This window comes from Somniosus microcephalus, chromosome 25 (genome assembly GCF_052327205.1).
Source record: "Somniosus microcephalus isolate GS21.2 chromosome 25, FLI_Smic_1.0, whole genome shotgun sequence".
Taxonomy (NCBI): Eukaryota; Metazoa; Chordata; class Chondrichthyes; order Squaliformes; family Somniosidae; genus Somniosus; species Somniosus microcephalus.
In genome coordinates, this window is record NC_141011.1 from 43,704,712 (window position 1) to 43,843,864 (window position 139,153).

Consider the following 139,153-nt stretch of genomic DNA (forward strand, 5'->3'; position numbering starts at 1 on the left):
GATGAACAATCAACAGGTGTTTACTGGATGAGGGTATTCTAAAAACTAACAGTACAGATCCCTACTCAGGGTTTATATACAGGTGTGGTCACTGCCGGTACTACAGTATACAGGAGCTGTAAAAGTAGTTCTCCTCTTAAAGGTACATACACTACAGGACTAGCTGAGAGTCGGCACGGGCTCAACAGGCCGAATGGATTTCTTCCATGCTGTAACCATTCTATGATTCTAAAAACTGGTATCCTCCAATGTTTGGTTGAAAGAGCAAAAAAAAGAGAAGGGTGTGGCGTGACCTAATAGAGGTCTTTAAAATTATGAAGGGGTTTGATAGGGTAGACGTAGAGAAGATGTTTCCACTTGTGGGGGAGACCAAAACTAGTGGCCATAAATGTAAGAGTCACCTGTAAATCCAACAGGGAATTCAGGAGAAACTTCTTTACCCACAGAGTGGTGAGAATGTGGAACTCGCTACCACAAGGAGTAGTTGAGGCTAATAACATGGATGTATTTAAGAGGAAGCTAGATAAGCACATGAGGGAGAAAGGGACTTTATGCTGATGGGGTGAGATGAAGCGGGGTAGGAGGAGGCTCGTGTGGAGCATAAACACTGGCATAGACCAGTTGGACGAATGGCTTGTTTCTGTGCTGTAGATTCTATGTCTAATATATGTATGTATATAAGTTTTATACACACATATATGGCTGTGTGTATGCGCGTGTGCATATATTATTTAAGGCAGTGTTGATCACATTTACTGAGTCCCGATCTTTAATTGACCTTCTCAGTGGCTCGAAGGCAGCTGCGGAGCCTCTGTATTGCAATCTAATTACAGTGTGTAGTAAATGGGGCTAATGAGTTTCATAGCCTCACCACAGGCAGAGAAAAGGGCAAATCAGTCACACCACAGACAGCAAGCGTACAGATATTCTGCTACTTCTCTGTTTGCGAGACAGACAGACAGAGACTGATCTTTGTCCAAAATGAATATGCCAAGAGTGCATTTATGCTGTTAGCCTTGCGAAGATGCAAAGCAGTTTCAGGTGCGCCTCAGATCCCGATCTGATTACTCTGGGATGTACCGAAGCTGTGCATTGTGAGACCGCCCTCAGTTATACCATCTTGCACAACTTGGGTGTGGTCCCAGGTAGAGTAAAACTGCACCGTGTTGTCGAGTCCGATTTTTTAAATTGCACGGGCACCTTTTTACTTCCAAGCACAAGTTGGATCTCATGGTCACTTTAATAACTTAATGCAGTGTCTTTTTCATGGTAGGACAAAGCAGTACTTTCCACCAGCCTACTCTCTCCTAACAAAATAAAAGACACTCGGGAGATGGAGTTTTGAGTATATACGTATACATTCCTGTGCAAAGCTCCCTCTTGGCGAGTAAAGGGAAATTTGCAGTCCGCTATATACAGATTCCACCACTTATACCGTCCGCACTTATCACAGGCACTTATTGGGCAAATAGCGCTAACCATTTGCCAGTACCCTAGGAATCAATTAGAAAGGCACCTCTTATGTATTAAACGCGCCGGCTATTTCGAGCAGTTCAATAAATTCTTCGCCTCCCCCCCAACCTCATGGGAGAAACCAAATGATGATGATTCGCCCAACAACAACTACATCCACTTGCATTTATATAGCGCCTTTAATGTAGTAAAATGTCCCAAGGCGCTTCACAGGAGCGTTATCAAACAAAATTTGACACCGAGCCACATAAGGACATATTAGGGCAGTCAAAGAGGTAGGTTTTAAGGAGCGTCTTAAAGGAGAAAAAAAAGAGGTGGCGAGGTTTACGGAGGAAATTCCAGAGCTTACGGCCCAGGCAGCTGAAGGCAGGGCCGCCAATGGTGGAGCAATTTAAAATCAGGGATGTGCAGGATGCCAGAATTGGAGGAGTGCAGATATCTCGAACGGTTATAGGGCTGGAGGAGGCTACAGAGATAGGGAAGGGCGAGGCCATGGAGGGATTTGAAAACAAGGATGAGAATTTTAAAATCAAAGGCTTTTCTCAACCGGGAGCAAATGTAGGTCAGCGAGCACTAGGGTGATGGGTGAACGGGACTTGTTGCGAGTTAGGACACGGGCAGCAGAGTTTTAGATGACCAGAGGGTGGAAGATGAGAGGTTGGCCAGAAGTACGTTACAATAGTCAAGCCTAGAGGTAACAAAGGCATGGTTTCAGCAGTAGATGAGTTGAGGCGGGGCGGCGTTGGGTAATGTTACAGAGATGGAAGTAAACAAACTTAGTAGTGGCACAGATATGTGGTCGGAGCTCATTTCAGGGTCAAATACGGCACCAAGGTTGTGAACAGTTTGGTTCAGCCTCAGACAGTTGCCAGGAAGCGTTGGCTAGGGAACGGAGTTTGTGGCAGGGACCGAAGACAATGGCTTCAGTCTTCCCAGTATTTAGTTGAAGGAAATTTCTGCTCATCCAGTACTGGATGTCGGACAAGCAGTCTGACAATTTAGAGACAGTGGAGGGGTTGAGAGGTGGTGGTGAGGTTGAACTGGATGTCGTCAGCGTACATGTGGAACCTGACATGTTTTCAGATGATGTTGCCGAGGGGCAGCATGTAGATAAGAAATAGGAGGGTGACCAAGGATAGATCCAGAGGTAATGGTGCGGGAGCGGAAAGAGAAGCCATTGCAGATGATTCACTGGATACGACTGGATAGATAAGAATGGAACCAGGCGAGTGCAGTCCCACCCAGCTGGACGACGGAAGAGAGGCATTGGAGGAGGATGGAGTGGTCAACCGTGTCAAAGGCTGCAGATCGGTCGAGAAGGAGGGATAGTTTACCACAGTCACAGTCACATAGGATGTCATCTGTGACTTTGATAAGAGCCATTTTGGTACTGTGGCAGGGGCGGAAACCCGATTGGAGGGATTCAAACAAGGAGTTCCGGGAAAGGTGGGCATGGATTTGGGAGGCAGCAGCATGTTCAAGGACTTTGGGGAGGAAAGGCAGGTTGAAGATGGGGCAGTAGTTTGCAAGGACAGAGAGGTCAAGGTTTGTTTTTTGAGGAGAGGGGTGATGACAGCAGATTTGAAGGGGTCTTCAAGCAGCTTCAGTCAACTGTTTGCAGAGTTAACAATTACAGGTTTTGCCAACTATTCTTCGCGCTCTTCAGCCACTGGCCTCAGAGCGTTGGATAATGTCTATCCATTGTAAGTGTAAAAGGTTTGCACCTAGCATGTGTTACTCATATTTCAAAGTGTCAAAAGCAGTAGAAAAGGTAGAAAGGTCAGTCATTTGTGCTGGTTTCTTCTGGAGCCAGGAATTGATGAGCCCTCTGCAAATTTGCTCTCGCCAACAGCAATTAATGTCAAATTGATGTTGGTACCTATTTAGAGCAATTAGAATTAGTGATCTGAAAGGGACAGGCTAACTTAAATCCAATTGGACCTTAGCAACAGTGTATAGTGTCATTAACGTATCAGCCGACATATCGGGAACAATGCCAAGGGAGATCCAAAATTAAGTTATAAAAAGAGCATTGGGTTTCCTGTGGTGTTTTTTCTTTCCTCCTCTTCGGAGGCTTGCTGGGACTGTAGCTCCGTGAGCACCAGCAACAGTCTGGTACATCACCCACTCTACAAGTGTGAGCCAATTGAGTGTCAATAGGCTATTCGAGCATTGCAGCACACCTCTGCAACTGTTCTCTCACCTGACATCCACACGCGAGGTATTCTCATACTGCCCTGGCTTTGGGCTTTGCACAGTATAACTCTCACCTGTGTGAAAAGAGTGTAAAAAAACTCGGAGTCTTATTTTTTAATTCCATCTTTAACCTTTTCAATGATAGCAGACAGTCGACTGTCCCATTGGCTCTTTGATAACAATAAAATTTAAGCAGTACTTGGATTCTGGTAAGTGTGCACATACTTGGTCTGTTATCCAGAGAGTGAGCGCAGCTGGCAGTATAACTTGGAGTAAACTAGCGCCCGTTTGCTCTAAACAGGTACTGATCTCAAACTGTCATCTGTAGTATAATGAGCCTCTTAAACATTGTAGTACAATATAATCGTGTCAGTAGTCCTCTGATCCATTGAAACGCTTCTTCAATAAATACCCAACAGAATTAAAGGGACACTCTCCCCTTAATCTTGAACGCTTTTCTTTTCTATTGTGTAAACATGTAGCGCAATGACATAACTTGTGTCAAAAGTGGTCAATGCACCAGCTGCTTTGATACTGTGACATAGAAACCAAGAAGGTCTCCCGTTCCACTGTCAAAGTGTCTGTTTAGTTACACGATTTCACTGTGGCCGTGCCCCTGGGCCAAGGAAATGGGCAAGGAATGAACCAGGATTCCCACTGTTGACCACTATCCAGCAACTCATGTTGGAAGGAGCACATGTGTATGGATGTTGGGTAAGGGCCGGATTGGGCATGACAATAACCTTCCCCCCCCCCCCCCCCCCCCATGGTCGAATAGCTGGCTAACACTCACTGTCTGGCATGAAGAATGGTCACATTGGCAAGGATTGCTAGTTCCTATTAAACTAAATCCCAGTTTGAATCATCCCCTTCAGGAGGTAAAATTGGGCAGAGGCTAAAGAAAGCCTCCAAACAATACACAGCATAATATTATTTTCTTGTATATTTTAATATAAAAAGGGGCAAGTGCTTTTGAAAGTTTAATAAGGCTCTAAGTATGAGCAGGCAAGTGTGACAGACACAGAACCACAGTACTGATTATCATATGTACGGATCATTTCAATCCATCAGCTGAGCCCACCGTCATTACACCCAGAGTTCACTTGGCATTCAGATCCACTTGTGTAGAGTGAGTGATTTCCCTCTCCCCTCACAGTGCTACTTGCTCAGGCAAGCTTGTCAGGGGATTTACATTTCCAAGACTTGCGCCTAATTCATCTCTATTTGAGAACAGCATCAAAGAGAACTGAACACTCGGAGAGCATTGTGCTGGAACACAAGCCTCCCTCCCCACCTGCGGACTCCTTCTACAGGCAACACAAAGGCAACCCATGTGAGTACAAAAAAAATAAGTTTTTGCTCCTCTTGTGGTCTCTTCTCTCTGTCTTCCCTCCAACACCCCCCGTCCCCTTTCCCGATCCTTTGCTGTAAATCTATTGAACTGTTCATGCCTTGTTTTGCAGATTGCATTAAACAGCAAGCCTGTTCGATCTTATCAAATTTTTCTCAGAAGGAATATGTACAAAATACCCCTCTGCGTGGGCTGAACTTGAAAGATGAATTATTAAGTCCCAGAAGCTGTGTAAAGGAATTGTTGCCATTATATAGGTGGCACAGAGAGAGAGAGATTTAAATATAGAGAATCCCATCAATAATAAAAATAGCACAAAACATTTTTAAAAGAGGCAGTAGCAGAAATATGGCTTATGATGGCACCCATCATTTTGCAGCACAGCTACTCTGACAGTTGCAGTAATAAAGCTGCAATACTTTATTGTAAGCAGAAGTATATTTAGCATGAATGTTATAACACTTAAGATGGTCCATTAAATTGTGGTAGTTCCTATCTGTCATGGTTGCAATTGTTCTCTGCTGCAAAAAGGCTGTAATTTTAACTCTGCACAGAGAATGAAAGTACTCCATAGATACAGGGTTCAGAGAACAGCGGGGAGGGGACATTTTCCTCAGGCACCGATTTATTTTTGATTTACTGCACTTGGTCCACACAGCTGCAGTTACTGCAGGAGCCACTGATAGCAAATCAGAAGAGGAAACCTTGACTGATTTCACCCTTCCCCAGCCCAGGGACATCGAAGCCAATTGCAGCAGCTTTTAAAGGGCGATTCCATTTGGTCAGCCGTGGCTCAGTGGGTAGCACTCTCATCTCCGAGTCAGAAGGTTGTGGGTTTCAAGTCCCACTCCACAGACTTGAGTACAAAATCCAAGCGGTCACTCCAGTGCTATATGGTCATAAGTGCTGTCGTTCGAATGAGACGTTAAACTGAGGCCCCGTCTGCTCTCTCAGCTGGACGTAAAAGATCCCATGGCACTATTTAAGAAGAGCAGGGGAGTTATCCCCGGTAAATATTTATCCCTCAATCAACATCACTAAAACAGGTTACGTGTTCAAAAGAAAAGACAGACTTGCATTTCTATAGCGCCTTTCACAACCACCGGACGTCCCACAGCGCTTTACAGCCAATGAAGTACTTTTTGAAGTGTAGTCACTGTTGTAATGTAGGAAACGCGGCAGCCAATTTGCGCACAGCAAGCTCCCACAGACAGCAATGTGATAATGACCAGATAGATAATCTACTTTAGTGTTGGTGATGGAGAGATAAATATTGGCCAGGACACTGGGGAAAACTCCTCTGCTCTTCTTCAAAATAGTGCCATGGGATCTTTTAGATCCACCCGAGAGAGAGCCTCAGTTTAATGTCACATCTGAAAGACGGCACCTCCAACAGTGCTGCACTCACTCAGCAATGCACTGGGAGTGTCAGCCTAGAGTTTTTCACTCAAGTCTCTGTGAACCCACAACCTTCTGACTCAGAGGTGAGGGTGCTACCCACTGAGCCACAGCTGACACATCGCTGTTTATGGAATCTTGCTGTGCACAATTGGCTGCCACGTTTCCTACATTACAACAGCGTCTACACTTCAAAAAGTGCTTCATTTCCTGTGAAGCGCCGCGGGACGTCCCGAGGCCGTGCAAGGTGCTATAGAAACACAAGCCTTTATTTCAGCTTAGTTTCTTTATTTCACAATCGGCACTCCTGGCGAAGGCCATAGTGAGCACAGCCTGGGGAAGCTGTGGGTGTTAATATCCAGCCTGTATGCTCCCTGCTGGGATCAAACAATCACCCCTTTACTACCATCCTGCCATGAGATCAGCTGCCTCAACACAGGCCGAGGAGCTGGTCAGCAGGACTGGACAGTGGCTTCACTGAGCCGTCAGGGAGCTCACGTCAAAACATTTCACCGAATAAAGGGCGAGTACACTGATTAATGGGTAAGAAAATTCTTCAATCACAATATTCAAGGCAGTGCAGATACTGGCTCATATCCACCTATGGTTAAACGGGACTTTTCTTCCCCGAGATGTTACCGATCTTGCTCTTGAAAACACTTGTTTTAAACAAACTTTTAGCCTATCTGCTGGAAAAATGTGCTTAAAACTGAAAATGAGCAAATTAAATTTAAAAATATAACTACAGCAACAAGAAGTTGCATTTGTATAGCGCCTTTAACTTAGTAAAATGTCCCAAGGCACTTCACATGAGCGTTATCAAACAAAATTTGACACCAAGCCACATAATGTGATATTAGGACAGGTGACCAAAAGCTTGGCCAAAGAAGGAGGTTTTAAGGAGCATCATAAAGGAGCAGAGAGCGGTCGAGAGCCAGAGGTTTAGGGAACAGATTACCTTGCTCCAATGCTCCTTAAGGACAAATCTACACCCTACTGAATTAATGAAGAACCCCATATGTTTACACAATAAAAGGCAGTGGCAGGAGGTCTGTACAGTCGCTGCCGCTAACTAGAATTCTGCTGAATAGACAGGAATTCAGGAAGCAGAAGTCAGTATAATACTGAGCCCTGAAGACCAAAAGGTGCCAGCTTCAATTCCTAGTTTTCCGTGACAGTAGTTGAAGCACTACAATTGGCCTCAATGCCCCTTGCCTAGGGAGGTGGAAAATATCAAATAGGGGTCTCACACAGTTACTGTTCACTGACCTCTGCTGCAAAATACATGTAGTGGTTATTGGATAAAGACAGGATTGGGGTTTGGTGTGATGGCCTCCAGCTAACCATGTGTCAGCCGTGGCTCAGTGAGTAGCACTCTCTCTGAGTCAGAAGGTTGTGGGTTCAAGTCCCACTCCAGAGACTTGAGCACAGAAATCTAGGCTGACACTCCAGTGCAGTGCTGAGGGAGCGCTGCACTGTCAGGGGTGCCGTCTTTCGGATGAGACGTTAAACCAAGGCTCCGACTGCTCTCTCAGTGCACATAAAAGATCCTATGGCATTATTTCGAAGAAGAGCAGGGGAGTTATCCCCGGTGTGCTGGCCAATATTTATCACTCAACCAACACCACGAAAGATTATCTGGTCATGGTCACATTGCTGTTTGTGGGAGCTTGCTGTGTGCAAATTGGCTGCCGCGTTTCCTACATTACAACAGTGACTACACTTCAAAAAGTATTTACTTGGCTGTAAAGCATTTTGGGATGTCGTGAAAGGCGCTATATAAATGCAATTATTTATTGTTTTTTTAATGCAAAACAGCAAAATTGATTTACAGAAGCATTAAAATGCCCTTAGCTGTAAGCTTTCTAATCAATTAAAGAGCTCATCACAAAAGAGGCTGTGCTCCTAATGAACTCCATTTGTAGTAATGATGGGTTATTAGGCATAAATATAGGATTAACTTGGGTCCCTCTCGAGTAACATTCTTTCTCGGCTCCATTAGAAATATTAAACATGAACAAAAATTCATGATATTCCTCATTGCCAGACTCAGGAAAGGACCCTGAATAAATGCGGTGTGATATTCCTTGCTTAAAAGCCATTAGTAAATAGCATGATATTCCTTGGCTTAACAGGTTCTGAACAAAAAGTCAAGTAATATTCCTTAATTATTGGGCTATGTGGGCTGCCCAATAAATAACACATGCTATTTCCTTATTTTGGGAAGGAGCTTGAATAAATGCTGTGTGATATTCCTTTTTATCAAGCTCAGAGAGGTTCCAACTAGGATATTCCATATTTATAGGTCTCGGAGAACGATCCTGAATAAATGCTGTGATAGTAGATTTAAATAAATGGGGACTTCGAGCTCCTCCCAGAGTTTATGTTCCCTATTCACCGAGCTCGAAGAAGGGCTCTGAATTTTGCACTGCACTTTTTATTTAATGCTTTTTAAAATTGGAAGAAATAGAGGGTAATGCACCCCTAATAAATAATGAATGAAAAGCCCCTTTTCATGAGACTTCCCGCAGTGCACAGATCCAGGCAGAGATGTGACCAACACTCCAGTATCGTGCGGTCAGGGATGACCTCAAGCAGCAGCATTGGAACACATGGGCCAGAAAGTCAAGTGATGTACACGTCCAGACATCACCCTGTGCTTTAATTTTCAGTCAATCTTTGGCACCAAGTCTTGCCTCTTTTCGTGTCACAGCATCTGTCAGGGCTCTTTTTGAAATGTAGTTTGGTTTTTTTTGGTCAAGCACTTAAAAAAAAGTATTTACTGGAAGCACTGCAGGGACCACAGGAGCTGGCAGACTGCTACACTTTTAAGGCTTTGAGAGGCAGCACTCAACTAGCCAAGGCTGTGGGGGAGTGGTGTTATCTATATCATGGCCCCAAGATATTCTGGGCGGAATCCTACAGTAGCTGCTTAAAAGAAATTGGACACATGCAAAATCACTTATGCACAATTGTTTTAAGACTACAGTTCATGATGATGTAACCAGCGGTTACTGTGCCCAGAGGCTGCTCAAGGTTCACACGGAGTAGCGAGTACAAAACCACTAAGCTGGGCAACTCAGGCCAAAGGAAACATGGCCGCCTCCAGCAACAACTGCAAAGCCACATTCTGTCTGTATTCCCAGCACAGTCACTGGAGGTGACCCTGTAAAGCACTTCTCTTGGTGTTGTGCAGTAATTGGAGTGCGGAGGCAGCTGGAGAATCATAAAAAGGTATGTTTAATGAAGGAAGTCCACCATTCTCATTTTTTCTCCTCCCCCTACAATGTGCCTTATGACCATTCTTGTATATGCAAACTCCAGAAGAGTGTGATGTACGCTCAAAGTGCTTTGAGAATTGATATTGATCATTTACAGTGATTTACAGATGCCTTTACTTTTGCATGTCTCTTTGGGTGTCATTGAGGAGTGGGACCTCCATGTGCTACTTCTGTGCAACAGGAGCTGTTTACCTGTGTTATGCGGAATCATGTGCAACCGACTCGCCATGTCTGCATAACTGAAACTGGTGAGCTTAACCACACAGCACATTCATATATCACTTGTCCCATTCACTTCCAAACATCAGCTCAGCTAAAAAGAAAAGACTTGCATTTATATAGCGCCTTTCATGACATCCCAAAGCGCTTTACAGCCAATGAAGCAATTTTGAAGTGTAGTCGCTGTTGTAATGTAGAAAACACCGCAGCTAATTTGCACACAGCAAGATCCCACAAACAGCAATGCAATACTATACTGACCAGATCATCTGTTTTAGTGATGTTGATTGAGGGCTAAATATTGGCCAGGGCACTGGGAAGAACCGCCCTGCTCTTCTTCAAATAGAGCATTGGGATATTTTACATCCACCCGAGAGGGCAGACAGGGCCTCGGTTTAACACCTCACCCAAAAGACAGCACCTCCGACAGTGCAGCACTCCCTCAGTACTACACTGGAGTGTCAGCCTAGATAATGTGCTCAAATCTCTAGAGTGGGTCTTTGAACCCCCAACCTTCTGACTCAGAGGCAAGAGTGCTACCAACTGAGGTACAGCTGACCATTACACTAAGGGGCATAGCAAACCATGGGGAGGCAGCATACTTGCATGGCTCCACTGCTCTAGTGTGAAAGCACCTTAAGGGAACAAAACTCTGGTCCTAGGTCAGTCTATGCGTCCTTCACCCCTCCTACACCTGAGCAATGAGTCATTCTATCAGTGTTGATATACTAGAACTACTACAGTCTTGGGTATGCATTGGCTTATTGACTAAATGCATTACTTAGTATGGCAAAAAGCCACACAGAGTAGAAGAGAACCAGTTCAATTCCCAGTCGATATGAGTTAGCTGATTGCAGTTGGGGCATTACAATTGCCCTCAATGTTCTTAGGTAGAGAGGGTGAAAATTAGCCTATGCTGATCAGTATGCAGTGACGCTTTGTCAGAAAACTGAGTGAGGATGTGACCAGGATCGGTTGTGATGCCCTTGACAGTCGAATAGCCGGACACACTTATTGTCTAGGCTTACACATTTTGAAGCACCAGAGTGCTGCCAGGCACATTTCAAGAAATGCAACACCTTCAAAAGAGAGATTGGAGGAACAAGGTACTACAGCCTCCTTTCAGATTTGCTATCTGTTCTCTCCTTTTAGACTGAGACTATTTTTTCTATCTTGGTATGCAATCTGAACGGTGAAAAATACAAACCATCGAATCAATTGCAAAGTAGAAGACTGTCAGTTCGGAATATTTATACCTCGGTGAGCACTTTCCTCATTTTATTTGAAACGCTTTTTCAGAGGCTGAATCGCGATTAGCGTGTTTTTTTTTAATTTAAAATTTGAACATTTTACAGTAAATAACATTTACAGAGCTCAAGTCTCAGCTCTTTGTACAAAGTCACAAGCCCTCATGCCTACAAGGCAGGGGTCCCAGTCTCTACAAAGTGGTGATGTGGTCTCCAAGCATCTTGGTCGTCTTCACTTGTTCACGCGATTAGTGTGTTGCTCACTTGTCCCATTCACTTCCAACACAATCACTGGAAGCCACAGGAATCACACAGAGGTGAATCAATCTGCCTTGCCTAGCCTCCTACCCTCCCCTTAATCTCTCCCTCCATGTAAACTCCCCAACCCATATTCACGGCCACCCCCTCGACCTTGCCATCTCTCGTGGCCTCGTTACTTCCATTGTGTCAATCACAGATAAGGCCATCTCTGACCACTTCCTCGTATTGCTCTCCACCCACATCCCCCTTCCACCCTCCCCCAACCCTACTTCCTTCTGTGTCCGCCCCTGGAAAAAACTCTCCCCCAACTCTTACAATTGCACTTATGAAATCCCAACTGTCCAGCCTTTGGCCCTCCATTCACCATTACATTTCTGCAGCTACCGATCTGCTCAAGCACATACTCACCACCACCTTGGATGCCCTCATCCCTATTAAAACAATTACTCTCTCCTACCCTGGCTGTTGCCTCTGGTACGGCCCTCATCCAAGGGACACAGACTTGAACGGATATGGCGGACAACTGGTTTAGCCATTCACCGCCAGATCTGGCTGGACCACATAAAGCATTATCAGGTCCTGCTCTTGTCTGCCAAAATTGCTCACTATTCCAGAATCATTCTGGAATGCAAAGATAAACCCCGGCTTCTATTCTCCACAGCTAGCCGTCTTCTTAAACACCTCTCCCCTGTCTCCTCCACCCTCACCTCCGACAACAAGTGTGAGAAGCTCATGGACTTCTTTGACTTTAAGATTGAGACCATTCGTTCAGCTGCCTCTGCCACTTCCCTTCCTTCCCCAAGCCCTCCGGGGCAAACTTCCTCTAAAGGTTCTCCCCTGCCCTAGCCCTGAACTCGCATCTTTCTCCAGTTTCTCTCCAATCTCTCCTCATGACCTCTCCATGCTCACCTTGTCCATGAGACCCACTTCCCGCTCTCTCGACCCTATTCCCACCAAGCTCCTGACCACCCAACTTCCTTTTCTGGCTCCCATGTTAGCTGACATTAACAATTCTCTCTCCTCGGGTACTGTCCCCCTCTCCCTCAAATCTGCCGTCATCACCCCTCTCCTCAAAAAACCAACACTTGACCTATCCATCCTTGCAAACTACCACCCCATCTCCAACCTCCCTTTGCTCTCCAAAGTCCTTGAACGTGTTGTTGCCTCCCAAATCCGTGCCCATCTTTCCTGCAATTCCATGTTTGAATCCCTCCAATCAGGTTTCCGCCCTTGCCACAGTACCGAAACGGCTCTCATCAAAGTCACAAATTACATCCTTTGTGACTGTGACAAAGGTAAACTATCCCTCCGCGCCCTGCTTGACTTGTCTGCAGCCTTTGACATGGTTGACCACTATATCCTTATCCAACGCCTCTCCACCGTTGTCCAGCTGGGTGGGACTGCACTCGCCTGGTTTCAATCTTATCTATCTAATTGTAACCCGAGGATCACCTGCAACGGCTTCTCTTCCCACTCCCGCATCGTTACCTCTGAGGTCCCCCAAGGATCTATCTTTGGACCCCTCTTATTTTTCATCTACATGTTGCCCCTTGGCGACATCATCCGAAAACACAGCGTCAGTTTCCACATGTACGTTGACGACATCCAGCTCTACCTCACCACCACTTCGCTCAACCCTTCCACGTTTCTAAATTGTCAGACTGCTTGTCCGACATACAGTTCTGGATGAGCAGAAATTTTCTCCAATTAAAGTCATTATTTTCGGTTCCCGCCACAAACTCCGTTCCCTAGCCATTGACTCCATCCCTCTCCCTTACATCTGTCTGAGGCTGAACCACACTGTTCGCAACTTTGGTGTCATATGAGCTTCCGACCACATATCTGCAGCATAACAAAGACTGCCTATTTCCACCTCCGTAACATTGCCTGTCTCTCCGCCCTTGCCTCAGCTCATCCGCTGCTGAAACCCTCATCCATGCCTTTGTTACCTCTAGACTTGACTATTCCAACACACTCCTGGCCGGCCTCCCACATTCTACCCTATGTAAACTTGAGGTGATCCAAAACTCAGCTGCCCGTGTCCTAACTCGTACCACGTCCTGTTCACCCATCACCCCTGTGCTCGCTGGCCTACATTGGCTCCTGGTTAAGCAACACCTCGATTTCAAAATTCTCATCCTTGTTTTCAAATCCCTCCATGGCCTCGCCCCTCCCCATCTCTGTAATCTCCTTCAGCCCCACAAACCCCCCCCCCCCCCCCCCCCCCCCGAGATATCTGCGCTCCTCTAATTCTGCCCTCTTGAGCATCCCTGATTATAATTGCTCCACCATTGGTGGCCGTGCCTTCTGTTGTCTCGGCCCTAAGCTCTGGAATTCCCTGCCTAAACCGCTCCGCCTCTCTTTCCTCCTTTAAGACACCCTTTAAAACCTATCTCTTTGACCAAGCTTTTGGTCATCTGCCCCAATATCTCCTTATGGTGTTCAAATTTTTTGTCTTATAATACTCTTGTGAAGCGCTTTTGGACGATTTACTACATTAAAGGTGCTATATAAATACAAGTTGTTGTTGTTGTCAACTCAGCTGGATGCAAACATTTCGACCTCTGTCCCACCACCGCCCTTTACTTATTGAACAATTGTACTAACAGGTACCATTCTGCCTAATGACGTTTTACAAAGGCTGCTAACTGGTTAAAATGGCTCGAAAGCTTTCGAGTTAATTTGCAAAATGTAGCCTGCAAAATGCACTCACTTTCCACCTCACCACAGTCAATTTCCATTAATGCCTTTTTAAATTACAGCATTATGTCCTTCACGGAACAAGATCGCGGTACCTTGAAAAACAATTTAGGTTCTGTACATCCTCTTTAATGAGCTTGGTGAGTAAGCCTTGGAAGAACCCTGGAGCAGTTTAGTGCATCAGGTGATCCTTAAAATCCAGAAGAATGCGAGTTATTTAATCACACTAAAATGCCTTTTAAGAGCAAATTAATTCAATTTGTATCTTTTTATAGCGTCCTTTTAGCAAACTTTCATCTCTCTTCTGCTAAAGGTGACGACTTTTTGCTGCCAGATGGTTGCACAGCTGCCGACAGCGCTCCAGTTGTTTGCCTATATCGGCGTGATATTTGACTGCGAAGGGCATCACCATCGTGCCCGATTCTGTTCTCATCCAAATAGCCGCACACATCCACTTTCCAGTAGGAGCCACTGAATAGCAATCAGCAGTGGGATCCCAGCTGACCCCCTCCCATAGCCCAAAGGCCACTGAGTTCAATTATAGAGCCCCCAATTAAAGTGCTCGGCCCTGGATGAGGCACCCTGGAGTGCATGATCACCCCAAGGAACAGTATTTTAATTTAATTTGTTAAGAAAAAAAATTTAAAGGAAACTTAAGTTACAGTTTTTTATTGGATGTGCCCCTTCATGTTTAACATCCAATAGGCAACTGCCTGAGATAAAGATAGATTCAGCCCAGGATGAAATGCAGACCACAACTCCTGCTCCTCCGACTCAGTTCCATTTGCACTAACATTGCACATTCTCTGATTTGTCTTGTTTTTACATTTTGTGGATCTGGTAAATTGATGGAATAATCCTAATTCAGACCACCATGATCTATGAGTATCCACACCTTAATAGGAACATGGATTTAAACTTTATATGTGGCCCCCAAGGCTCTATAGTAAGCATCTAATTGTACCGTAAAGACAAAAGGTTTGGACACTCCTGCACTAACCCAATTTGTAATATTTCTGGATGCACCCTAAATCAAATCTGAACATAACTTTACACTAAAACAATATACTGTACAAGCCACTGAAAAATTCTTACACAATCGAAATATTTGTCTTTCAACAGAACCAAGGTTTTTACATCCCATGCCAGACTTCATTTCCTGCTTGTATTACAAACCAAAGTCTACTTTCCCCAAAAGTTTCTCTATTTTTATTTAATTTAAGCCAAATATATTATAAGCCAACTATAGACAGATATGCTAGATGAGTGAGTTGATAAATGCACTGCCCAGCGTGCTGAATTAGTTGATCACAGCCAAGGTGGTGACAGGGACACTACAATTGGCTGCAGTGTGCTGGATCGGGGGCAGGGAGAAAATCAGACCAGCTTTCCAATCTGATTGTTATTCAGTTACCCTTGCTACAACTTGTAGATGTGTGGATTTCCATCCAGGGCTGCGTTGGCCTCGGCTATGATTTCCTCCCATGGTAGAACAGCCTGCCAACTCACTATCTAGGCTCACACATGAAGGATAGTCCAGAAGAAGAAGGATAGACTTAGGTGAGACCAGAAAGCAACTGGTGCCCATAAATCTGCACTTGAGGAAGGGTTAAAAAAAAACCTATGGGTGTAAAATTACATTGTGGGGCACGAGCATATGAAAAGTGAATACACATATCTGAGATTCCTTCCTCTGCTATATTAGCATTGACCAGTTTGATATCACGTTGGAAACTACAGGACGTTAGCATGTCATTAACAACTCTCAAATGCACAAACATTTGTACAACAGGACCACTTTCTAAAATGAGTGCAAATGGCTGAACACCTCTAGAAAAGTACTAGAGGAAGAAATTTAAGACAGTATTCGTAGTCTAGTATCTCATCGAATAAATTGAGGACATAGACTTTAATCTTGGGAAATATGACAAGAGAAAGGATTGCATTAAGAGCACTTAACATGTTCATGTGACATTCTTCTGTTGACTATTTCATCGCGTACTTTAATCAATGTATTTTAAATGTATAACCTCCCCATTAAAATAACAAACGGAAGTATGTCATAAGATCCTTACTCTAAATATTGAGCCTCGAGTTGCATAAGTAACCTTACATAAGTAACCTTAGACTCCAGGATGGTGTGTTGCCTCCCTGGTGCAAGGGTCAAGGATGTCTCCGAGCGACTCCAGAACATCTTGGAAGGGGAGGGTGAACAGCCAGTTGTCGTGGTGCATATAGGCACCAACGATATAGGTAAAAAGTGGGATGAGGTCCTAAAAGCGGAGTATAGGGAGTTAGGAGATAAATTAAAAAACAGGACCTCAAAGGTAGTAATCTCAGGATTGCTACCAGTGCCACGTGCTAGTCAGAGTAGAAATAGAAGGATACTTCAGATGAATACGTGGCTAGAGGAATGGTGCCAGGGGGAGGGATTCAAGTTCCTGGGACATTGGAACCGGTTCTGGGGGAGGTGGGACCAGTTCAAACCGGACGGTTTGCACCTGGGCAGGGCTGGAACCAATGTCCTAGGGGGAGTGTGGGGGAGGATTTAAATGGCAGGGGGTTGGGAACCTGAACAGGGAGACAGAGGAAAGAGAAACAAGGATAAAAGCAAAACATAGGAAGGAGAAAAACAAAAGTGGCAGTCAGAGAAATCAACGGTTTAAATCAAACATGGCCACAGTAAATAACAATTCTAACAGGTCTAAGAGCGTTAAAAAAACAAGCCTGAAGGCTTTGTGTCTTAATGCGAGGAGCATTTGTAATAAGGTGGATGAATTGGCTGCGCAAATAGAAGTAAACAAATACGATTTGGTTGGGATTACGGAAACGTGGCTCAAGGAAGGCCAGGACTGGGAACTCAACATCCAGGGGTATTCGATATTCAGGAAAGATAGGCAAAAAGGAAAGGGAGGTGGGGTAGCATTACTGGTTAAAGAAGGGATTAACACAATTGTAATGAAGGATATTAGCTCTGATGATGTGGAATCTGTATGGGTAGAATTGAGAAATACGAAGGGGAAAAAAACATTAGTGGGAGTGGTTTATAGACCTCCAAACAGTAAGGCGGAGGTTGGGGACGGCATTAAAAGAGAAATTAAAGAAGCGTGCAATAAGGGCACAGCAGTCATCATGGGTGACTTTAATCAACATATAGATTGGGCCAACCAAATGAGTAACAATACTGTGGAGGAGGAATTCCTGGAGTGTTTACGGGATGGTTTCCTGGACCAATATGTCGAGGAACCAACCAGAGATCAGGCCATCTTAGACTGGGTATTATGTAACGAGAAAGGATTAATTAGCAATCTTGTTGTAAGAGGCCCCTTGGGTCGGAGCGATCATAATATGATCGAATTCTTCATTAAGATGGAGAATGAAGTAGTTGACTCAGAGACTAGGGTCCTCAATTTAAATAAAGGAAACTATGATGGTCTGAGGAGCGAGTTGGGTAGGATTGATTGGGGAATGGCACTCAAAGGGTTGACGGTGGATAGGCAACGGCAAACATTCAAAGACCGAATGGATGAACTACAGAATTTGTTCATCCCAGTTTGGCATAAAAATAAAACAAAAAAGGTGACCCAACCGTGGCTAACAAGGGAAATTAGGGATAGCATAAGGTCCAAGGAGAGGGCATATAAATTGGCCAGAAAAAGCAATAATCCTGAGGATTGGGAGCAGTTTAGGATTCAACAAAGGAGGACAAAGGGATTAATTAAGAAAGGGAAAATAGAATATGAGAGTAAGCTTGCAGAGAACATAAAAACTGACTGTAAAAGCTTTTATAGATATGTGAAGAGAAAAAGATTGGTGAAGTCAAGCGTAGGTCCCTTGCAGTCAGAATCGGGGGAATTTATCATGGGGAACAAAGAAATGGCAGACCAACTAAATACATGTTTTGGTTCTGTCTTCACAAAGGAGGACACAAATAACCTCCCAGAGATGCCGGGAACATAGGGTCTGATGAAAGGGTGGAACTGAAAGAAATCAGTATTTGTAGGGAAATGGTGTTAGGAAAATTGATGGGACTGAAGGCCGATAAATCCCCAGGGCCTGATAATCTACATCCCAGGGTACTTAAGGAAGTGGCCCAAGAAACAGTAGATGCATTGCTGGTCATCTTCCGGAACTCGATAGACTCTGGAACGGTACCCATGGATTGACGGGTAGCTAATGTTACCCCACTATTCAAAAAAGGTGGTAGAGAAAAGGCGGGGAATTATAGACCGGTAAGCTTGACATCGGTAGTGGGGGAAATGCTAGAGTCCATTATAAAAGATGTAATAGCAGAGCACTTGGAAAGCAGTGACTGGATCGGACAAAGTCAACATGGATTTACGAAAGGTAAATCATGCTTGACTAATCTACTGGAATTTTTTGAGGATGTAACTGGTAAAATAGATAAGGGAGAACCAGTGGATGTGGTGTATTTGGACTTTCAGAAGGCTTTTGATAAGGTCCCGCATAAGAGATTAGCGTGCAAAATTAAGGCACATGGGATTGGGGGCAAGGTATTGACTTGGATAGAGAACTGGTTGGCGGACAGAAAGCAAAGAGTTGGAATAAACGGGTCGTTTTCCGAGTGGCAGGCAGTGACTAGTGGGGTACCGCAAGGATCGGTCCTAGGACCCCAGCTGTTCACAATATATATTAATGATCTGGACGAGGGAATTGGATGTAATATCTCCAAATTTGCAGATGACACAAAGCTGGGTGGGAGGGTATGCTGTGAGGAGGATGTCGTGAAACTCCAGCACGATTTGGACAGGTTGGGTGATTGGGCAGAAACATGGCAAATGCACTATAATGTGGATAAATGTGAGGTTATCCACTTTGGTGGCAAAAACAGGAAGGCAGATTATTATTTGAATGGTAATAGATTGGGAGAAGGGGAAGTGCAAAGAGACCTGGGTGTTCTTGTACACCAGTCGCTGAAGGTAAGCATGCAGGTGCAGCAGGCGGTTAAGAAGGCAAATGGTATGTTGGCCTTCGTAGCAAGAGGGTTCGAGTACAAGAACAAGGATGTCTTGCTGCAGTTGTACAGGGCCTTGGTGAGACCGCACCTTGAGTATTGTGTGCAGTTTTGGTCGCCTTACCTGAGGAAGGACGTTCTTGCCATGGAAGGAGTGCAGCGAAGATTCACCAGGCTGATACCTGGGATGGCAGGAATGACGTATGAGGAGAGATTGTGTCGATTGGGCTTATACTCACTGGAGTTTAGAAGATTGAGAGGGGATCTCATCGAAACCTATAAAATTCTGTCAGGCCTGGACAGACTAGATTGCAGGAAGGATGTTTCTGATGGCCGGGGAGTCCAGAACCAGGGGTCATAGTCTAAGGATAAGGGGTAAGCCATTTAGGACTGAGATGAGGAGGAATTTCTTCACCCAGAGAGTGGTGAACCTGTGGAATTCTCTGCCACAGAGGGCGGTGGAGGCCAGTTCATTAAGTATATTCAAGAAAGAGTTGGATATATTTCTTAAGGCTAAAGGGATCAAGGGATTTGGGGAGAAGGCAGGGACCGGGTACTGAATTTGGATGATCAGCCATGATCTCATTGAATGGCGGAGCAGGCTCGAAGGGCCGAATGGCCTACTCCTGCTCCTATCTTCTATGTTGAAGGTTAGAATAGAGAAACCTCAATAGCTCCAGGACAAATCTTCACCTCTAGAATCCTTCGAAAGTTAATATGTCTATAACAGCAGCCTTCAAATGCATTAACACTTAACATGACCTTTTACTTTCCAAAACATGTCTGAAAAAGTTATAAAACTGCAGTGGGACTTTTGCCACCCCAAATGCAGACTTTTTTTAATGTCTACTGTGGTCACAAATCACCGTGGTCACAAGCCAAGTACAAGTATCTACAAACATTTTCATTAAACTTCCCGAGGTTAAATGTTAGCTTCTGGAACGGTTTAACAATCCTTGTTTTATGGCTCTCTCTCTCTCTATATAACTCCAGCGTGGTGACCGAGGTCACTTGTGCAAAGTCATTTAATGTTTGTGCCCGTCTGTCTCCCACATATTTCCTTCCTGGCCTGCAATCTTCTCTATGGAAATAATAGCCACGGGTGAAGAACTGCTCCATCCATTATATGTGGCAGCATCCTAAAGAACATGTTTACAATGTCACCACACACAGTGACCAGAGCACTTTTTCCCTCATTCCACCCCCCCCCCCCCCCCCCCCCCAACTCCTTTCAAATGGTCTTCAATGATTTATCAACAATCCACAAAAAAAGCAATAAAATTGCCAGGAAGGTCCCAAACTCAATCCCCAAACTCTGTTGGGTTATTTGCTCGCAGTTAAAATGGTGGTGGTGCAATCATTTGTTTCAGGACTGGGGAATGGAAAAGTCAGCTACGGTGTTACTCCTCATCATTATCCAGTGACTCCTATTTGAAATAGATGCATGTGGACTTCAGGTATCAGGTTCAGCTGCAATACACATACCCACAATCAAATAACCCATTGGTACGATAGCAAAATACTGCGGAAGCTGGAAATGAGAGATAACAACAGAAAATGCTGGAAAAACTCAGCAGGCCAGGCAGCATCCGTGGAGAGAGAAATAGAGTCAACGTTTCGGGTCGATGACCCTTCTACAGAACTGAGAGAAAAAGGGCAGGAAATGAAACAAAAGGCAGTTTGCAGGCTGGGAAATGGGGGAGGGGATGAAAGAAGAGACATTAAGAGATATTCAAGGTGAGACGAGATAGTAATAGGACAGGTAAAGAAACAAACAAACAATGGCTCTAGATGAAGTGTGAAATGCGCTGGCAGAGTGAAAGACAGCTGCCATGTGGGAGAGAGAGAGAAAAGGAAAAGTCACAAACCAAAACCCATTGATACTCACTGTCTAGCCTCTAATGTGAAGAATGGCCACATGGACCAGGTACTGGAAAGCAGTTATCACCCATGGAACTCCAACGTGAGTTAGTACCTTCAGGAGAGGAGAAGAGGAGGGGTGGGTGGGGGAGGGGGGGAAAGTAAATTAATCTTGGTTCAGTTGTGAAGGTTGTTGGTTAAAACCCCACTCCAAGACCTGAACACATAATCTGAGCTAATACTTAAGTGTAATATTGAGGGAGTGCTGCATTGTTGGAGGTGCCATCATTCAGATGAGATGTTAAACCGAGGATCTACCTGTCTGCCCAAGTGGATGTTAAAGATGTCATGGCATTATTTGAAGAGCAGCAGGGAGTTCTCTTGGTATGCTGGTCAATGCTCAACCACCACCAAAAACATCATTCATTTGCTGTTTGTGGGACCTTGCTGCTGCACAATTTGGCTGCCATGTTTGCCGATATAATATCAATGATTGCATAGCAAAAATAATTCATTGTTGTAAGGTATTTGGGGACAACCAAGGACATGATAAAGTGCTATAGAAATGCAAGTTATTTCTTTAAAACTGTAAATTCACATTCAAGGAAATCTTCCTTCCCATATTAGCCAGGTTTATAGACCAAATGTTATAAAGCACAGTTATTACGTGAGTTTCATTATTTTGAGAAATCACACCCAGACAAAAATGAACAGTAGTGTAAAATGTCTAGATTTTCATGCCTTTCTATTACATTTTAAATTGTAAGATGTTTCAGTGTGAGGTTTGGACCTTTTTAATTCCAGTTCAGTGTCAGCTGTGGCTCAATGGTAGCACTCCCGCCTCTCAGTCAGAAGGTTTGTGGGTTCACAGTCTCACTCCAGAGACTTGAGCACATAATCTAGGCTGACACTCCAGTGCGGTACTGAGGGGGTGCAGCACTGTCCGAGGTGCCATCTTTAGGATGAAAAGTACTTCATTGGCTGTAAAGCGCTTTGGGACGTCGTGAAAGGCGCTATATACTTGCAAGTCTTTCTTTCTATGGCACTATTCAGGGACAGGCAGGGTGGTTCTCCCGGTGTCCTGGCCAACACTTAGCCATCAACCAACACCTAAATCAGATGACCTGGTCATTTATTTCATTGCTGTGTGTGAGGCCTTGCTGTGTGCAAATTGGCAGTCATGTTTCCTACATTATACCGGGGAGAACTCTCCTGCTCTTCTTCAAAAATAGTGCCATGGAATATTTTACATCCACCTGAGAGGACTGACGGGGCCTCAGTTTAAAACCCAGAAAGGGGGCATCTCCCTCAGTACTGCACTGGAGTGTCAGCCCAGGTTATGTGCTCAAATCTGAGAGAGCTTCAGGGAGAAGGAAGTTATGATGAACCTTTATAAAACACTGGTTCGGCCTCAACTGGAGTATTGTGTCCAATTCTGGGCACCGCACTTTAGGAAGGATGTGAAGCCTTAGAGAGGGTGCAGAAAAGATTTACAAGAATGGTTCCAGGGATGAGGGACTTCAGTTATGTGGATAGACTGGAGAAGGTGGGGTTGTTCTCCTTAGAGCACAGAAGGTTGAGAGATTTGATAGAGGTGTTCAAAATCATGAGGTATCTAGACAGAGAGAAACTGTTCCCATTGCGGAAGGGCCGAGAACCAGAGGACACAGGTTTAAGGTGATTGGCAGAAGAACCAAAGGTGGCATGAGGAAAACTTTTTTACGCAGCGAGTGGTTAGGATCTGGGATGCACTGCCTGAAAGGGTGGTGGAGGCAGACTCAATCGTGGTTTTCAAAAGGGACTTGGATCAGTATCTGAAGGAAAATATTTGCAGGGCTACAGGGAAAGGACGGGGGGGGGGGGGGGGGGGGAGTGGGACTAGCTGAAGTGCTCTTGCAGAGAGCCAGCATGGGCTCGATGGGCTGAATGGCCTCCTTCTGTGCTGTAACCATTCTATGAGACCACTAGGCCTAATAGATCAGATATCCTCCACCTGGCTGATTTTTCTCTTCCCTAACCTAAGACATTGAGACGAATAGTAGAACCTCTACCACAACTTTGACTGAAGTAAGCGGGCAACACAAACCAGGAACTGGGTCCTTCCTGGTCTCTGAGGCTTAGTGACACATTGGACAGAAAATTTATCAGCTGAACTATTGGCGGAGCCTTAAGGGGACTGAGTGAAATGTGTAATTAAAAAATGGGTTTGGACTTACAATTCCAAGTAGCTGAAACATGTGAAATGATGCTGTGATATTCTTGTAGCAACATTTAGCACATTTCCCCATAATATCGCAGTGTCATTTCTCGGTTTAACGGGTCCCTGTCAAATTCCTCTAGCCGCTATTTGAACGGATGGTTTAACCCATTTACTTTCACTTATTTCGGGACTCACGATTGAATTTGACTGCAGGCACAGGCGCTGCTGACAATTAAGCTTCAAAACTCTCAGAGCCTGGACATTTGATCAGCATTCACAGCTGTATAATTTTTTTTGTTTTAACAAGTACACCTCGGTCCTTCTATAAATTGCCGCAGTTCGACCGCCTGCTCGTTCTCTCTATTTAAAACTTAGTGAAACTGCATTGCAGTGATCTCTCCCAGCACACGGCACTGGCTCGAGTGCAGCTTGTGGGGTGGCTCAGGATACTGAATGATTGCAACGGACTCGTGGGTGGCTGCTTGGGTTCAAGGGCTGGGGGGAGTTTACGGTTCCTTCTCTCTCTGCTCCCATCTCTCCGATCGTCCAGTTAAGCCGGTGGTCGAGAAATTGATGAGCTCAGAACCACCAAAGGATCCGTGGAGGAATTCCTGCGTGTTGTATCCACTCCATGCTCCCGCCCCCCTTTTTTGTTGTTGCAGGAACAATCTCAGGAATGAATCCTTAGGGGAGTTTCCGTCACTAGCCTGATAAATACTTGCGGGCTGAAGTATTCTCCTTGACTCCTGTACCCCCAAAGTCCACCTTCGCTCCCTCTTACCTTTGAACCACAAGAGCCCGACTCTCCAAGACTGCTCCAAAGTTGGCCGCCGCGTCCTGCTTGCTCACATTCGGTGTCATTGCTCCCGGTTTATAGAGATCCCAACATTCAATGGCATCTGCAGCCGCGCTTTCCATTGCCCAGCTTCCGCCGATCAATATATTGTTGCTTTAAGGAGATCCCGCCCATCGATAGCAAATTGGGGGGGATTTACCCACCGGACATCCATTGAAGGAAGGAGAGATGGACGATCGGGCGAAAGTACAGATGTAAAGTAGTTTATTTCTGTTCGATCCGATTCCAGTCTGTTCTAGTCGAGTCGGTGCTTGCTGTGTGTTTCAGTAACTGCACTCGCTATCTTTTTTCGTATAGAGTCACCATAATGGGCAAGTCGGAAAGCCAGATGGACATCGTCGAGAAGTCTACAAAATCAGTCAAGAAAAGTTGGACTTTCATTGAAATTGCATTAACTGTGCTGCTCTTTCTCATGACATGCGCAGTGGTGGCGTTGGTTGTGTTGTATACAATCCAAAGAGGTAAGGAAATGACCCATTATCACCTGGTTATTGTACCGCAGGCTCTGCCCCCAAAGGTCTACCCTGGATGGTTCAGATTATCACGGTAGCCTTGTAGCTAAACCATACTTCTTTCCAAAAAAAAACGATTCTAATTCTCCAGGGTGTGGGCGTTGCTGGCATTTATTGTCCATCCCCAATTGCCCGGAGAAGGTGGTGGTAGGCCGCCTTCTTGAACCGCTGCAATTTTCTTTGTAGGGTTTGATACAACTGTGGTTTGCGGGGCCACTTCAGAGGGTAGTTAAGAGTGGAGTGTGTTGGTGTGGGGACACCAGGTCCCCAGTTTGTTTCTTGGACTATGTTTGGTGAGTTAATCCCGATTGGGTCAGCACAAGAGCTACTACAATTAGCTTCAGTGCTCCTGGGCTAGTGAGAGGAATGCCAGTCAATGACCTCGGCTGTAAATGGGGTTTGGACAGCGTTGGTCTGGACCGTGGTCTCCCTCACAGTCACGTGTGGCTCAGTGGGTAGCACTCTTGCCTCTGATTTAAAATGTGTGGGTTCAAGTCCCACTCCAGAGACTTGAGCACAAAAATCTAGACTGACACTCCCAGTGCTGTACTAAGGGAGCGCTACACTGTCGGAGGTGCCGTCTTTCGGATGCGACGTTAAACCGAGGCCCCGTCTGCCCTCTCGGGTGGATGTAAAAGATCCCGTGGCACTATTTTGAAGAAGAGCAGGAGAGTTATCCCCAGTGTCCTGGCCAATATTTATCCATCAATCAACATCACTAAAACAACAGACTATCTGTTTGTGGGAGCTTGTCGTGTGCAAATTTCTGTCAGGTTTCCTACATTACAACAGTGACTACACTTCAAAAGTACTTCATTGGTTGTAAAGTGCTTTGGGATGTCCTGAGGTCATGAGAGGCACTATATAAATGCAAGTCTTTCTTTTCTTTCTCGCATATGAAGAATGGTCACTCCAGCAAGGTAGTGCAGTACTAGAGGGTGGCTGGCACCTGTGGAACCATAACCCGTTTTGACTCATCACTGTCAAGAGAGGAAGGGGGAGAAAATGGGCAAAAACACCAGTCCTGACAATGGGCTGTTAATGTTACCCTAGAGTGGACTCCGTGACCAGTGTCTCAAGAGCTGGTTTTGGATCAAGATAAAGCACGTTTGTCTGTGTGATCAATGCAAAACTCGGGACTCTGCAGTCAGAATGGAGGTCAAACTCAAGCTAGGAGATGTTAGCCACCTGGGTTTCACACCTGCTGCAGTATAGCTGCGGTCTGGTGCAAAGTTACGGGATTCCCAGGTTTCTCCTAGCATTGAAATCTAACTGGCATTTTGAAGCCTTCGCTCCATTGTCGCTGGGCCAGAGCGCTACAGGAGAGCCAGCAGTATAACTCCGCTCTGCCTGTGCCTCAGCGCACCCTATAAAGATATAAAGCTCGGAGCCTGTTTCCTGCAGTGGAACTGGTTTCCTATTTTCAAACGATTCGGTCTCCCAGTGCCAGATGAAGCGTCCCATTCACACCTTTTCACCAGTGCTCATTAAAAATTGTTGGACTTATCATGATATTTTTTCATGAAGCAGATGTAATTAATTTTGACACTTTTACCGAAACTGTTAAATCATCTTAGTTTGAAACGGATTCTAAGTGTCAGTGGTACTGTGAGTTGTCGCGTTAGTGCAGTGTTGGGGACATTGGCCATGTTAGTGAAATCGATAGCGCAAGTCACAACGATAGTAAGGGCGTAAGTGCAAATTACAGTGCCAGTGATCACATTTGGTGACAGTGTCTATTTTAGACATAATGTAAACTATCGCACCAGTGATATTTTTAGAAAAGAGGGAGGAAAAAGCAGAAGAACGTTCCTCCTAAAGCCAGGACTGCCCGAAGTCTGCTTGGGGTTAAAATCTACCTCAGCCACTCCAAGTGATGGTGTTTGTCTCTGTGTTAAAGTATACTAACACTAGGGATGTGTGTGCTAGCGTTGGTAATGGTGTTAACGATAACAGCAATACAAGAAAGAAAGACTTGCATTTCTATAGCGCCTTTCACGACCACCAGACGTCTCAAAGCGCTTTACAGTCAATGAAGTACTTTTGGTGTGTACTCACTATTGTACTGTTACAATCACTACAGTAGCATCTGTGTTATTGGGAGCTGCAGCTGATATTGAGTTCTTCATTGCAGTTTTTTCAGCTTGTATAGCTCAATCGTAATTCAAAGTTAATTACTTCCAATTATCTTATAAATTAATCTTTTTAGCACTAAATTTCCACTTTGCTGTGTTATTGACTTGGCTTAATTCAAATGGCTGAATAGTTCAAACTTTTTAGTGCAAAATCACTTCAAATTTTATGGAGTATTTTGTTACAAGAATTATTGATGAATCTTCTATATTTGGTGTAATTGGGGCTGTAATTTCCCCCCTCTGAATTCCCCAAAGAATTTTTCCTTAATGCAACTCTTGAGGAATCGATTAGAAGGGGCACGAGATTGCTCAAGGTGACTCTCCCTCCTGAATTCCCTGTGTGGGGTGCCAAGGCAGCAGTCATGAACTCGGGGAAACTGTGGTCCAAACCTATGCCCCATGACTCCAAAGTGGTGCATACTGGTACTCGAATACACTCTGGCAGCACAATATCTGTCAGAAATGTAATTTATCCCAATTGGAAAACTATAGTTTAGTTATTATAACGTTTTCATCCCTGTAAGATTAGGCAGTGTTCACAATGAGTGTTTTAGGGACCAGTTTGGACTTTCTCCAGTAAGGAGACGTTGGCCAAGAGTTGAAGTGTTGATAAATTCAAGTTACCCAGACTGCTGACATTTATGTCTGGAAGGGGTTACACTAATCTGATATTTAAAAACCACATAAAAAGCCTTTTCAATAATAGATACCCCCACTAAAAACACAATAAATTGGTCTGATAAAATGTGCAGTAGAGCTCAAGTGACATTGTACAATAGCACATACAATTCAACTCTCACACAGGATTCCTGCAACCGAATTGTATCATTTATTCCTATTGGAGTGCTATCCCGCATGCGATGCTCTCCTGCTGGTGTGTTGTCCCGCATGCGATGCCCTCCTGCTGGTGTGTTGTCCTGCACGTGATGCCCTCCTGCTGGTGTGTTGTCCTGCATGCGATGCCCTCCTGCTGGTGTGTTGTCCCGCATGCGATGCCCTCCTGCTGGTGTGTTGTCCCGCATGCGATGCCCTCCTGCTGGTGTGTTGTCCCGCATGCGATGCCCTCCTGCTGGCGTGTTGTCCTGCATGCGATGCCCTCCTGCTGGTGTGTTGTCCTGCATGCGATGCCCTCCTGCTGGTGTGTTGTCCTGCATGCGATGCCCTCCTGCTGGTGTGTTGTCCCGCATGCGATGCCCTCCTGCTGGTGTGTTGCCCCGCATGCGATGCCCTCCTGCTGGTGTGTTGTCCCACATGCGATGCCCTCCTGCTGGTGTGTTGTCCAGCATGCGATGCACTCCTGCTGGTGTGTTGTCCTGCATGCGATGCACTCCTGCTGGTGTGTTGTCCCATATGCGATGCCTTCCTGCTGGTGTGTTGTCCCACATGTGATGCCCTCCTGCTGGTGTGTTGTCCCGCATGCGATGCCCTCCTGCTGGTGTGTTGTCCTGCATGCGATGCCCTCCTGCTGGTGTGTTGTCCCACATGCGATGCCCTCCTGCTGGTGTGTTGTCCCGCATGCGATGCACTCCTGCTGGTGTGTTGTCCCGCATGCGATGCCCTCCTGCTGGTGTGTTGTCCCCCATGTGATGCCCTCCTGCTGGTGTGTTGTCCCACATGTGATGCCCTCCTGCTGGTGTGTTGTCTCGCATGCGATGCCCTCCTGCTGGTGTGTTGTCCTGCATGCGATGCCCTCCTGCTGGTGTGTTGTCCCGCATGCGATGCACTCCTGCTGGAGTGTTGTCCCATATGCGATGCCTTCCTGCTGGTGTGTTGGCCCACATGCGATGCCCTCCTGCTGGTGTGTTGTCCCGCATGTGATGCACTCCTGCTGGTGTGTTGTCCCACATGCGATGCACTCCTGGTGTGTTGTCCCGCATGCGATGCCCTCCTGCTGGTGTGCTGTCCCACATGCAATGCCCTCCTGCTGGTGTGTTGTCCCGCATGCGATGCCCTCCTGCTGGTGTGTTGTCCCGCATGCGATGCCCTCCTGGTATGTTGTCCTGCATGCGATGCCCTCCTGCTGGTGTGTTGTCCTGCATGCGTTGCCCTCCTGCTGGTGTGTTGTCCTGCATGCGATGCCCTCCTGCTGGTGTGTTGTCCTGCATGTGATGCACTCCTGCTGGTGTGTTGTCCTGCATGCGATGCCCTCCTGCTGGTGTGTTGTCCCGCATGTGATGCACTCCTGCTGGTGTGTTGTCCCACATGCGATGCACTGCTGCTGGTGTGTTGTCCCGCATGCGAGGCACTCCTGCTGGTGTGTTGTCCTGCATGCGTTCACTGCAACTCTGAGGTGAAACTCTATGAATGGAACTGGACACCCCAGCATTTTGCACAACCTCAAGCTTTTACAATCTATTTTACAATGTAGTATAACTGCTTGTTCCACAAGAATTGAGCTTTATAGCATGTATGACTTTATATAACAACATCATTTGTATTTGGCAGACGAGGCTGGGGTCATCCACGTATTGTATTGTTTCTTTCCATTTATGTTTCAAGTACAAAATATCCCGTACCCAATCATAAAGATGAAGCACTTTTAGGATGTGAGTGGAGCACAAGCACTGTGCTGCCATTAATCATATGTAGTTTTACTGCAGAACTGGCAATCTAACAGAAAGGAGTGCAACAGATAGAGAGCGAACTCTGTTTTCAGTGGGCAGTTCCAGAAACCCAACACACTGTCTCAGGGAAATGTTACCTTTGCAGAAGAGTGACCGACAGCCCTTTTCTTTCTGCTGGTCTGCTGGGGTTTTCCACACACAGCGCCATGATATTTAAAGGATTAAAATGTCTTAGAGTAAACCTCTTTTCACTGTTTCGTTTTATTTCCTACTCTTAAGCAAAGCATTCTTCATGTGGGCCACAGGGAAAATTAATTCGTGTTTATTATACTGCAAATTACAAGGATAAATAACCTGCTTTTAAATAGTAATTCCTGGTCCCTGCATTCTCTGAGGCCAACTGTTGCCAAAATAAATTCAGAAGATAGACAGATGTTTCATAATGTATGAAATTCCTTCCAACAGAGCAACAGCACTCTGGGGAGGGGGTCCCCAAACATCTGGTTGGCATTTCCAGTCAGCAAAATGGATCTCCAATATTTATGGCTTGCAAACACTTTGCAAGTCTTCCTTTCAGAACTAGCAAGGCAGAATGATTATCCCTTTAAATGCATTGTATGTTCCCAAGCTCTGGAGTATGGCATATCATTAATTCCTTTGCAAGCATCTTTCATAAAGGGAAATGATTTTTCTCCAGAACTGTTTCTGATGATATTTTTTTCACTAGGTAAATGTGTCGATGCTCTGTCATACGGACCTGGATGATGCCAAGTTTGATTTCTTATCGGTGTCAATTTGGCAGATTACAGCCAGGTTGAAAGTGGAGTTTCTGCAGTTGGAATAGAGGGTGTCCTGGCTGAGAATGGGACAGAGGTCGATATGTTTTTGTTTGTTAGGTAAGGGTATCAAGGGATATGGATCAAAGGCGGGTAAATGGGGTTGAGGTACAGATCAGCCATGGTCTAATTGAATAGCGGAACAGGCTCGAGGGGCTGAATGTGCCCTATTCATTTTCCTACGTCCCCATGTCAACTGGGATTCCTGCTGAAAAGTGCATGTATGTGGACATTGGGTGAGGATGGAGTTGGCCCCCAATATTCAAATGTGCTGCCATTGTTGGTTGTCCAAATTCATAAGAACATGAGAAATAGGAGCAGGAGTAGGCCATTCAGCCCCTCGAGCCTGCTCTGCCATTCAATAAGATCATGGCTGATCTAATCTTGGCCTCACCTCCACTTTCCCGCCCGCTCCCCATGACCCTTGACTACCCTGTAGCTCAAATATCTGTCTATCTTCGCCTTGAATATATTCAATGACTCCGCCTCCACAGTTCACTGGGGTAGAGAATTCCAAAGATTCACGACCCTCTGAGCAAAGAAATTCCTCCTCATCTCCGTTTTAAATGGGCGACCCCTTATTCTGAAACTGTGCCCCCTAGTTCTAGATTCCCCCACTAGGGAAACATCCTCTCTGCATCTACCCTGTCCAGCCTCCTCAGAATCTTATGTTTCAATAAGATCACCTCTCAGTCTTCTAAACTCCAATGAGTTTAGGTCCAACCTGCTCAACCTTTTGTCATAAGACAACCCCTTCATCTCAGGAATCAACCTAGTGAACCTTCTCTGAACTGCCTCCAATGCAAGATATCCCTCCTTAAATAAGGAGACCAAAATTGTACGCAGTACTCCAGATGTGGTCTCATCAATGCCCTGTACAGTTGTAGCAAGACTTCCCTACTTTTATACTCCATCCCCTTGCAATAAGAGCCAACATTCCATTTGCCTTCCTAATTACTTGCTGTACCTGCATGCTAACTTTTTGTGTTTCATGTACGAGGACCCCCAGATCCTTCTGTACCGCAGCATTCTGTAGTCTCTCTCCATTTCAATAATAATTTGCATTTTTATTCTTCCTACCAAAGTGGATAACCTCATATTTTCCCACATTATACTCCATCTGCCAAATTTTTGCCCACTCACTTAATCTATCTATATCCCTTTGCAGACGCTTTGGGCTGGATTTTGCCAGCCGAGATAAGTTGGGGGCGGGACTGTTGCCTTCCAGGTTCTAGTCCCGCCCCCAGTGACGTCTGATGCATCCACGCTATTTTCTCTTGATTGGCCTTGTTAAGCCCGCCCCCTGTAGGCTTACCGGCCAATTAAGGGAAAGCCGGTGACAGATGACATCAGCGTATGACGCTTCATCTGTCAAATTTTTTGACAGATGAATTGTCAGCATTTGACAACTTTGAGAAGCTGTCAAACACTGACAATCTCTGCTCTAAGGTGAGCCCTTGCACAAAGGCTTACCAAGACCTCTCCTCGGCAGAAAGCAGATGGCTGCTGAATCTGAAAATGCAGCAGCCATTCTGTCATCTCTGCCGTTGAGATGAGGCACCTCTGGATCCTCAATGGTTGAAGCCTGCAGAAAGAAGCAAAGGTAAGGAAACTTTTTCCAAAATTTAACGCTCACCTCTCATACTTACCAGTCCACACTTGCACCCATCACTCACCTCTACAGCTGACATATCGACCCCTCTCATCCCCGCAGACCCACTGCTCACCTCGCTGACCTTGGCGAGGTTCGCAGCTGTCGGGAAGCCCGCAATTGCAGGCATAAAATGGGGAAAAGCCTCAAAACTGCCTGTTAACAGGCAGTTAATTGGCACTAATCCCCTTCCCGCCTCGAGGAGACAGGTCCCTGCGCAACTCGGGGACCCGCCTCCTGGGAAGATGGCACGGAGGCGGGTTGGGATCGGGGTTGGTACCCGCTCCCAGTTTCTGCCATTTTTCCAGCAGTCCCGCCTCCAAACCCGCCTCCAAACCCGCCTCCTCAGGGCTGGGAAAATCCAGACCTTTGTGTCCTCCTCACAACTTGCTTTCCCACCTATCTTTGTATCGTCAGCAAATTTGGCTACAGTACACTCGGTCCCTTCATCCAAGTCATTAATATAGTCACAGATGAAGAATGGCTACTTGAGCAAGTCGGGGGCGGGCAGCGTTTACAAATGTTTCAAATGTGATAATTGTTCCTGATCACTGGTGACAGCCACAGCATCTTTTTTTGAGCAACAGAAGCGTCTTTTGTTTTTTCTCCTGAGTATATATTTGTGAAATTTGGATCACTTCCATTTTCTGTTAAATGCAATGAGAAACCACATCTTACGCAGTCAGCATTTCAGACTCAGTGCCCTCTTGTCCGTGTTTGCGATTTAAAACCAGCATGCGCATCCCCACCTGATGGTTCCAGTTCTCGGAGATTAAAACTCTGCTGCAGGCAGGAACTTCTGACCTCTCAAATCTATTGCAAGTGTGACTTGGGAAGTAGGGGGAAGAATAAGTGCTAGTGTGAACTGGGGGAGGAGGAGCCGGGGGCGGGAGGGTGGTGGGGAAGAGGGCCAGTATGAAGGGGGAGGGGGGGATGGATTGAAGAGTGCCAATATGAACTGGGGGAAGGGGAGAAGAGTGCCTCAGTGAACTGGGGTGAGTGGGGAAATAGATTGTTTCCACATCACCGTGACAACCATATAAACAATTTAATAATCAGGAGTACAAATACATATCCACGCAATTTCCGTGCAAGAAATAAGGGAACATCCCTGCAACTTTTGCTGCGATCTTCCACGATACAAGTGATGGAATGTTGGGTACATCTGTGACATAAGTTGTGACGAGCCCATGCCCCACTGCACTTTCATTGTTAGTGTTTTTGAGTTGTCAGATTTTTTTTAAGTTATTAAGTCAGTTTTATTCATTTTCCAAGTTGTTGTTGATGGGTTAAGTATTTATTTGCATAGATTTAGAAAATCTTTCTTTGTATTTTCTTTTGAGTCAGTTTGATGCATTTCCTTTGGACTGAGATATTGACCCGGAATTTGCAGTTGCAATAACAGTGAGGCTGTCCATGCTCACTGTAATTACTGTGTAAAACTGACAGCAACTTCTGGTGTCCGCACATGCGCAGTTAAAAACAGAAATCCGGAAGTTGTTGTCAGTGATACCCTGCTCCTGCACAGGTTGCGCTGTTGCAGTCTTCGCAGATGGAACCATTTAGAAATCACTGATTTGTTGTGATCTTCAACTATTTACACATTAAGCCTTGTTCAATCAGGAGTAACTGAATTTTTAGTGGCGTACTAAGTCATAATTACTAGTGAACAACCTCTCTGGCCCTGGAAAAATGAATTTTATAAGTGTGGAGTCTCATTCCCTCAGAAGAACATTTAAAAATTGCAGATTTTTAAGATTTTGTTCTGATATTTATGATTCTCCCTTAACCCCATGCCTATGTTCCCATCTTTGTTTCGCTTTTTGTACAATGATTTAAATGTGATTTTATATTCCCTGCTTTTTACATCCTGCTTTGCTGTCTGTGAGAATTCTTCAATCTGATTGGCTGATCAGCCTGCCTGCTGCCAGCCCTGTTGCTGGACATCACAGATTCCCTCTAGAAGGTGACAAATTGAAACTAACGCCAGAAAAGAGGAAATCTACGCTCTGGAGCCCGCTAAATCTTTGTGGGCAACTTTTTTCAAGGTCAACAGTGAGCGCCATTCCTTCGCCGCTGACCACAAAATTCAGGCCAGTGTGTAAAATAGAAGGAAAATTATAATTTGGAGTACTCTTATAACACTTCTTAAATATGGAGAGACCCTCAAGTGAGTTAATAGGTGATATTTTAACTGAACTACAGCCACTTGTGACAGTTGTTTTAATATACTAATGGACTTTCCATGGCATTGCTCAATGTAAATCAGAGGAGCATTTTACCATGAAGCACACCATGTATTATACTGCTGCTAAAATACTGCTGTGTAATGTGGGATGCCCCTTTAAGGCCACAATGTGTAATTACTGTGCATTCCTAGGTCAACTAGAGATTAATTGTTCTTAGTGGGATTGGTGGTGGGTCGGGTGGGAAAGTTTTTTTTTCACAGTGGGTCAGGACCCCACTGTCAACCCGCCGCCACACACCTTTCCCAATGTTGGGTCTGTAAGCACTGAGCAGACCTGACATGCAGCAGTGGGGGACCCAATTAATCTCATTATTGCCTTGTTGACAGATCATTAACGGGCTTTTTTAACTTACCTTTTCACTTTACCTTCATGGCCATGGGAACCACGCTGTTCGGGGAACACGGCCGTCAACCTGATGCGGGAGTTCAGTGGCCATTGCTCCAGCTGATTCCTTGACAGCTTCAAATGTACAGTAAACGCTCCCACCTGACAGATCTTCACTTTCCTCAGCCACAAGCTGTTTCTCAGTCCATTTCCAGCACAGATTCAGCAGGCTTTCCACTTTCGACTCTCCATCCACTTTCCGCTCTCCCTGCCTGCTCTGCCTCCCTCCATAAGCATATGGAGGGAGTCGTGGGAGAACCTGGGTGCAGCCCTGCACCTCTGTGCAGTGAGTGTCAGTGTTTACAGCACCTCAATGCTGTAGAACACTGACAGCACAAATGTCAAAATAAAGTTGGACTTGGTCCCTTTAAGGAAACAGGCTGATGACGTGTCATGAATGACATCATCAGACCCGCTTCCTCTAATTGGCCCAGGAAACGTGCTGGGTGGGCTTAACAAGCCCCGTCAGGGGAAAATCATTTCACAGAGCAGGATGGAGCCAGCAGCAGGGTCGGGACTTGCCCGCCCCGGACCCACCGAGGTGAGCAAAATCGCAGCCTTGGAGTCAATTAGAAGGTATTTTGTGTTGGTGGGTAAGTTTCTGTGTAAATTGGAAATGACTGGTTACCTTTTTTTTTTGAAATTTGAATTTGAAATTTGAATGCATGACAGTGTGACAGCTGAAGTGTGACAGCCGCATCACTAAACATTTCTAATATTATAGTGATCTCCTTTGGAATGTTTTGCTATATTAAAGGCGCTATATAAATGCAAGTTTTTGAGCTGCCTCAGACAACAGTCCAGAATAGGCAGACATGCAAAGCTATCTATGGCTTGTGTGTCCTCGAATCCAATATTAAATAAATACGAATGATTATCCAGGCGTCAAGCATAAGTACTTGCCCAATTAAATAAAAATTGCCATTTTGACAAGATCACTCCCCAAGATGCCCATCTCCCAATCGTTTTTACCTGAGTTTGAGACCAAGGAGAGAATTTGTTTGTTGGAGGGTCAGTGAGTGGTTGAGAGAATTACATGTGCGAGCAAGCGGGTTGAATGAATACCTGCTTGAGCGTGTGAGAATGCGAAAATGTGCGTGAGAGTGAGCACATCAGTGAAAGAGCAAGTTCTTGACTGCTTGACTGAGAGGCTGAGGAAAGTGTGTATAGGAGTAGGTGAGTGAGTGCAAAGCTGAGTAGTCGGGAGTGCAAGCAGAGGGGTGAGCGAGTGAGAAGGTAAGTGGTGGCGAGTGCAAGCAGAGGGGTGAGCGAGTGAGAAGGTAAGTGGTGGCGAGTGCAAGCAGAGGGGTGAGCGAGTGAGAAGGTAAGTGGTGGCGAGTGCAAGCAGAGGGGTGAGCGAGTGAGAAGTGGTGGCGAGTGCAAGCAGAGGGGTGAGCGAGTGAGAAGGTAAGTGGTGGCGAGTGCAAGCAGAGGGGTGAGCGAGTACAGCAGAGAGCTGGGTAAAGTTAATACATCGGTACTCATGGAAAAGGTAAGCTAATGAACCCTGTCCACACTTTGCTACCACATAAGGGCAATCTCCCTTTGTTCTAACAGATAAAACAGTAAAGCTAATTAATGTGCATAGTTTAATTGCCAAACACTGACTACGGATGAGAAGTCAACACTTCTATACTCTGCACCGTGCAGTTTTCAGTGACATTGAGTGCAGAAGGCATTATTCAAAATCTTGCAGCAATAAGTTAAACTAAATGAACTGGCAAGATAGAGGCCACTATTTCTGCTGACGGGAACTCAGTTCGACAGTTGTAAATTGAATGCCACTATTGATGTGGTGTGTGTGATCGCGATGACTAATGAACTTACTCCCCATAGGATCCTGTTACCAATTTTTCAGGGCCAGACACATTTGACACGGTAGTTGGAAGATTTTCGGACCTACTTTATTCAGTTGTGGTCCATTATTTGGCTTCTTGTTGGCTGACACTCCAGTGCAGTGCTGAGGGAGTGCTGCATTGTCTGAGGTGCTCTCTCAGGTGGATGTAAAAGATCCCATGGCACTATTTCGAAGAAGAGCAGGGGAGTTATCCCCGGTGTCCTGGCCAATATTTATCCCTTAACCAACATAACAAAAAAGAACAGATGATCTGGTCATTATCACATTGCTGTTTGTGGGACCTTGCTGTGCACAAATTGGCTGCCGTGTTTCCCACATTACAACAGTGACTCCACTTTAGAAGTACTTCATTGACTGTAAAGCGCTTTGTGATGTCCGGTGGTCGTGAAAGGCGCTATAGAAATGCAAGTCTTTTTTATAGGGCGGACTTGAAAGATGACCATTAAAACTTCAACAGTTGGACTTTATATAAAAGTGTCAAACACTAAGATATAAAGGAGCAGATTTTCAACTTTAACCCAGGATATCAATGGAAATGCAAATCTTGTGGTTTCTATTATGGGCGGCTGATCCACAACACCACTTTTATAACCGATAGCAAGTTGAAAATCTACCCCAACAATGTCTATGGAAATGAGTTGCATCACTGGTTATCCTATTGACTTGCTCTGTGTCCTATGGTCAATGAAGTCTTTCTGCTTTATGATTTTGGTACACATGACTGACTCCTGGCCAAATTCTTCCCACTTTGTGAGCTACTCAGAGGGCTTCCTACATGGCTGTCCAATCTGTGTTCCTAGGGACACGTACCATGCCTGAACTCGGACAATCCAGCCATTTTGCTTCTGAGTCATGAGGTTGTGGGTTCAAGTCCCACTCCAGAGTTTGAGTACAAAATCTTTCTTCATCAAAGCCCATGGAATTCAGTCCTATTTGCTCTTTGCTGGTTTGTCTTATTTGAATTTCTTGGCCCTGGGAGTGTTAGACAGCGCAGTTTACAGTTGTGTTGCTTCATCGATGGAGAAATCCTCAGTTGGAACACCCACAGCAGTAACTTGAGATGTGTACAAATTAATGGGAGCACGGATTTCAACTTTCCACGTGGCCCACGAGACTGCATGCTACATACATGCACGCCCCTGGCTTGCAGACTAATGGCACTCATGGCAACTTCAACCCCTGATTTGGCTAAACATTGATCCAAAGATGTTTTTTTTCAGCCAATCAGGCCTTTCAGGCAAAAATCTCAAGAGTGACATGAACAGGTCAACCTTTGACCCGTCCTCTCACTTACAAATGGTAAAAGGCTGCTGACCAATGAGGATCCTCATTGACAGCTCCCAGGAGAACATGCCCAGATAATTCATCTCATTCGCTATTTAGGCTTCTGAAGGAGGCACTGTAGCTGGATTTGGTGAATGCTTCATTATAAGTAACATATTATATCAGACTGTGGGTTTGTCCACTCACCCCAGCTTGAGGCGAATCCAACCCTCCACACGATATCTCAGTATATTGAGCTACTAAATAACGCATATAATGCCATCTGCGAGGAAGCCACACATTGCTCTGTCTCTCTCTCTCTTGAGCTTCTTATTACTAACAGACAAAATTGCAAAGTAATTAGTATTCATACATACTACATGAAATACTGGGATTAAACAGATGCTCCGGGCCCCTGAACTGTTCGTTTGAAAGTGATTTCATTTGGATATCTATTTCACTTGCTTTGTGGAGATAATCTGATGAAGCAGTGGTAATGTATTCAGACCGTGGGATAGTTGGATGCATCCAAGGGCAAGATTTTAATTAATATTTGTCAACTTATCTTGCTTGTGAAAATACTTTAAATACATAAAACTCCGATACTTGATGGCGCTATTGATAGCAGCTTCCCTCACTGTACGCCTGTACTGATGATTGGGAGGAAGCTGGCAGGGCTTCCAATAAGATTTATCCGTTACAAAAGCAAAATACAGCAGATGCTGGAAATCTGAAATAAAAACAGAAAATGCTGGAAATGCTCAGCAGGTCAGGCAGCATCTGCGGAGAGAGAACAGAGTTAATGTTTCAGGTCAATGACCCTTTGTCAGAACGAAGATTTATCCATTTTTTTTGTGGATAGGGCACACCTGGGCAATCTTCCAGATTCTTGAGTAGATGCCAGTGTCCTAGCTGTACTGGGACAGTTTGGCTAGGGCAATGTCTAGCTCTGGTGTACAGGTCTTCAGCACTACAGCCAGAATGTTGTTAGGGCCCATAGTCTTTGCTTTGTTCAATGCACGGAGCCATATGGAGTGGGCCAAAATTGGCTGAACGCTATGATAGTGGAGGCCGATAGGATTATCCTCTTGTCACTTTTGTCTGCAGGCACTTGCAAACACTTCAGCCTTGTCTCTTGCACCAATGTCCGAGGCTCCACTATGGTTGAGGATGGAGGTTTAACATTTCACTCAATGAGCAGCTCCTCTAATAATGCAGCATTCTCTCACTACTGCACTGAAATGCCAATCTAAATTATGTCTTCAGGTCTCAGGAGGACCTGAGCCCACAATCTTGTAACTCACTTGCTACCAACTAAGCCAAACTGACACTCAAGATGTAAGCGCCTAAACAAAATCAGCTTGGTTCTAAGAAAGCATAACTGATACATTGGAGATCCCAAGACCATGAAGTGTGGGGAAAAAAGTTTCACACTTCATTAATTTTGTTGATGTAGACTATATGAGTAATGACACATTTGGAATTTTTCTCTTTTTTTGTTTGCTTAGCATAACATCATGGCATTTGTAAAAACAATTTCATTAATCATATCTAATACTCTAGTTTTCACTTGTGACAGTTTTATTACCTTTGCATCAAGTTATATAATGGATTAATTTGGCCTCATTTCTCTTGAGCACTTGCAATGCACTTTTACCATGTCTGCGGATAATGCTTTAGATAATTATTGCTTTCTACAAACAATTTAATCTCCAACAATCAAACAATGGAAGATGTACTCTAGATTTTGATTGCAAGACCATTCCAGTTGCACTTAACATCTGGATCAAAACGTATGCTCATAGAGTGGTGACTGTAAATCTCTAGGCTGAAGGCAGACTCTGACCGCTGAAGCGTTGCTTGTTGAAGCCATGTTGAAAAGTTCAGTATCTTGACTCGACGCATTCAACTTGCCCTTTGTGCATAATCTAAGCTGACACATTAGTGCAGTATTAAGAAAGTGCTGCATTGTCAGAGGTGCCGTCCTTCAGATCATACATTAAATCAAGATCCAATCAGTCTGTTCCAGTGGTTCAGGTGGATGTAAAAGATCCCATGGCACTATTCGAAGAAGAGTAGGGGCTTCTCCTGGTGGTCTGGCCAATATTCAACCAACTCAATTGAAAAATGGGCTAACTGGCCATTCACCTCACTTGCTGGATGTGGGATCTTGCTATGTGAAATTGGTTGCTACATTTATCTGCATAACAAGCAGGACTACACTTCAAAAAGTAATTTGGACGTGAAGGCCTTTGGGATGTTTCTCAGAGTTGAGAAGGTGTTGTATCAATTTTTCTTCCTTCCTCTCAAATTCTAGAAACATTTTGAACTAAATATTGATTTATATGCAATTCTGCAGGCTGTTTCTAAACCCAACAAAAAAAAACTTTGCCAATTACCAGTGTGGTTAAGCGAGTCATTTCAGGAGGCCATTTTGTGAACATTTATCATTTGCTTAATCTGTCTTGGTGCACAACTTAAATTCAGTTTAGAAAACAAAGTACGTTCACCCTTTCCCATGAGTCTATAGTATATATAAGCATTAGGTAAACAATTTTTAATGAAATGGATGGTTCTGAGGGATTTTTTTGTTTGTACTGAAAAACCTAGTTGAGGGGTCAGGGCTCATAAATGCAGGACAACACCAAGGTTGAAAAGAATAGGAAAGATTGTGGGATAAATGTGATGCCAAGGGGGGTAAGATTAACCTAAGCTGCCTGGTGGTAAACTGCCGCGATCAGATTGACATCAATAGAAAGTACAATTGGGCGTGGTGTAAAACAGACGGCCAATTGTGTCAGTTTCCCATCAGGCGGATTAGGTTAAAATGACCTCCCAAGGGGAAGCCTGGTGGATTATAGGAAGGAGGAAAAGCTGCGGAAGGTAAGAAGTTCCCCAGCTTTGAATTCCTGGAAAGAATGTGCTGGACCAGGGGTTGATGCAATGATTCTTGATTTAAGCACAGTGATGGATGGATGGAGGGAAAGCACGTAGGATGGTGCATTTGGAGCTTAGGAGGAACAACAGAGGGAAGTTAAGAGAAGCAATGACTAGAGTAGTATTGATAAAATAGAGGGAGTGAAAGTACTTGCACATTTCACATCCTTGGGACATCCCAAAGCGCTTCACAGCCAATGAAGTACTTCTGAAGTGTAGTCACTGTTGCAATGTAGGCAAACATAGCACACAGCAAGGCCCCACAAATAGCAATGAGATAAATGACCAGATGATCTGTTTTAGTGATGCTGGGTGAGAGATAAATGTTGGCTCAGGACACCAGGGAGAGCTCCCATGTACTTTTTCAAAGGGTCTGTTTTCTCAGCGAGGACAGATAAAGGTACTGGTGGGGGGGGGGGGGGGTGAAGAATCATTCACTGTGGCTTGCTTGAAGCCTTTTGCCTCTCATTGGTGAAGTAAAAGTAGATGGATGCCACTGTTTTCTGACTGAAATCTTATTCTCTTCTTTGTCCTCAGACAAACAGTTCTCCAGCAGCTCGGACAAAGTGTGTATGACCACAGGTTGTGTGGCTGCGGGTGAGTGAGGTTCAGAGCCTTCCATTAAATGAAAGAGTATGAGTAATAAGTCTCATCATTTGCACTTGAACTGTAAATCCTATTAAAAATTCTATGTACTGGCAATACCTTATGGAAATAATGTAGTCCATAATTATCCTACAATCATTCATTTTAATGGCAAGGTAGATATAAATGTAAAGCACAAATTGTGCCTCTATACCCACATCTCCTTTTTCATGAAGATTAGTCAATAGAGGAAAATATGCCCTTAAATGATTAGTAATTCCTAAGTACAACCATCACCTCATAGAATCATACAGCACTGAAGGGGCCCATTCAGTCTATCGTGCCTGTGCCAGCTCTTTGAAAGAGCTCTCCATTTAGTGCCACTCCCCTGCTCTTTCCCCATAGCTCTGCAAATGTTTCCTTTTTAAGTATTTATCCAATTCCCTTTTGAAAGTTACTATTGAATCTGCTTCCACCGCCCTTGCAGACAGTGAATTCCAGATCATAACAACTCACTGTGTAATTTCTTTTTCCCTCATCTCTCTTATGGTTCTTTTCCCAATTATCTTAAATCTGTGTCCTCTGGTTACTGACCCTTCTGCCAGGGGAAACTGTTTTTTCTTCTGTACTCTATTAGAACCCTTCATAATTTTGAACACCTCTCTTAAATCTCCCCTTAACCTTCTCTGCTCTAAGGAGAACAATCCCAGCTTCTCTAGTCTCTCCACCTCTGGCTAGAAGTACACTGGCTATTGACGCCTTCTGTGGCAGAGAGACGATCAATGCCATGTGGCACGGCACATTGGAGCCTGACCTGCTGAATTTCTGACCTCGTGGCAGCATGGCATCCACCGCTGCCTATGGCATCAAGCTGATGCGCGAAGTGAACCAGATCGGGTTTGATACTCCTTATGATTGAATAACCCGCTAACATTGTCTAGATTAGTTTATGAGGAGCAGAGGAGAGGCTGCCAATGTGGAACTGTACCTGGTGATGATGTGCTATTTTTCAGGTGAGAAGGGGAGATAATTGGAAGGAAAAGAAATAAAGTAACACTGACTATCATTTTGAAATGGTTAAAATGATCATCGAATATTACATTAGCATAACATCAGGATACGTGGCATGCGTATAAACTTTCTTCTTTATTTGGTTTAACTGACATCTTGGAGTTGCTTACATTTGCAAGAGCACAAAATTAGTTCAGTTGAAGAAGATCCTTCAGCCCATTTGATCTCCTCCTTCCAAGATACTAACCCCCGCAGTTGAACAGCTCACTGACGCTCTCTGTCTAGGCTCAAACGGGAAGAATGGGCACATGGGCCAGATGGCAGAAAGTTACCAGTTTCTATGAAGCTGCACTCCCGCATAAATCTGCCTTTTCAGAGCGAAGGGGAGATAAAAATGAAAAATTGGTGATGGGTGAGGGAGAATTGAAAAGAAACACTCCTCAGGAGCAAAACAATGTGTCCTGTTCACTTGGAAGAAATGTGTCCTTTTTGTTTTCGGCTGATTTTGAATTGTGCTGTAAGCAGGCAGGTTAGTAGGTGAATAACTTAATGTCTGTGTTAGCATTGCAGTGTGATGTTGTGACTGCAGAGGTGTTGGCAGCAGAGGTTACTCTACACGTAGAAACTGCTGAAAAGCAGTTGAGCCATTTGCTTCCGACTGCTGAGTAATGGAGGTAACTGCTGGATGTGGCCCAAATCCATCAGCCAGGAGTGTGATGTGTTTAGTGTGATCAATTTTAGCTTTCCCTTGGCTGGACTACTGGGCAAAGTTCCCTACTTCAGACAAAGCACCCCATCTCAGACTGGGCAAAATATCCTTCAGAAAAATATTGGAGCTGGTGCTGTTGCTCTGAGAAATTGTCCTCCGAGAGAGACTTAGTTGGGCACACTACCTCAGAGACCACCTCTCCTCGGTGGGAGACTGGGTGAGGTACTGCTCCTCAAAGAGAGACTGGTTAATGCGTGCCCATCTGCAGAGGGTGATTAGGCAGAGTGCCCATACTCCAAGACAACCAGAGTGCCTGATTTCAGAGAGAGAGAGAGAGAAAGACCTTCTTAGAAGGAGATTGGTTAGGGTGCCTAATCTCAGAGAAAGATGGATAAATGATTGCTTCAGAGGATAGCACCCTGTCTACATAACAATAGTGATGACACTTCAAAAGTACTTCACTGGCTGGGACTCACTCTGGAACATCCTGAAGATGTGAAAGGCATTGTATGAATGAAAGTCCCTTTTGAGTCCTTCTTCCTGCTCAACTTTCTAATGCCACTCCAATCTTTCCAGCCACAGTATTGCAAGATGTCCAGGACCTAGTAGCCTGGTTCTCTGTCCTGACCGCTGAAGGGTGGGGTGGGGGTGGGGGGAAGACTCACTGTGTGTGCACAAAAAACAAGACAGGGGAAAATGGAATAAACCACACCAAAACAACTAAAATAAGCGCTCAGTACTGAAAATCAACTAATTTTACAACAGAGGAGGTTGTTCGACACTTCATGCAGTGCCAACTCTCTGAAAGAGCTAACATTAAGCCCCATTCCTTTGCTCTTTCCCCATTCCCTTTCATTTTTTTCCCCAAATATTTCCCTTTTAAAATCTTTAGTGGACACTTCTTCCAATACTCTTTCTGGTTGGGAAATCCGTGTCCTAACAACCCTGTGCATAAAAATGTTTCTTCCAATCTCTCACTTTATTCTGTTGGTGATGATTTTAAATTTATCCCCTCTAGTTACTGACACTCCGACTAGTGGAAATGGTCTATCCCTGTTTATCTTATCAAAGCCCTTCATCATTTTGAAATGCACGAAGAAGCATAGATAACACAGTTCCAGGGAATGTGATAAAATGTATACTTCTTTTCTTTTCTATTTTTTTCTTTTAAGCTGCACGGATAATCCAGAATATGGATCCATCTGCCTCACCATGTGAGGATTTTTACAGATATGCCTGTGGGGGTTGGCTGAATAGGCACATCATACCAGAGACCAGCTCTAGATACAGTATATTTGATATTCTGAGAGATGAACTGGAAATCATTCTAAAAGGTAAAAAGTCCAACACTAACCAGGCTGGTCCTCTGATTAAAAATCTGTGTTATTTTCAGAAGACTAAGCAAAAACACAGATGTTGTGACCCCGGTGCGTTCTACTGCTGATCATTCCAAATAAGTGACTTAAACATTTCTGTCGCATTTGAAGGAAATTATCAGACAGTGCATGGCACTTGAAGAGTGATGGACAGGCAGCGTGTGTATACGTCAACCCGTCTGATGGGAAACTGACAGAATCTGATTGGCAGACCGTTTTTACGTCCTGTGATTTAACTTTCACACTTCAATGGAAAGTAAAATCAGGTGAAGTGGGAAAACAGGAGGCCGATCCAACCCCATCTGTTTCCCAGTGGGTAGATTGGGGAAAAATAACCCCTGGAGTTTTTCTATTCTACATAGATGTGTTTTAGTATGCAAAGCATGTTCCCTGTGGATTATGATGTATATTTTCTTGTATATGGATACACCCAGCAATTGTTTCCGCACATTTCTTGAGATGTTCTGGTGCGTGTGTCAGCCAATGTACAAGGAGAGATTATATCACATGTAAAAGTCTACAGAAGCATTTAATCCTGCTATGAAAACGTCATAAATTTACCCAGATATACCAGTAGCACAAATGGGACTAACAGTGCTAACTCTACCTTGTAGCCTCTTGCCCTGTCTCATTAACAGCAGGCAGAGTGTCATTCACTGTCCAGTAATTCCTGTTAAGAGTGTCTTGGTTTTGATTTAAGAACAAAAGAACATAAGAAATAGGAGCAGGAGTAGGCCATTTGGCCCCTCGAGCCTGCTCCGCCATTCAATATCATGGCTGATCTGATCTTGGCCCCAACTCCACTTTCCTGCCTGTTCCCCATAACCCTTGACTTCCCTGTTGCTCAAATATCTGTCTATCTCAGCCTTGAATATTTTCAATGACTCCGCCTCAGTTAGAGAATTCCAAAGATTCACGACCCTCAGAGAGAAGAAATTCCTCCTCGTCTCCGTCTTAAATGGGTGACCCCTTATCCTGAAACTATGCCCCCTAGTTCTAGATTCTCCCATGAGGGGAAACATCCTCTCAGCATTTGCGAGAGGCACATGTGTAGGCCTGGAAGAGAAACCCGGTGCTTTGAAGGCCATTTTGTTGTAGCTGGATTAGATCCTTTGATTAAAGAGTTGTATTTAATCCAGTTCTTGCTCTGCTTCCCTGCCCTTTTAGGTGTCTTAGAGAGACCTGATGATGGAGACCGTGATGCTTTTAAGAAAGCTAAACAGCTGTATAAATCCTGCATAAACGACAGTAAGGTCAACTTCTTAAGATCATTTTGTTTTTTTTAAGAACAATATATGCAGTGGCTCAATGAGTAGATGAACTGTCACCTGTGGGACCGAGGCGCACAGACCTGGAAGTTCTATCTGCATCTCTAGTGAGCTGAACAGGAGACAATGGGACCATTAGGATTGGCCTCCTCATCCTTGAGCTGAGGTGGTACTGGAGGGTGGGATCAGCCAAGGTTCTTGCTGCTATTCACTAACCAGTAGCTCCTGATAAAAAGTGTATATTGGATGGAGAGAGGGGCAAGCTCGGCCGTGCTGCCTTCCACAGTCAAATAGTCTGCAAACACTTATAATCTAGTTTCATAGAATTACATAGAATGTACAGCACAGAAACACATCAATTGGCCCAACTGGTCCATGTCGGTGTTTATGCTCCACATGAGCCTTCTCCCACCCTACTTCATCTAACCCTATCAACATATCATTCTATTCCTTTCTCTCTCATGTGTTTCTCTAGCTTTCCCTTAAGTGCATACTTGAAGAATGGCTACTTGGGTGAGATACCAGAAAGCAGTCAGTGCTGGTGGAGCATTGCATGGCATGAGTACCTTCAGGAGAGGTGGGGAGAAGACTGGAGAAAGAATGAGTAGTCAGTATTTCTCTTCTAGTTACCTTTTCTCACTTTCTGCCGCTTTTACTTCTGCGATTTAATCTAACTATCAGTGAACAGGGAAAGGGCACCAGCCTGCCCCTTACCTGACTTCAAGTAGTTCAGTTTAGTGTTAATGTTACAGAATAAAGCTAATCCTGATCTTCATAGGCTCCCTGTCACTCAACGCATTGATTTCTAAATCCCCACCCTTGTTCACGAACCCCTCCATGTCCTCGCCCCACACTGTCTCTGCAGCCTGTTCCAGCTCTATCCCAGCTTGCAACTTCCACTTTCCAACTGTGTATCTCTCCCCTCCTTTGGGCTCATCGTTGTCAGAACCTTCAGCCAGCACTTCTCCACACTCTGGAACTTCCTTCCTAGAACCCTCCATCTCACTAATTCTCACCCCTCCTCAAAACCAACCTCTTCAGCCTCTCATTTACCTTCTCCCTGAATTATTCTCCCAATTCCTGCTTACTGTCTAATTTCCCCGCTCCACCCCACATAACCCTTTTTGTGAAGTGCCTTGCAGTACTTTGCTTTGTAAAATAAAGGCACAAATTAAGTGCATGTTGTTGTTGTTGATGTTCGAGTTTTTATTATTTTAATAATTTCAATGACACGGTGCCTGAGCTGAAAACAAATAAAATTGATTGGCCCAGGGAAACAAGAGGTTCCTACGAGCTAGCTGCCAGTTAAACGGGGGAATTTTTCAGGGAGTCAGTGGGTGCGTTTGGTGGCGGGTTGGGTGGGGGAAATTTTTTTTTGACAGCGGGTAGGCAACCAGCTGCCACGCTAGTTTCCCAGGTGTCGGGTCTGTCAGTGCTGAACAGACCCAACACTAAGCAGTGGAGGAGGCAATTTAGGTGATTAAGAGCTTGTTAACAGCCTGTTAAAGATAATTTTCAACTCGCCTTAACATTTTATGAGGTTGCCCACGGGGGTCCATGCTGCTCGGGGATCACGTCAGTTAAGGAAGTCTGGAGTTGTGTCACCATGAAATGATCTCTTTACTTGACAGCTGCAAATGTGGTATAAAAGCTCCCATCTCACAGCTGTTCATTTTCCAAGCTCAGAAGCTGTAGCTTACTGCATTTGGAAGGCAGATTGAGCTTTATGCAGGTTGCAAGTGATTGGAGTAAACTCTGTACCCAATGTCACCTCATTGGAACAACCTCTCTCACCATTGACAGATCGCTTCTGTCAGCTCTACTTCACCTGCCGTCTATTACATCAGCATCGGTGCCCTTGAAACTATCTCACCTTGGTCCTCAGAATCCCACCACGATCAGCCCCAACACCAGCAGCACCAACAACACCAACCTTCTCCGCAATCAACTGATGCTGCACAGGACACAGGGCAGCAGCACCCGACCACATTGCTGCCTGGGACGCCAGGGATGGCCTCACCATGGTCAGATTTACTTCACTTGACGCTATACACCCTGGCTGCCACATAATGCACTAGGTTGGCACCACCCCACACCAACACAATAAAGCATCCCTACAATGCCCAAGCTATTCCTTTCACACTCATCAGCATTGCGGGGGGTGCCGTTATGTCTCACCATTCACTGCAACTCACTAAGCCACTTCCAAAGGTGCACACAAATCTGTCCAAGAATGCAAAATGTTGAGAATAAAGATTTCAATGTTTGACAGCACATTGACAGAGACTTCAGATGATCATTGGCTAAAACACCCAAGTGCCTACCCTTGTGTATTCTTAGTTGGTATGCTTGCAGTAGGATGCGAGTGAATGTGAGGGGTGGCTAGTGAGATGGGGATGTGATAATGTAGATAGAGAGGGATGGGTGGAGGTGCAAAGTAAGTTGGTGTGAGTAAGGATGTGCAGGAGTAGAGTAGGGAAGGCAGAGTGATGGGGATGTGATGAGAGGCACAGCAGGATGAGGTTGAGTGTGGCTTTGCAGTAACGTTTCGTGATTTACTGAGATCATTGAAAGGTTTGCGCCACTGCAGCCTGGTCCTCCTGACGACATCCCTGCTTGTGTCCTCCTGTGCAATGGTGCAACCAGGCTGCGTTGATCTCCTGGGAAGGTCTCTTCCGCCCGTTGGAATGGAAGAGAACCTCCCTGCGTGCTGTGACTCCCTCCATAAGCATATGGAGGGAGTCATGGGAGAGCCTGGGTGCAGCCGTGCACCTCTCTGCAGTGCATGTCAGTGTTTGCAGCACCTCAATGCTGTAGAACACTGACAGCACAAATGTCAAAATCAATTTGCACATGGTCCCTTGAAGGAAACCGGCTGATGATGCGTCATCAAGTGACGTCATCAGACCCGCTTCCTTCAATTGGCCGGCAAACGCGCTGGGCGGGCTTCACAAGCCCAATCAACGTAAAATCACTTTGGACAGCGGGCTGGAGACACCAGTGAGGTCGGGACCGGCCACCAACCTCGGCCGTGCCCGAGCCGCCGAGGTAGGGGAAATCGCGGCCAGAGTGTTGAAAAGGTTTTGAGGGTGAAATGTGACTTCAGCGTGGGCGCAAAATAGTGGCAGTGGATCGTTATACACCCCATGGAAAGGAACAATAGGCGGGGTGTATAACAGGCAGCCAATCCAATACCACTCGATCTTTGTGCCCTCGCCATAGTTGAATTCCACCCCATGTGAGTGAGACCTCAACAGGCTTGCTTAGAGGGGAAATGTCACTGGTACAAACCACATCTCATAACGAAGGATGTTAAACTCTTATTTTAATTTCTTCAGAGAGGCTTGGAGTTTCGTAATCCTCTCCACTAAACTGAAGTTAAGTAGTCGCAAGGCAGATGATGAATGTTGTTGTACCGCACAGTCCCCTCTCGAGTTGATGAAGACGTTTGCAGACACAAAGGTTATTGGCTTCAAATGAAGCATCGGCCTCGTTAATGATTTTTTTTATCACAGTTATATTGTAATGAGCTTCTCCTAACAACAATTCATTCAATTCACTGCAAATTACTGGAACCTTTGTGCACAAAGATTCATTTGAGTCTTCAAACCTCTTTCCCCATCCCCTCCCACGCAAAAAAAAGGAGCATAGAAATAATCTAGTGATTATGCCTCTTGAAATATATTGCAAATGTGTTTAGGTCAGTTCATGAATTTTAAGACCAGACCAGACTGATAATTACACTCTCTGGCATAGTGTGATTTAAAAAAAAATGTATTTGTTTTTATGGGATGTGGGCGTTCCTGGCAAGGCCAGCATTTATTGCCCATCCCTAATTGCCCTTGAGAAGGTGGTGGTGAGCCGTTGCCTTGAACCGCTGCAGTCCGTGTGGTGAAGGTACTCCCACAGTGCTGTTAGGGAGGGAGATCCAGGATTTTGACCCAGCAACAATGAAGGATCAGCGATATACTTCTAAGTCAGGATGATGTGTGACTTGGAGGGGAACTTGGGAGGTGGTGGTGTTCCCATGCGCCTGCTGCCTTTGTCCTTCTAGGTGGAAGAGGTCACGGGTTTGGGAGGTGCTGTCGAAGAAGCCTTGGCAAGTTGCTGCAATGCATCTTGTAGATGGTAGACACTGCAGCCACGGTACGCTGGTGGAGGGAGTGAATGTTTAAGGTGGTGGATGGGGTGCCAATCAAGTGGGCTGCTTTGTCCTAGATGGTGTTGAGCTTCTTGAGTGTTGTTGGAGCTGCACTCATCCAGGCAAGTGGAGATTATTCCATCACACTCCTGACTTGTGCCTTGTAGATGATGGTAAGGTTTTGGAGAGTCAGGAGGTGAGACACTCGCCGCATAATACCCAGCCTCTGACCTGCTGTTGTTGCCACTGTATTTATGTGGCTGGTCCAGTTAAGTTTCTGGTCAATGGTGACCCCCAGGATGTTGATGGTGGGGGATTCAGCGATGGTAATACCGTTGAATGTCAAGGGGAGATGGTTAGACTCTCGTTTGTTAGAGATAGTCATTGCCTGGCACTTGTGTGGTGCGAATGTTACCTGCCACATATCAGCCCAAGCCTGAACGCTGTCCAGGTCTTGTTGCATGCGGGCATGGACTGCTTCATTATCTGAGGAGTTGTGAATGGCACTGAACACTGTGCAGTCATCAGCAAACGTCCGCATTTCTGAGCTTATGTTGGAGGGAAGGTCATTGATGAAGCAGCTGAAGATGGTTGCGCCTAGGACACTGCCCTGAGGAACTCCTGCAGTGATGTCCTGGGGCTGTGATGATTGACCTTCAACCACCACAACCATCTTCCTTTGTGCTAGGTATGACTCCAGCCAGTGGAGAGTTTCCCCCCCCGATTCCCATTGACTTCAGTTTTACTAGGGCTCCTTGATGCCAGACTCGGTCAAATGTTGCCTTGATGTCAAGGGCAGTCACTCTCACCTCTGGAATTCATCTCCTTTGTCCATGTTTGGACCAAGGCTGTAATGAGGTCGGGAGCCGAGTGGTCTTGGTGGAACCCAATCTAGGCATCAGTGAGCAGGTTTTTGGTGAGTAAGTGCCGCTTGATAGCACTGTCGATAATACCTTCCATCACTTTGCTGATGATTGAGATGGGGCGGTAATTGGCCGGATTGGATTTGTCCTGCTTTTTGTGGACAGGACATACCTGGGCAGTTTTCCACATTGTCGGATAGATGCCAGTGTTGTAGCTGTAGTGGAACAACTTTGCTACAGGCGCGGCTAGTTCTGGAGCACAAGTCTTCAGCACGACAGTTGGGATGTTGTCAGGGCCCATAGCCTTTGCTGTATCCAGTGCGCTCAGCCATTTCTTGATATCACGTAGAGTGAATTGAATTGGCTGAAGACTGGCTTCTGTGATGGTGGGGACCTCAGGAGGAGGCCAGTATGGATCATCCACTCAGCACTTCTGGCTGAAGGTAGTTGTAAACGCTTCAGCCTTTTCTTTTGCACTCACATGTGAATGGAGGTGCCAAACCCTTAATAAAATATTAATCAGAAGGGGTAACAATGTGATTGAAAGAAACACTCCCCATCTTTTTTCCTTGCTTGTTTGTGTATTCCGGCATTACGACAATGACTGACTACATTTCAAAAGTACTTCATTGGCTGTAAAGCGCTTTGGGACGTCCTGAGGTCGTGAAAGGCGCTATATAAATGCAAGTCTTTTTTTGTATTGCAGGTTTAATAGGGGAACGGGACTCTGAGCCACTGTTAAATCTATTGGACGCAATCGGAGAATGGCCAGTTGCCACATTTAACTGGGATGTCACGAAAGGTATGCGACAGTTTTAGAATAAGTCTCTAACCTTGGTAGTGATAAACTGACTTCTCTTTAACAATTCTGAAGAATTGAGGCTCTTATGAGCCTGGAATTATCTGTTTCTCACATTACTGCATGAGTGATTAATAGGGTGAATCAGAAATCCAGCTCTCCCAGCAGGGAGGGACATTTGCAGGGAACTGCGCGCCCCAAGATGCAAGGTTTTTCTCTCTCTCTCGCTTTTGTAATGTGCTCGGTACAATAGGCTGTACATGTGGGGCCATCTGACCAAAAGGACAACGCCATACCTCACTGGAGCGACCTCCGGGATATTGAACTAACACATTTGATGTTTAGAGAGGGCCTTGCAATCCACCCCAAGGACACGTTGGCTAAGTAAACGCTGTGTATATAGCATAGGTCTACCCCTGGACTTCGAAAAAGTGCAGCAACAATATATGGAAGAGGAGGAGGATACAGAGATATCATCTTCAGCAGAGATGCCAGGGAGTGGGGTGAGGTTAAGTTGCCAGGCACTGATTAATGACTTTTTAATTCATTAAAGGCATGGCCCTTTCAACAGACCATTCAGTTGAGTCGCCATTCCCTCTATCTGTGCTGTTATTGTTTGTTATTCCCCTATGTATCATTACCATTGTCATTATGTATCCTTGTGTGTTAGTCTTGGCTCTGTGGTAGCACGCTTGCCTGAGAGTCAGAAGACTGTGGGTTCAAGCCTCACTCCAGAGATTTGAGCACAGTCTAGGCTTACTCATCACTGCAGTACAGAGGGAACGCTGCACTGTTAAAGGTGCCGTCTTTCAGACGAGCTATTAAACTAAGGCCCTGTCTGCTAGCACAGGTGGATTGTCGGGTCCCTTTTATAGCAATCTTCGTTATTCAGCATGGTCACTGCTACTTCCTCAACCTTACGACAAACCATAAAAACCTACCTCTCTGATGAAGCTTTTGGTCCCCTGTTTTAATATCTCCTGATGTAGCTTGGAGTCGAATTTTGTTTGTTAACACTCCTGTGAGGTGCCTTGGGACGTTTTATGACATTCAAAGTGCAAGTTGTTGTTACTGTTTGCCATCGATGTCACCAGAATGACTTTTCTATTGTCCAGACTTGCCACCCTTGTGCCCTGTGATACCCTTGCTACTAAAACCAATGCTACGTAGGAAGGTGTGCCCGTGACTTTTGCTCTCCTGATTCATGCCCAGTAGGGTGAAGTTGGATTCTGGCGAAGTCCACCATGCATTCTGTACTGTTTAAAATTTTCTGCCAAATTTACAGATGCTGTTTTCGATCTGTTTCTCCAGAGCCTGATTGGAGTTTGGAGACTATCCTACCACAGCTCAATGCCGATTACAGTAAGAGAGTTCTTATGGACATGTTTGTTTGGACTGATGACCGGGACTCAAGTAGACACATCATCTATGTAAGTAAAATGCTATCCATTCATTTACACTTTGTCATTGCTTTGGACACTCTTTAGTTGCCTGGGTGGGGAGGTAGTCTCTGTGACATTGTGGAATGACACTGGCATGTCAGGAATTCTCACTTTGCATACATGGGTACCATTAATTTACCACTTTAGGATTAAGGGCATGTAGTACCAAAAAAAAAAAAATCATTTAAAGCCTTTCTTTGCAATGACATATAAATGTTTAGTGATTACACTGTATCTAATGTGCAGATACTTCCAACAAAGCAACTTAATATTTTTTAAGCCAAAATTGAGTGACTGTCACTCCAAATGATTGACACTTGATGCACCTAGTTTCCTTCATCAGTTGGTCATAGAAACTTCAAATATCTGTCTGTGTTTGAACTTGTGACAATTTCTTGAATATGTGAATTTCAACAAGGCTACCTGATCCATGGCGGGTTATTTTTTGACCTTGTGTTTCTGATGGGGAATGTCGGCCACCAGGAGTCTATATTGGAATTTTTTGCATGCACTGCAAGACTTTTTCAAGCATTTTAGGTAGACAGGAATCATGTATTTTCAATGTTTTGATGAGATAGAGGATTGGGAATTCACCAGTCTAACACCCGAACTACGGGAGACCAGAGTTATACTGCAATCTGGAAGATGGGTTTGAAACCCTCCCAATTGCCTTCAATGCCCAATGCAGTCAGATTGCTGATCGCACTCGAGGGTTATAGTCTGTCATTTTACGAGTCTGTGCTGCCAGCTGGGAGCCTCCCTAACATCATCGATTAGAAAGCCAGGAATGCACTCCCAACAAATGTCCAACCATTAATATGAATGGCTGGAGATTCACTTACAATTTACACTGGAGAAATTGAGAGACAAGTGTTCAGCTCTTGTACCTTTGGCTTAATGCGCCGCCTGTCACTCTTGCAGGTTGATCAGCCCAGCCTGGGGATGCCTTCCAGAGATTATTACTTCAGAGATGGAAACTACAAGAGGGTGAGCACTGAAACTGACTATGCAGAAAATGTCATGGATTCTTCCTGGTACAATCTACTATCTAGTTCCTTTCATTTCATGAACTTCCCATTGCCCCTGTTCCTCACTTTAAGGCCATCTTATTACTGTTTTGTTTGAAGGGAGACCATGCAGTTGCCTTTTAACCTTTTTTAAAAATGGGCTGATGCTGGTGCTCGCAGAAGACCTATCGCAGGAAATCACCAACATTATTTTCTAACCATCAAAATTAACAGTGTCTATTGACACCACTGTGTCAGCCAATGAGTTGGAGGCGGGTCGGGACTTGCGTCAAACAGTCTCGTTTACACCAAACAAAGTTGATTTACTCAGCAAACAGAGTCTATTTAAAAAGAGTCTCTACAAACTACAGCAAACAAGACTCGTGATCGAAACTGCAGCAAAGTCTCGTGATTCAAAAAAAAAAAGCAGGGCTATTTTACCAGCAAAATGCAGTGAGTGGAGGATAGTTACATTGTACAAATGATGTGCGTAAAAACAATCCCAGTCACTTACAGCAGTGCGGTCTCCAGGTGTAATTGATGGGGGAATTACCCAATCATCTCCATTCTGGCCTAAATAGTGATGTCACAATATGCAGCCTAAAATTAATGGACAGGAAATAGTGGGCTGCGTGATTTCCCAAGATGCCCCGTCTGCAAGCACCACTCTCGGTGGGGAGCGCCCGTTAGTGTATCGTAATTGAAAAGCAGTCTGTTCATTTTATAGTTTGTGGGACCTACAGTGAGTTGATGATGGCCTTCTATCTTATTGAAAAAACGCAGGTGTCGAGCCAAGGCCCATCGTGCGGGAGAGCAGAGGAATTGGCAAGAGCAGCAGAGATGATTGGTTAAGGCACGGTCATTAGATGATGAGCTGGGGTTTTATAAGCCTGTAGATCTTGGGAAGGGAAGACTCTTCCTTGGCATTTCACTTACATTGTTCGGTTGATAACAAAACGCTCATTCACCTCTATCCTTTTCAGTTTGATAGCTGATGTAAAAAGGTAAATTTTCATGTTTAATGCTCTTGGCACAGAACTAAACATGCTGGCAGCACATGCTGGAAGTCAGGAACACATCTGATTTGTGGCCGTATGATTAGTTGTTGTGGTTAATGTGGGGTTGAATATTGGACATGTGCCTAATTTCCCAGTATGCTGGTTACAGTAGCCCAGTGCTTCTGGTACTAGATCAGTAACCCAGAGGTTAGGAGTTCAAACCCCTCTGTAGCACGTTGTGCCACTGCCCTGCCAGTATTGCTCACATCCCAAGAACAAATAAAAGATAAATCCATTGCCAGCCCACAAAGCTTTGTGCTGGGTGTGCAAGAGAGCATTTTACCCCGCAGTGTAATGGCTTGGGAAGGGTGTAAAAATGTAAAGACTTCTATGCTTGCATCTCATGTATTTACTGAATTTAATGGTGTTACTCTTATTGAAGGTGCGTGAAGCCTACTTGCAGTTTATGATTGTAATTGCTAAGATGATCAGAGAAGACAGAAACTTGACAAAAAATGACACCTTTGTTGAAGAAGAGATGGCAAAAGTCCTGGAGCTTGAAACAGAAATGGCAAATGTAGGTATTTGAATGATTCTGTATTCTTTCCATGGAGGCAGTGTGGTGAACAGAAGGCACAGCACACTATTGCACTTAAGAATTGAAGTACGTTGCACCAGCCTCATTGGGCGTGTGGTCCTAGCTCACGCTCTCCCGGAACACATGTTCATCCCTGCGTTGTGTTCTGCCCTAAGACCACGTGTCGGCGAGTCGCAGTGAATCTGCCGCTTACCCTGCTGAATTCTCTCCCCACATTAAACGGGGCCTCCAGTCATCTCCACGGCTGTCTGGAGTTGGGCTCAAATCCTCCGCCTTCTCACTCCAGAGGCAGGAATGCAACCACCAAGCCAAAGGCTCAAAATCCTGAACACGCGGTCTCGAGCAGCAAAGCATGGAATGGATCGATCACAAAACATAGTGGATTCATTGAAAAATAAGGAAGGATATGTATAACGGGGTTATGAGGTGCAATTCGTCTTTACAAAACATTGAACTGTCGGAGACCGTTTCTGTGTCATCAATATGCACTCATACTGCTAAATTATTTTCCTATTGTTTATGCAATTAAATCGCTGCAGCAGCATTCACAAATATTTTAGTGACCGATTAATTAGACAGTTAAATTATGTGTTTAAATGTATCATAAATATTTGAATAAGATTCAAATGGTCAGACGGTCAAGTTTCATATTTTGATTGATTAATGAGGTGTGGAGGTTTGGGCAGACCAGCTGCATCATGCTGTGAGGTATCCTCCCACTTTACATAGCCTCAGAAATAAACTGGCTATACTATATTTGTAAATTGATAAATAAAACTACTAGCACGTCTGTAGATTTAGAGGTCAAACTGTTGCTGTATTTTCTCTCATTTTTCTTTTTCCCCCTCCTCTCCTGAAGGTGTCCTCTCTTGGTGGAGGGACAGTCCCACAGGCAGCAGTAACCCAGTAACAATTCCCCATTCCCCATGGCCAAGCCTAGCCAGTGAATGTCAGCAGGCTACTTGAGGACGTCCTAGTTGAGCCCAACTCAGGCCTCACCTGAGGAAGGTCACGGATCGTGATCAGGAGCAAGAAACCTGGCTGATATTTTTTTTCTATTCATATCCTTCTATTCCTTTCTCCCTCAGGCAAAGAGGTAGAAATTGTCTGAGCTGGAAGGGGAGGTGGGGCGGTGGTGTTGGGAGACGTGAGGTACAATCAGAAAAGAAGGCTTTTGGAGGTAGTTAAGAGAAATGGTACAGGAAGAGAGGGCAGGGGCCTAGTGATGAAAGCTCACCTTCCAGTGATGGGATTGAGCAACAATTGAGAGTAAGAGTAATGAATGGTGTGGGTCGGGGTTGGAACAGGTGACTGAGGATTTCCCTCAAGCGTATCAAGATTTGAGAGCAAGTATGCGGATGTAGAAGTCACTCTCCACAGGGACCCAGTGGAGCTAGGCAAGGGTGGGGCAGCACTACTAGAATTACATAGAAATTACAGCACAGAAACAGGCCATTCGGCCCAACTGGTCTGTGCCGGTGTTTATTCTTCACACGAGCTTCATCTTTCCCTAGCAGCATATTCTTCTATTCCTTTCTCCCTCATGTACTTATCTAGTGTCAGCTGTGGCTCAGTGGGTAGCACACTCGCCTCTGAGTCAGAAGGTTCAAGTCCCACTCCAGGGACTTGAGCACATAAAGCTAGGCTGACACTCCAGTGCAGTGCTGAGGGAGTGCTGCACTGTTGGAGGTGCCATCTTTCGGATGAGACGTCTGCTCTGCTTTGGACGTAAAAGATCCCACGGCACTATTTCGAAGAAGAGCAGGGGAGTTATCCCTGGTGTCCTGGCCAATATTTATCCCTCAACCAACATCACTAAAGCAAATTATCTGGTCATTATCACATTGCTGTTTGTGGGAGCTTGCTGTGCACAAATTGGCTGCGGCGTTTCCCACATTACAACAGTGACTACACTTCAAAAGTACTTCATTGACTGTAAAGCGCTTTGAGACGTCTGGTAGTCGTGAAAGGCGCTATAGAAATGCAAGTCTTTCTTTCCCTTAAATGCATCTGTGCTATTCACCTCAATTACTCCATGTGGTAAATCAAACAAGTGGAAATGTCTTCTTTATGTCTACCCTATCAATTCCCTTCATAATTTTAAAGACCTCTACTGAGCTGCCTAAGGGTGTCCCCATAGGGTGAATTGCCAGATTCTTGCACTCCCAGCAGGGAGACACTCTGAGGAAGCTATAATATTGGAGCTCCAATCCTCCGACCCATGCTCCCTTCAAGCACAACTCCCCACTGGGAGCATGAGATTGTGAAACCTGCCACTACGTGTCTATACATTTGGATACAACTGTTGCTACCTCCACAGACTATTAAGTAAGCTGTTCCTCTCTCCATAGGCTACTGCACCACCAGAGGAAAGGCACGACATTACCCAGCTCTACAACAAAATGACACTTTCTCAGCTTCAAGTGAAGTTTGACCTCAATGTGAGTAATTTTCTTTTTGTTGCTCATTGCTTTCTGTAGGTACACACTGTACGTTCGATGTTAGGTGTGATATCTTGGCTAATGCTGAGGAGAATGTAATGATTCCCTCACTGTCCAGTTCCAGAATTGTCAGTAGTGTTCATATTGGTTCCTTTGTAGGCCCTCCTTGTATGTCTATCACCTGTCTGTATACTCGAAGTACCAGATAGCTCTCTATATAGATATGATTCATTGTACGCTTCAATACGCTGGTACCCTCTCCATCATGGGTTGAGTGTTAATCATTACACCTTTGGGTGTTATATACTTCCCTGTTATCTCTGCCTCTTTTGACTGTCAGAGTGAGGATTTTTGGCTTTTACTAAGAATATTGAGTAGCTTAACTCATACTTGCATTGCTTAGTGCTGCGGCCTCTGTACAGCTTCTTCCAAATACACCTATTGGTACCTGAATCCAGTTTGTATCATTTTAATATCCGGTCTCCTCTCTGGGATTACTGAACATACGGATTAGGGTTAATTGCTTAAGTTCATTGATTTCATGTTTGTGCCTCAGGGATTTAACTGGACACAGTTCATTCAAGGGGTCATGTCTAGCGTAGACATTGAAGTCCATCCAGAAGAAGAAGTTGTGGTCTATGGCACTGAATATCTTCAGAAACTTAAGTATATCCTCCCCAAATACTCCAAGAGGTAAAATCATCAGATCCTAAAGAGTTCTATATTGGGTTGTGCTGCATGCTCCGTTTTTTTTTTTAGGAGTTGGGAAAGATCCCATGCTGGTGGACATGCCCAAAACTCCACTGAAATGAACACACATGTCTCTCCCCTTAATGGACATCATCAAAATGGCTTTGGAGAGAAGGCGATTCAAAATGGTGGGTGTCCATTGTGCAGCAGACGAAACCGTGGTTTAACAAAGAGTGTAGTATTTTCAGACCAAGCTGAGGGAGTATGTTGATCAGAAGCTACGGCCCCTGGACCACAAGGGAATCCCACTGGCTCTTCGAAGTTGTCAGGTTTCCGTTCGTCTGGAGTTGGGCACGGTGGCTGTGAAATTTCTTCAGTCGCGATCACGGTGGAATCACACCCGATGATGATAGTGCCGATGATATCCACCAGTGCCGACTCCACCGGAGTTCACAGGGTCAGCAAGAGGGAAGCTCACTTGCCCGCGGTCAGGGCTGGCGGGAGAGCCACTTCCGGCGCATCTTCGGCAGCTGCCCGTTGGAAACACCGACCACCGCCCTCCCGCTGGCATCGGGGTGGGAGACCGGCCCAGCCTTCTCCCACCCCACATGCAATTTCAAGGCCGGTGTCACAAAAATGTTGTCCTCCATCTTTTTTGTGTATTTGTCACGACCACATTATTTCCATTGCTTATACACTAATAAAAAAGGTTTTATGCTGTGGCTGGTGTCACTGCCTAACTAATGTTAATACAGTGGGGTTCATGGGGAGTGTCTCAATATTTTCAGGGGGTCACCCATGCAGAAAGGTTTGAAAATCCCGACCCTTTTATTTTTCTGTCAAGTTTACAACTCATAATGTTCAAATCACACGCTCAGCATCACAACTGCATACGTAGTGTTGGTCAAGCTTTATACAATATCAGATGTATGTGATCAGCAGGATTCAAATTCATAATGGTATTTAAATTTATAGGAATTATATTATGTTTATACTCATCATGTAATACGTTACTTCAGTGATAGACATTCAAGTGGAACTTAGCAAATTTCAGAGATTTTTGACTCAGCAAGCCATCCACTTTTTCAGTGAGCTTAACCCCTACCTTCGTGTCTTCTTACTGTATCCCCCCAACTGATGTTCCCACTAAGCTGCACGGCGGTCTGGAGGTCCCGCCTAGGCTGTTCACCGGCTTTTACACGGAAGAAACCGCACATGCATGGAAATTTGAATGGGCCAGTTAAAGGGACCATGCACGGAAAAATAAATTAGAGGGAACATTGGCCCCAATCTCCTCAGAATTCATGGACAAGGTTTCCTCTGGCTACTATGTGTTAGGGACACTGTAAACACAGCGGAAAGATTGCCATTGTTATTTAAGCTAATTAACAAATGCAGTCAGAGGAGATCTTCACATAATGTTTATAAAGTTATTAACACAAAAGGAAATTTCCCCCTCCCCTTCCCTCACCTAGTTGTTACTTGAACCTATTTAGACCATTTGCTTGGTTTTTGTGATGACAATAGCGTTTTGGGTTGATGCCACACTGCAAATGGATTATGTGTGTATGAAATTCCATTATCCACTATTTTGGCTTGTTTACATACAAACATACAAATTGATGGGCAGGATAAGACCAGCTGGTCCATCAAGCCTGCCCCCACACCACGATGGCCAGAGCATCATGACTGGACACTTCATTCCTCCATCCTGTAGCCATGTAATCTCTTGAGAGAAGGAAAAAATTAAATCGGGCCAATAAGGGGAAAAATACTCTGGAAAATTCCTGTCTGATTCCCTCCGGCGATGGAAACTGGTCCAGGAGATCACATGGACCAAGTGTTATCTGTATGATGCGCTACCTGCCCCAGTCAAGAACCATGGGATATGCTGCATACTCAGTCTGTAGAGAAGGCTTGGAGGTTGGGTGGCTCCAAATCAATCCCAAAAAGTTTCAATCCCCATAAAGGTGAATGGAGCCTCTTTGGACCAGTTTAGTGAATTGGCACCTTTGATAAAATAGTAGACAGAGGAACTTCATGCAAACATGTTATCATGTCTGTCATTAACATCACACAGGGCATTAACAGTCCACTTGTACGAAGTAGTCTTGCCTGAACTCCCTGCTGACCCATAGATTTTCAATGAAGCCTCCCTGGTTATTGAACCATTTATCAGCGTGCACATTTTTTCTGGAGCAGTATTACCGAAACCCCTACAGAGGTTTGGATAACTGTCTCTTTTCCCAAGGCCCAATTTCCTTAACCTCTCCTCATAAAGCTAGACGATGCCTGGAAAAAGGTAAACAGAGTGGCATTTTAACAGCCAGCTTCTGTGCCTTGTCTATATTATTGGACATCTACAACTGAATCTCACGGCTTTAACTCTCTCTCATTTTTAGCACTCTTCAGAACTACCTGGCTTGGCGGCTGGTTATAGATCGTGTTAGCAACTTAAGTAGACGTTTTAAAGACACCCGAGCCAACTACCGAAAGGTACGGAACATTTCAAAACATTCATTAGGTTTTGCTCGACTGAGTTATTCATTGTCAGTACGACACTCGCTGCATTTAAAAAAAAAAAAAAAATTCATTCTTACAAGTCCTGATCATAATTGCAAAAGATGTATGTGATAACCATGTGCATCTTATACACGAATTTCAAGTATACTGTTTAGAACTTGTAAGAAAGTAATGGGTTCAAATTTTGCTAAGATTTCTGCTCTCTCCCAACCTCGGTTCCTAACCTTCCAATCTCTCGAGTACTTTACCCCACTAATCTTTGCTGGATCACAGAGCCTGTCCCCCCACTTCCTCCGAGGCCACAAGTGCTCTTGTGTTAGTTAGACTCTTATAAAGTGAGTTTGAGGAACTGACAGGAGGGCCAATGCTTCTCATCCAGAGAGATATTAGAACACCTCTGTAGCTTTCAGGAGGTCAAGCTTGGATCCTGGTCCTTATGAGAGATGAGGAGAAAAAGAGATGTATACACAGAAAGAGAAAGACATACAGAGATGAAGTGTGTGAGGCATACAGAGTGAGGTAAATACAGAATGAGAGACACTTAATGGTTTCATTCCTCTGGTAATGGGTTAATTGATTTATTTAAAATTCCATAAATACATAGATGTATACGGCACAGAAGGCAGTCATTTGGCCCAACATGACTGTACTGGCTACAATAGCAAAATACAATAGCAAAATTCTGATGAAGGGTCCCAGACCTGAAACGTTAACTCTGTTTCTCTCTCCACGGACGCTGCCTGGCCTGCTGAGTGCTTCCAGCATTTTCTGTTGTTATGACTGTACTGCCTCTTTATAGCAATCCAGAATTTATCCCACTGTCCCAACCTCTGTCCATATTTTCCTCTTCCTCAAATATTTATCCAATTCTCCCTTTAAAAGATGCAATGGTCTCTGCCTCAACCAATCCCTGTGGCAAAGCAGTCCGCATGCAACAACCTGCCGCATAAAAAAATATATATTTTAACACATTTGTTAACCTGTTTAAAGTAGCACACTAGGAAATGTTGTCAAACCAATTGACCAATATGCTGTCAGAGAAAATAAAACCCTAGAGAAAGAAAATGTGTGAGAGAGATGCAGAAAGAGTGTCAGACCTACGGAGGGGAGAATGAGAACGAGGGGAGGAGGAACCTATCGAAAGAGTGAGACAAAAAGAGCAGGGCAACAGAATCAGTCCTGACAATGAGCAAAAGTATGTGACTGCTGTAGAAAGAGTGGAAGTCAAACAGAGACACAGGAACAGGGGAACAGAAAGATGCAGCGAGTGGGAGAAAAGCAGAGAGATGGTACAGAAAGAAGAGGCAGAATTTTCCTTTTGAATTTTTGTGCATGAGCAATGCCACAAGAGAGCAACTAATGTAGAGTAATTTCTAGAGCATTCTGTCACAGTAAAAGCAATTTAAAACAGAGGCGACCACTCCCTTATAAATGTGCCATCTGTTATAGTTCAGCTGTTTTATAATAATTAGGACATTTCCTGTGAGTCAAAATATTGTATTAGTTTTAATCCTGTAGAATGTTCAACTTTTAAATGTAATCTAATAACATGTGTTTTCACTCCACACCAACCGCCCCCTCCCCTCCCCCATACTTAATACATTCTGCAAACTAAGACCTCTTGTAATAGGTGAAGGACTTACTTCCTCGTTCTGGCTTTCCTCCTCTTTCATGACACTTGGTTTATCTGCCTGCTGAGCAGCTTCCCTCTGTCTTGCTATTTGTTGTCCATCTCTGCTCCTTCTCCCTTTCCCACCACCCCCCTCCACCCCCGACCTATGTTTCAATTGACTGTACTTCTGTACCCACCTTTGTGATCTTTGGAGTCATTGGATGCTGTTATGGGGGGTGGGATGGGGAACATTGATTTTTAAATCAATCACTGCTCCCCCCACAGCATAGCCCCCACCTCTACTTTCTCAATACAGAGGGGTGCAAACTCAAGTGTACATAGCACACACCTGGCCTAGTCACCAGTCACCATGCCATAACCGCTACATTACCGTACCTCGATAGGATCACCTCCTCTGCGCCTCCTTTCCAGGCTGAAAAGTCCACTCTTTCCTCACAACCTTTGATATGAAGGCTCAGCCTTGTCGTTCCTCCCTGCCCTGCTTTTAGAGCACGAATGTGCCCAGTGACTAGAATTGGACACGGTATCTCGAGGTATGATCTGACCAGAGGACTGTACAGTTCCATCATTACCATCTCTGACTTGCATTTGAATGTCTTGGCTATGTGGTTTGACATTCTATTTGATGCTCTGCACGGGTTCGACATGTTTAGTGTTGAGTCTGCAAGGTTACCTTGGTCCTTCTTGGCTGTTGCAACGCCATTTGTAAAGCAGTTCTTTTTTTTCTTCCTATGTGCTTGTTTGCATTAAATTTCATCTGCCATTGCTCTGCTCACTTGCGTATTTTATCCAGCTCATTCTGTAGTTTGAGTTGCCTCCTTCCATTCCACTGGCCCCTCCTAGTCATCTACAAATTGACCATTTTGAATTGAGTTTCTGAATCCAAGTCATTTATGTAAATTAGAAACAGTAGTGGTCCCAACTAAGCACTGGGGCACCCCACTCAGTAATATTTCCTATAACGCCTTTAGCATTCATTCTTTTCTACTCCAGCAGATTACCGTGTCCATTCCCAAGGTATACCCTGAATCCTTATAGTGTTGAGTTTAACTGAGAGCCTTTCGGGTAGAATTTTGTCAAATTGCTTCTGAAAGTTGAGGTACACTACAGGGATTTAGGGATTTCCACAGTCAACTTGTGTTGTCTCTTCTTCCCAGACGTGCTCAAAACAGATCAATTTGCTCAATCTCCACAAACTCCACTCTTATTATCCACAGCTACTTCATCACCGAAATTAGCAAAGGCGTGAGTTTCAGTGCCCCCCGGAGATTGGTGCTCAGTATCTGTAATATGAGAGCACTGCTGATTAAAAGCTCCTTTTAAAAAGGTTTCTTGACTTCTCTCCTCCTGCCTTCATCCTTGGGGTATCTTGGACTATGGGCCTTGCCCCTTCACCTAGCTTCCTCAACGAAAGAAGGCATGGGCATAAATCCATATGCAGATTATCGTAAACTAGAAGGAAGAGGCAATTGGTGAGGTGGGCCCCTCATCATCTCTGCATCAGTGCCTTTTAAAAAGCCTCTCTTGCCCACTTAAATTGTTAATTGGATCATAAAATGCTGGGTCACATTCCTGAAGCAAAAGAAAAGTACATCCCAAGAGTATAAAACTGTTCTGTCAGTGCAGCAGCTGCAGCAATATTAGTTGCTCCTGTTTCTACCATCAGTTAACGTCATCACTGCTGACTGACCACCAGAGCCAGCTCCCCACCTTCCTGGACATCAACATGCTTCTGCCTGAGTGATGCTGTGTAGTTGGTTTGTAAAAGATTTCAGCTTTAAGGATTCTTTGGTAGATAACTTCCGCTCGTCACTAAATTTAAAGTAAAAAAAATAATTCTTGTGATAAATGGAGTGGGATCACAGATCAGCCATAATCTCACTGAATGGCGGCGGAACAGGCTCGAGGGGCTAAATGGTGTACTCCTGTCCTATGTTTCTATATGGGCATCACTAGCAAAGCCAGCATTTATTGCCCATCTCTATTTGCCCTTAAGGTGGTGGTGAGCCTCCTTGAACCGCTGCAGTCCATGTGGTGAAGGTACTCCCAACAATTCTGTTAGGCAGGGCGTTCCAGTATTTTGGCCCAGCGATGATGAAGGAACGACGATATATGTCCAAGTTGGAATGGTGTGTGACTTGGTGGGGTACTTGAAAGTGATGGTGTTCTCATGCACCTACTGCCCTTGTTCTTCAAGGTAGTGGAAGTCGCGGGTTTGGGAGGTGCTGTCAAAGAAGCCTTGGCGAGTTGCTGCAGTGCATCCTGTAGATGGTACACACTGCAGCCACGGTGCAACGGTGGTGGAGGGAGTAGATGTGGATGTTTACGGTGGTGGATGGGCTGCTGATTTGTCCTGGATGGTGTTGAGCTTCTTGAGTGTTGTTGCAGCTACACCCATCCGGGCAAGTGGAGAGTATTCCACCACACTCCTGACTTGTGCCTTGTAGGTGATGGAGAGGCTTTGAGAATAGCCAGCCTCTGACCTCTGACCCACGCTAGTAGCCATGGCATTTATGTGGTAGGTCCAGTTGAGTTTCTGGTCAATAGCAACTCCCAGGACGTTGATAGCAATATCAGAAGCATAGCAGGGGGGCGACCTCTGATCCCTATTTCTAGTGTTACAGCCCTATCCCCTGTCCAGGAAGCTGTGTGCTGGGAGTGCAGAATGACTGAATTTGTCATTAAAAGAACACACTTACCATTTCATTCGAAACAGTGACCAGAGGGAATCTTCCTGCTATGTTTACTGTGTCACTAATGCACAGGAAGCAGGTTAAATCTTCTCATTTCCTTTTATAGAATCAATCCAAAGACCAAGAAATAACTTTCAGTGCAGGTCAGTTTCTCAGCCAAACCATGCTGCACCAAAGCACTTTACTGAGGCGCAGTTCTTGATTAATTAGAATCCCTCAGTAACACAGTAAAGATTGTAACAAGCCCAGAAATATGCAACAGATCAGCCAGCATCTGTAAAGATAGAAGACAAGTTAACATTTCAGGTACAATCATTTGTCAGAACACAACAGTAAAAGCTGTTCTTAGAATCAGACACTCGGCCTTATCCAGTTAGTTACCAGGCTTTCTGCCTTTTAACAAGTTGTTATAACTCTGAAGGTTTTTACAAGTGTATTTCTTGTGTCTGTAAAAGGCACCCTGCAGCCTCATCAGATTTTTAGACTTTATGACTTCAATCACAATATCTGTAAGGATACAAAAGGGCATTGTAAAACCTGTAGCCAAATAACTTAAGCTCCATTATGCGTTGCTTATTTACATGACCAGAGACACTAGTATAATATTATTAGAAATCTGGCGCAAGAGGTGTACTTCCTGTCCACAAACATTGGCCCAGAATTAGCTAGGCAAATAACGGCGAGTTTAATGCACACGCTGTTATTAATGTGTAAAAAAAAAACAACCAAGTTGCAAATCGCCACAAATTGCTGGATGATTTGCCGTTAGCCTCGCGAGAACCGTAGCTCCCCCTCAACCTTCCCCCGTGAGTTTCGAGAAATTGTTTTGTTGCGCTGCTAAAATGAATTAGACCCGCCACAAAGCTAGGGCTGGTATTTAGAACCCAAGGACTCTTTTAATGACCAGCTTTATGTTCCTGACATGTCACTTAACCTTGGAGGCCCAGAAAGGGGACAATTCAAACTGTGGAGCCTCGTGGTGTTTAAAAAATTTTTAATGTAATTTTTTAAATTTCTTTTCCTGCCTGTCTCTTTTCCCTCTCTCACTCCAATCTTCCTTTCCCTCTCTTTATTTCTCCATCTGTGTCTAACTTGACTCGAATTCACCCGCTTTCCTTCTTGTCATTGCTCTGTTTCTTTCTCGATCCTTAAATTTCATTGGTTAAGGAGGTAGACTGTTGGCCCCAGATGCCCCGTTGCCCTCGTTACCAGCTCGCACTTCCAGCAATTTGTGGTGCAAAAAGTTTTTCGAGCTGAAAGGTGAGGATAAAAATCCAACTCGTGGGGCACACCACGAGATGCCCCCCAACTCATGGGGCACACCGCAAGATGCCCCCCAACTCGTGGGGCACACCGCGAGATGCCCCCCAACTCGTGGGGCACACCGCGAGATGCCCCCCAACTCGTGGGGCACACCGCGAGATGCCCCCCAACTCGTGGGGCACACCGCGAGATGCCCCCCAACTCGTGGGGCACACCGCGAGATGCCCCACTCCAGCAAATTCTGGCTTATTACTTCTTGTTAAGATTTTTGATTTGGCTTTTGTGTCCACATTTGCCATTGTAAATTGCTATGTCAACATTTCCTATTTAGTTTTGCTACGTCAACCATCACCGTGTAGTTGCAGCCCCTGGCCACTAGGTAGTTCTGTGGAGAAAGATGCAGAAACCTTGGCCTAGAAATTCGGTAGGCTTAGCGCCGCATTTGAGGCGCTAGAGGGCCTAGCGCCGGAGTTATGGCCAGTTGAGAAATTCCCTGAGGCCCTAAATCGGCGTTGCACCGGTAGCGCTGCGCCGGCACCGATGACGTCATCGGTGTGCGCAGCGTCCCGGTTGCCGTGGTAACCCGGCCCCAAGCCGAAATTCAGTTGCGCCCGCCTCGCCCGTGGCAGGCGCAACTAAGACTCTGGCAACAGAGTCTTTCCCCAGTGTGCGCCGGCGCATAAAGGTGGAGCGGCGGCCGGCCGCATTCCCGGCGGCTGCCTGCCCGCACCTCCCTTCCCGGACTTCTGCATTCCCCCCCCGCGGCCCTGATCAGTGTCTCATGCGAGCCCGGCACTTCCCCGAGGTGCCGGGCTCAGATGTCGGGTCAATCCGCCGGACAGTTGTCGGCTGCAGGCAGCTCCTCCTTAACAGGAGGAGGAGGCCTGCAGTTCCCCCGCCTGCCGCACCGCATCGGGTGCCGCAGCGGGGGATTAGCGCTGGGAAACCCAAGTTCACGCCCGTTTTGAGGCGCTAAAGGAGGGTTTTAGCGCCCGCCGCCGTCTGGGCCCGGCGCACCCGAATTTTCATCGCGCGCTGCCGCATTACCGCTGGCGCAAACTTTCTGGCGCTACAGCCCTGGCAAGACCAGAACCCAATTTCTAGGCCCTTATTTCCAACTCTGCCGTTACCTTGTATATTAAAAAAAAGAACCTTATATTCATCATTGGACCACAGGCAACACCACAGGCAATTTACTAGTAATAATAAATGGCCCTGAAATTTTATGGACTGTGATCCTAACAGTGCCCTCCAACTCTAACCTCTGCCAGAATTTGCAAGAGGGCACTTCATCTGCATGGATGAAGTTTACAGGCCCATCTGCATGTGTGGAATATGTGACGGTCGCGGGGGTGGTTAGTCTCCAGCCCTGTCTCTGCCACCACTCCAATTGACCCCAAGCTCCAATTGACCCCAAGCAAGGAGGCCAATCCAGGAATTCTTTAATAATATGGCCTCTTCAGGGGTCTGGGTCGTTTGCCAGGTGTGAACCCCAATGGTCATGCCCACATGAGCTCTTGTGGAGGCCAGTACACCTCATCTTCCTTGGTGTACTGACTGCTAATGATGCACTGGGTCTCCATCCAAGGACAGGAGTGGAAACTCCCAACTTGGGGAGTACCTGGCCTTAGTGCTAACCCTGGTCACAACCCATCATTTGCCCTGTAAGGGAGAACTGAAGATCTACCCCTTACAGGTCAAACAGGTTTGCAGTAAGGGTGGAGACTCATCGTAACCAGGTTGGGGATTACATTGGTCATATCACTAGTTTAATGCAATTGTGTGACATTTCTCTTTCCACTATTTTAGTGGAGGTTTCAATCATTTTAGATAAACAGCACAGTGACTACATTAAAATAATGGAAAGAGGAACATCATCTGAAGGCCTTCGTTGACTGATCTCAACAACAAACATTCCTGGGCTATAATAATTGCACCTTTATCGTACTGAAATATCTCAAAACGCTGTTAAATAAATAAACATACCACCCAGTCTGCACCAGGATCATTTCACAGGGATGCATCATCAGCTCACACTTGTTCAGGGGTATTTGTTAAGGAAGGCCAGGACACTGGGAGAATCTTCTTCAAATAGCAACATGGGATCTTTGACAGCCTCCTCAATAGGGCCCTTGTTTAACACCTCATCTATAAGAAGGCATCTCTGATAATCGAAGGGCCGAATGGCCTACTCCTGCTCCTATTTTTCTATGTGCCTATGTTTCTAATGCAGCACACACTCCCAGTACTTCACTGGAGTGACCCCCTATATAACGCTCTCAAATGCTTGTGCAGGCTCTGTACCCATAGCTTTCTGACCCAAAAGCAAGCACACTACCAAATGATCTCCTTACATACACAAGAATGGCACTTGCATTTCAGAGTTACAATTGTTACGAGTCATAAATCGTAATAACTAAGCTGGATAAGAGCGAGTGTCTAATGCACGCGTTTATGTTTATGCAGCAGTTTATCACATTGAATCATTTCAAACCACTTCACACCTCGAAGTGCAGTGATCAATTTTTGTGACCATAACTGTTATATTCTTATTACTAACCTATAATGAACCTTCATTACCACAGGCACTGTATGGTACCACTGTGGAAGAAGCTCGTTGGCGAGAATGTGCCAGCTACATCAACAGCAACATGGAAAATGCAGTGGGTGCCCTTTACGTAAGGGAGGCATTTGCTGGCGAGAGTAAAAGAATGGTACGTAGCATGTAGATCGGTGTCAGTCATTAGGCTTTTTTGTCGAGGACCACAATCTCAACCAACAGCCTGCTCAAGTGCCTCTCTCAAGAATGCTGCAACCTGTGTCAAACTTCTCAACTGTCCCATTTTAATTGGTATATGTTCTGACAGCACAAAACACCACTGAGAATAGCAGCTGTGGCATGGATGACTCCCAAGTTATCTTTATCTTCAAATTGCTGCACACAGTGATGTGCAATGACTCGTTCTGTAGACCAATGCAGCAACTATTCGATGCCAGCAATGTCTCACATCCATCAGATGAATGATCAGTTCGTCTGTTTTTGGAAAGAAATAGTTACATTTAATATAGTGCCTTTCAGGACATCTCAAAGCGCTTTACAGCCAATGAAGTACTTTTTGAAGTGTAGTCACTGTTGTAATGTAGGAAACGCCACAGCCAATTTGCGCACAGCAAGGTCCCACTAACAGCTATGGAGATGACGACCAGATGATCTGTTTTAGTGATGTTGGTTAAGGGATAAATATTGGCCAGAACACCGGGAGAACTCTCCTGCTCTTCTTTGAATAGTGCCATTGGATATTTTACATCCACCTGAGAGGGCAGATGGGGCCTCGGTTTAACATCTCAGTGAAAGGATGGCACCTCCAACAGTGCAGCACTCCCTCAGTACTGGCACTGGAGTGTCTGCCTGGATTTTGTGTTCAAGCCTCTGGAGTGGGACTTGAACCCACAACCTTCTGACCCAGAGCTGGGAGTGCTACCATCTGAGCCACGGCTGACATTTATACAGCTGTTTGATGAGATAATTAGCATCCCAGGGATTTTGTTATCCTATTGTTGGTGTCTTCCATTGAACACGTTTCCCTTTTCAGGTAAAGGATTTAATTGATAAAATCCGAGAAGTGTTTATTGAAACATTGGATGAGCTGGAGTGGATGGATGCAGCTTCTAAGCAGAAAGCACAGGGAAAGGTCAGCTCTATTATTGACACGTTGTACATGCCTTTAACTTCCTACGATAGCTAAAAGTTATTGAAGGGGAGGGTGTATGGTATAAATCTGTAGGGAGTTTCCGTTCAGTGAAACAACGAATAAATTCAGGCTGGATCCCAGGATGGTGCAGCCTCAATGATTCCAATTTATCATTGACATTTATTCTCATGGAAAACTCCTAATCCTGAGGTCCCTATCATGGCACATTTAGTAGATGTGCCACCCAGGGTGGTACTGGGTCACACAGGCCAGGAGGGTTGTGGTAGCTTATATCAAGTAGGGTAGCAGTTGGGTTGTAACAATTGGCCTGAACACCCCTATCGGGGAGGTGGGGGGGGGGCGGAAATATCAACCAGGGTGATCCTGCTTTCCTTTTATTTCGCCCCTCTGCTCTTGAAGGCATTGACTCTTGGTGAGCTTCAATTCTATAGCCACTCAGGACCTGAAATAGTGAGAGGTGTGGGGCTATTCTCGAATGGAGGGTATCACAGCCGGATCCTGTCTTCGCCCAATCTCCATACCCTTTCCAACAGGAGCCACTGGATAGTGATCAGCATTGGGAAGCCTGGTCCAAGGTGCTGAGGCCAATTGTACTGTCCTAATCTTCTGCCGCAAACCATAGCAAAATCAGCACGTGTGGGTGGGGGGGGGGTCGATGGGGGGGAGAGGGAATGGGCAAATAAATCTAGCCCCAGACCCTTGCTAATTATTCTGAGTATCTCTTTCTACTTGTATATCTCAAAGGCGCTGGCAATAAAAGAGCAAATTGGATACCCAGACTACATACTGGAAGACAGCAATCCCAGGCTGGATCAGGAATACGCACATGTGAGTACAATAGATTATAGGATGGATCTACAATGGACATAATCTTGCTAACAAGATAGTAATCTCAATAAGTGATTTCAGGTAATGTCAATAACTCAGGCAGCTTGTAACCATTATCTGAACAAAGAGGTGAGATCATCGCCTTGTAACCATTCCAATATATCCATTATCTTTCATAATATACATACTACAGTGTCACAAGAAAAGATTTATCCCTATTTTTAACCCTTTCCTTACCTCATTGCTGACAATAGGTGTTCGAGCAACCACCAAGTGCCAGCGTATTTCATGCAGTTTATGCATGAATACATCAACACTTACGGATTAATAATTGTTCCAACTGTATGGAGTGATAATCCAGAGTGGATTACCAAGCACTAGCACTGTCCTCATACTTCACTGATGCCAACTGAATTGTCTCTGTCAAACACATCAGAGTTCACCATAATGGACACCTTAACAGAAGTCACAAACTGTGTTGTACTTTATCCAGCTAAACTTCAGTGAAAACAAATACTTTGAAAACGTCCTTGAAAATCTGAAGGCAGGAGCACAGAAAAGTCTGAGGAAACTACGGGAGCAAGTCGATCAAGATGTGTAAGTATCTAACGCATAGCAGCCCTTGTGTTCAAAACCCTCCATTGAATCGCCCCTCCCTATCTCTAAAACCTCCTCCAGCCCTACAACTCTCTGAGATCTCTGCGCCCCGCCAATTCTGGCCTCTTGCGCATCCCTGGTTTCCTTTGCTCCACCATTGGCGGCCATGCCTTTAGCTGTCTAGGCCCTAAGCTCTGGAATTTCCTCCCTAAACCTCTTGGCCTCTACCTCTCTTTCCTCCTTTAAGACGCTTCTTAAAACCTACCTCTTTGACAAGCTTTTCTCCCTAATTTCTCCTTGTGTGGCTCAGTGTCAAGTTTTGTTTTATGACACCCCTGTGAAGTGCCTTGGGACATTTTACTACGTTAAAGGTGCTATATAAATACAAGTTGTTGTTGCTGTTGTTCTTTGAAAGGCAGATTTCTGGGAAGGTCCTGGAGGACAGCCCCGACCATGGGAGGACTGAGCACCTTCAGGAGAAAATTGAAGTGGGATAAAGGAATCTTGCCATGCATTACAGCTAATAGCACCTCTTTTTGAGTCTTGGTGAAGGTATTGAGCATTATTATGCAACTATACACAAGAATGGAATAGGCCATTCGACACATTAAGCTCAATCTCTCCAATGTGCTTTGCACAACTGCGCTGTCATGGTCTCCAACCAACTCAATCCAACTCTTGAGAAAGGCAATTTTTGCCTCGTAAAACTTCCTCTGCATATTCCTGCCATGTACAGAATAGCATAACAGTGTTCCAGAACTATATAATCATCTGAGCCTAAATTTATTCCTATAACTTTCATTCCACTTCATGCCAAATAATCATTCAACTTTGTTTTGAAGCAGCTCGGTGATGGACTCTGGACGGCCATTCCACACATCACAATCACTGAGAAAAGAAATTCCTAGTGAAACTTCATGTGGGGCTGGAGTTTCCTGGCTTGAATCTATGATCCTCACGTCTTGTGAACTCCATTGAAGTCGAAAAACCTACTTGCCTCTATACCATCAGCTCCTTCTATTATTTAAAAGACTTGAGGGTAAAACCGCCTTGCGGTCAGGGAGTCACGATTGTAGGGAACGTGGGTCAGAGGTAGGGTTACACCGTTGTAACTCCGGTTCACTGACCTGCACTGCTCACTACCACAGCTCCCCACTGGGAGCCCAAGGCCAAGATCTTGCCACTTTGAACCATGTTCACTTGCAATCTTTATGGGGGTGACTTTTTAACAATATAAAGGCAAGTAAAATATGCAGGAATTGTAAAACCCAGCAAACATTTCTGACCTCAGCACCTTTTATCTGCTTTATTTCAGATGGATTATTGGAGCTGCAATTGTAAATGCTTTTTATTCACCTAATCGAAATCAGATAGGTATGTCGTAATTATACACATTGTCATAAAATCAACATTGGTTGTACTGTGAAAATAGATGTTTAAGGTTCCCCTCATTGTTAAGTTGTTTAAAGCAATGAATAGCAGAGCCATGTAGACAAGGAAGGTCTCAAGATCACTACTCACTGTGTGCTTTACTTAACTGATCTCAAACAGGTTGGTAGTGGGAGGCACTACAATTGGCCTCTACTCCCCCAAGTGCTATGAAGGGGTAAATCAGCTAGGGTCTCTGCTCCTGATCAATATCCAGCAACCTCTGTTGGAAGACTGGTCTAGAAATTCGGCCGCACTGTGCCCATTTTTCGGGCACTAAACGGCCTCCTAAGTCTCCAATATGGCGGACAGCAAGCGCACGCTCATTACGGGCGTCCAGGGCCCAGGCCTGAAACAAGCATTAGGCCCTCTTGTACATGCCAATAAGGGGCCCAACACCTGTTTGAAGCCCCCGTTGCAATACCACAACCAATGATTTGTAGAGCCAACCCCACATTCAAAGCACGTGGGGCGCTGGCAGCCCCCACTTCCACCCCCCCCCCCAATCCTGATCATCGGCAACTGCTACCCTCCTGACCCAGTCACTTCCCAATCGACCCCCTCTGACTTTGACTTTGCAGCGGCCCGATCTACCATTCCTCATCGTCGCCGAGCTGCCTGGGGTCGCCTCTTGGGTGTCCGCAGCTTGCCAGCTCAAAGCCCAATATCGGGTGCTCCTTGGGCCAATCCATTCAGGCACAGGAAACAGTTTCTCCCTATTTACTCTATCGAAACCGCTCCAGCATTAGGCACAAACTGAATTGGATTTTCTTTTTAATTTTTACAGTATTTCACCTTTCATTTCTTATCTTACCTTCTTTCTTTCATACCATTTCTAGTATGTCTTGTATAATCACAAAACCACTTCTCGGGAATGTATATTCCAAGTTTTGGATCGTTTATACCTGAGCAGGTTGTTTGTTGTTTTGCAGTATTTCCAGCTGGGATTCTGCAGCCCCCGTTCTTCGGTAAACACCAGCTTCAAGCGCTGAACTTTGGAGGAATTGGCATGGTGATCGGCCATGAGATAACACATGGATTTGATGACAATGGTGGGCATGAATGGAATGGTTATCTGACTGTGATGTGGGTGCAAAGACATCACTGATGTGCCACTCAGCTACTTTTCCATGTTGCTTCATTGCATCTCTTGTCCTGACATTAAAGAGTTTTAAAAAAAAAAACAGTTTGCCAGCCTGACTCCCAAGCTTCCAAAATCAGCTGATTTACAGAGAACCGCACTCCTGCCCTTGGGGCTGACCTCTTTCCCACCGACCTTTCGATAGGTTGCAGGTTGAGAGGTGCGGTCTGCATTGTCCTGATTTAAGTGGGTTGATTTTCTGAATGTGCACCCCCAGTGGGCACCTTGCCTACTGACCGCCCTACGGACCAGGAAATGGCTAATGCATTGCCCTACAATTTCCTGATGCGTGCAGCTGACGGTCAAGGCATGGGGAGAGAGCAGGAATATGGTATTGAGATAGAGGATCAGCCATGATCATATTGAATGGCGGAGCAGGCTCGAAGGGCCGAATGGCCGACTCCTGCTCCTATGTTTCTGCCCACTGGAAAATCACCCCATTTAATGTGAAAGTAGAGAACCAATGGGAACAGAAGAAGAATTCTTCATTTGTAATGCCTCCTACCCTGCTGCACTGACATTATGTAATCATTTGAATCTAGTGCTAAATATCCTTTAGGACCACACTATTATCCACCATCTCGATTATCCAACAGACCTTCCATAGGACAAAACCTCCATCGAGTCATCCATGGCATCTTTTGTCATTTGCATTTTGTTTTTCGATTGGTGAATAAAATTACATAATGTTTCCTTTGTTATTAGATTTGTGTTGGTTTTCATTGTTGTGCCTAGGGCATTGCTGTTCTTCTTCTTAGGCAGTCCCTCGGAACCGAGGATGACTTGCTTCCACATTAAAACTGAGTTCTCAGGTGACTGATGAGTCCAATGCGGGACATACAGTCTCTATCACAGGTGGGGCAGACGGTGGTTGAAGGGACGGGTGGGTGGGGTGCTTGGGTTGACGTGCGCTCCTTCCGCTGTTTGCGCTTGGCTTCCGCTTTCTCCTGGCGTAGAGACTCGAGGTGTTCGGCGCCTTCCCGGATGTTTCTCCTCCACTTTGTACGGTCTTGGGCCAGGGATTCCCAGGTGTCGGTGGGGATGTGGCACTTTTTCAAGGAGGCTTTGAGGGAGCCTCTGCCCACTTGGGGCTCGCTTGCCATGTCGGAGCTCCGAGTAGAGCGCTTGTTTCGGGAGTCTCGTATCGGGCATGCAGACAATGTGACCCATCCATGGGAGCTGATCGAGCGTGGTCAATTCATTGCTGTAACATGCATGGAAGACCAATATTTGCAGACACGAGAATTTCTGCCAATTTGCGCTATCCATTATGGCCAATGGCGGTGGCTTCATTTTAATTTGGCTTTCATTTCTATAAAAAAGAACACCTTTCTTCATCACATTTTGTAATCTCTAGGAAGAAATTTCGATAAGGATGGCAACATGTATGACTGGTGGAGCAATTTCTCAGCCACACATTTCAATGACCAATCCCGTTGCATGGTGCATCAGTACGGAAACTACACGTGGGATTTAGCTGGAGGACAGAATGTAAGTATTCCTGCTCTTTTTATTTTTTCTCCAGTGAGAGCAAAGAGAAATAAATGGGGAGGAATTCCTGCACTGCTGAGAGATGGGGACAGTGCTCCTAGTTAGTCAGTTAGGGGCGAGACATCCCGGAAAACAGGCAAACTGGTCATTTATCGCAGTGCTGTTTGTGGGATCATGCTGTGCGTAAATTGGCTGCTACGCCCCCCCCTACATTGCAGCAGTGACTGCGCTACAAACGGAATTCATTGGCTGTAAAGTGCTTTAGGCCATCCTGAGGATGGGAAAGGCACTATATGTTTGCAAGCTTTTCTTTTCTTTCACCTCCTCCAGTCTAAGGTGGCTTTCTCACTTTTGTGAATAATTTTCCTTTGATCTTTTTCGAGAAAAAAGTCCTTTTGTCTTTTTATTTTTACCTTGTCTGTTTAGAGTTTCATCCGATCGCGTTTTGTCTCCGATCCTGAGGTCATTCTCCATTCAAACCTGAATATGTCCGTGATGTTGCTTCACTGATATGACCTACTGGGCTCCTCCTCTTTTGAAGTGGAGTTCTGGTGGGGATTCCCCCCCAACCCAACCCCTTTTCCCCTCCAGGAGACCTTCATAATGCACAGCCAGCCCCTGGCGGGATTCCCGTGCCCAGAAGGGAGCTTGCCCATGCAATGGGAATGTTTACGGTGCTGTGGCACCAGAGGTGGCGGCAATCGACCTTAAAGAGGCAGAAGTGCCCTGAAGATTGGCCAACGTGTCTTACTGAAGGCCTCTGCCAAGACTGAGGCTTTCAGCAGGTAAATGTTTTGGGGGCAGACTGGAAGGAGAGGAATGGGTTACTACTAGGCACCCTCTCTCTCCAGGGCATTTGTCCCCATTTCATGGGGCTTACTGCCATCTACCACATAGCAGTCTCGGGGTGGGCTGCACCTAATGGGGTCGATGAGGGAATATCTTCCAAGGACTCGGGGCATGGGCCTTGCCCTCCCCTCCCCCTGGACCACCATATGCATGTGATGGATGGGGAAGGGATGGCGAGCGGCGGTCCCAGCAAGGGCGGGTGGAGGGAAATCCCAGTTGGGGAATCTGTGGAATAGACCTCACTGACTGAATTAATTCTCATTCTCTGCCATGATCCTGCCTGATTTAGAGTGGGACATGGAAGAGAAACTGGCTGTGCTTCTATCACCAACTCCCTCTCCCAACTCCCTCTCCCTTCGAATGCCCTGCATCAGACCTCACTTATTTTCTAAGTCTCATTTGTAATGTGATTTGCTCATTTTGTCTTAAAAATGTAACCTTACAAATAAACACAGCTCCAGAGGCTAGGGTCCAAATCCACCAGCTAACATCATCGTAGGAGTGCCAGGAGTGCAGTGGGTCAAGAGGAAGGCCCACCGCCTCCTTCTCAGGGCAGCGGGAGATGGGCAATAAATGCTGGCCTTACCCACAGCCCCAGAACAAGCAAAAACAAACCGGCTAGAAATTACAGTCTGCCCATAGGGATCAGGCGATGCTTGTTGTGTTCAGATTACATTCCCATGTCTGCCATTTTAATGAAGATAACCCATTTATTTTAAACGGGTTAGTACCTCCATTAAAAGTATTAGCCGGAGGAATGTCATGCAAACGTGAAGTGCTTGTCCTCTATTATTGACATCGGTCATTTTTAGATTCACAAGTCTCACTCTCTTTGATCATAAATCTCACTCCTGTCAGTTCCCTGATCTGGAGAGCGATGCTGTGCATGTCCCTGAGACAATATAATTGAAGACAGAATTCGAGATATCTCATCCTTTTCTTTCCCCCCAGCTGCCAGTCACAGTTTGTTCTCCTGTGTCTGTCGTGTAATGTTTCACTTTGTTCTGGAATTTCTTTTGACACAGGTGAGCGGGATCAGTACTTTGGGTGAAAATATCGCAGACAATGGAGGTGTCAGACAGGCGTACAAGGTACGGCACTGAAACGTGCCAGCGTACTTCAGATTCACAAGTCAGTGATGTTCTACAGAGGGAAAAAAAAACCCCATAGGAGTGATCCCTGCCAGTAGAAATAATGGACGGAAAAATCATAGGTTACATGCCCATGATCTCCTGTGAATGCCACTCCCGTTTGGGAATGCCAGATCGCAGAACCACTGCTTGTCTATTTAACACAATTGTTAAATCCAAAAGTTGATTGATTTGCTTTAACGAGTATGATTGAGTTTGCTGCTTTGGACATTTGCAGAATCAGAGAATTATACAACACAGAAGGAGACCATTCGGCCCATCGTGCCTGTGCTGTCTCTTTGAAGGAACTATCCAATTAGTCCCACTCCCCAGCTCTTTCCCCAGAGCCCTAAAAAAAAAATTTCCTTTTCAATTCTCTTTTTGAAAGTTACTATTAAATCTGCTTCCAACTCTCTTTCAAGCAGTGCTTTCAAGATCACCAGGCTGTGTTTAAAAAAAAAAAAAAAAAAAAATTCTCTCATGTCACCTCTGGTTCTTTTTGCCAATTACCTTAAATCTGTGTCCTCTGGTTACCAAACCCTCATAGAATCATAGAATAATACAACACAGAGCCTCAACCGGCTCCTTGAAATAGCTCTCCAATTAGTCCCACTGCCCTGCTCGTTCCCCATAGCCCTGTAAGTTTTTCCCCTTCAACTATTTATCCGATTCCCTTTTGAAAGTTATTATTGAATCTGCTTCCACCACCTTGGTGCCATACCGACTACAAAGAGCTCCAGTTCTTCCCCGAGCTAGCTCATCTCAGCCAGGGTAGATGTGGGCATTCTATAATTGGCCTCACCGTGTGTAGGCTAAGGTTTAAAAAAAAATGTCAGGGTGACCTGAATGCCATCCAGTTGTGTGAACAACGGGTGAGAACAGTATCATTGTCGGTTGTGGTCCCAACTCTCTCCTGGTCAGGGAGCCTGCCACTATTTACTATCTATTCACACTCATTGGACATGGTACCACAGAGCTGCCAGCACTATGGAGCTGCATGCTGGGGCAAGTCAACGGCTTCAGGCGAGGAGAGGCTACAGAAGGAAATTCAGAAAGATTAAAAAACAAATTCAGATGAAAGTAGTTCAGATGCTTGCGGTAGCGACCATGCAATTGTAGATTAGTGTAACTGTGCTTGGGAGGGCAATCTGGCAGGACGTTATACGCAAAAGAGTATTTTTGAATTTTGCAAGGTCTCAGCCATGTCCTTTTCTACCGATTAACCTGTAGTCAGTTTTGATGGTTTGGTTTTATTGCCTTCACCGTGTATTTTCCAGGCCTATTTAAAATGGGTGAAGAAGGAAGGCGAAGAAGTGAAACTGCCCGGCTTGGATCTCACACACAAACAACTTTTCTTCCTTAACTTTGCACAGGTAATATGGAGACAGCCCTTCAGAGCGTTATAGTGCAGAGGGGGGACAAGAGGGCAAAGGGGAAGGGGCTTACCACCTTCTATATTGTACAGTAAGGTGGTCAAAGTGAAGGGACTTTAGAAAGGGGCTCCTACCTTGGCCATCACTGTATATGTAGTACAGTAGTGGGGAATAATGAGGTGATTTCTTACCAAGTCCTTCATTTTGTGTATAATGGAGTGATGTAGGCCCTTTTTAAGGAGGTCTCCAACTATCTCAACCGGATATGGGATTACCTCATCCAAACTGACTGACCCATGGAAACCAAATGCAGATCTGAACTAATTGCATTTCTAAGTTGGTGAAAAATTTCAAAGGAAGATCGATCTGCTATTTAAGAACTGATTTCTCAGTTTGTGCTACTGTCGGGGAAGCCTCGCTCATTGGCAATGAGGCGGGAGCAGTGCCCTCGTCATGTCCATTATGTGCGGCCAAGGGCTGAGGCTCCCCTGACAGCAGTATGAACTTGGAACATTACCCTTAATCCAAATGCAAACCCATCTTCCTCAAACACCCGAGAGTTTCCGGTGAGATAACTTGTCAGTATAGCATTTTCATCCCAATCCCTGGCTGGTATAAAACTATCATTAGGTTTGTAATATGTTTACATTCACTTGTCTAGTCCATTCCATTCCACATCTATGTTTACAAACTGCTGCTTCATTTTCAGTCCCTGGTTAACACTTATTTATGTTCTCCAGGTGTGGTGTGGGTCATATAGGCCCGAGTATGCCAGCCAGTCGATTAAAACCGATGTTCATAGCCCGCTCAAGTTCAGGTATGTAACTTCCGCCCACCCATTGCAATCATTAGATTCATTTTGGACACTGACAGTGCAATGTGGAATTTAACCAATTGCTTATCTTGTTTATGTTTTACTTCAGCCACAAAGAGATCATGCTTTCTGCTCTCTCTGTGTGCATCACTTTATTGGGGCACAGAACATGTTTTAATGCAGTTATTATCTGACTGAGGGAAGGATCGTGTCTGTTTTTCCTTCCACCTTTGAACAGCAACCTCTGACCTTGTAGCATGACCTTTCTCCTCTTCATAGTCTTAATCCTGGGCCTGTTTAAGCTCAAACTGATGAATTGGATGTTAGCATTGGGTAGCTTTACTGTATGGACACTAATCAACCAGGCTGTCAACATAGACTGTAGACATGCACTGCCTTGAGGTTAAACAGACATTCTCGAGAAATTCAATAGGAATCTGGACTGCTGCCCACCAGGAATTCTTTCCCTGTTCTGAAACTGTTCACTTAGGTGAAGGGCAACATTGAGGTTGAAAAAAGTTAGAGAGGCAATGAGATGCCTCTAGAAAAGAGAAGGTTGAGGGGTGACCTAATCGAGGTCTTTAAAATGATGAAGGGGTTTGATAGGGTAGAAGTAGTGAAGATGTTTCTACTTGTGGGGGGAGTCTAAAACTAGGGACCATAAATGTAAGATAGTCACTAATAAATCCAATAAGGAATTCAGGAAAATCTTCTTGAACCAAAGAGTGGTGAGAATATGGAACTCGCTACCACATGGAGTGGTTGAGGTGAATAGCATAGATGCATTTAATAGGAAGCTCGATAAATACATGAGGGAGAAAGGAATAGTAGGGCTAGATGAAGTAGGGTGGGAGGAGGCTCTTGTGGAGCAGAAACACAGGCATCGGCCGAATGGCCTGATTCTGTGCTGTAGATTCATTAAGACATAATTGTCAGGCGACGCCAAGCTTGAGTTTTAACAGCTTGCAGATTGAGGGAGTCACAATCACTGGAGATGGAACAGAGGCTGGTATAACTCTAACCCTAAACAAAAATAAGCCTGTGGGACATACTCACTTCTAATGACCCTGTGAGCTGGCCCAGTGTGTAGGGTTTGACACACTCTCAGTCACAATGAATCTGTGTTGTAGATGTAAGCTTGTAGTGCTGCTTAGTGTAAATCCACTGGCCTTGAGATGCATTTTTTCACTTGCTGGTTATCTGCTGGTCGGTGCCATGTGTGAAGGCCTTGTTGTTTCTCTTCTCTTGAGGAAAAGAACATAATGCAAAACCCATCTCCTCCCACCGGAAGCATCAATAGAGCACCATTCCTGTTATAATCTTTACATTGTTTGTTGATTTCCCAAAGAAAATTCAGAGATGTGCAAAATGTCACCATTACATCAATATCTATTTATCCAGATTTGTGGAATAAGTGACCTCCTTTGCATTATTTTCCCAGTCGTGGCTCAATGGGTAGCACTCTCGCTTCTAAGTCCGAAGGCTGTGGGTTCAAGTTCCACTTGAGACTCGAGCACTAGAATCTAGGCTGACTCTCCAGTGCAGTACTGAGGGAGTGCTGCACTGTCGGACGGGCAGTACTGAGGGAGCGCTGCACTGTCGGAGGGGCAGTACTGAGGGAGTGCTGCACTGTCAGAGGGGCAGTACTGAGGGAGTGCTGCACTGTCAGAGGGGCAGTACTGAGGGAGCGCTGCACTGTCGGAGGGGCAGTACTGAGGGAGTGCTGCACTGTCAGAGGGGCAGTACTGAGGGAGTGCCGCACTGTCGGAGGGGCAGTACTGAGGGAGTGCTGCACTGTCGGAGGGGCAGTACTGAGGGAGTGTTGCACTGTTGAAGGGGCAGTACTGAGGGAGTGCTGCACTGTCGGAGGGGCAGTACTGAGGGAGTGCCGCACTGTCAGAGGGGCAGTACTGAGGGAGCGCTGCACTGTCGGAGGGGCAGTACTGAGGGAGTGCTGCACTGTCGGAGGGGCAGTACTGAGGGAGTGCTGCACTGTCGGAGGGGCAGTACTGAGGGAGCGCAGCACTGTCGGAGGTGCCGTCTTTCTGATGAGATGTTAAACCGAGGACCTGTCTGCCCTCTCAGATGGCTGTAAAAGATCCCATGGAATTATTTTGAAGAAGAGCAGGGGAGTTCTCTCCTGATGTCCTGGCCAATACTTATCCCTCAACCAGCATCACTAAAACAGATTAACTGGTCAATTATCACATTGCTGTTTGTGGGACCTTGCTGTGCTCAAATTAGTTTCCTACAATACAAATAAGGGGCAATACTTAAAGTACTTAATTGGCTGTTAAGTGTTTTGGGGACATCCTGAGGTGCTATATAAATGCAAGTTTTCTTTTTCTCCCTCGATGCAGAGTCATCGGTTCCCTCCAGAACTTTGAAGCTTTTGCTGAGGCTTTCCGGTGTAACAGAGGCAATGTGATGCACCCAGCCAGAAAGTGCCGAGTGTGGTAACCAAAGACAGACAGCACCGTTAGTTCACACCATCGAAACCGTCAACATCGTTGATTACATGAACGCTAAAAGTGGTTGTCAAAAGCCAATAGATGTGCCTAATAATCCTTCTCCAATCAATCACAGCCAAGGTTATTGCTCTCGTTCTCTGTTGCTCCGCGTGTGTGCAAACAGAGGGGATAATTAGTGGGGAGTTGGTTGTTAGGCTGGTTAAGCAAGTACTTTAAACACTGACTGTTTTATACCTTAACATGACTGTTAACTATTACTTGCATTCAGTAATAACATCAGGGCGCTTTAGCCTGCAAAGTGTTCCTTGTTCGAGAAGATACAGCAATGTGTGGAAGAGTTGTAGCTCCAGGAGTTTGCACAAACTACAAACTCTTATGATTTGGTTTAAGAACGGGGGGCACAGTTTTTCAGAAGGTACAGTGAGATTAACTGGGGCTATTGTTACACACTGACTGGCGTCTGTCTGAAGAGCAAGACTTAATGAATGTCCAATTTCTGCATGCCAAGGCTATGACTTGTTAAAATTATGTGTCCCAGTTGCTTATAACTGTTTTGACTTTATTTCCCAAAGTACTCATAGCTCAAGGCGTACTGTGTGAAATGCTGTGTCATTTTGGTGTTAACATTTCATAAGAAGAAAAGTTCTCCAGTGCTGCTCTACAATATAAACATCAATAAGTGGTATTTGAAAATCTTTTATAATAGCATTCAGTTCAATGTGCTTTGGTCTAAGTATGAAGTCTTTTACCAGCTGCACCTTATTTGTAATATATTTCATTATATATTATATCTATGATTTATACTGTATTGTTTATATCCAGAAAAATTATTTGACAAATTATCTTTTATTGCTCTATTTAATCTTGGTGCATTGTGTCGATTTTAATATATTCCTGTTCTGTCAGTATTTTCAAATAAATACTTTATGACCATTATGCATTGTCGCTGCTTTTTGTGGGAGAAATTGAACCAGGTTAAAATGGGTTCCTGATGGACTTCCCCGGCTAGCACAGAGGTAAAGACATGAGGCAGGATTATCCTCTGCCATGGCTCCAGTTTTGATGTGGAGATGCCGGTGTTGGACTGGGGTGGACAAATGTGAGAAGTCACACAACACCAGGTTATATAGTCCAACAGCTTTATTTGAAATCACAAGCTTTCGGAGCGCTGCTCCTTTGTCACCTGACGAAGGAGCAGCGCTCCGAAAGCTTGTGATTTCAAATAAAGCTGTTGGACTATAACCTGGTGTTGTTTGACTTCTCATGGCTCCAGTTTAGCAGCGGTACCTAGATGGGCAGGGGTGAAGGATTTAGCAGCTACCCCCTCCCCCCCCCCCTTGCCATCCATTTTCATGCCTGTTCCATAAGTGGTTGACTCTTAACTGCCCTCAAGTGGCCTAGCAAGCCACTCCATTGTAACAAGGGATGGACTATAAATGCCAGCATTGCCCACATCCCGAGAATGAATTTAAAACAACGAAAGTGGCTCTCGGTGCCGGAAGTGCTCACGATAATTTTGATTAAATAATCCTCTTGATTATATTTTGCCCATATGTGATTTGAGAAAATTCTACACTAGATGGGATACTTTAGGGGGTGAAATTGACTGTGGGCAATAGCACAAAACGGACGATAGCGAATCGGCCGCTCATTTTACTTCAAGGGTATTAAGGGTCACGGAACAAAGGCGGGTAGCTGGAGTTCGGATATAGATCAGCCATGATCTAATTGAATGGTGAAATACTCCTGCTCCTTTGTTCAATGGAAAAAGAAATCGGGCGAGGTATAAAGCGAGCGACGATTCGCAATGGCCTGTTTTGCACTACTGCCCAGGTGAATTTACTCTTATCTTCAATGTTCAACAATGCTGACTTAAGGGTGTAGTTTAGACTATTGACGAACGCAGTAATGCAATAGCGACAGGGCAAGTAAGATGGAATACTGTTAGTGAGTGATCCATCATACACGACCACCTGCAATTTCTAAACGTAGCCACTTAGGGGGAGAAAAAGGGAGAAGAAATGAGGACCACACGTGACACGGACTGTATCTCCTGTTTCCCACCCAACCCATTATACATAACCGCATTTAATGCACAATTATGTTCCTTTAGGAACATAGGAATTGCTTGACAAAACAAGACCAGTCCGTCTAATTCACCTTCTACCATGCTGGAAGTCGCATGATCCAACGATAATGAAGTGGTTGACTAATCATAGCGATCAATCTCAATCAATGAGTCTCCAACAGACCCAGACATGAGGCAAGGAAAATCCCCAGTGGTGGAGAGCTTTGGGAACTGTAGTGTATGTAACCGTTCCACCTTTAAGAGAACTATTTTAAGGGTTGCACTACTTTATCTTGGCTGCTGTATACTGTAATACCGGCGGTGACCACACCGGTATATAAGTGCTGTGTAATGATTTATTGGGCAGTTCCGCCCTGACCTTCAACCAGTAAAGACCTGTTAAATTTTACTCTTGTGGTCTGTGTAGTAATTCTCAATATAACACACAGACTTAACAATGGCGACGAGTTCGATCTTACCCTGCGGCAGAGATACATCCAAGGCAGCTTAACGGGCGTCGAGAGGAGGCATCCGCCCTCATCATTCTGCTGAGAAAAGACTCAGGTCTGCAGAGCAAAGGAAGAAGGAAGAATTCTGACACGAAGCCTTCCATCAGCAACAGGCAGTGATCGTCCCTTCTATCACGGTGGTGGGTGAGCCGATCAGCGACGAGAAGCAAGTCGGCCACGTTGACTGTGAGTAGGGGAGAAAATTTTTTAAAAAACGGAGGATATAAGGGCGGAGAACTCGACCACAGCCGGGGAAAGGAGCCGGACAGAAGTCGGGGCCAGAGGCGCTGAGACTGGGGCAGCGTAAGGCACGGAAGCCGCGGTGAATGCAAACGCAGCCGGTGCGAAAGACCGGGCTGCAAGCGGGCTGGGAGACGCAACAGCATCGAGAGAGAGAGCTCGACCGCGACCGGTGAAAAAGGCCAGGCAGCTACCGAGGCCGCGAGGCGCAGTGACCGGGTCAGCGTAAGGCGCGGGAGAAATTTTTTTTTAAAAACGCGGAGAACTCAGCCGCAGCCGGGGGGGAAAGGACCGGACTGCAAGAGGGGCTGGGAGGCACGATTTAAAAACCGCTGGGGGGAGGGCGAACGCAGCAAATCGGCAATCGCCATTACAGCCAGTGGGGGAGAAAGGCAAACGCAGGAAGCCGCCATTTTCGGAGGCGGGGGAAGAAGACAAGCGCGGGAAACCGCCATTTTGTAAAAAAAAAATAATAATTCTTTTGTTTCTCAAGAAGATCGCGAGGATGCCTAAGCGTGGTAACATCAACAATTTCGACCCCGATGTTGAAGATTGGGCCACGTATGTAGAACGCATAGAGATATATTGTAAGGCAAATAAAATATCAGATGAAGATAAAGCACTAACCTTACTAAACTCAATGGGTGCGAAGACATACGGGCTATTGAAGCATCTTCTATCACCAGCTAAACCGGCGGATCAGACTTTCGCTAATATTGTTGCTGTCCTGAAGAATCATTTGAACCCCACACTGCTGATGTTAGCGGAACGATTTAAATTTTATGCGAGAACGCAACTGAAAGAGGAAAGCAACGCGGAGTATTTAATTGAACTGCGCAAGCTAGCGAATTACTGTCAGTTTGGGGAAAGCCTGACAGAGGCACTGAGAGACAAATTCGTGTGTGGATTGTCGAAAGAAGGAACACAAAAGCGGTTGCTTGAAGAGAATGATCTTACACTTGATAAGGCTGTCACTATTGCAGCATCGCACGAAGCCGCAGCGAGAGGCACCGCGGAAATGCAGCTGAAGGCAGCGGTACTCAGCGTAGATCAAATGGCTTCGGGTACAACGAAATGTTATCATTGTGGGAAGACAGCACACGATAAGAACCAATGCTGGTTTAAAAACCAGGAATGTAGAAAATGTGGCAAGCTTGGTCACATAGCTAAAGTATGCCGGTCAGGGAAGAAGACCAGCAACAAAAAGTCACCACAGGAAAAGTGCAGAAAGGTACATAAGGTGGCTGAGAAGAGTTCGGATAAACAGAATTCGGATTCAGACTCCAACAGCAAGGAACTGGGTAGTCTAAGAATTCACAACGTGAGTAAGGAAGCTGACCGACAAACTATCTGGGTCACACTGCAGATAGCAGGAGTCCAAGTGAAGATGGAATTGGACACCGGATCGGCGTTGACGGTCATGAATAAGCAAGATTACAAAAAGTTATTCAAACATATTCCCCTACGGGATACGGAGATAGTATTGCAGACATACACGGGGCAAAAAGTATACCCCATCGGAAAGATAAAAGTCAAGGTGATACACAAGGGCAAAGAACACCAAGGAATGGACTTATATGTACTACCTGAGGGAGGTCCACCACTTCTGGGACGGGAGTGGATCAGGAAAATAAATATGGACTGGCACTCCCTAAACGCAATAACGGTAGATTCCGGAAAGAAAGATGTCAAACCTGAACGATTGTCCAGAATATTGGATGAGGCTAAAGAGGTGTTCCAACAGGGACTGGGAACACTGAGAGGAATTAAGGCAAAAATCAAGATTGCAGAACATGCAAACCCAAAATTTTTCAAAGCCAGACCGGTACTGTATGCGATACGACCTGCTGTGGAAGCTGAGTTGGAAGGGCTGGAACGTTCAGGAGTACTGTCTAAGGTGGACTGGAGTGAGTGGGCCACGCCCATTGTGCCCATCATGAAGCGTTCATCGAGTAACAAGCCAGGGGAACCAGGGAAGGTCCGCATCTGTGGAGACTTCAAAATCACAGTTAATCCGGTGCTTCACACGGTGCAATATCCGCTTCCGCGGATTGAGGATATCTTTGCTTCATTGTCTGGCGGGAAACGCTTCACCAAGATAGACCTGGCGCAAGCGTACTTACAGATGGAAGTTGAGGAAGAGTCGCGCCAGTATCTCACGATCAGCACGCACAGAGGCTTGTATCGATATAATAGGCTGGTTTTTGGAGTGGCTTCGGCTCCGGCAATTTGGCAGAGGGCCATGGAACAGGTATTACAGGGAATTCCAAGCACTCAATGTTACGTGGACGATATCCTGATTACAGGAGATGACGATGAGGAACACCTTACAAATTTGAAACTGGTGCTCACCAGGTTGAAGGAATATGGCCTTCGAGTTAATCGCCAGAAATGTGAGTTCTTTCAGGAACGGATCTCGTACTGTGGTCATATCATTGACCAGGAGGGGCTGCACAAGTCACCCAACAAGATCGAAGCGGTTGTGAAGGCTCCCGCTCTGGAAAATGTATCCCAGTTGAGATCGTTCCTAGGGTTGATTAACTATTACCATAAGTTTCTGCCAAATCTATCCACGGTGCTGCACCCGCTGAATGCTCTTTTGCAGAAAGAAGTACCATGGAAGTGGAGCGAGGACTGTAAGAAGGCCTTTCGCAAAAGCAAGACATTGATCACCTCAGAGGAAGTGTTGGCTCACTTCAACCCAACGCTACCTATTCGTTTAGCTTGTGATACTTCTCCTTATGGTATTGGAGCAGTACTCTCACACAAGTTGCCAAATGGCTCGGAAAGGCCAGTCGCATTTGCATCCAGATCATTGACCTCCGCTGAGCGCAACTATGCTCAGATAGATAGGGAGGCTCTCAGCCTGGTGTGGGGAGTAAAGAAGTTTCATCATTACCTGCAGGGCCAGAAGTTTACACTGCTGACAGACCACCAGCCGTTGGTATCCATATTCAACCCTAAAAAGGGCGTTTCCACTATGACAGCGCAAAGGCTACAGAGGTGGTCCCTTTTCCTAGGGGCACACCAGTATGACATAGAATACAAAGGATCAAAACAGCATGGGAATGCTGACGGTTTATCACGCCTACCATTGCCAACGGTAGAAGAGGCGCCTACAGTGGACCCGGTGGAGATGTTCCACTCAACCATAGTGGAATGTCTACCAGTAACAAATTCTACGATCGAAAAGGAAACAAGAAATGACCCGACTCACGAGTCTACGATTTAACGGTGAAGGGATGGCCAGCACATGGCGAACCACTGTTGCCAGCATTTTCGCAAAGAAGAGAACAGCTGTCAGTGTGCCGAGGAACTTTGATGTGTGGATCCAGAGTGGTGATTCCACCCAAACTCCAGCAAAAAGTGCTAAAGGAGCTTCACGAGGGGCATCTGGGTGGAGTGAAAATGAAGAACCTAGCCAGAGCGTTCGTCTGGTGGCCAGGTATCGATGGAGACATCGAAGAAATGATCAAGAGCTGTTTAGGATGCCAGAAGGTCCAAAACGCCCCACCACAAGCTCCTCTGCATCCATGGGAGTGGCCCTCATCTCCATGGCAAAGGGTACATATCGACTTTGCTGGTCCATTTATGGACTCAATGTTCTTAATCGCAGTGGATGCACACTCCAAGTGGCCGGAGGTAATAAAGATGTCCTCCACCACCACGGAAAAAACCATCACAGTATTAAGGACCATATTTGCCAGGAATGGGCTGCCGGAACAGATCTGTTCTGATAATGGACCGCAATTTGTGTCCGAAGAATTCAGGAAGTTCTTAAAAAAACAATGGGGTTAAGCACTACACGTCCGCCCCATACCATCCCACCACCAATGGATTAGCTGAAAGGTTTGTCCAGACCTTCAAGAAAGCCATAAAGGCCATGGGTAATGAAGACATAAATCTACAACATAAGGTAGATAACTTCTTGTTGGCGTACAGGAATGCAACGCATGCGGTCACAAACCAAACTCCCGCCATGATGTTTTTCAATAGAAGACTAAGATGCCGGCTGGATTTGATCAAGCCAAACATCAGAAGGGACGTAGAGAACCGGCAATTTCAAGGCATGAATGAAAGGCCGACTAGAACCTTCCAGATAGGTCAACAAGTTTTGGCCCGGGACTACCGTACCGAGAAATGGCAGCCTGGAACTATTTGCACACGACTAGGACCGCTGATGTATACCGTGGACATTGGTGAAAGCATAATAAAGCACCATGCTGACCAGATCATAGCGTCAGCCGAAAAGGGACAACCTACACCACAACTCTATACGCCTAATGATGAAGCAGAGATACCCATAGTATCTACCCCCGATCCGGTGATACTGGAACCAGATGAACCCGACACTGACATTCAAGCCGAATCGACCTTGCCAAAAGAACCTACTACACCACCGAAAACTACCACACAACCGAGGCGTTATCCGGACCGAGTCAGGAAGCCTCCAGAGAGACTGAATCTGTGAACTGTTTTACATTAAGTTGTGTATATATGTTATGATGTTATGTTTAATGGGAAGATATACTGTTAACCTAAAAAGGGAGGATTGTAGTGTATGTAACCGTTCCACCTTTAAGAGAACTATTTTAAGGGTTGCACTACTTTATCTTGGCTGCTGTATACTGTAATACCGGTGGTGACCACACCAGTATATAAGTGCTGTGTAATGATTTATTGGGCAGTTCCGCCCTGACCTTCAACCAGTAAAGACCTGTTAAGTTTTACTCTTGTGGTCTGTGTAGTAATTCTCAATATAACACACAGACTTAACAGGAACCACAGGTCCAAAGTCGCCTGTTTATCCCAAGCACGCTCCACTCGTCACACGTCATGTCTCAAATTACTTGTACTGTATCCCAAAATGTTATCGTGCCTAGGCCCTAAGCTCTGGAATTCCCTCCCTAAACCTCTCCGTCTTCCTACCTCTGCTCCTTTTAAGATGCTCCTTAAAACCTACCTCGACTAGACTTTTGGTCACCTGTCCGATATCTCCTGATGTGGCTCGGTGTCAAATTTTGTTTGAAAACTCTGCTGTGAAGCGCCGTGGGACGTTCTACTATGTTGAAGGCGCTATATAAGTGCAAGTTGTTGTTGTCTGCAGAAGACCTGCAAAACGATTGGTTTCTGAATCATACCATTATAGATTTCCTGAAATGGAATCTATAAAACGATCCGAGCCTTAACCAGGCCCGTGTCTAAAGTCCCCAAACTGTAATGGCCATTTTGGCAGTGACATTCTCGAGTGAGCCAACATGCTGAGCGCAGTACAGGGAGAATCCCCCCGAGCCTGGTGACTGCCCTTCACTGATGTACTAGCCTTGTGTCTCAGACGCTGCGAAAGCTTTCTAAAACAAGCGAGCTGAGCTCATGGGACGTCTGAAGCGATCAGGTGCGCAATCAGCCTCCAGACATGTAATTACCGGTAGTAGGTGCTCGGCTGGAACACAGCGCCACCTCTGACCCACTGCAATTATCAAGCTGACAGTATTAATTGTACATCTGAGTGTTAAATAAAGAGAGTTAGCCAAGGACAAGTGTCGAGGCAGCAAGCAGCAAAGGCAAAAAACCCGAGCAGGCTTTCTCTTCCACTGGCTGTGGCCCGGCAAAGAAACCAATCGCCCTCCAATCACCTGTGTAGCCATGTTTCAGACCCCACCCCCCCTCGCCCCATTCCCAAACCACAAGATCATAAGAACATAAGAAGTAGGAGCAGGAGTAGGCCATACGGCCCCTCGGGCCTGCTCCGCCATTCAATAGGATCATGGCTGATCCGAACTTAGACTCACATCCACTTCCCTGCCCTCGCCCCGTAACCCCTTATTCCCTTATCAGCTAGGAAACTGTCTATCTCCGTTTTAAATGTATTTAATGTCGCAGCTTCCGCAGCTCTCTGAGGTAGCAAATTCCATAGATTTACTACCCTCTGAGTGAAGAAGTTTCTCCTCATCTCAGTTTTGAAAGGGCAGCCCCTTATTCTAAGATTATGCCCCCTAGTTCTAGTCTCACCCATCAGTGGAAACATCCTCACCGCATCCACCCGATCAAGCCCCCTCACAATCTTATATGTTTCGATAAGATCACCTCTCATTCTTCTGAATTCCAATGAGTAGAGGCCCAACCTACTCAACTTTTCCTCATACGTCAACCCCCTCATCTCCGGAATCAACCGAGTGAACCTTCTCTGAACTGCCTCGAGAGCAAGTATATCTTTTCTTAAATATGGAAACCAAAACTGTACGCAGTATTCCAGGTGTGGCCTCACCAGTACCCTGTATAACTGCAGCAAGACTTCCCTGCTTTTATACTCCATCCCCCTTGCAATAAAAGCCAAGATTCCATTGGCCTTCCTGATCACCTGCTGTACCTGCATACTAACCTTCTGTGTTTCATGCACCAGGACCCCCAGATCCCTTTGTACTGTAGCACTTTGCAGTTTCTCTCCATTTAGATAATAACTTGCTCTTTGATTTTTTCTGCCAAAGTGCATAACCTCACACTTTTCAACATTATATTCCATCTGCCAAATTTCTGCCCACTCACTTAGCCTGTCTATGTCCTTTTGCAGGTTTTTTATGTCCTCCTCACTCATTGCTTTCCCTCCCATCTTTGTATTGTCGGCAAACTTGGATACGTTGCACTCGGTCCCTTCCTTCAAATCGTTAATATAGATTGTAAAGAGTTGGGGTCCCAGCAATGACCCCTGCGGAACACCACTAGTTACTGATTGCCAACCCGAGAATGAACCATTTATCCCAACTCTCTGTTTTCTGTTAGATAGCCAATCTTCCACCCATGCTAGTATATTGCCCCCAATCCCATGATTTTTATCTTGTGCAGTAATCTTTTGTGTGGCACCTTGACAAATGCCTTTTGGAAGTCCAAATACACCACATCCACTGGTTCCCCTTTATCCACCCTGTTTGTTACATCCTCAAAGAATTCAAGCAAATTTGTCAAACATGAGTTCCCCTTCATAAAACCATGCGGACTCTGTCCGATTAAATTATGCTTATCCAAATGTCCTGTTACTGCTTCCTTAATAATGGACTCCAACATTTTACCAACCACAAATGTTAGGCTAACTGGTCTATAGTTTCCAGCCTGTTGTCTGCCTCCCTTTTTAAATAAGGGCGTTACATCAGCAGTTTTCCAATCTGCTGGGACCTTTCCTGAATCCAGGGAGTTTTGGAAAATTACCACCAATGCATCCACAATCCCTACCGCTACTTCTCTCAAGACCCTAGGATGTAAGCCATCAGGTCCAGGGGATTTATCCGCCTTTAGTCCCATTATCTTACCGAGTACCACCTCCTTAGTGATTTTAATCGTGTTTAGCTCCTCCCCCCCCCCCCATAGCCCCCTGTTTGTCCAGTGTTGGGATATTTTAGTGTCCTCTACTATAAAGACTGATACAGAATATTTGTTCAGCATTTTTGCCATCTCCATGTTCCCCACCACTAATTTCCCGGTCTCATCCTCTAAGGGACCAACATTCACTTTAGCCACCCTTTTTCTTTTTATATAACTGTAGAAACTCTTGCTATCTGTTTTTATATTTTTTGCTAGCTTACTTTCATAATCTATCTTCCCTTTCTTAATTAATCTTTTAGTTATTCTTTGCTGGCTTTTAAATGCTTCCCAATCTTCTATCCTCCCACTAGATTTGGCTACTTTATATGCCCTTGTTTTCAGTCGGATACTATCCTTTATTACTTTACTTAGCCACGGATGGCTGTCTTTTCTTTCACTTGGGGACAATTTAAACTCACCCACCCGTCGGGAAACTGACGCGATCGGGTGCAACATTGGTTTCACACCCCGTCCGCTTTTTACTCACTGAAATCAATGTAGAGCAATATTGGGCGGTGTGTAAAACTGGCGTTCCACCCGATGCCATGGGTTTCCAGCCTGGCAAGTAAGGTTAAAATTACCCCAAGTCTGGATGAGGAAGACATCTTAAATCATCCATCCAGAGAGCTCCTAACGTCCCCTCAATGTAGCGTCGAATTTTGTTTAAAATTCTCCCAGGTTTTTGCCTTCACTACTCTATCTGAAAGTTCACTCTGTGCAAAGATGATTTTCCAGGAAACCATCCTAACATAACCTATTACCAGTTTGAACCTGTCTGCTAGTTCTACTCCCATAATTTGATTTAATGCAATATTCCAAGTTAACTTTCTCTGTACCGTTAACATCGAAACATAGAAGAGAGGAGCAGGAGTAGGCCATTCGAGCCTGTTCTGCCATTTAATATGATCATGGTTGATCATCCAAATTTAGTACCCTGTCCCTGCTTTCTCCCCATATCCCTCGATCCCTTTAGCCTTAAGAAATATATCTAACTCCTTCTTGAATATATTTAATGAATTGGCCTCCACTGCCTTTTGTGGTAGAGAATTTCACAGGTTCACCACTCTCTGGGTGAAGAAATTCCTCCTCATCTCAGTCCTAAATGGCTTACCCCTTATCCTTAGACTGTGACCCCCTGGTTCTGGACTCCCCCGCCATCGGGAACATCCTTCCTGCATCTCGTCTGTTTAGTCCTGTTAGAATTTTATAAGTTTCAATGAGATCCCCTCTCATTCTTCTAAACTCTAGCAAATACAAGCTCAATCGACCCAATCTCTCTTCATACGTCATTCCTGCCATCCCAGGTATCAGTCTGGTGAATCTTCGCTGCACTCCCTCCATGGCAAGAACATCCTTCCTCAGATAAAGTGACCAAAACTGCACACAATACCAAGGCCCTGTACAACTGCAGCAAGACATCCTTGCTCCTGTACTCGAATCCTCTCGCTATGAAGGCCAACATACCATTTGCCTTCTTATCCGCCTGCTGCACCTGCATGCTTACCTTCAGCGACTGACAATCTTATCTACCTCTATCAGGTCACCTTTCAGTTGACTCTTTTCTGGGTTGAAAAGCCCAAGTCTAGCCTCATAATTCAGCCTCATGGCTCTTCCCTGTGCTGCCTCCAGTGTTTGAATATCTCTCTTATTTCTTGGCGACCAGAACAGGACACAGAATTCAAGGTGTAGTCGGAGCAGAGCACTGTACAGTTTGAGCCTGACTTCCAATCGACTATTTCGGCCACGTAGTTCAACATCCTATTGTTGACTGCTACCTGTGCATTGTGTTTAGTGTCGAGTCAACTATGACTCCTGATTTTATGATCGTTTACATGGAATGGAAATAAGACGAATGGGTCTGTCGTTGCCGGTGTCAGTTCTATCTCTCCTTTTGAACGTGGGCGCCACAGTAGCCTGTAGTCTAAAGATACCAGTGTCCAATGACTTCCCTCATAATGACTGTCCACCCCATCCTCCTCCTGGACTAACATCTGTCTCATCCAGAACCTTGCTTCCTCCCTACTCTCTGCTGCCCCCACCCCCGCTCTCTGCCCCCCTACTCCCTGCTCTCTGCCCCCCACTCTGCCCACCCCCCTGCTCTCTGCCCCCGCTCTGCCCACCCCCCTGCCCCCCCCCCGCCGCTCTCTCTGCCATCCACTGCTCCCTGCACCACCCCACCGTGTCTAGTTTAAATGATTTTTTGTTGCCTGAATGTTCCTCGCTAATCTGATTTAAGTGCAGTCTGACTCTCCTGTCATGGTCCTTCTTATTGTGGAGAGAGTCCAAGTTATTGATGAAGGTAGCGTCGCTGTTCTTACACCGTACTATCAGCCACTCGTTACCTCCTCAATTCTTTGTGGACTCCCCTCCTTCCCCAGACACTGGCCGTATACCAGAGAACATTGCTTTGCAGCCTCTATTGAGTTTTGAGCCAATCCATATGTATTTTAAGGTCTCTATTATTTCCCTTCCCCCTACATAAGCTTACCATCACTGAGTCCCTACATCCCATTCAGTATCCATTCTAACATTTCCTCAATAGGTATTCAGCACTATCTCTGTACTATCCCCATTTCTGTAACCTCCTCCAGCCCAATACCCTCAAAGATCTCTGCGTTCCTCCAATTTCTGGCCTCTTGCTCAGCCCTGATTTTAATCACTCCAACATTGGGGGTCGTGCTTTCAGCTGCCTAGGCCCTAAACGCTGGAATTCCCTCCCTAAACCTCTCCACCTCTCCTCCTTTCAGATGCTCCTTAAAACCTCTTTGACCAAGCTTTTGGTCACCTGTCCTAATATCTCCTTATGTGGCTGTGTCAAATTTTGTTTGATAACGCTCCTGTGAAGTGTCTACGTTAAAGGGGCTATGTAAATACAAGTTGTTATTGCATTAGCTCCAGGTAGACAGCTCACCACCCTGTCGGGATTGTCTTTGTGACACACAAGGCTGTCCACTTACATCAGCAAAGAATTGCCTACGACAAGATAGCAATTGCTCGATGAAAAGGAAGCAAGGTCCATCTAATTCACCTTCTCCCATCCTGGTAGTCCATGATACAATGATAATGGAGTTGTTCACTAATCATAGCAATCAATCTCGATCAATTAGTCTCCAACTACAATCTCTCTGTAACCTGCAAAATGCATCTCTGTCCAGGTTAGAACATAAGAAGCAAGAGCAGGAGTCGGCCACACGGCCCCTCGAGCCCGCTCCGCCACACGGCCCCTCGAGCCCGCTCCGCCACACGGCCCCTCGAGCCTGCTCTGCCATTCAATAAGATCATGGTTGATCATTGACCTCAACTCCGCTTTCCCGCCCGATCTCCATATCCCTTGATTCCCCTAGACTCCAAAAATCTATCGATCTCAGCCTTGAATATACACAACGACTCGGCCTCCACAGCCCTCTGGGGCAGAGAATTCCAAAGATTCACAACCTTCTGTGTGAAGAAATTCCTCCTCATCTCAGTCTTAAATGGCCGATCCCTTATCCTGAGACTATGCCCCCTAGTTCTAGACACTCCAGCCAGGGGAAACAACCTCTCAGCATCTACCCTGTCAATCCCCTTCAGAATCTTGTATGTTTCAATGACATCACCTCTCATTCTTCTAAACTCCAGAGAGTATAGGCCCATTCTATACAATCTCTCATCTTAGGACAGCCCTCTCATCCCAGGAATCAATCTAGTGAACCTTCGTTGTCTGCTCTAGATTTCTAACTACCTTTTCCTCTCCGAGTCCTTATTACCTTCTGTATCGTTGGACGGTGCTTGGCATCTGTTTGCGATGGTGCGGCACAATCTCATGTCAAATGCTAGAGATAGGCTTTTGGTGTTATTTTAAATCATTGGTTTATTCAGGACACGTGGCATTTAAATTTTTTTTTTTTTTTTTAAACAAGACAATGCAATGTTTACATGTACACAGGCAGCCTGTTCTGTCACAAGCTTGCCTCCAGCCAATGGTGAGCCAGAGTTAACAAGCACTCAATTCCAGTTCTAGAAGGAAGAACAAGCATCTTTCGCACCCCAAGGCACGTCACAGCCACTGAAATCACTCTCGAAGTGCAGTCACTGTTGTTCTGTCAATCTGAATGAACACAATCATCATAACCCAGAACACAAATGATGCGATGATTAATTGCAATGGAATTTAAGGATTATGCATTTCTAGACGAGTGATCTTTTAAATCCACATTCATCATGGGGCACTCCAAGATACAACAATTCTCTCCCACATTGGAAGTCATCATTCTGCCAGTCCCTCAGCCTGTTGCATTTCAACAGTTTATCTGCTGCAATCATCATTACACTAAAAGAGGCAAACAGAAAAAATGTTCAGTGACAAAACCCACAAAACTGGATTACAAATGGTTAAAGAGCTATCAAAGATGAAGAGCAAAATAAGAAATGAACAAAATTAAGATTGTGCTCTTTTCCAATCGGTTATTTTTGGTGTAGAATTACCCTTGCAGTCATAAAACTAAGCTTTAGCTCCAGTGGTCAGGCTGGAAGCTCAGATCAGACTGCAAAGCCCATAGATACAAGCTCAATTGAAAAATGCTGTCATGCAATTGTGACATGTATCGGGAGCCTTTCCAACCCAATTAAATCAATGCTTACTTCAACAAGGGTTCAATTTCCTCCAAGTCCACCTCAACGTTCTATTTCTCTCTGGAGCAAACCCAACTTGATCTGCATCTGCCTCCCAAATGCCAAGTGCCAAACCCAGGCACAGAGTGGCACCAGCGGCAGCTTGGGATCAAATGCTCTGCCCATCTTTTTCGAGCAGGAATTGCATGTGGTGCAGAGACGAAACCCTCCCTCGGCATTGCTCTGGCAAGTTAAAGTGTTATAGATATCACCCACCCAATAAGACCAACTAGAGTCAACACCCTCATCCATTAACACAGGAAAGAAAGTGGGTTAAATACAGTCACCAGGGCGATAGTGTGCATGTGCACGTGGTTCAGTGCACGCATGTGTATGTTCTCGTGTGCTCATGCATGTGCGCGCAGATGTGTGTGCGTGTGCTCATGCATGTGTCTCTCAGGAATCCAATGAAAAACAGCTTGGACTCCACACACGTCACGTGGTTGGATTATGATGAGATATACGGAGAAAATGTGAATGTTTATTTCTTTCCACTAAAAATAAATTTGGTTTCTCACCTGTGGCATTTTCGCCTCTTCGACCTCAACCTTAGCCGAAATGTCCAGGATCTGGAGGATGTTATCTAATGGAACGTGGTCACCTGGGGAATCCTGGACAAAATGAAGCAGCACCTTCTCTCCGCCTGAAACGCAAGGACTGGTTGAACTTAGTCATGACTTGGCTCAGTTGGTTGCGCTCTCTTGTCCCTGAACCGAAAAGTTTATGGGATCCATCCCTGCTCCAGGATTTGAGCGTGCAATCTAGGCTGACAGTCCAGCACAGTATTGAGGAAGTGCTGCATTGTCACAGGTGCCATCTTTCAATGAGACATTAAACTGTCTCTTAAAAGAGAGACAAATAACTTGATTTTATATATCACATTGGGACATCCCAGAGCATTTCCGATCCAAATGAATTATTTTTTTGAAGTGTAGTGTAAGCAAACACAGAAGCTAATTTGTGCACAGCAAGGTCCCACAAAGAGCAAATTTGGTAAATGACCAACGGCCTGGCATTTTTTGGTGTTGGTTGAGGGAGGAATATTGGCCAGTCCACTGGGCGATCACCCTGCTCATCTTCAAATACACCTTCACCACATGGACTGCAGCGGTTCAAGAAGGCAGCTCACCACCACCACCTTCTCGAGGGCACTTAGGGACGGGCAATAAATGCTGGCCACGGAGCCCACATCCCGTGAATGAATTAAAAAATAGTGCCTTTGAACCTTTTACCTGAATAGGCAGGCGAGATATCATTTTAATGTCTGATCCAAAAAAATAGCCCCTCTGATAATTCAAGAGGGCATTTAACAGTGAGCCTGGATCATACGCTCAAGTCCTGAAGTGGGGCTTGATCCCACGATCTATCTGACTTTAAAGCAAGAGTGCCATCACTGAGCTAAACTGACGCTCACAGGTGAAAGTCTACCAAATTTCCCTATTAGACCTCAAAAGAAGCAGCAACTCAATCTCACTGGGCGCTGCACCTATCCAGTGTCCTGTGGCTCCTGCTGCGTATGTCCTGGGATCACTGATCAATCCCATCGTTGGGGCTGCGGCTGCTTGTAGTTGGGTAACTGCGCCACCTTGTGGCCAGAAACTTTCACTGTTGCAACGTAACTAAAATCAGCCCAATTTTGAACCGATTCAGACAATTCACCAATTACTGGGATGGCTTCAAGCTCTATTTAAGTCACTTGCTGATGAAGCTCCTTTGTAAAACCGATCCCTGTAGTTAAGGCAGTGACCTCCATAAAAAGACATTTAATGTATATGTGTAAAAAAAAATCCAATTTTTTTATGTAGCAGATACCATGGGAAGGGCAAGGAGGAACACGGTCATCAAAATAAAGCATTAGCTTGCATTTATACAGCATCGTTCAACCTCAGGACGTCCCAAAGCGCTTCACAGCCAATTAGTACTTTTGGAGTGTAGTCACTGTCGTAATGTAGGGAAACGCGGCAGCCAATTTGTGCACAGCAAGATCCCCAAATCAGCGAGGAAATAAATGACCAGATCATCATGGTAGTCCCAGTCCAGGCCTCATTAGCATGATGCCAGTGGGGTGACAGCAGAAATCAAGCACCCCAGGGCAGCCCGTCAGGCTCTGGGCCAGAAGGCAGGTCGAGGGGGGCGGCGTGGTTCTCTTTGGAGTGTCAGCTGTGGCTCAGTGGGTAGCACCCTCGCCTCAGAGTCAGAAAGTTGTAGATTCAAGTCCCACTCCAGAGACTTGAGCACGAAAATCTAGGCTGACACTTCCCAGTGCAGTACTGAGGGAGTGCTGCACTGTCAGAGGCGCCGTCTTTTGGATGAGACATTAAACCGAGGCCCCGTCTGCCCTCTCAGGTGGACATAAAGATCCCGTGGCACTATTTCGAAGAGGATTAGGGGAGTTACCCCAGTGTCCTGGCTAATATTTATCCCTCAACATCACTAAAACAGGTCATTATCACATTGCTGTTTGTGGGAGCTTGCTGTGCGCAAATTGGCTGCCGTGTTTCCCACATTACAACAGTGACTCCACTTGAAAAGTTCTTTATTGGCTGTAAAGCGCTTTGAGACATCCCGTGGTCAGGAAAAGCGCTATATAAATGCAAATCTTTCTTTTCCTGTCTCCGGGGTGGGGTGGGGGGTGGGGGGTGGGAGACCGAGAGCGGTGGCGGCCCATGCTGGTTGCTTGGAGCCTGGAGAAGCACTCCTGCTCCTCTCAGTCCAACAAAAATAAACACAGACTTAGCTGTGGGATCCTCTTCAGCTGGACCACCAGCTGATACTGGGGGAGTGTGTGCAGCGCATGTTCTGCCCAGTAAAAAGGAAGAAGCCTTGCATTTCTATAGTGCCTTTCACGACCTCAGGACGTCCCAAAGGGCTTTACATTGCAATGTGTTAATTAAAAGTGTAGTCACTGTTGTAATGTAGGAAATGGGGCATCAACAGCAAGCTCCCACAAACAGTAACGTGATAATGAGCAGATAATCTGTTTTTAGCGATGTTGGTTGAGGGATAAAATATTGGCCAGGACACCGGGGAGAACTCCCCTGCTCCTCTTCGGATCGTGCCACGGGATCTTTTATGGTTCCCTCGGTTTAATGTCTCATTCGAAAGATGTCTGGAGTGGGACTTGAACCTGCACCCTTCTGACTGTGAATATTAAATCACATGTCTAAAGGAGTTACTTCACTCGGTACACAGATGGCAGGTAATGTTTTCCTTCCCCTCGCTTATCGAATCTCGTGGAAAGGTTCCAAGGGGCACATTTACCTTTACTGACGATAAGCATTCCTCCACTCTGCATCACATCGCCAGAGAAATTTCCTGAAACCCCATCTTTATTTGCCTAGGGGGGAAAGGAAAAAAAAAAGGATTTTTTTTGTTTGTCAGGCAAGGATTTCCACAGGGTGAACACTCAGTCAGGGGAAGTCAGTAATACTGATGTTCCAGTCAAACACAGACAAAAACTCCAGTCCATTTACTGGACATTTTACTCCAAAATCATGGAGATGATGTAATCGAGGTGTTTTAAAATGATAAAGGGATTCGATAGGGTAGAAACAGAGAATCTATTTCCTCCAGTGGGGAAATCAAGAACAAGGGGGGCATAACCTTAAAATTACAGCTCGGCCATTTTGGAGTGAAATCCGGAAACACTTCTTTCACACAAAGGATAGTGGAAATCTGGAACACCCCCCCACCCCACCCCCCAAAAAAGGCTTGGATAATGGGGGGGGGGGGGGGGGGTCAATTGAAATTTTCAAGAGTGAGACTGATCGATTTTGGTTGGGTGAGGGTATCACAGGATCTGGATCGAAGGCGGGGGAAAATGGAGTCGAGGTCCAGGTCAGCCATGATCTAATTGAATGGTGAGGCTTGAGGGGCTGAATGGCCTAATTCTGTTCCTATGCTCCCATGAAGCCAAAGGGTGCATGTACTTTAGAGCTAGTTATCAAACGTGTCACAGAATCATTTAAATTGAATTAGAAATAAGATTGTAAACATTTGCAATGTATTTGCTACAATAGTTCCCTCTGCAGGCCGCACAGTTGAACGCACTTATATGCAGCATCACTGCATTGGCTTCCTGTGAGCAGCGGTCCCGCTGCAAATGTTAACACCCTGCCTGTGAGCCCAACTTAAATTCAGGGTCAGCTGCCTACAAGAAACTGTGCTGCCATTACAGAGAACATGTCCGAGGAGTGCACAGCAACAGAAATAATGTTGGGGTAGATTTTAACTCCAGGCACGGAATGGGCAGCAGGCAGAAGGCCCGTTCCTGCCCGCGGCGGGAAGCCCAGTCCTTTCGAGGGACCGGGCCTCATTGCCACGGCGACGGGCATCTTGCTTCAGCTCACCGGCCAGGTTCCTAATGGCTGCGTCAACTGGCAGGGAGGTCGGTTGGGACGGGGGGGGAAGTGGGTGCGATCGCAGAGAGAGGTGGGGGAAAATCCAGGGGGGAGTCAGTGGCTCACTTTATTCTTATGGAGCCGGGGGGGGATTAACTCCTGCTCCTCCTGGCCTCACAGTAATTGTTACTTACTTAGGTTTTTGCGGCCTCTTCCTCGTCACCGGCCAGTTGAATTGGGCGGAGCATGCACTGTGCATATCCAGCCCAGTTGTCCCTCGAAATTTCATCAGGATTCCATGTGCAGCCTCGGACCCTGATTTCCATGTAGTATTGAGGCTTCCACCTGATTCAGGCCAGCGTTTGGGCTGCCCAGTGGAAGGCCCAGTGAATATAGCGCCGGAACGGGACAGTAAGAGGTGCACAGTAATTTTAACTCCACCATCGTCCCATTTCCACCAGGCAGACTGAGTTTTTTTTAAATTCTTTCACGGGATGTGGGCGTCACTGGCAAGGCCAGCATTTATTGCCCATCCCTAATTGCCCTTGAGAAGGTGGTGGTGAGCCGCCTTCTTGAACTGCTGCAGTCCGTGTGGTGAAGGTGCTCCCACAGCACTGTTAGGGAGGGAGTTCCAGGGTTTTGACCCAGCGACGACGAAGGATCGGCAAGATACTTTCAAGTCAAGATGGTGTGTGACTTGGAGGGGAACTTGGAGGTGATGGTGTTCCCATGCGCCTGCTGCCCTTGTCCTTCTAGGTGGAAGAGGTTGCGGGTTTGGGAGGTGCTGCCGATAGAGCCTTGGTGAGTTGCTGCAGTGCATCGTTAAGATTGGCCCTAATGTATTAATATGTCAATAATTACAGAAATCTGAAAGCAGACAGAAATCTGATGGCTCGGAGTTCCCAATTTGGAAACCTATGCATTCTGGTACTATGGTAGTCTGGTGGTTATGTTACTGGATTTCTAAACCAGAGAACGAGAGTACAAATTCCACAATAGCAGCTTGATGAATCTTCCCCAAAGAATCTGGAAATAAAAAGCTGGTGTCGTCTTAACCCAACTTGTTCATTAATGTCCTTAAGGAAGGAAAACTGTCGTCCTGACCCAGTCTGGCCTATATGTGACTCCAGTCTCACACCAATGTGGTTGACTCTTAACTGCCCTCTGAAGTGACCTAGCAAACCATGACAAACTACAGCAGTTCATGAAGAAGGTCCCTCACCACCATCTTAGGGCAACTAGGGATGGGCAATAAATGCTGGCCTTGCCAGTGATGCCCACATCCTGAGAATTAATTAAAAAACACAACCAAACTATAAGCATATACAGTACAATTTATTACAATACATCCTCATAGGAACTTGCTGCCCCTGTTGATTTTTCCTATATTCCTGGTTAGTTTGGATTCTCAGATTTATAGTTATTAAACCTCCCCAGTCTGGATCATTTGGGAACTACTTGAGGAGGTGATTCTTGTTAAACGCTCAGAATTCAGAGATACTCCTGTGCAACACCCTTGAAGTACAAAGCAAAGATCCGGAGCGAGCGATCATGTAATCAGGCTGAACGTGACTACACCCTGCATTCCTCTCCCAGCTTTAGTCCAGAACAGAACATGACCTTTTCTTTCAAGACCAAGATGCCCATTCAGCATTAACATAGATGACTTTGGGGGTAATTCTAAGCTAACTCGCCGGGTGGGAAAACCACGGGATTGGGTGGAACTCCCGTTTTAGACTCCACCCAATATTGCCCTCCGTTGACTTCAATGAAGAGTAAAATCGGGCTGGTGTAAAACCAGCGTTGCACCAGATCCTGTCGGTTTCCCGACGGGCGGGTGAGGTTAAAATTGCCCCTAATTTTGTCTTGAATTGAAAATATATTAAGGGGAGTTGGGGGGGGGGGGGGGGGGGGGGGGGGGTGAACAATCTTTAAGGAGCATTCAATAAACAAGAACAATCCACATTGCGTCCTGCAACATGCAGTGCCCGAGTCACACAATGTGGGTCTGCATCGGATACCCCAATTAGCTACAAAGCAATATGCTTTTGTATTGGGTTAGTTGTCATGTTAGGTGAGATGTGCAACAGCAATATCTCTGCTCCACTCTCAGAAGGCACCCAACAATACAATGGCCTTTGGAGGTTTGGAAGGATAAGATGCCAATGACTAGGGACATGTGCCAGGCCAGTCTTGCGACCTAGACATTCATCCCTTGGAGCAGGTTTCACTAACCAGAAACAGATACAGGCAAAACTGACAAGAAATTGTTGATACAGGATTGCAACAGTGAAAGATCGTCTCCCGCCACCAGCTGCTGCTCACCTGGGTAACAACTTGCCGCACCTTCTGGCCCAATGCTGCTGGAAAAATACTGAACGCATTGTACCTGGGAGGAGAAACATCAGTTAGTACAGGTTCGGGCATAAGCCAGTTTTTCTATTCCTCCTCCTTACCCTTCCCTCTTGTTGAAAGCCAGCAACACCTTTTGCTACCAGAGGAGCACAACACAACACAAACGGAGTTAAAAACAGGCCCAATCACTCCGCTCCACGATTCCAGCATGCTGGGAAGGCAGATGGAATTTCTCCTTCCCCTCCCTGTGTTCCCAATAAATCTTTCCATGGCCAGTCTGCTGTGTCTTCTGGTGCCTCAGAATGACACTAGCAGAGCCATTCCATGGCCAATACAATAATATTTTGGGACACAGTAGACGAGTAATTTGAGACATGACATGTGGTGAGTGCAGCGTGCTTGGGACACGCACTCGCACTTCACACCTCCCCTCAGCAGCGAAAGTGATTGTGAACTTTTCCTGTGGGGTTTGAGGAGAGGAGGACTGGAGTGCCAACACTGACATCAACCTATCCACCATTGAAGAGAACCAGCTTTTCACTCATAGATCCATTCCACAATCAGACTTGATTGGGCTGACTTCAGATCCCTTCACCTCTTCAGAGATTTAGTTTCCTACTTACCTTTTAAAGCCCAAGTCTTTGTAACACTGTTTCTTCTCATCAATGTACAGATCTACAGAAAGACAGAACCAAAGATCTTCAGACACTTAAACCCACAGTGTAGAGAACCAGACTGGTAACCCAGAAATCAATCAGAAAAGTCAGAAATGTCTCTGTTGAACCACCGCAAACATTAGTGTGCCAGCTGTGGCGCAGTTGGTAGCACGCTCGCCTTCGAGTCCGAAGGTTGTTGGTTCAAGTCCCACTCCAGAGACTTGAGCACAAAGGTCTAGGCTGACACTCCAGTGCAGTACTGAAGGAGCGCTGCACTGTTGGAGGTGCCATATTTCGGATGAGACGTTAAACCGAGGCCCCGTCTGCTCTCTCTCAGGTAGACATAAAAGATCCCATGGCGCGATTTCGAAGAGTAGCAGGGAAGATATCCCCGGTGTCCTGGCCAATATTTATCCCTCAACCAACATCACTTAAAAAAGATTATCTGATCATTATCACATTGCTGTTCATAGGACCTTGCAGTGTGTAAATTGGCTGCTGCGTTTCCTACATTACAACTACCCTACACTTCAAAAAAGTACTTCATGGGCTGTAAAGCACTTTGGGACATCCGGTGTTCGTGAAAGGCGCTGTAGAAATGCAAGTCTTTCTTTTTATTAATCCAATTTGATTTCTGGGCCAGGTCTACAGTACTCCATGATTGACCAGCCTGGCTCATTGATGGGACTTGGAAGGATAAACATCACCAGGCCGAGATTCTTACCACTCTACTTCAGATAATCCTGAGAGCCAATGCACTAATGGGTGAAGGGTCATAGATAGACAAGCAATAGGGAGCTTTGCACTGCTCCTGCAGATACCCGAGTGCCCATGGCTTTTGTCCGATTGTGCCCATATTCATCGGGTTTAGGCAAATGAGGTGTGTCCCTAGTTCTCACTCAGGCCAACATTCCCAGCATCGAAGCTTTGACCTCGCTCGATCAGCTCCGATGGACGGGTCACATCATCCGCATGCCCGATACAAGACTCCCAAAACAAGCGCTCTACTCGGAGCTCCGACACAGCAAGAGAGCCCCAGGTGGGCTGAGGAAACGCTTCAAGGACACCCTCAAAGCCTCCTTGAAAAAGTACAACATCCCCACTGACACCTGGGAATCCCTGGCCCAAGACTGCACAAAGTGGAGGAGAAGCATCCGGGAAGGCGCTGAACACCTCGAGTCTCTGCGCCGGGAGCAAGCAGAAGCCAAGCGCAGGCAGCACAAGGAGCGCACGTCAACCCAAGCACCCCGCCCACCCGCCCCTTCAACCACCGTCTGCCCCCACCTGTGACAGAGACTGTAGGTCCCGCATTGGACACATCAGTCACCTGAGAACTCATTTTTAATGTGGAAGCAAGTCATCCTCGGTTCCGAGGGACTGTCTAAGGAGAAGAGTGTCCCTAGAGGAGGAGGAGTGTGGATTCCACATCAGGAAAATACAAGAATTTATGTGGATTTCTAAGTCGCTTTTTGGTGATGCATGCAGGATTTCCTGCAATGCCAGACAGCACAATAACAATCCCTATTTCATGCACAAAACCTGCAACCTTTCCTGTTTTTCCAATTACATTATACAGGATATAGAACTGAATAATCAAGAAGTTTTATGGAAACATGAAAGAATACAACTTAATGGTAGTCACAGCTTGAGATTTTTACTAATTTGGCCTATGAAACTCCCAGGAGCACAGTTATTCTGAATGTTAATTCAGATCTTTAGCTGGGATTCAAAACAAAGTAGTTAACAGAACTGTGTACAGTCACAATACCATACAAGTTTGAGACAATGGAATGTCATTAGTACATTCTAGTCAAGGTTGCATCGATAATGTTGGATTTATTTAATTCACTGAGCACAACAGGAGCCCTAACTGGTCAGACACAGTGGTTGCTATGCCACCCACATCAAGTGGGAAGGGCAGGTTTCTATTTCAGTGCAGTAATTTTGATTGGCAGCTCAACAAACTAATCCTTTAGCAGAGCGGAGGGACAGGCGAAGGTTAAACTGTTGACTTCTCGCTCTCCCTGGGGAGGTTTGAGTTTGGGACGTCAGACAGAGAGGCAGAAACCTCCGTCTTGCTAAAAAAGTTCTAGTCAGTAATGTAGAAATTACATCTTCCTGCCAGTGGTAGCACTGCAGCACCTCCACTGGTGGGAGGATGTAATTACAATGTGACAAGTTTACACAGAAAGTTTACATTATAAATGTGGACATGGGAATACTATAGGTTACAACTCTCTCATTCACACCTACCTACGGCTCTCTGCAACTTTCTTTTGGTAAGAGAGCAAGAGGGAGTAACACTGAATCCCAGCACATGCACAGCTATTGAATAGGCCAGGAAGTGGATACGGCGATATGTAGTAGGCTAGAGAAGACAGTGGAGAGAGGTCAGCTGGGGAGAACAAGAAATATATTGTCTTACTAGGCAAGTGAGCCAAGTCTCTGTAAAAAGATTCTCAGTTCAGTGCATAACATGAAAGTGGTGTCACTGATTTCACAGAATCATACAGCACAGAAGGAGGCCATTCGGCCCATCATTCCTGTGTTTGCTCTTAAGAAGAAATCTTCAATTAATCCCACTCCCCTGCTCTTACCCCATAGCCCTGCAAATTTTGCCTTTTCAACTATATATCCAATTCCTTCTTGAAAGTTACTATTGAATCTGCTTCCACCACCCTTTCAGACAATACATTCTGGATCATCATAACTCGCTGAATAAAAAAAATTCTCATCTCACCTCTGGCTCTTTTGCCAATGACCTTAAATCGTTGTCCTCTGGTTACCGACCCTCCTGCCAGTGGAAACAGTTTCTCCTCGTTTACTCTATCAAAATCTTTCATAATTTTGAACACCTCTATTAAATCTCTCCTTAACCTTTCTGCTCCAAGGACAAGAATCCCAGCTTCTCTAATCTCTCCACATAACTGATTTATAGAACACTCCATTTTATAGTCCACACTCCAGTTCAGTGCTGCACTGTCAAAGGTGCCGTCTTTCAGATGAGACGTTAAACAGAGGTGGACGTAAAAGCACTATTCTGAAGAGCAGGAGGAGTTATCCCCGGTGTCCTGGGGCCAATATTTATCCCTCAATCAACACAACAACAGATTATCTGGTCATTATCACATTGCTCTTTGTGGGAGCTTGCTGTGCGCAAATTGGCTGCTGCATTTCCCACATTACAACAGTGGCTACACTTCAAAAGTACTTCATTGACTGTAAAGCGCTTTGAGACATCTGGTGGTCTTGAAAGGCGCTATATAAATGCAAGTCCTTCTTTTTTCTTTTTCCACAGTAACCAACTTCTCTTTGGAACTTACCGCCTTTGAAATATTGCCCTTCGATGAAGTCCTTCATTCCCAGCTCTTCTGGCCCAACACCAGCCAGGTAAATGTCATTCTGCTCAAAGACCTCTTTCAGTTTGCTGACCTCCTTTGCAGTCCAGCGGCACACCTGACATCCGAATCTCCTCAGGAAAAAGATCACAGAGACGTGCTCCTGCCACAGGGACTTCAGCTCCACCATCTACACCAAGATACAAGTGCAAACATTTCTTAGAACATGGCTCAGCAGCCCCTCTTGCTTTTCCTTTGGGCAGGGGAGATTTAAGAGGTGCCGCCACATGAACTGCAGCGGTTCAAAAAGGCAGCTCGCCACCACCTTCTCGCGGGCAGCTAGGGCGGGGCAATAAATGACAGCCTTGCCAGTAACACCCAAATCCCGAGAATGAATAAAACAAAAAGTGGATAAGACCAGTTCCTTAGCCAACTAGATTGAATTTAGTCATTAAGATGCAAAAAAAGAGTTTTACCTCATTAACATGAAGCTGTTTTTGTCGCCTTTCTGTTTCAGAGTGGGGCTCAGTACATGAAGCGCTGGCAGCCACTGCCTACCTTGGCTGGTCCAACTGACCATTCTTCACATCTGAACCATGGACAGCAGTTTTTTTTTGGAAGGCTATTTAACCATGAGCAGCATTATAGCCAACCCCAATCTTATCTTCCTATCTGGACTTTTACTTTCCTTAAGCCAAAAAAATGACCAATTTTAGCCCTGCTGTTGTGGCCCTGTCTGTGATCGGCAAATCAGAACGGGCCTTGTGGAGCATCGGAATTGCCTTTGGACTTGAATCCGCTCTTGCCCCGAAAAATGAGTCCAGGGAGAGGCGAACTATCGTAGAATCATAGAAAGTTACGGCACAGAAGGAGGCCATTCGGCCCATTGTGTCTGTGCCGGCCGAAAAAGGGCTATCCAGCCTAATCCCACTTTCCAGCTCTTGGTCTGTAGCCTTGTAGATTACAGCACTTCAAGTGCATATCCAAGTACTTTTTAAATGTGAGGAGGGTTTCTGCCTCTATCACCCTTTCAGGCAGTGAGTTCCAGATCCTCTGGGTGAAAAATGTTTGCCTCAACTCCCCTCTAATCCCTCTACCCACTACTTTAAATCTGTGCCCCCTGGTTATTGACCTCTCTGCTAGGGGAAATAGGTCGGTCCTAGCCACACTATCTAGGCCCCTCATACTTCAAACTGAGGACACCCTCCATCATGTTGTGTGGCACTACCACCGTGCTAAGTGGGATAGATTCAGAACAGATCTAGCAGCACAAAACTGGGCATCCATGAGGTGCTGTGGGCCATCAGCAGCAGCAGAATTGTATTCCACCACAATCTGTAACCTCATGGCCCGGCATATCCCTCACTCTACCATTACCATCAACCCAGGGGACCAACCCTGGTTCAATGAGAAGTGTAGAAGAGCATGCCAGGAGCAGCACCAGGCGTACCTAAAAATGAGGTGCCAACCTGGGGAAGCTGCAACACAGGACTACATGCATGTTAAAAAGCAGAAGCAGCATGCTATAGACAGGGCTAAGCGATCCCACAACAATCAACGGATCAGATCAAAGCTCTGCAGTCCTGCCTCATCCAGTTGTGAATGGTGGTGGATCATTAAACAACTAATGGGAGGAGGATGCTCCATGAATATCCCCATCCTCAATGATGGTGGAGCCCAGCACGTGAGCGCAAAAGACAAGGCTGAAGCGTTTGCAACCATCTTCAGCCAGAAGTGCCGCGTGGATGATCCATATCGGCCTCCTCCTGAGGTCCCCACCATCACAGAAGCCAGTCTTCAGCCAATTCGATTCACTCCACGTGATATCAAGAAACGGCTGAGCGCACTGGATACAGCAAAGGCTATGGGCCCCGACAACATCCCGGCTGTCGTGCTGAAGACTTGTGCTCCAGAACTAGCCACGCCTCTAGCCAAGCTGTTCCAGTACAGCTACAACACTGGCATCTATCCGACAATGTGGAAAACTGACCATTTATGTCCTGTCCACAAAAAGGAGGACATAGAAACATAGAAGACAGGAGCAGGCCTTTCGGCCCCTCGAGCCTGCTCCGCCATTTAATGAGATCATGGCTGAGCATCCAAATTCAGTACCCTGTCCCTGCTTTCTCCCCATATCCCTTGATCCCTTTAGCCTTAAGAAATATATCTAACTCCTTCTTGAATATATTTAATGAATTGGCCTCAACTGCCTTTTGTGGTAGAGAATTCCACAGGTTCACCACTCTCTGGGTGAAGAAATTCCTCCTCATCTCTGTCCTAAATGGCTTACCTCTTATCTTTAGACTGTGACCCCTGGTTCTGGACTCCCCCGCCATCGGGAACATCCTTCCTGCATCTAGTCTGTCTAGTCCTGTAAGAATTTTATAAGTTTCAATGAGATCCCCTCGCATTCTTCTAAGTTCCAGCGAATATAAGCCCAATCGACCCAATCTCTCCTCATACGTCATTCCTGCCATCCCAGGTATCAGTCTGGTGAATCTTCGCTGCACTCCCTCCATGGCAAGAACATCCTTCCTCAGATAAGGCGACCAAAACTGCACACAATACTCAAGATGTGGTCTCACCAAGGCCCTGTACAACTGCAGCAAGACATCCTTGCTCCTGTACTCGAATCCTCTCACTATGAAGGCCAACATACCATTTGCCTTCTTAACCGCCTGCTGCACCTGCATGCTTACCTTCAGCGACTGGTGCACAAGGACACCCAAGTCTCGTTGTACTTCCCCTTCTTCCAACCTATTGCCGTTCAGTTAATAATCTGCCTTCCTGTTTTTGCCACCAAAGTGGATAACCTCGCATTTATCCACATTATACTGCATCTGCCAAATCACCCAACCTGTCCAAATCATACTGGAGTTTCTCAGCATCCTCCTCACAGCAAACACGCCCACCCAGCTTTGTGTCATCTGCAAACTTGGAGATAGATCATTAATATATATTGTGAATAGCTGGGGTCCTAGCACCGATCCCTGCGGTACCTCACTAGTCACTGCCTGCCACTCAGAAAAAGACCTGTTTATTCCAACTCTTTGCTTCCTGTCTGCCAACCAGTTCTCTATCCAAGTCAGTACCTTACCCCCAATCCCATGTGCTTTAACTTTATACGCTAATCTCTTATGCGGGACCTTATCGAAAGCTTTCTGAAAGTCCAAATACACCACATCCACTAGTTCTCCCTTATCTATTCTACCCGTTACATCCTCAAAAAATTCCAGTAGATTAGTCAATCACGATTTACCTTTATTAATCCATGTTGACTTTGTCCGATCCTGTCACTGTTTTCCAAGTGCTCTGCTATTACACCTTTTATAATGGACTCTAGCATTTTCCCCACTACTGATGTCAGGCTTACCGGTCTATAATTCCCCGTTTTCTCTCTACCACCTTTTTTTAAATAGTGGGGTTACATTAGCTACCCTCCAATCCATTGGAACTGTGCCAGAGTCTATAGAATTTTGGAAGATGACCAGCAATGCAGCTACTATTTCTAGGGCCACTTCCATAAGTACCCTAGGATGTAGATTATCAGGCCCTGGGGATTTATCAGCCTTCAGTCCCGTCAATTTCCCCAACACCATTTCCCTACAAATACTGATTTCATTCAGTTCCTCCCTCTAATTAGACCTTATGTTCCCCAACATCTCTGGGAGGTTATTTGTGTCCTCCTTTGTGAAGGCAGAACCAAAGTATGTATTTAATTGGTCAGCCATTTCGTTGTTCCCCATTATAAATTCCCCTGATTCTGACTGCAAGGGACCTACGCTTGACTTCACCAATCTTTTTCTCTTCACATATCTATAGAAGCTTTTACAGTCAGTTTTTATGTTCCTTGCAAGCTTCCTCTCATACTCTATTTCCCCCCTCTTAATGAATCCTTTTGTCCTCCTTTGCTGAATCCTAAACTGCTCCCAATCCTCAGGTTTGCTGCTTTTTCTGGCCAATTTATATGTCCTCTCCTTGGATCTTATGCTATCCCTAATTTCCCTTGTTAGCCACAGTTGCGCCACCTTTTTTGTTTTATTTTTATGCCAGACAGGGATGAACAAATTCTGTAGCTCATCCATGCGATCTTTAAATGTTTGCCATTGCCTATCCACCGTCAACCCTTTAAGTAACGTTCCCCAATCCATCCTAGCCAACTCATGCCTCATACCATCATAGTTTCCTTTATTTAAATTCAGGACCCTAGTCTCTGAGTCAACTACTTCACTCTCCATCTTAATGAAGAATTCTATCATATTATGATCGCTCCTCCCCAAGGGGCCTCGCACAACAAGATTGCTAATCAATCCTTTCTCATTACATAATACCCAGTCTAAGATGGCCTGATCTCTAGTTGGTTCCTCAACATATTGGTCCAGGAAACCATCCCATATACACTCTAGGAATTCCTCCTCCACAGTATTGTTAGTAATTTGGTTAGCCCAATCTATATGTAGATTAAAGTCACCCACAATAACTGCTGTGTCCTTATTGCACGCGTCTCTAATTTCCTGTTTAAAACCATCCCCAACCTCAGCATTACTGTTTGGGGGTCTGTAAACAACTCCCACTAATGTTTTCTGCCCCATGGTATTTCTCAGCTCTACCCATACACAGTCCACATCTTCAGAGCTAATATCCTTCCTTACTATTGTGTTAATCTCCTCTTTAACCAGCAATGGTACCCCACCTCCTTTTCCTTTTTGCCTGTCCTTCCTGAATATTGACAAATCCAATCCAGCCAATTACCACCCCATCAATCTACTCTCAATCAACAACAAAGTGATAGAAGGTGTCATCGACAGTGCTACCAGCAGCACTTACTCACCAATAACCTGCTCACTGATGCCCAGTTTGGGTTCCGCCAAGACCACTCTGCTCCCGACCTCATTACAGCCTTGGTCCAAACATGGACAAAGGAGCTGAATTCCAGAGGTGAGGTGAGAGTGACTGCCCTCGACATCAAGGCAGCATTTGACTGAGTGTGGCATGAAGGAGCCCTAGTAAAACTGAAGTCAATGGGAATCGGCCGGCGGGCGGGGGGGGGGGGGGGGTGGTGGTAAGCTCTCCACTGGCTGGAATCATACCTAGCACAAAGGAAGATGGTTGTGGTGACTGAAGGTCAATCATCACAGCCCCAGGACATCGCTGCAGAAGTTCCTCAGGGCAGTGTCCTACGCCCAACCATCTTCAGCTGCTTCATCAATGACCTTCCCTCCAGCATAAGGTCAGAAATGGGGATGTTGGCTGATGACTGCACAGTGCTCAGTGCCATTCACAACTCCACAGATAATGAAGCAGTCCATGCCTGCATGCAACAAGACCTGGACGATGTTCAGGCTTGGACTGATAAGTGGCAGGTAACATTCGCACCACAGAAGTGCCAGGCAATGACTATCTCCAACAAGTGAGAGTCTAACCACCGCCCCTTGACCATCGCCGAATCCCCCACCATCAACATCCTGGGGGTCACTATTGACCAGAAACTTAACTGGACCAGCCACATAAATACTGTGGCAACAAGAGCAGGTCAGAGGCTAGGTATTCTGCAGCAGGTGTCTCACCTCCGGACTCCCCAAAGCCTTTCCACCATCTACAAGGCACAAGTAAGGAGTGTGATGGAGTACTCTCCACTTGCCTGAATGAGTGCAGCTCCAACAACACAAGAAGCTCAACACCATACAGGACAAAGCAGCCCGCTTGATTGGCACCCCATCTACCACCTTGAACATTCACTCCCTCCACCGTGGCTGCCGTGTGTACCATCTACAAGATGCACTGCAGCAACTTGCCAAGGCTTCTTCGGCAGCACCTCCCAAACCCCCAACCTCTTCCACCTAGAAGGACGAGGGCAGCAAACGCATGGGAACACCACCACCTCCAAGTTCCCCTCCAAGTCACACACCATCCTGACTTAGAAGTATATCGCCGATCCTTCATCGTCACTGGGTCAAAATCCTGGAACTCCCTACCTAACAGCACTGTGGGAGCACCTCATGGTACTGCAGCAGTTCAAGGCGGCGGATCACCACCACCTTCTCAAGGGCAATTAGGGATGGGCAATAAATGCTGGCCTTGCCAGCGACACCCACATCCCATAAACAAATTAAAAAGTAACTATCAACCACACGGCCAATTTTTATATCATCTGCAAACTTCTTAATCATGCCCCCTACACTGAAGTCTAAATCATTGATGTATACCACAAAAATCAAAGGACCTAGTACGGAGCCCTGCAGAACCCCACTGGAAACAGTTTTCCAGTCACAAAAACATCTGTTGACCATTACCTTTTGCTTCCTGCCACTGGGCCAATTTTGGATCCAACTTGCCACTTTCCCTTGGATCCCATGGGCTATTACTTTTCTGACCAGTCTGCCATGTGGGACCTTGTCAAAAGCCTGCTAATATTCCATGTAGACTACATCAAACGTGCTGCCCTCATCGACCCTCCTTTGTTACTTCCTCAAACAATCCAATCAAGTTAGCCAGACACGACCTTCCCTTAACAAATCCATGCTGACTGTCATTTTAGAAAGGCACAGATTAATCAAGGACAATTTATCCTCTCAGAATTTTTTCCAATAATTTTCTCTCCACCGAGGTTAGGCTGACTGGCCTCTTATTACTCGGTCTATCCCTTTCTCCCTTTTTGAGCAGCGGTACCACGTTAGCAGTCCTCCGGCACCACACCTGTAGCCAAAGAGGATTGGAAAATGATGGTCAGAGCCTCCACTATTTCCTCCCTTGCTTCTAACAGCCTGGGATACATTTCATCCGGGCCCAGCAATTTATCTACTTTCAAAGATGCTAAACCCTTTAATACTTCCTCTCTCACTATGTTTATCTCAGCTAATATGTCACACTCCTCCTCAACGACAATGTCTGCATCGTCCATTTCTTTTGTGAAGACAAACACAAAGTATTCATTAAGAACCATACTCACGTCTTCCGCTTCTACACACAAGCTTCCTTTTTTGTCTCCAATCGGCCCTACTCTTTCTTTAGTTATCCTCTTGCTCTTTATGTATTTATAAAACATCTTTTGTGTTTTCCTTGATTTTACTTGCCAATATTTTTTCATGCCCTCTCTTTGCTTTCCTAATTTCCTTTTTAATCGCACTTTCTATACTCCTCTAGGCTTTCTGCAGGATTTAGCGCTCGGTATCTGACATAAGATTCCCTTTTTGCCTTATCCCACCCTGTATGCCCCTTGACATCCAGGGGGCTCTAGACTTGGGAGCCCCACCCTTTGTCTAGCTTCTGTTTTACTCCCCGTTTTAAAATAAAAAATGCAACTCCAATCATTTCAGTAGGTTTACAATCTCATTTACTCCCTTCGCAAAATAAGTTAGTTAATCTATTCAGTTGGCTTTCATAGCCCCCGTTTCATTTCCCCCGTTTCATTTAAGGTCTCATTTGACAAACACAGAAACCATTACCTCTCCCGTCTGGATACTTTTTATAAGGTTCACCCCAATTTTAGTCAGGTCCACCGCACTCATGTTCACAGGCGAATAACAGCACAGGTTACACTGAATGTCAATATTGGCCAGCGACAGTGTTGCAGTTTCTCACTCTGGTCAATTCCTGCTTATTCTGTGACTGTTCTATAACCTGCCCTTGCAGCTCCTCCGCCCGAACGTTGCGTCCCAGCGCAGATGAGACGCCGCACGCAGCGTTGGCAACCGACCAATCACAGTTCAATGTGCCGTCAGCGTAAACAATCTCGAACCAATGAAAAATAGCTGCTAAATGATTGACAGCAGTGCTGTTGCATAAGGAGCGGAGAAATTGCAACAAAAAAAATTTGTTGCGCTTTGTATAATCCCGGAAGTGCATAAAATATATTTGATATAAGAAATGTTACATCATTGCAACAATTCCTTTAGTTGATACTGATTCATTAAACATGGTTGACAATCCCTTCTTTGTGTTTAAAGTGAGGAAAGGCAGAAGAACAGGAACGATTGCATTTGTATTGCATCGTTCAGGGGAGTGGGACTAATTGGATAGCTCTTTCAAAGAGCCAGCACAGGCACGATGGGCCGAATGGCCTCCTTCTGTGCTGTAAGCTTCTATGATTCATCCACGGAGATTCTGCCAGAGTAACAGCTGAGTAACCAAAGTTGTGATTTATTTTATGGGACTTTTTTATGGTGCAACCATTTCCTTGTCATAAACAAACAGATAAAGAAAGACTTGCATTTATATAGCGCCATTTATATAGCGCCTTTCACGACCTTGGGACGTCCCAAAGCACTTTACAGCCAATACTTTTGAAGGGTTGTCACTGTTGTAATCTGGGAAACGCGGGAGCCAATTCGCGCACAGCAAGCTCCCACAAACAGCAATGTGATAATGACCGGATCATCTGTTTTAGCGATGTTGATTGAGGGATAAATATTCTTCAAAATAGTGCCATAGGATCTTTTTCATCCACCTGAGAGATCAGTTTAATGTCACATCCACAAGACGGCACCTCTGCCAGTGCAGCATTCCCTCAGCACTGCACTGGAGTCTCAGCCTAGATTTTTGTGCTCAAGTCCCTGGAGTGGGACTTGGACCCACAACCTTTTGACCTCAGAGGCGAGAATGCGAACCTCTGAGCCACGGCTAGAATTCGACTGATATCATACCTGGTGAGGAGAGGTTTTGGGGCTGATTTTGCAGGTGCATGTTGCCAGCAGAGAGTCACCCTAACTGGCTGTGCATATTGAGAAATTGTGGGCACACAGCCAGTGGTTATCCACTGATTTCAATGGGTGAAAAATTGTAGGCTGCATGGTGGCAATGTCCCAATATATGCAACCAGTGGGTGAGGCACCCTGGGGGCAATATGTACCCAGGAAAATTGGCCTCTTCACATCTCGATGCCCACTGCTTCCTCCATACTGTTCCCCCTAATGCTTTGGCATTACATAAGAAATAGGAGCAGGAGTCGACCATTCAGCCCTTCGAGCCTGCTCCGCCATTCAACGAGATCATGGCTGATCTTCTGCCTCAACTCTATTTACCAGCCCTATCGCCATATCCCTTGATGCCCTTACTAGTCAGAAATCTATCGACTTCTGTTTTGAATATCCCCAATGACTGAGCCTCCACAGCCCTCTGGGGTAGATAATTCCAAAGATTCACCACCCTCTGTGTGAAGAAATTTCTTCTCATCTCAGTCCTGAATGGCCTACCCTTTATCCTGAGGCTGTGGCCCCTGGTTATTAAAGAGATTTTAAAATAGCCTACCGCACAGATTGTCAATCCAACATCTGTTAACATTTCCAATAGGCTGTCCTAGCCATCAACTAATTTTTTGACTTAATTGGTTCCTGACCAAATGCAATGAAGCAAACAAATACAGCTGCATGTGGGACAGATGTTCCCCATTGAAGACACTGGCAATTCTGCTTGTGCAGCCAGTTATGTGCATTGGTCAGAAGAATGGGGTCCTTGCAGAAACTTAATTAATGTTTATAATCAGATTTACTCTAATTATTTGATATCACATAGATAAAATACAGAAATTTTCCTATTATTGTAACATCACCTATCGCCCCCCCTCCCCTCCCCCAACCAGTCCCAGGGGGAAAAGTCACTCACTGATGTCTCTCACATGGCCCATGCAAGAATCTATCCACCTGTAACATTTTACATTTCCCCTATACCTTTCTTGCATGAGGTCAATAGTAGTGATAATTGGTAGTTTTACTAATATACATTATATCTTGGATCGACTCTAGATAACACAGTCAGCACCTTACAACAACAACTTGTATTTATATAGCGCCTTTAACGTAGTAAAACGTCCCAAGGCACTTCACAGGAGTATTATAAAACAAAAAGATATTAGGGCAGGTGACCAAAAGCTTGGTCAAAGAGGTAGGTTTTAAGGAGCGTCTTAAAGGAGGAAAGAGAGGTGGAGAGGCGGAGAGGTTTAGGCAGGGAATTCCAGAGCTTAGGGACCAGGCAACAGAATGCACTGCCACCAAAGGTTGAGTGATTATAATCAGGGATGCTCAAGAAGGCATAATTAGAGGAGCGCAGATATCTCAGAGGTGTTGTGGGGCTGAAGGAGATTACAGAGATAGGAAGGGGCGAGGCCATGGAGGGATTTGAAAACAAGGATGAGAATTTTGAAATCGAGGTGTTGCTTAACCGGGAGCCAATGTAGTTCAACAAGCACAGAGGTGTTGGGTGAACGGGACTTGGTGCAAGTTAGAACATGGGCAGCCGAGTTTTGGGTGACCTCAAGTTTACATAGGGTAGAATGTGGGAGGTCAGCCAGGAGTGCGTTGGAATAGTCAAGTCTAGAGGTAACAAAGGCATGGATGAGGGTTTCAGCAGCAGATGAGCTGAGGTAAGGGCGGAGATGGGCGATGTTACGGAGGTGGAAATAGGCGGTCTTAGTTATGCCGCAGTGATTGGAGCTAATTTCAGGGTCAAATATGACACCAAGGTTGCGAACAGTGTGGTTCAGCCTCAGACAGATGTTAGGGAGAGGGATGGAGTCAGTGGCTAGGGAATGGAGTCCGTGGCGGGGACCAAAAACAATGGCTTTGGTCTTCCCAATACTTAATTGGAGAAAATTTCTGCTCATCCAAAACTGGATGTCGGACAAGCAGTCTGAGAATTTAGAAACCGTGGAGGGGTCGAGAGAAGTGGTGGTGAGGTAGAGCTGGGTGTCGTCAGCGTACATGTGGAAACTGATGCTGTGTTAAAATAACATAAGAAATAGGAGCAGGAGTCGGCCATTCAGCCCTTCGAGCCTGCTCTGTCATTCAATAAGATCATGGCTGATCTTCGACCTCAACTCCACTTTCCTGCACTATCCCTATATCTCTTGATTCCCTTAATATTCAAAAATCTATCAATCTCTGCCTTGAATATACTCAACGACTGAGCATCCACAGCCCTCTGGGGAAGATAATTCCAAAGATTCACCACGCTCTGAGTGAAGAAATTTCTCCTCACCTCAGTCCTAAATGGCCGATCCTTTTTTCTGAGACTGCGACCCCTGGTTCTAGACTCCCCAGCCAGGGGAAATATCCTCCCTGCATCTACCCTGTCAAGCCCTGTAAGAATTTTGTATGTTTCAATGAGATCACCTCTCATTCTTCTAAACTACAGAGAATATAGGCCTAGTCTGCTCAATCTCTCCTCATCGGACAATCCCCCCATCCCAGGAATCAGTCTGGTGAACCTTTGTTGCACTCCCTCTATGGCAATTATATCCTTCCTTAGGTAAAGAGACCAAAACTGGACACAATACTCCAGGTGTGGTCTCTCAATGCCCTGTGTAATTGCAGTGTTTTCAGATGATATCGCCAAGGGGCAGCATGTAGGTGAGAAATAGGAGGGGCCAAGGATAGATCCTTGGGGGACACCTGAGGTACCGATGTGGGAGCGGGAAGAGAAGCCGTTGCAATTGATTCTCTGGCTATGATTAGATAGATAAGAATGGAACCAGGTGAGTGCAGTCCCACCCAGCTGGATGACGGTGGAGAGGCATTGGAGAAGGATGGAGTGGTGAACCATGTCAATGGCTGCAGACAGGTCAAGAAGGACGAGGAGGGATAGTTTACCTTTGTCACAGTCACAAAGGATGTCATTACCACTCCTGGATGTGACTTACCACTAAATAATGGTACAGGTTTCCTGTCCATACTTCCCTTCCCCACCCATCATGGTTTGCTAACTATTCAAATGGCCTTAAAAATAGTTTCTTTGTCATCTCCAAACTAAAGTTTGGAAAAGGCTTTGATTTAATAAAGTTATGTTGTACAGAGTTGTGGCCTTAGTCAGCTGGCTCCTCACTCACTGGCCTTATATTTTTTAAACCCCCTTCTGCTCGTTTGAGTGCATGTCCAATGCTACTTCCCTATTTCCTCCACATCTTGTCTACGCTACCCTATCTCATACCAGTGCTGACTCTCTTAGAGTCCACGTCAGGTCTTGCTGTGCTAATGTTGTCTTTTTTTCTGACCTTGTGTCTGCACCACTCCTCCTGCTACCTGTGTCCCTCTTTTTCCTTCCGTAATGTGAGTTTGCACATTTCAGCTTCATGTTAGTGCTGGATTTCCACCACTGCCAGACGAGTCAGTTCTAACCCTTTATGTCGTCCTGAGGTCTGGTGGTCACAATAACCGCTGTTTGCTTCTGATAATTTACTTTAATACTCAAACATCCTGTTTTCTCTGCAAGTGATATTTATCCCACTTTAGATAGTTGCTGACAATAGTAATAATTTGAGTATTTTCCAAATATTATCTTGGTTTGAAGTGGGTTGGGTTTCCATAAGCAGACTAAGGGGTAGAAATTGGTATGTGTTGTGCCCGTTTTTCGGGTGTAAGGCAGGCGCAAAACATACCGAGGGCCAGAAATTTGGGTTGGAGGCTGTGGTAAACCACTGTTTGTATTCCTGTTTGTCCTGTTTGTATTCCACTGTGTACATGCCTGGACATGCCTCGGCTGACTCCTCCCACAGGTCCTAGTATAAAGGTGACTGCTCCCCAGCCCTTGGTATCCTGGACCGGTCGACCACTCGAGGCAGACCTCCATTCTGTTGTTAATAAAAGCCTTTGGTTACTCTTCTAACTCTCAGTCTTTTATGAGTAATTGATAGCGCATCAATTTTATTAACAACATTTTTATAATGGAGAAGATCCTCACACCAGCATGCCTGGACTTAGATCATCGGGAGGCGGACTCATCCACCAAGTTTACTCACTGGCTTAAGTGTTTCGAAAAATTCCTGACTGCCTCCGAAGCAATCAAATCGGACGAGGACAAACTGGATGTCCTGACCTCCAAAGTGAACCACCGAGTGTACTCGGTCATCCAAGACGCGACCTCGTACGCGGATGCTATCAAGCTCCTCAAGGACCAGTACACGCGCCCAGTGAACGAAGTGTACGCCAGGCACCTCCTGGGGAGTCGTAAACAACAACCTGGGGAATCGACCGTGGAATACCTTCAGGCACTGTCTGTGCTTGGCCGGGCCTGTGGTTGTAAGGATGTAAAGGCCGCCGTGTACACAGAGGAACTTATCCGGGACGCTTTTGTAGCGGGCCACAGATCCAATTACACACGACAGCGACTGTTGGAGCAGAGTGACCTCGACCTCAACAAGGCCTCTGAACTCGCACTATCGTTGGATGCAGCCTACCAGGGCATGGATGCCTACTCCTCTGCACCGTGGACGCCGCGGGGAATGACAGCCTGGGACACGGTAGGACCGCCTCATAGCGCCGTGCCACCCCAGCCACACCCCAACAACGGCCCAACTACCGCAGCAGTGTCCCAAGGCCAGACAGCAGTGCCCCAAGGCCAGAAATGCTACTTCTGTGGCCAGGCAAAACACCCCAGAGCGCGCTGCCCGGCGAAAAACGCGATCTGCTCGGGCTGCGGGAAGAAGGGACACTACGCTAGCGTCTGCAGGGCCAAAGCCACCCCGAACCCCAGCAGCGCCGCGTGTGGGCCATGCGGGCCGCCATTTTGGACCTCCCCGGCCGTGTGCGAATCACCGGTACAGCAGCCATTTTGGACGCCTCCAGCCACATGGGGATCATGGACGCCGCCATCTTGGACGACAGCCGGGATGCAGCAGGCCCCCGACACCGCCTCATCTGATACCCGCAGCGACACACCGACCCCTACGCTGGCATCCGTTACACTGGACCAAGCGAGACCGCACCAACTGGCCAGTTCCACAATGGACATTAAGGTAAATGGTCACGATACAATCTGCCTTTTTGACTCTGGGAGCACGGAGAGCTTCATCCACCCCGACACGGTGCGGCGTTGCTCTCTCCCAGTCCTGCCTGCGCAACAGCGGATTTCTATGGCCTCCGAGTCCCAGTCGGCGGACATCGGCGGCTACTGCGTGGTGACACTCGTAGTAGACGGGACCGTGTACGATCATTTTAAACTTCTGGTCCTGCCTGACCTCTGCGCTGCCGTCCTGCTGGGGTTAGATTTTCAGTGCCACCTTAAAAGTGTTACGATGGCGTACGGTGGACCCCTACCCCCACTCACAGTCCGCAGCCAGCAGCTTCCAAATTGCCCGCCGCGCACCAGGTGCAACCTCTCCACACTCAGAGTCACCCCCCCACCACTGTTTGCTAACCTCACCCCCGACTGTAAGCCCATCGCCACAAAGAGCAGGCGATACAGTGCCGGGGACAGGGTTTTCATTAAAACCGAAGTGGAGCGGCTCCTGAAAGAAGGGATTATTGAGGGCAGCACCAGCCCCTGGCGAGCCCAGGTTGTGGTCGTTAAGACCAGCGAGAAGCAGCGCCTGGTCATCAACTACAGCCAGACAATAAATCGCTACACCCTGCTGGACGCCTACCCACTCCCCCGTATAGCTGATATGGTCAACCAGATCGCGCAGTACCGCGTCTTCTCGACCATTGACCTGAAATCAGCGTACCACCAGCTCCCCATCCGCCCTGAGGACCGCCAGTACACTGCCTTTGAGGCAAACGGCCGCCTCTATCACTTCCTTAGGGTTCCCTTTGGCGTCACCAACGGGGTCTCCATCTTCCAAAGGGAGATGGACCGGATGGTAGATCAAAATGCGTTGCAGGCCACTTTCCCATATCTGGACAATGTGACCATCTGCGGCCGTGACTTGCAGGACCATGACGCAAACCTCGAAAAATTCCTCCGCACCGCCCAACTCCTAAACCTGACATATAACAAGGAGAAGTGCATATTCCGCACAAACCGCCTCGCCATCCTTGGCTGTGTTGTGGAACACGGAGTCATCGGCCCCGACCCCGACCGGATGCGTCCCCTTATGGAACTTCCACTGCCCCACTGCCTCAAGGCCCTGAAGAGGTGCCTAGGGTTTTTCTCCTATTACGCCCAGTGGGTCCCCTACTATGCGGACAAGGCCCGTCCGCTGATCAAGTCCACCTCTTTTCCCTTGACGGCAGAGGCCCGCTTAGCCTTCCACCGTATCAAGGAGGACATTGCCAAAGCCACCATGCACGCAGTGGACGAATCCATCCCCTTCCAGGTGGAAAGCGACGCGTCCGACTTTGCCCTGGCCGCTACCCTCAATCAGGCGGGGAGACCCGTGGCCTTCTTTTCACGAACCCTCCAAGGCCCGGAGACCAGACACTCCGCTGTTGAGAAGGAGGCCCAGGCGATTGTGGAGGCTGTGCGTCATTGGAGGCACTACCTGGCCGGAAAACGATTTATCCTGCTCACTGACCAGCGTTCAGTTGCTTTTATGTTTAACAACAAGCAGAGGGGCAAAATCAAAAATGACAAGATCTTGAGGTGGAGAATCGAACTTTCCACCTACAACTACGAGATCTTGTACCGGCCCGGGAAGCTCAATGAACCCCCGGATGCGCTATCGCGTGGCACCTGCGCCAGCGCGCAGATCGATAGACTACGGGTCCTCCACAATGACCTCTGCCACCCGGGGGTCACCAGGTTCTTCCACCTCATCAAGGCCCGCAACCTGCCTTACTCTATTGAGGAGGTCAGGACCATGACCAGGAACTGCCAAGTCTGCGCTGAGTGCAAACCACACTTTTATAGACCAGACAGGGCCCACCTGATAAAGGCCACTCGCCCCTTCGAGCGCCTGAGCGTTGATTTTAAAGGGCCTCTCCCCTCCTCCGACCGCAATGTGTACTTCCTCAATATTATTGATGAGTACTCCCGTTTCCCGTTCGCCTTCCCCTGCCCGGACATGACCAGTGCCACGGTCATTAAATGTCTGAACAACCTCTTCACCCTGTTCGGCTTCCCCAGCTATATCCATAGCGACCGGGGCTCATCGTTTATGAGCGACGAACTCCGTCAGTACCTGCTAACTAGGGGTATTGCCACAAGCAGGACCACCAGTTACAACCCCCGGGGGAACGGACAGGTGGAAAGAGAAAATGCGACAGTTTGGAAGGCCGTCCTGCTAGCCTTAAAGTCTAGGGGCCTTCCAACCTCCCGCTGGCAGGATGTGCTCCCCGATGCGCTCCACTCTATTCGGTCACTGCTCTGCACTGCCACTAACGCCACCCCTCATGAGAAAATGTTCGTCTTCCCAAGGAAGTCCACATCAGGGACATCGCTACCGCCATGGCTGACGTCCCCAGGGCCGGTCCTACTGAGAAGACACGTGAGGACCCATAAAATGGACCCCCTGGTCGAGAGGGTCGACCTCCTCCACGCCAACCCCCAGTATGCTTACATCGCATACCCGGACGGGCGGGAGGACACAGTCTCCATAAGAGACCTTGCACCCTCGGGGACCACAGTAACCCACTACCCACTACCACCCCCCCCCACGATCCGATATCCAGCCCCAGCAGATGGCAGGCCTGGGCCCCGCGACCCGCTCGACATCTACGAGGACGACACGCCTGTGCCACAGCCTACGCTGGACTCGACGCCGGAAGCTTCACTACCCCTGCCGTCGCCACGCCGATCACAGCGGCAGACAAGACCTCCGGAGAGACTCCAATACACTAACTTTTAGTACACTTCGCCCCGCCGGACTCAATTTTGAACAAGGGGTGAATGTGGTAAACCACTGTTTGTATTCCTGTTTGTCCTGTTTGTATTCCACTGTGTACATGCCTGGACATGCCTCGGCTGACTCCTCCCACAGGTCCTAGTATAAAGGTGACTGCTCCCCAGCCCTTGGTATCCTGGACCGGTCGACCACTCGAGGCAGACCTCCATTCTGTTGTTAATAAAAGCCTTTGGTTACTCTTCTAACTCTCAGTCTTTTATGAGTAATTGATAGCGCATCAGAGGCTTCCCACGGGTGCAAGCCCTCGACCTGCACTTACCTAGCGCGCCTGTCGTTGTGTTGTGGGCCCGCGTGGGATTCCAATCCTGGGCCTCCTCCAGCTGCCGGCGCGCAGTGCTTGCGTATCCCAGGGGCACAGTTAGTTCGAAGCATCCCCTGGGATCACGTGGGCCACAGAGAGCCAATCGTAGCAGGGAATCTCCATTCATAAATTTGACAGGAAGACCTGCTTGTTGCTCTGTTTTGCTTCCCTCTCTCAGGCTAATCCAACACTGCGGACGCGGAGCAGCGAGACAATTCAACCGGACAGGTCCCCAGACAGCTTCCACGAGGGAGGTTGGTGATCAACTGGTTGGTAGGTTCTCTTCCTTCTCTTCTATACCTTTAAGTTGGTAAGTCCTATTAAATAGTGGTGTAATATTATCATCTATATCGGGGCAGAGGGTCTTCATAGCTAATAATAAGAAATTTAATTAATTACACAGATATGGGTGAACAGGTGATGTGTCACTATTGCAAAATGTGGGAGCTGGTGGACCCCATTGAGGCTCACGGTGATTACATTTGCGCTAAGTGTTTGCTGCTAGAGGAACTCAAGCTCCATGTTAAAGAGCTTGAGACCGAGCTTCAGACACTGCGACACATCAGGGAGGGGGAGAAGTTCCTGGACTCTATGTTTCAGGAGGTGGTCACACCTATGAAATTAATTACTGCAGATGTAGTCCGTGGTCAGGGACAGGACGGTGTGACTACGAGTGAGGAAGGTACAGGGATCCAGGATGTAGTGTTGAAGGAGCCGCAGCCCTTGCTCTTGTCAAGCAGGATCGAGGTTCTTACTCCCTGTGAGGGCGGGAGCGGGGACTGCAGGGAGGATGAGCAACCTGGCCACAGCACCATGGTACAGGGGGCCATTCAAACGGAGGGAGTAAAAAGAAATGTTGTAGTGGTAGGGGATAGTATCATTAGGGGGATAGATAGGGTTCTCTGCAGTCAAGAGCGGGAGTCCCGAAGGCTGTGTTGCCAGGGTTAAGGACATCTCTTCTGGGCTGGAAAGAAACTTGGAGTGGGAGGGGGAGGATCCAGTTGTCGTGGTCCATGTTGGTACAAACGACGTAGATAGGACAAGGAAGAAGGTTCTGTTAAAGGAGTATGAGCAGCTAGGGGTCAAATTAAAAAACAGAACCTCAAGGGTAATAATCTCTGGATTATTACCTGAGCCACGAGCGAATTTGGCTAGGATAAATAAAATTAAAGAGTTAAATGCGTGGCTCAAAGACTGGTGTGGGAGAAATGGGTTTTGCTTCTTGGGACACTGGCACCAGTACTGGGACAGGAGGGAGTTGTTCCGTTGGGACGGACTCCACCTGGCCAGTGCTGGGACTAGAGTCCTGGCGAATCATATAACTACGGCTGTAGAGAGGGCTTTAAACTAATTATTGGGGGGGAGGTTTCTAGAGAGCAAATAACAGAAATGACGACGCAGAAGGTCAAAGACTTAGGTAGCAGTGGGGAAATTAAAAAACAGAACGTGTCAGGAAGGGACAGAAGGTATGGAGTAAAAGGTAAAGTAGTAAAAGGGGAAAAAACAGGAACTAAGTGTCACAAAACATATTTGAAAGTTCTTTATCTGAATGCACGTAGCATTCGTAACAAAATGAATGAGTTAACGGCACAAATAACTACATATGGGTATGATCTTGTGGCCATTACAGAAACATGGCTGCAGGGTGACAATGCCTGGGAATTAAACATACCAGGTTATTTAACAATCAGGAAGGACAGGCAGGAAGGGAGGGGAGGTGGGGTGGCTATGTTAATAAAGGAAGGAATCACTATAATACAGAGAAATGATATTGGGTCAAAGGAGCAGGATAGTGAAACAGTTTGGGTAGAGATAAGGAATAATAAGGGGAAAAAAACACTAGTCGGCGTAGTCTATAGGCCTCCGAACAGTTGCAACTCTGTTGGACGGAGTATTAATCAGGAAATAGTTGAGGCTTGTAATAAGGGAACAGCTATAATTATGGGGGATTTTAACTATCATATTAACTGGACAAATCAAATTGGGCAGAGCAGCCTTGAGGATGAGTTCATTGAGTGTATTAGGGATGGGTTTCTTGAGCAGTATGTAACTGAACCGACCAGGGGGCAAGCAACCTTAGATTTGGTCCTGTGTAATGAGACAGGATTAATTAAAAATGTCCTAGTAAAGGATCCCCTTGGAATGAGTGACCATAGCATGGTTGAATTCCATATTCAAGTAGAGGGTGAGAAGGTTGGATCTCAAACAAGCATGCTGAACTTGAATAAAGGAGACTATGAAGGTATGAGAGCGGAATTGATTAGAGTGGACTGGGAAAATAGATTAAAGGGTAAGACGGTACATGATCAGTGGTGTACATTTAAGGAGTTATTTTACAACTTCCAAAAAATATATATTCCACTGAGGAAAAAAGGGTGTAAAAGAAAAGATAGCCATCCGTGGCTAAGTAAAGTAATTAAGGATAGTATCTGACTAAAAACAAGGGCATATAAGGTAGCCAAATCTAGTGGGAGGATAGAAGATTGGGAAGTCTTTAAAAGACAGCAAAAAATAACAAAAAGATTGATTAAGAAAGGGAAGATAGATTATGAAAGTAAATTAACAAAAAATATAAAAACAGATAGCAAAAGTTTCTATAGTTATATAAAAAGAAAAAGGATGGCTAAAGTAAATGTTGGTCCCTTAGAGGATGAGACCGGGAAATTAATGGTGGGAAACATGGAGATGGCAAAAACGCTGAACAAATATTTTGTATCAGTCTTTACGGTAGAGGACACTAAGAATATCCCAATACTGGACAAACAGGGGGCTCTAGGGGGAGAGGAGCTAAATACGATTAAAATCACTAAGAAAGTGGTACTTGGCAAAATAATGGGACTCAAGCCGGATAAATCCCCTGGACCTGATGGCTTACATCCTAGGGTCTTGAGGGAAGTGGCGGTAGGGATTGTGGATGCATTGCTAATAATTTTCCAAAACTCCCTGGACTCAGCAAAGGTCCCAGCAGATTGGAAAACTGCTAATGTAACACCCTTATTTAAAAAGGGTAGTAGGCAGAAGGCTGGAAACTATAGGCCTGTTAGCCTAACATCTGTGGTTGGTAAAATGTTAGAGTCCATTATTAAGGAGACAGTAACGGGACATTTGGATAAACATAATTTAATAGGACAAACTCAGCATGGTTTCATGAAGGGGAAGTCATGTTGGACAAATTTGCTTGAGTTCTTTGAGGAAGTAACATACAGGGTGGATAAAGGAGAACCAGTGGACGTAGTGTATTTAGACTTCCAAAAGGCATTTGACAAGCTGCCACACAAAAGATTATTGCTCAAGATAAAAAAATCACGGGATTGGGGGTAATATTCTGGCGTGGGTGGAGGATTGGCTCTCTAACAGAAAGCAGAGAGTTGGGATAAATGGTTCATTCTCAGACTGGCAATCAGTAACTAGTGGTGTTCCGCAGGGGTCAGTGCTGGGTCCCCAACTCTTTACAATCTATATTAACGATTTGGAGGAGGGGACCGAGTGTAACATATCAAAGTTTGCAGATGATACAAAGATGGGAGGGAAAGTAGTGAGTGAGGAGGACATGAAAAACCTGCAAAGTGACATAGACAGGCTAAGTAAGTGGGCAGAGATTTAGCAGATGGAATACAATACTGGAAAGTGTGAGGTTATGCACTTTGGCAGGAAAAATCATAGAGCAAGTTATTATCTTACTGGCAAGAAACTGGAAAGTACTGTAGTACAAAAGGATCTGGGGGTCCTGGTGCACGAAACTCAAAAAGTTAGTATGCAGGTGCACCAAGTGATCAAGAAGGCCAATGGAATGTTGGCTTTTATTGCTAGGGGGATAGAATATAAAAACAGGGAGGTATTGCTGCAGTTATACAAGGTATTGGTGAGACCGCACCTGGAATACTGCATACAGTTTTGGTGTCCATACTTAAGAAAAGACATACTTGCTCTCGAGTCAGTACAAAGAAGGTTCACTCGGTTAATCCCGGGGATGAGGGGGTGGACATATGAGGAGAGGTTGAGTAGATTGGGACTCTACTCATTGGAGTTCAGAAGAATGAGAGGCGATCTTATTGAAACATATAAGATTGTGAAGGGGCTTGATCGGGTGGATGCGGTGAGGATGTTCCCAATGATGGGTGAAACTAGAACTAGGGGGCATTATCTTAAAATAAGGGGCTGCTCTTTCAAAACTGAGATGAGGAGAAACTTCTTCACTCAGAGGGTGGTAGGTTTGTGGAATTTGCTGCCCCAGAAAGCTGTGGAAGCTACATCATTAAATAAATTTTAAACAGAAATAGATAGTTTCCTAGAAATAAAGGGAATTAAGGGTTACGGGGAGCGGGCAGGAAATTGGACATGAATCTAGGTTCGGAATGGTCATGGCCCTGTGGGTAGTGGAGCGGGCCCAGGGGCCGTGTAACCTGGTTCTGCTCCTACTTCTTGTGTTCTAATTCTGTGTTAGATTTCAGGAGATGGTTTTATTCCTGTTCCTGGCTGGGGTGGAGATCGCCTTTACAGAAGGTAAGTACTGTAGAAAATATAGGAACAGAGTGATCTCCTGGAAGAGTTTCGATTGCCTAGATGGGTCGGAGAGGAATTTCCCAGATTTTTTCTCCCAAATTGGCCATTGGGTTTTTTATCTGTTTTTTCGCCTCTCCCGGGAGATCACATGGGTTTGGGTAGATGCAGAGTGATATAAGATTTGAGGTTAGGATCAGATCAGCCATGATCTTATTGAATGGTGGAGCAGGCTCGAGGGGCCGATTGGCCTACTCCTGCTCCTATTTCTTATGTTCTTATGTTCTTATGTCAAATCTATGAATAGAGATCGGCCCCAAAACCTAACTAAAACTTCAAATAAATTTTTTTTTAAATCACATTTCTAAAATAAGTATAAATTACATAAAATAACTATTTTAAACAATAATTTAAATTTTTGAAAAGATTAATTACAGTTTTTAACAGGGCTAAAAATAAACATCTTTCTTTAAAGTTTTTAAAAATAATAAACCTGTGGAAAAAATGTTTTAATTTTACTTAATTCACCACTTACCTTGTTAAAAGCAGGACTTGCGACTGCTTTTTTCATGCACAGCTGCTAGAGACTTACCCTCCCGGAGAAACCTGTAAAAAAATCGGAAGTTCCAGGCGTACGCGCTGCCTCTCTGGCGCACGCGTTTGACCTCCGAACTCCTTCCTTCAAGGGAACGGAAGTTCCGGTTTCCAGTGCATGCGCAGTGCATGCACGAAACCGGCATTTTCATTGGCCCTACGCGTGAGTACCCAGCGCGTACTCACCCGTGGGGACCCGAATTTCTGGCCCTGCGCAATTTAGCAGTGGGGGGGTTGACGCCCAATATGCATAGGCATTGCTCCCGCTGCTAAATTTGTGGGGCCCATTTTTTAGGCGTCTTAGTTGGACACCTGAAACAGGCATTTGGCCTCCTTGAATATGTTAATTAGGGCCTAAGCCAGTCCAGGCTCACACGCCACACGAATGATTATTCAGCAAGGGTTCCAGAGAGCTAACGTCACCATGGAACCGTGTCTCCGCCTTAGGCAACGTTTTCAGGGTAGCGGAAAATTTGGTGGAAAAGAAACACGAAGCCTTTGATGATTTTCTAGTCTTGGGCCCTTATTGTATTGCGTAGCCTGAATTCTTATAGCCCTAAGAGTCAGTATGTATTGGAAGATTTGTATTTTTGACGGTTTTTTTTTAATCCTGTATTTGCAGCACTGCAGTTTGTATTAAATAGAATTGCAACACCACAAATGGTTCTTTGTGTTTTGACAGTTTTTCAGACATCCTGCAGGTGGTAGTCGTTGCCTAAATGAATCACTGTGTGTTGTGAAGTGTGGTCAGGATGCTGTAGGTAGATTTTGCACCCACTCACAGTCAGTGGGCAGGAAATCTATCCTATATGTCATTTTGTAACCAGCCCCGATCTCACCTATCAACTAGTTGTTAACCATGGCTTGCTCTTGCTTCTGAGTCAGGAGGTCGTGGGTTCTAAATCCCACTCCAGAGACATAAGCTAAATAATCCAGGCTGACACTCCAGTGCAGTACCAAGGGAGTGCTACACTGTCGGAGATGCCATCTTTTGGATGAGACATTAAATCGAGGCCCCATCTGCCCACTCAGGTGGACGTAGAAGATCCCTCGGCACTATTTTGAATAAACACAGCTTATAACACAATAAATGAAGCATGTTAAACTGGATGTCAAGCAATCCTTGCAGATTTGGTATCACGTAAGGTATCAGATGCATTATTTCGTTTTCAAAGGTAAGAATTGTTCTATTTTCCCCCCAATCCCTCAGGCCATGAACATCCCGTGGTGAATCACAGAATCATAGAATGGTTACAGCGCAGAAGGAGGCTATTCGGCCCGTCGAGCCCATGCCGGCTCTCTGCAAGAACACTTCAGCTAGTCCCACTCCCCCGCCCTTTGCCCGTAGCCCTGCAAATATTTTTCTTTCAGGTACTTATCCAATTTCCTTTTGAAAGCCATGATTGAGTCTGTCTCCACCACCCTTTCAGGCAGTGCATTCCAGATCCTAACCACTCGTTGCATAAAAAGTATTTCCTCATGTCACCTTTGGTTCTTTTGCCAATCACCTTAAATCTGTGTCCTCTGGTTCTTGACCCTTCCACCAATGGGAACAGTTTCTCGCTATCTACTCTGTCCAGACCCCTCATGATTTTGAACACTCGAGCAAATCGCCTCTCAACCTTCTCTGCTCTAAGGAGAGCAACCCCAGCTTCTCCAGTTTATCCACATAACTGAAGTCCCTCATCCCGGGAAACATTCTTGTAAACCTTTTCTGCACCCTCCCTAAGGCCTTCACATCCTTCCTAAAGTGCAGTGCCCAGAATTTGATATAATACTCCAGTTAAGGCCAAACCAGTGTTTTATAAAGGTTCATCATAACTTCCTTGCTTTTGTATTCTATGCCTCTATTTATGAAGTCCAGGATCCCGTATGCTTTTTTAACCGCTTTCTCAACCTGCCCTGCCACCTTCAATGGTTTGTGCACACATACCCCCAGGTCTCTCTGTTCATGCACCCCCTTTAGGATTGTACCCTTTAGTTTATAGGTCCTCTCCTCGTTCTTTATACCAAAATGTATCACTTTGCACTTTTCTGCATTCAATTTCATCTGCCACGTGTCCGCCCATTTCACCAGCCTGTCTATATCTTCTTGAAGTCTATCACTATCCTCCTCACTGTTCACTATACTTCCAAGTTTTGTGTCATCTGCAAATTTTGAAATTGTGCCCTGTACACCCAAATCTAAGTCATTAATATATATCAAGAAAAGCAGTGGTCCTAGAACCGACCCCTGGGGAACACCACTGTATACCTTCCTCCAGTCCGAAAAACAACCGTTCACCACTACTCTCTGTTTCCTGTCACTTAGCCAATTTTGTATCCACGCTGCCACTTTTACTCCATGGGCTTCAACTTTGCTGGCAAGCCTATTATGTGGCACTTTATCAAACACCTTTTTTAAGTCCATGTACACCACATCAACCACATTGCCCTCATCAACCCTCTCTGTTACCTCATCAAAAAATTCAATCAAGTTAGTTAAACACGATTTGCCTTTAACAAATCCATGCTGGCTTTCCTTAATTAAACCACACTTGTCCAAGTGACTTAATTTTGTCCTGGATTATCGGTTCTAAAAGTTTTCCCACTACCGAGGTTAAACTGACTGGCCTGTAGTTGCTGAATTTATCCTTACGCCCTTTTTTGAACAAGGGTGTAAAACATTTGCAATTCTCCAGTCCTCTGGCACCAGCCCCATATCCAAGGAGGATTGGAAGATTATATCCGGTACCTATGCAATTTCCACCTTTACGTTCTCAGCATCCTAGGATGCATCTCATCCGGTCCTGGTGACTTATCTACTTTAAGTACAGACAGCCTTTCTAGTACCTCCTCCTTATCAATTTTTGTCCCATCCAGTATCTAAACTACCTACCTCCTTTTTCACTATGACTTGGCAGCATCTTCTTCCTTGCTGAAGACAGATGCAAAGTATTCATTTAGTACCTCAGCCATGCCCTCTGCCTCCATGCATAGGTCTCCATTTGATCTCTAATCGGCCCCCAGCCCTCCTCTTACTACTCGTTTACCATTTATATGCCTATAGAAGACTTTTGGATTCCCTTTTATGTTAGCTGCCAATCTATTCTCATACTCTCTCTTTGCCCCTTTTTCACTTCCCCTCTGAACTATATTCAGTCTGGTTCTCACTTGCATTCTCAACCTGACATCTGTCATACGCCCCTTTTTTCTGCTTCATCTTACTCTCTATCTCTTTCGTCATCCAGGGAACTCTGGCTTTGGTTGCCCTACCTTTCCCCATCGTGGGAATGTACCTCGACTGTACCCGAACCATCTCCTCTTTAAAGGCAGCCCATTGTTTGATTACAGCTTTGCCTGCCAATCTTTGATTCCAATTTACCCGGGCCAGATCCATTCTCAACCCACTGAAATTGGCTTTCCTCCAACTAAGTATTTTTACTCTAGATTGCTCCCTGTTCTTTTCCATAGTTAATCTAAACCTTATGATATGGTGATCACTGTTCCCTAAATGTTCCCCTACTGACACTTGCTCTACTTGACACACCTCATTCCCCAGAACCAGATCCAGCAATGCCTCCTTCCTCGTTGGGCCGGAAACATACTGATCAAGAAAGTTCTCCTGAACACACTTCAGAAATTCTTCCCCCTCTCTGCCCTTTACACTATTACTATCCCAGTCTATATTAGGATAGTTGATGTCCCCATTAGATAGCAGGTGGGCAATCTTCAGAGGCTGTGAAGGAATAAGCCATATAACCTATTCAGAAAAATACACCATTCTATGAAAGAATTCTGGGCTTATTAAAACATGATAAACTGGGTCGGGAAATCTAGAAACCTAACGATGAAAAAGCTGTGTAGCATTCTGGCTATTGAGATAAGATAAGTTGTTGACACTGAATCAATAACCTTATTGAAACAGAAGGTTAAAGGCTCCTGATAGTCTGAACCTTTGGGACCAAGACAATAGTTCACCCTGTATAAGGTGTTCTAATTTACACTTTGTAAAGAAGCACATAAAAGTAACAAACATCTGCCTTCATAAAAATGATACCAAGTAAAGTGCACCTGCTGTTACACCGTTTTTTTATGATAAACTTAGAACACCTAGAGGAGAGACATGGTTCTGTAGTGCTACCAGCTGAGGTGACTAAGAATTGCAGGGGTCAGCAGAAAAATGGCTAGAGATAATTAGCTTACATCAGCAGAAAACCTTAAAGGAAATACCACTGGAAAAGGGTATAAATATTGAACTCTCAAATGGGATAGTAGACTCGCTTAAAGGGGCAAAGCGATTCTCAGCTTCAGAGCCAGCTCTGTAAGTCTCCAACTCTTTGTACCTCGGAGATCAAAGGTACTGTATTTGATTTTGGTGGATATCCTGAATAAAACTAAGAACTGTAAAACTGTAGCGAAGTTAAGATTTGAGAGTAGGTTCTCTGATAATAGAATTGTAAGCTTTCTTTTTTTGGAACTGTTAATGTTGTGATTGACTCACCAACTGTAAATTGTATGTCGGTTCTTTAATAAATCTATATATTTTTAGAATTGTCTCACATAATACTTCTGTATCAAACTCGCAAACTCAATCTCTGTACACTCTTTGGTGAGGAGTTGCAGAATTCTGGGGGAGTTTTCCGGACCCTCATAATATCCGGAATGTTACAGTCTAGCTAAACTTATTAAAAGTGCTATCTGGAGGATGGTAACATTTTCAGATTGTTCCTTTCCTTTAGGGAGAGATAGTCTGGACCTTTAGACCCAATTAAACGTCTTTAGGATTCGGCTACCTCAAACTTTAGTTGAAAGTGAGCGTCTGAGGAATACGCCTGATCCGGGGTAGCCCTAAAGGGGCTAGGACTAGTAATAATCCCTTCAAGGCTTGGCATCCCACTTACGTGGGAGAATGCCTGTTTTCTTCCATAGTTAAAACCTGGCTAATGAAATCCAGGGAGTGTACAGATCAATCATAATCTAACAGAATGGTGGAACAGGCTCGAGGGGCTTAATGGCCTACTCCTGTTCCTATGTAACATGTGGGTTGTTAATTATGCAGGAAAATGGGTATTCTCCTGTTTTCTTCTTTAAAAAAATCTCTGGTGCCAATCAGTGTTGGTCTGAGGCAGCCATTCAGAGGGCTCCTGTGGATCGGGCTGGGGTCTGTTTCCCTCCTATCCATGGGGAGGCGCTCAGCCTCCTCTCAGTGAGACCTCATGAGCAGCTCGGCTGCGATCAGTAACTTAGCAAAACAAGGGCAGCGGAAAAAATGAAACCTCTGATGTTACAGTAACACCCTGTATCCAGCCCTCCTCCAGCCCTAAAACCCTCCAAGATCTCTGCGCTTCTCCAATTCTGGCCTCTTGCACATTAGCAAGTTTAATCACTCCACTATTGGTGGCCGTGCTTTCAGCTGTCTGGGCCCTTAGCTCTGGAATTTCCTCCTTAAACCTCTCTGCCTCTCTTCCTCCTTAAAACCTCCCTCTTTGACCAAGCTTTTGGTCACCTGTCCTAATTTCTCCTTATGTAGCTCGATGTCAAATTTTGTTTGATAATCGCTCCTGTGAAGCGCCTTGGGACGTTTTACTACATTGAAGGCAATATGTGAATGATATCTGTAGTTGTTGTTGTTTGTACCACATAAAATAATTTTAAAATAAACACATATTAACATTTTATAGATCGTTTCTTTTCCAAGTTTCTGCCCTCTTCAAGGTGCTAACCTCACCAGCCACCCTCTGGCATTTCTCTCATGTTCCCCTTCTTTATGCAGATGTGAGTTGTTAGCAGGCCATCCAAACTTGGGAGGCATCACATCCAAGATCGACCGTGTCCTCGACTGACATCTACGCACAACCTTTTCAGCAGAAGTCCCTGGATAATAATCAGAAACCATGGCTCAACTGCCCCCTCTCTCTTCTGTGCCACTGAACTCCCTAACTAACCTCGGGGCTGAGCAGAAATAACAATGGCCCAGAAATTCGGGTCTCCACGGGCGAGTACGCACGGGGTACTCGCCCGTAAGCCCAATGGAAGTGCCGGTTTCGTGCATGCACTGCGCATGCGCGGGAAACCGGCACTTCTGTTCCCCTGAAAGAAGGGGTTAAGAGGTGGAATGCATGCGCAGGAGAGGCAGCGCGTGTGCATCGAACTTACGTTTTTTTTGCAGGTTTTCCCGGGAAGGTAAGTCTCCAGAAGTTAGACATGTAAAAAGCAGTCGCAGGGCCTGCTTTTTACAAGGTAAGTGGCGAATTAATTAAAATTAAAACATTTTTTCCACAGGTTTATTATTTTTAAATACTTTAAAGAAAGGTAAGTTTATTTTTAGCCCCGTTAGAAAAAATTTTTAAAAATTCAAAAATTTAAATTATTGTTTAAAATAGTTATTTCATGTAATTTATAGTTTATTTTAAAAATGTGATTTAAAAAAAAAATTATTTGAAGATTTTGTGATGTTTTGGGTTTATAGTAGTTATAGGTTTGACAGGTCTTCCTGTCAAACTTATGAATGAAGCATTCCCTGCTACCATTGGCTCTCCATGGCCCACGTGATCCCAGGGACGTATCAAACTAACTCGGCCCCTGGGATACGCAAGCGCTGCATGCAGGCAGTTGGAGGCGGCCCAGGATCGCAATTCCACACGGGCCTACAGCGCAACGGCCGGCGCGGTAGGTAAGTGGAGGTTGGGGGCTTGCACTCGCGGGAAGCCCCCGACCCGAATTTCTGGGCCATTATTGGCTAGGATGTTCCTCTATCTGTTAAATTTATCCCACAGGTAGTCATGTACCCATTACCTGTGGGACAAACACAACAAATGCAGCAATTGTTAGTTTTTTAAAAATTCGTTTTTATGGGATGTGGGCGTCGTTGGCAAGGCCAGCATTTATTGCCCATCCCTAATTGCCCTTGAGAAGGTGGCGGTGAGCCGCCTTCTTGAACCGCTGCAGTCTGTGTGGTGAAGGTACTCCCACAGTGCTGTTAGGGAGGGAGTTGCAGGATTTTGACCCAACGACAATGAAGGATCAGCGATATACTTCCAAGTCAGGATGGTGTGTGACTTGGAGGGGAGCTTGGAGGTGGTGGTGTTCCCATGCGCCTGCTGCCCTTGTCCTCCTAGGTGGAAGAGGTCGCGGGTTTGTGAGGTGCTGCCGAAGAAGCCTTGGCGAGTTGCTGCAGTGCATCTTGTAGATGGTACACACTGCAGCCACGGTGCGCCGGTGGTGGAGTGAGTGAATGTTTAAGGTAGTAGAGGGGGTGCCAATCAAGCGGGCTGCTTTGTCCTGGATGGTGTCGAGCTTCTTGAGTGTTGTTGGAGCTGCACTCATCCAGGCAAGTGGAGAGTATTCCATCACACTCCTGACTTGTGCCTTGTAGATGGTGGAAAGGCTTTGGGGAGTCAGGAGGTGAGACACTCGCCGCAGAATACCCAGCCTCTGACTTGCTCAGTTGGAAGAGCATTGTGCCCTCCTGCTAGGCTGTACTTTTACAATCTCACGAGTTGATGTATTCTTTTAATGGCCACTCTCCGAATCAATAGAAATTACAGCACAAAGGCCATTCGGCCCATCGTGCCCGTGTCGATGCCAGAACTACAACAACAACTTGCATTTATATAGCGCCTTTAACATAGTAAAACGTCCCAAGGCGCTTAAATTGGAGCTGCGTGTCTGGAGACATTTCCAGCCCTTACCCTGTATCCTTTCATTTCATTTCTTTTCAAATACTGATTCAATTCTCTTTAAAATGATGTTATGGTCACTGCCTCAACGGGCACTTGTGATCGACCATCCCAGTAACCGGAGGATCAGACACAGCCCAGGATGGAGGCACAAGCCTTAGCTGGCAGAACAGAACGTGACGGCATTGTGTTCCTCACAAATTAACGTGACATGTTTTCTTACCCTTACTCCCACCCCCTCCCTTGATTGTGTTGACTCTTTCCTGGAGTACAGTTCCACAGATACTGGTTGCTCTCCAGCAACTCACTCAAGTGCCATTGTCACATTTGAGTGGCAATCGGCTATTCGACCATAGGAGCATCATAAAGGAGCCCGGTCCTTACTCCACATCCACTTTTCAGCAGGGGTCCTGCACAGTGATCAGCATCAAGACCCAAGATTTATTCCACCCCCTCCCCAATCCCAAGATAACAAAGGGCCTCTGTAGCCAAATATAGAATTCCTACACATTTGAATTTAATGAGTTCAGCTCAGACCAGGAATCGAACCTGGAACATTCCTGACTCATCTGTTTCAGCCATTCACTGTACAAACTTGTTGAATCATCACGGTAACAGATTGCAATTTTTTGCAATGGCAAGTTCTGGTTCGAAAGAGCCATACAGAACGATTTAAGTACGTTATATGTGTAGCAGTGTTTTCAATCACTTATCGCAAAGAAACACTCCAGCAGCATTGTCCCTGCCACAGTGGCTGGACACAGACAGAGAGACACCAGAGAGATATCATTACTGAATGCGTTCAGCGTGGATGGTGCTCAAAACATGTGACTTAACAGAAGAAGGGTGAGGAGCAATATAAAGGAGTTGGAGTACAGCCAGTACACGGGGGGCGGGGGGGGGGGGGGCAGCCTCTCCAAGTTTCTTTTACTTTCCTATTCTGTTTTTTTTTTGAGTGAAGTTTTCTTTGCACACAGGAGGTCATTTGGCCCATCATGTCTGTGCTGGTACTAGCTCTTCAACTGGAGCTGTATGTCTGAGCAAATTTTCTGCCCTTCCGCTGTATCCTGTCATTTTATTTCTTTTCAAATACTTATTCATAGAATTACATAGAATGGACAGCACAGAAACAGGCCACTTGGCCCAACTCCCGCCCTACTTCATCTAACCCTATCAGCATGACTTCCTATTCCTTTCTCCATCATGTGTTTATCTAGCGTCCCCTTAACTGCATCTATGCTATTCATCTCAAGGACTCTATGTGGTAGCGTGTTCTACATTCAATTCCCTTTAAAATGATGATATGGTCACTGCCTCAATAGGCACTTGTGATCAAGCATCCCAGTATCATAGAATCATAGAATGGTTACAGCACAGAAGGAGGCCATTCAGCCCATCGAGCCCATGCCGGCTCTTTGCAAGAGCACTTCAGCCAGTCCCACTCCCCCGCCCTTTCCCATTAGTCCCGTGGCCCTGAGGATCATACACAGCTCAGGATGGAGAGACAAGACTTAGCTGGCAGAACCAGATGTGGCAGCATTGGGAAATGGGAGTGAAAATTTTGCCCATTTTTTAATGCACTTGCAGAAATACAGACACAATTACCAATATGGTTTCTGGAAGCTGGAAAGAGAGTTATTACGCCAAAATAAAATGTTGCACAACTGAGTGGATAATCCAAAAGCCCTTATAAAAGTATTGCTTAACTCGTCCTGATACAGATGTGGAGAGCACAGCTTCTGTTAGAAAAGGCTG

At 45.7% G+C, this 139,153-nt stretch overlaps 2 protein-coding genes across 2 annotated transcripts; one reads left to right on the top strand and one right to left on the bottom strand.

The window, feature by feature from the left end:
• Positions 1–23,606: 23,606 nt before the first annotated feature.
• On the top strand, positions 23,607–83,217 carry mmel1 (membrane metalloendopeptidase like 1). The gene is made up of 23 exons (XM_085967286.1): positions 23,607–24,211; positions 24,315–24,478; positions 40,944–41,003; positions 43,884–44,045; positions 45,255–45,335; positions 51,066–51,161; positions 52,470–52,588; positions 53,522–53,587; positions 55,048–55,182; positions 57,555–57,644; positions 58,201–58,337; positions 60,737–60,830; positions 69,032–69,160; positions 70,040–70,138; positions 70,904–70,987; positions 71,481–71,584; positions 72,900–72,958; positions 73,945–74,064; positions 75,511–75,644; positions 77,519–77,584; positions 78,901–78,996; positions 79,737–79,813; positions 82,171–83,217. The coding sequence occupies exons 1-23, from the start codon at positions 24,186–24,188 to the stop codon at positions 82,268–82,270; spliced, it is 2,298 nt and encodes a 765-aa protein (XP_085823412.1). The 5' UTR covers positions 23,607–24,185; the 3' UTR covers positions 82,271–83,217.
• Positions 83,218–96,318: 13,101 nt separating this feature from the next.
• On the bottom strand, positions 96,319–115,495 carry prxl2b (peroxiredoxin like 2B). Its single transcript, XM_085967287.1, has 7 exons — positions 115,239–115,495; positions 107,779–107,983; positions 104,423–104,474; positions 103,770–103,833; positions 100,366–100,441; positions 97,623–97,747; positions 96,319–96,763 (listed from the first exon to the last, which is right to left on the bottom strand). Exons 1-7 carry the CDS (start codon positions 115,299–115,301, stop codon positions 96,740–96,742), a joined length of 609 nt encoding a protein of 202 aa, XP_085823413.1. The 5' UTR covers positions 115,302–115,495; the 3' UTR covers positions 96,319–96,739.
• Between the last annotated feature and the right edge of the window lie 23,658 nt (positions 115,496–139,153).

What these genes read in the sequence shown, in the direction of transcription:
- mmel1 (XM_085967286.1), top strand. Translation starts at nt 24,186, where the DNA reads ATGGACGATCGGGCGAAAGTACAGAT. An exon ending in AAGTGAAGTTTGACCTCAAT is followed by an intron (nt 57,645 to 58,200) that starts GTGAGTAATTTT and finishes TTTGTGCCTCAG; the next exon opens with GGATTTAACTGGACACAGTT. An exon ending in CCCGAGCCAACTACCGAAAG is followed by an intron (nt 60,831 to 69,031) that starts GTACGGAACATT and finishes TCATTACCACAG; the next exon opens with GCACTGTATGGTACCACTGT.
- prxl2b (XM_085967287.1), bottom strand. Translation starts at nt 115,301, where the DNA reads ATGAGTGCGGTGGACCTGACTAAAATTGGGGTGAACCTTATAAAAAGT. An exon ending in AAAGTATCCAGACGGGAGAG is followed by an intron (nt 107,984 to 115,238) that starts GTAATGGTTTCT and finishes ATCTTGGTGTAG; the next exon opens with ATGGTGGAGCTGAAGTCCCT. An exon ending in AATGCTTATCGTCAGTAAAG is followed by an intron (nt 97,748 to 100,365) that starts GTAAATGTGCCC and finishes CTTGCGTTTCAG; the next exon opens with GCGGAGAGAAGGTGCTGCTT.